The sequence below is a fragment of the Saccopteryx bilineata genome, chromosome 2 (assembly GCF_036850765.1).
Source record: "Saccopteryx bilineata isolate mSacBil1 chromosome 2, mSacBil1_pri_phased_curated, whole genome shotgun sequence".
In the NCBI taxonomy this organism is placed as follows: domain Eukaryota; kingdom Metazoa; phylum Chordata; class Mammalia; order Chiroptera; family Emballonuridae; genus Saccopteryx; species Saccopteryx bilineata.
The window spans coordinates 349,120,370-349,234,414 of record NC_089491.1 but is presented as its reverse complement, the minus strand read 5'-3'; the positions used below and the strand labels follow the sequence as shown (position 1 = coordinate 349,234,414).

General features: G+C 45.6%; 2 protein-coding genes and 1 pseudogene across 2 annotated transcripts; 2 read left to right on the top strand and 1 right to left on the bottom strand.

Annotated features, from left to right (window-relative positions):
* Positions 1-20,916: 20,916 nt before the first annotated feature.
* MYL4 (myosin light chain 4) lies at positions 20,917-35,494 on the top strand. Its single transcript, XM_066255322.1, has 7 exons — positions 20,917-21,126; positions 25,479-25,506; positions 31,395-31,544; positions 33,543-33,716; positions 34,188-34,265; positions 34,789-34,832; positions 35,325-35,494. The coding sequence occupies exons 1-6, from the start codon at positions 21,010-21,012 to the stop codon at positions 34,815-34,817; spliced, it is 576 nt and encodes a 191-aa protein (XP_066111419.1). The 5' UTR covers positions 20,917-21,009; the 3' UTR covers positions 34,818-34,832; positions 35,325-35,494.
* A 16,380-nt stretch (positions 35,495-51,874) lies between these two features.
* Positions 51,875-52,238, bottom strand: LOC136326553 (replication protein A 14 kDa subunit pseudogene; annotated as a pseudogene).
* Positions 52,239-56,891: 4,653 nt separating this feature from the next.
* On the top strand, positions 56,892-113,350 carry ITGB3 (integrin subunit beta 3). The gene is given in 16 exon segments (XM_066262678.1): positions 56,892-56,940; positions 56,943-57,182; positions 74,765-74,850; positions 83,383-83,578; positions 84,452-84,704; positions 86,253-86,415; positions 87,045-87,206; positions 88,781-88,876; positions 89,285-89,374; positions 90,362-90,496; positions 92,299-92,728; positions 97,656-97,878; positions 99,825-99,925; positions 102,002-102,121; positions 107,245-107,411; positions 109,273-113,350. Coding segments are annotated over 16 exon segments (2,577 nt in total). The 3' UTR covers positions 109,339-113,350.
* The last annotated feature ends 695 nt before the right edge of the window (positions 113,351-114,045 follow it).

Here is a 114,045-nt window from a genome sequence, read left to right as displayed (position 1 = left end):
GCGTATCCCCTTTAACCTTGGCTTCTCATCAGTAGTTTAGCCCTAACTTCTTGACTTGGTGGCTGGCAACCAAATAGGTAAAAACAGAAGCTTTAGAGCCCATTAAGGGCTAGGCCTTTAAGTCAAACTCTCATCACTTCTGGTTGGTCAAAGTAAAACACAGGGCCAGCCTGAATTCAACAGGAGGAGAAATGGACTGCACTTCTTGATGAGAGGAGTGGTGAAGTAACACTGCAAAAGGCATGTTTCAAGGGAGAGATTTGATTGTTGGGTCATCTTTGGAACAATCTACCAGATATGAGATAAGAGAATCTGGTAGACTTTGGAAGTAGAAAGAAAGAAATGGGTAAGAGATACTACTCTTAAAATGTGATGCACTTGGCCCTGGCCGGTTGGCCCAGTGGTAGAGCGTCGGCCTGGTGTGCAGGAGTCCCGGGTTTGATTCCCAGCCAGGGCACACAGGAGAAGTGCCCATCTGCTTCTCCACCCCTCCCCCTCTCTTTCCTCTCTGTCTCTCTTTCCCTCCCGCAGCCAAGGATCCACTGGAGCAAAGTTGGCCCGGGTGCTGAGGATGGCTCTGTGGCCTCTGCCTCAGGTGCTAAAATGGCTCTGGTTACAACAGAGCAATGCCCCAGATGGCCAGAGCATCGCCCCCTGGTGGGCATGCCGTGTGGGTCCCGGTCGGGTGCATGTGGGAGTCTGTCTGATTGTCTCCCCGTTTCCAACTGTAGAAAAAAATACAAACCAAAAAAAAATGTGATGCACTTAACTGAACACAACACTTCAGATTTATTCTAACTAATTCAGCATGCAGTGGGAGTATTTTTTTTTTTTTTGTATTTTTCTGAAGCTGGAAACGGGGAGAGACAGACAGATTCCCGCATGCACCCGACCAGGATCCACCCGGCACGCCCACCAGGGGGCAACGCTCTGCCCACCAGGGGGCGATGCTCTGCCCCTCCAGGGCGTCGCTCTGCCGCGACCAGAGCCACTCTAGCGCCTGGGGCAGAGGCCAAGGAGCCATCCCCAGCGCCCGGGCCATCTTTGCTCCAATGGAGCCTCGGCTGCGGGAGGGGAAGAGAGAGACAGAGAGGAAGGAGAGGGGGAGGGGTGGAGAAGCAGATGGGCGCCTCTCCTGTGTGCCCCGGCCGGGAATCGAACCCAGGTCCTCTGCATGCCAGGCCGATGCTCTACCACTGAGCCAACCGGCCAGGGCCAGTGGGACTATTTTATTATCTGGACACTTCTATTAAAGTAGACTAAAGTTGTATTTGCATTTTTAAACAGTCACATGACACTTTGCTCAGGCTACGCTTGCATTCATTTTACAAACACAACCCTTTTCCATACAGCATGCTGCCAACTCAAGTCTTGTACTTGTGTAATGGATTCTTGTAAATTTAAATGTAGGAACTTGTAACACAGGATATATAAAGAGGATATTTTTTGTGTGAAAACGTATATCTAGAGTCAGCATTTAAAGAGTTGTGATGCTTGGCAGTCTGGCTTTTAAACTTAGAATTTGCCTAAAGCGTTTTTTCCACCCTAAAAAAGAGCATCTCTTTTCTGACTGTTGTTTACTGGGCTAATACATCTGTTGTGGTTTTCTACTCGTCTGCAGCAAGGCCACATTGTTTAAAGTTGTGCTTTGATGCAGTCTTTTAGAGGATTTTTACTTCTTTCTCTGTTCCTCTCTGTTCCTGATTGACCTACTTAAACTTACCATCCACAAGCACTTGGGCATCCTGCTGCCATCCATTATCCACATATGTTTAGTTGGATGTGGAGTTGGGTTACAATAAGCATTATTTCAAACATGGTAAATTATTTCTTCTTTTTAAACTGACACTTGGCCTGTTTAATGTTCAATCAGATTTGGAGGCCAAGATTTAGGAAACGATTCTTTTTTTTTTTTTTTTTTTTTTAACGAGAGGGGTAGGGAGCATTAAGAGTCAACTCATAGTTGCTTTGCATAAGCACATTGCTTGCTTATTGTGTGTGCCTTGACAGGCAAGCCCAGGGTTTCGAACTGGCAACCTCAGCATGGTAGGTTGGCACTTTATCCACTGTGCCACCACTGGCCAGGCAGGAAACTATTCAAGATGCAGGGATCACTGAAACACAGCCTAGAGTAAGCTTACTCTTTTTCTGGATTCCTTCAGTCATCTTAATCTGTACTTTATTGTCCCTATTGCATGATGACTTTTATCCTCTTTTTTTTTTTTTTTTTTTTTTTTGTGACAAAGACAGAGAGAAAGACAGATAGGGACAGACAGGAAGGGAGAGAGATGACAAGCATCAACACTTCATAGCGGCACCTTAGTTGTGGATTGATTGCTTTCTCATATGTGCCTTGACTGGGGGGCTACAGCAGACTGAGTGACCCCTTGCTCAAGCCAGTGACCTTGGGTTAGCTGTGCTCAAATCAGATAAGCCTGCCGCATTCAAGCCAGTGACCTCGGGGTTTTGAACCTGGGTTCTCTGTGTTCCAGTCCAATGCTTTATCCACTGTGCCACCACCTGGTCAGGTCCTTTTATCTTCCTTATATTATTTCCTGACTTTGAAGCTCTCCGCCTCCTCCATGTTTGCTCTTCTTTCCTGTTGAAATTATTCCTATTCTTCCGCATTTCTTATCACACAGGCTCCTGGTTTTTCTTTTACTATGCTGTTCTTTATCGTGGCAGCCCCTCTAACATTAAAATGCTTTAGGGATCTGTTCTAGATTTTCTTGTCACCCTACACAAACCATAGATAAACTCATCCATTTCTATGGTCTGAGTTTTCAACACTTGTTTCAAAATCTATCTCCAGCCAGACTGCTTCTTAGAATTCTACGCAAATACTTAGTTGTCAACTGGACATCTCTATCTGGATGTCTCACAGGTACTTTGTTCAGAATGGAACTCCTCACTCTTTATTCTTCATATTTGAAATACTTCCTATCCCAGTTTAAGGTATTGCTATCTTCTCTATTGCCCAAATCTAAGGCCACTCTCTTTCTTTAACATCTAGTCACAAAGCCCTACTACTTTTACCTCCTAAGTATGCCTTTGTGTCCCTCTTTGCCTCTGGATTTACCTATCTCCAAAAACAAGTCTGATCATGTTAGGACTTCTCTCCCTAAATCCCCCTTCCCAACTCAGACTTCCTGTTGCTCTGAGAATGTAGTCTAAACTCTTTAACTTGTCTTACAAGGCCTTCCAAGATCTTTTAATTTTTTTTTTCATTTTAGAGAAGAGAGAGAGAGAGAGAGAGAGAGAGAGAGAAGGGGGGAGGAGCCAGAAGCATTAACTTCCTATGTGCCTTGACCAGGCAAGCCCAGAGTTTCAAACCAGCAAACTCAGTGTTCCAGGTCAACGCTTGATCCACTGCGCCACCACAGGTCAGGCAGCCCTCCAAGATCTAGTCCCTGTCTCCTTACTCGGCTTTATCTCATCCGTCTCACTCTTAATAATCTGCATTCCAATGAAGGGGATCAGAACATGCTACTTTAGCATAAAAATTATTTTGAGTTGAAAGCAATTAAGAAACAGCTAGCATAGAAAGAGCTTTTGCCCTCCAATATCTGCCTAAAAGCAGGTCATAAATTTACCTTTGTGAAGGTGTTTCTCTCCCCTCTCCTATACCAGAAGGAGGAAAACAACCATTATAACTGAAGACAGAGTTGACACTAAATTGAGTCTGCACAAACAAACTTTTCTAAAATAGCCTTTATGTTCCATAAGTTTCTCTAGATATTTACCTTTCCACAATTTACCATCCTTAGAAGCCCAAGCCCTTTTTCCTTTGTCCTGTCACTTCACAACAAATTTATTGCCACAAATTCTAACAACCTCTTTGAGTTACTTATCACTGAATTCTGCTGTGTCTGTGTATGTTGCATGTATAAACTCCAGTTTTTAAAATTCTGATAATCTGTCTTTGGTCAGTTGAAATTGCGAAGTCCCAGATACTGAACCTAAGAGTATAGAGAGGAAAGTTCTTTCTCTTTCCCTATACTAGCAACATGGAACTTATTGATCCACTTTCTTGCCTCAGAGACTTTGCATGTACTGCTTTCTCTGTCCAGAACACTCTTAATTCCACTCTTCATTTGATTATCTCTGCCCATCCTCCAAAAATACTTCTTCAGGCTTTTTCTGACCTACTACAATATAGGGTTAGGTTGGCTATTACTGTTATTGTTCTAGTGCTACCATTCTTGTCATTACTTTCATCACCCTTTACTATAATTATTTGCTTAATTGTCTACTTTGTATCTAACCTATAAGCTCCATGAGAATAGCAGACTGGTTTGCCTGTTTCAGGATGTATTCTCCACATTTAGTACAGTATCTGATACATAATGGGTACTCATTCTTATTGTTTAACAAATGAATGTAATAAACTCCTTCTGTTCCTCTAATTACATTTTGTTTATTCATTTATACTACATACAGTACTTAATATTTATATCCCTTCAGAATTTGTTTGTTGAAGGCCTAAGCCAGTGATGGGCAATCTTTTGAGCTTGTTGTGTCAAAATTTGCCAAAAGCCCTGGCCAGTTGGCTCAGTGGTAGAGTGTCGGCCTGGCGTGTAGGAGTCCCGGGGTCGATTCCCGGCCAGGGCACACAGAAGAAGCGCCCATCTGCTTCTCCACCCCTTCCCTCTCCTTCCTCTTTGGCTCTCTCTTCCTCTCCCACAGCCAAGGCTCCATTGGAGCAAAGTTGGCCCGGGAGCTGAGGATGGCTCCATGGCCTCTGCCTCAGGCACTAGAATGGCTCTGGTTGCAACAGAGCAATGCCCCAGATGGGCAGAGCATCGCCCCCTGGTGGGCATGCCAGGTGGATCCCGGTCGGGTGCATGCGGGAGTCTGTCTGACTGCCTCCCCATTTCCAACTTCAGAAAAACACACACACAAAAAAAATTGCCAAAAAATTGAGCATAACTCGGGTGGTGTGTCACTTCGAGAAAAAAACCAGGCCCTGGCCGGTTGGCTCAGCGGTAGAGCGTTGGCCTGGCGTGCGGGGGACCCAGGTTCGATTCCTGGCCAGGGCACATAGGAGAAGCGCCCATTTGCTTCTCCAACCCCCCTCCTTCCTCTCTGTCTCTCTCTTCCCCTCCCGCAGCCGAGGCTCCATTGGAGCAAAGATGGCCCGGGCGCTGGGGATGGCTCCTTGGCCTCTGCCCCAGGCTCTAGAGTGGCTCTGGTCGCGGCAGAGCGACGCCCTGAAGGGGCAGAACATCGCCCCCTGGTGTGCAGAGCATTGCCCCTGGTGGGCGTGCCGGGTGGATCCTGGTCGGGCGCATGTGGGAGTCTGTCTGTCTCTCCCCGTTTCCAGCTTCAGAAAAATGCAAAAAGAAAAAAAATAAAAATAAATAAAAAAAAGAAACCAACTGACAGATGAACAAAGAAGTCACTAAGCAGGTAAGTTAAATAATTAGTTTTTGGTTTATTAAATACAGTTATATATTACAATTATACATTTTTGTTATTTAAACTATAAATATCATGAAATTATGGTTTTTGTTTTTTTTGTATTTTTCTGAAGCTGGAAACGGGGAGAGACAGACAGACAGACTCCTGCATGCGCCCGACCGGGATCCACCTGGCACGCCCACCAGGGGCGACGCTCTGCCCACCAGGGGGCAGATGCTCTGCCCATCCTGGGCATCGCCATGTTGCGACCAGAGCCACTCTAGCGCCTGGGGCAGAGGCCACAGAGCCATTCCCAGCGCCCAGGCCATCTTTGCTCCAATGGAGCCTTGGCTGCGGGAGGGGAAGAGAGAGACAGAGAGGAAGGCGCGGCGGAGGGGTGGAGAAGCAAATGGACGCTTCTCCTGTGTGCCCTGGCCGGGAATCGAACCTGGGTCCTCCGCACGCTAGGCCAACGCTCTACCGCTGAGCCAACCGGCCAGGGCCTGTCAGTTGGTTTCTTTTGTTGGTCTTGATATTATTTAACTTGTATGAGGTGCCCTGAACTAAGATAAGTGAGGGGGAGGGGCAATTCTTTAACTAACCTGCCTATTAGTGACTTTTCTGTTGCTGAATTTCATTGGCTAAATCTTCAATTGAAGATTGGTATTTTGTACACTTCAAGCCCAAGCAAGCGCTACTAACTTCATCTGTCAATCTGTTTCTTTTGTTGGTTTTGATATTATTTAACAATGCGAATAAGGTCTCACAAAAGTACGTAGAGGGAAAAATTGTGAGTAAAGCCATTGCTATATTTTTCAGGGTGCTAGAAGTGTCTGGTAATCGGTTCCAGGCACTCCAAATTTCCTGTTCGTAGCGGCACTCCTCTTGATTCTCCAAGCAGCACCTTTCCAGATTCCTTTTTTTTTTTTTTTGCATTTTTCTGAAGCTGGAAACAGGGAGAGACAGTCAGACAGACTCCCGCATGCGCCCGACCGGGATCCACCCGGCACGCCCACCAGGGGCGACGCTCTGTCCACCAGGGGGCGATGTTCTGCCCATCCTGGGCGTCGCCATGTTGCGACCAGAGCCACTCTAGCGCCTGGGGCAGAGGCCACAGAGCCATCCCCAGCGCCCGGGCCATCTTTGCTCCAATGGAGCCTTGGCTGCGGGAGGGGAAGAGAGAGACAGAGAGGAAGGCGCGGCGGAGGGGTGGAGAAGCAAATGGGCGCTTCTCCTATGTGCCCTGGCCGGGAATCGAACCCGGGTCCTCCGCACGCTAGGCGGACGCTCTACCGCTGAGCCAACCGGCCAGGGACACCTTTCCAGATTCTTAAGCTTTGACCTCAAGTCGACAAACACCTGAGCCCAGATGCTGTCTTGAAATTCTGCAAGTTGTATCTTATGTAAATTAAGATGGCTGCTATTTCTAATGGCGGGAAACAGCACCCATAGCACAGGCCCTCGCCCAGCCTCCCCCTCACTTATCTCAGTAATGATGGTCAATTAGAAGTCCACGACACCCCAGAACAGTAGATTGGATGATGGTTGCTGTGGTTATGTGGTTGCTGGTAATGACAATCACAGGGCCCCCAGAGATGCGTCCTCCACGGCATTCCGCTGCTCCCTGCTCTGCTGGCCAAGTGAGGTCAAAGATCCCCTAACACTGGTCTCCAACCCCCGAGCCGCGGACCAGTACTGGTCCGTGGGCCATTTGGTACCAGTCCGCAGAGAAAGAATAAATAACTTACATTATTTCTGTTTTATTTATATTTAAGTCTGAACGATGTTTTATTTTTTAAAAATGACCAGATTCCCTCTGTTACATCTGTTTAAGACTCACTCTTGATGTTTGTCTCGGTCATGTGATACACTTATCCGTCCCACCCTAAAGGCTGGTCCATGAAAATATTTTCTGACATTAAACCGGTCCGTGGCCCAAAAAAGGTTGGGGATCACTGCCCTAACAGCCTAACCGGAAGTCCCAGAACTAGATGCTCTGTGCCGGAGTTCTGTTGTTTTGTCCTACAGACCTCTGGCACAGAGTGTATACACTACAGCAAATGTTTTATCCTTGGCTACTGCACCTGGCCGTGCAGGAGCCAAGGATGAAACATCCTTCTCGGCATGTGGCCCCATACTTCTCTGTCATTGAAAATGGCTACACGTGTCAGTGCTGACACGCATGTCATAGGTCACCATCACGGGCCTAAGCCCTATTGTGGCTGTATTTGGATATGGTGCTTTTGAGGAAATAATTAAGGTTAATGAGGTCAGAAGGGTGGGCCCTTATCCAACAGAATTAGTGTTCTTATAAGAAGAGACACCAGAGAGTTCACTCTCTCTCTACCACCCTCCCCTGTGGACATGTACTGAGGAAAAGGTCATATGAGGACATAGTGAGAAAGTGACCATCTACAAGTCAAGAAGAGGGCTCTCACCAGAAACCAAATTTGCTAGCACCTTGATCTTGGACTTCTAGTGTCCAAAACTGTGAGAAAACTAATTTTCACAGTTTAAGCTGCCCAGTTTGTAGTATTTTGTTACAGCATACTGAACAGACTAATACAATGGATTATTCTATTTATGTCTTGTCTTTTTAAGGGAGGTCCAAGTCATATTTTACTTATTGCTCTTTAAAAATCATTACATTTAGTAGATTCTTTAAAAATATTGACTGAGTGATTAAAATGGAAGTGTTTACACATAATACTGCTTTCTAAAATACTTTCCCCTTACTCTTTTTTTTTTTTTTTTGAATTTTGAGGAGTTTTATTATGACTGGAAACGGGGAGAGACAATCAGACAGACTCCCGCATGCGCCCAACCGGGATCCACCCGGCACGCCCACCAGGGGCGACACTCTGCCCACCAGGAGGCGATGCTCTGCCCCTCCGGGGCGCCGCTCCGCCGCGACCAGAGCCACTCCAGCGCCCGGGGCAGAGGCCAAGGAGCCATCCCCAGCGCCCGGGCCATCCTTGCTCCAATGGAGCCCCGGCTGCGGGAGGGGAAGAGAGAGAGAGGAAGGGGGGGTGGAGAAGCAAATGGGCACCTCTCCTATGTACCCTGGCTGGGAATCGAACCCAGGTCCCCCGCATGCCAGGCCGACGCTCTACCGCTGAGCCAACCGGCCAGGGCCCCTTACTCTTTTTTTTTTTTTTTTTTTTTCCCATTTTTCTGAAGCTGGAAACAGGGAGAGACAGTCAGACAGACTCCCGCATGCGCCCGACCGGGATCCACCCGGCACGCCCACGAGGAGCGACACTCTGCCCACCAGGGGGCGATGCTCTGCCCATCCTGGGCGTCGCCATGTTAAGACCAGAGCCACTCTAGCGCCTGAGGCAGAGGCCACAGAGCCATGCCCAGCGCCCGGGCCATCTTTGCTCCAATGGAGCCTTGGCTGCGGGAGGGGAAGAGAGAGACAGAGAGGAAGGTGCGGCGGAGGGGTGGAGAAGCAAATGGGTGCTTCTCCTGTGTGCCCTGGCCGGGAATCGAACCCGGGTCCTCCGCACGCTAGGCCGACGCTCTACCGCTGAGCCAACCGGCCAGGGCCCCTTACTCTTTTTTTTAAAAGATTTTATTTATTGATTTTACAGGGGTGGGGGCCAACAAGAAGTATCAACTCATAGTTGCTTCACTTTAGTTGTTCATTGCTTGTTGTATGTGCCTTAACTGGGAAAGCCCAGGTTTTCTAACTGGCAACCTCAGTGTTCCAGTTTGACACTCTATCCACTACGCCACCACAGGCCAGGCCCCCTTACTCTTTTGCTAGCTAAATTCTACTCATTTTTCAGGCCTCAGCTTTAATATCATATCCTCAGACTATCCCCTGTCCTGCCTATATTATTAGCTCTACCCTATGAGTCTCTCTTTTTTTTTTAAATTTATTTATTCATTTTTAGAGAGAGAAGAGGGGAGTAGCAGGAAACATCAACTCCCATATGTGCCTTGACTAGGCAAGCCCAGGGTTTTGAACTAGCGACCTCAGTGTTCCAGGTTGTCACTCTATCCACTGTGCCACCACAGGTCAGGCCCCTATGAGTCTCTCTTACATCTTTGTTCTTTCCCTTCATGATATGTATGGTAGTTTTTTGTCTTTGTTTTAATTCAGTGAGAGGAGGGGAGGCAGAGACAGACTCCTGCATGCACCCCACCTGGTATCCATCTGGAAAGCCCACTAAGGGGTGATGCTCTGCCCATCTGGGGCGTTGCTCTGTTGCTCAGCAACCGAGCTCTTCTTAGCATCTGAGGCAGAAGCCATGGAGCCATCCTCAGAACCTGGGTCCACTTGCTCCAAATGAGCCATGACTGCAGTAGGGGAAGAGAGAGAGAAGCAGGAGAGGGGAGGGATGGAGAAGCAGATGGGCACTTCTCCTCTGTGCCCTGACTGGGAATTGATCTGGGGACATCCATACGTTGGGCCGATGCTCTACCACTGAGCCAACCAGCCAGGGCCAGTAGTTTTAATTATATTTGCTTAATGTAAGTTCCACAAAGACAGGAACTTTGACTCACTGTATGTTGTCATCACCGAGCATAGTATACTACACAAAATATAAACAATATTAAAATATTATAAGTATATCTGATAATTAAATGACTTGACCACTAATTTTATCTCTTATTTGTCATAACCTTGTCATAACCTGACCTGATGCTTTTTGACTCTCCCTTCCTGAATCGAGAGAACATGCTGGACTCGAACATGAGTCCTTAAAGAAATTTATTTTTTTGGCAGGGACTCAGAGAGAGGAATAGATAGGGATAGACAGGAAGGGAGAGAGATGAGAAGCATCAGTTTTTCACTGCAGCACTTTAGTTGTTCATTGATTGCTTTCTTATATGTGCCTTGACTGTGGGGCTACTGCAGATGGAGTGACCCCTTGCTCAAGCCAGCGACCTTGGGTTCACCTTGCTCAAACCAGATGAGCCCACATTCAAGCTGACGACCTCGGAGTCTCGAACCCTGGTCCTCCACATCCCAGTCCGACGCTCTATCCACTGAGCCACCGCCTGGTCAGGCTAGTCCTTAAAGGAATTAAAGTTAAAGCAGTATCTGAAGTGTTGAGGCTACTCAGAAAATGCATCTTGGTTGAGGTGAGTTCTGGGGTGAGCTTTGTGGCCTGGGGCTAGGAAGGGCAGGCAGACTTCAAAAGCACAGGAAAAAAAGATAAACTGTAAGCAAATGAGCTTGCCTGGGGTGGAGGCTATATAAGCTTGGTTTAAATAGTGATGTTAGGGACAGTTGATAAACTTTGGGTTCCAGGCTGATGACTTTAGTTTGATAAAATAGACCTAGGGAGCTGCTGGTGGTGATTGAGCTAGGGAGTGACCTCATGAGGATGGAATCTGAGAAAGACTATGCTGACCACTGAAGATTATGTGAATTAGAGGTGAGAGGAGAGACTAGGAATGCAGCAAAGAAACTGTTAGGGAGTCTAGGCAGCTCTAAATTTCCATTATTCTAGGATCCTAGATTGTCTAATCTGAAAAAAGATGGACAATGAAAACAGTTCTGAGTTAGCTCTAAATTTCCATTATTCTAGGATCCTAGATGGTCTAATCTGAAAAAAGATGGACAATGAAAATAGTTCTGAGATAATCTTTTACAGTGAGAAATATTCTTATCCAATTCTTTCTCCTTAGGACATTCAAATTCTACCCAGAAGGTCTCTTGGTGAGTACAAACTTGAAACATAAAGAATGAATTGAATGATATTACTGGCTATTATCTCTTTTTCCTCAGAAGGGACATATATGTCTGACAGCTAGACAAAAATATCTATATCATCTGGAGAGGATGTCCACCAAATAATAGATTCTTTGTTTCTCCATTTTCTAGGTAAATTTTCATTTTTCTCTAAATAAGTTGCACAGCAATGCGTCAAACACAGACTTGACTATATTCCACTCTTGACTATATACTATAGTTGGCTTGAATAGACTTTGTTCTCATTTGTCTGTTTTGTGTGTCACAAATATATGATTTGTGAGATAGGGGATGAGCTGGGTTTAAAATATACTGAGTTCAAAGAGTCTCAAGTGAGAAATGTCCAAATGTTAATTGAAATGTGAGGTTTGAACAATTTAGGAAAGAAGTTGGGACTGGAGATATAGATTTTTCAGATAGAACTAAATGTATTCTTTTTAGTTATGTAATATTTTGTAATATTTTTGTGACATTATCATTATATTATATTAAAACTATATATCTGCATCCTCCACACCAGTCAGTGAGCTCCTTGGGGCCAGGGATGGCCTCTTATCACTTTAGTAAATGTACCTGCATACTATAGGAGCTCAATAAATGTTAGTTGAAGGAATAAATGAGAGTAATCTAGATAAAAGAGAGGAGGGTCAGTGGCAGAACTTTGGTATTTTAAAGTAGAGCAGAGAAGGCCTAGAGACAAGACCATAATATCTAGCCGCAAAGAAGTCATTAGAGGAGCACTAGAGAGGCAGTCTGAATTCAAGAAGTAAAAGAAGTTGGTGGAAAGGGAAACCAAGAAAAGAGAATTAGCATTAGCATTAAAAGTACATATATTCCCTGGCCTGACCTGTGGTGGTGCAGTGGATAAAGCATTGACCTAGAATGCCAAAGTTGCCCATTTACAATCCTGGACTTGGCTAGTCAAGGCACATATGAGAGTTTATGCTTCCTGCTCCTCCCTCCCTTCTCTCTCTCTCTCTCTCTTTTCCCTCTCTAAAGTAAATAGGCCCTGGCCGGTTGGCTTAGTGGTAGAGCATCAGCTCAGCATGTAGATGTCCCTGGTTCAATTCGTCTGGGCACACAGGAGAAGCGCCCATATGCTTGTCCACCTCTCCCCTCTCACTTCTCTCTTTCTCTCTCTCTCTACCCCTCCTGCAGCCATGGCTCAATTGGAGTTAATTGGCCCCTAGCACTGAGGATGGCTCCATGGTCTCGGCCTCAGGCGCTAAGAAGAGCTAGGTTTAGCAACAGAGCAATGCCTCAGATGGGCAGAGCATCGCCCCCTAGTGGGCTTGCAGGGTGGATTCCAGTCGGGGTGCATGTGGGAGTCTGTCTGCATCCCCTGCTTTCACTGAATAAAAAAAATGAATAAATAAAGTAAATAAATAAAATCTTTTTTAAAAAAGGAGTTATTAAAAAGCATAGTCTCAAATGCTGAGAAAAACCTGCAAAGGGTTTGAGTCCCTTTTCCCTTCCTGAGAGTCATCCATGTGAGGGTGCCATGCCATGTGGAAGGTGCAATGCCATCTCCTTCGCTGATGCCTTTTTGCTTCATGCCCAATGGGGGTCTGGCTTCTCCCTGAGGGAACCTCTGTCAGCTCTACCAGATCCCACTTGCCCTAGAGAAGTGACCTGAGTTCTAGTCTCAGGTCTGCCATGATTCATAGTCCGACCTTGGGCAAGACGCCTCTTTCTCTCTTGGCCTCTAAAGTCCCTTGCAGCTGTCAGGATGCCTGGGAGAATGCAGTTTGGATCACTGGTGAGGATTCCAACTTGCTCTCTGCTGCTTTTCAACTATAAATTTTTTTGCCAGGCACCAGTTGTCCTGCCCTCTGCTTTAGACCCTTAGGCAGAATCTAACCCACTTGTCTCAGTGTCCTCCTCCATGGCTAGTTCAGAGATGTGTCAGTAGGTGGCACTGGCCTGATCAAAGCACAGGAATTAGCTTCAACCATCTTAGCTGATGATTGATTAGACCAAACATGCAGCATCCTCCACCTGCACTAAAGCAGCTGTGGCAATAAAGTTTGAGGGCTGATTAAAGTGCTCTGAGAGCCAATGCTACTATAGTCCTTGCAATTTTGACTTTAGATACCTTTCCACTCCTTTTCTGCATTTTCCTTTGATGCTGTCGCCCTTACAGGTCAATGAAATTTCAGGTTATTCATTGCTTTTTTTCCTCCTTCCTTGGCAGTAAGGAATCTTACAGAGGATCAGGTTAATAATTTTTCTTGATTTATACCTTCTTCTACCAATGGCCCGTGCAAGGCCTCCTGTTCATTTATTTATTCTCTTTTACTGTATCTCATGTCTCATGCCATCCAAATTACATTCATGTTGGCCAAAGATCAAATATTTTTATTGTTTGTATGTGTTCTTGAATAATGAGTAATATTTCTAATATGAATATATTTAAAATTTTAAAATAATATATTTTATTTAACCCAGAACATCTAAAATGTTATTATTTCAACATGTTATCAATATAACACTAGTGTGATGTGTTACATTTTTTTTTCTTTAAAATTTATTGTGTGTTTCACTCTTATAGTGTATCTCAGTTTGGATGCTAAATTTTTATCAGAAATACTTGATCTGGCCCTGGCCATTTTGCTCAGTGGTAGAGCATCGGCCTGTGTAAAAGTCCTGGGTTTGATTTCCAGCCAGGGCACACAGGAGAAGTGCCAATATACTTATCCCTTCTTCCCCCTCTCCTTTGTCTTTATCTCTCTCTTCCTCTCCCGCAGCCAAGGCTCTGTTGGAGCAAAGTTGGCCCCAGAGCTGAGGATGGCTTCATGGCCTCGGCCTCAGGTTCTAGAATGGTTCCAGTTGCAATGGAGCAATGCACCAGATGGACAGAGCATTGCCCCGTGGTGGGCATGCCAGCTGGATCCCGGTCGGGTGCATGCGGGAATCTGTCTCTCTGCCTCCCTACTTCTCTCACTTCAGAAAAATACCAAAAAAAAAAAAAAAACCCCAAAGAAAAAGAAAAAGAAATACTTGATCTAGAGTTAGAATTTATAAAATTCACAGGTGAAAAAGTAGATTCACACACCTAAGTTGTTCTTAGTATACTTTAAAATTTTCCAGTAATTGAATCAAGTAACAAAACATTATTTCCTTTAATATTTGCATCCAAATTGATAAAATTGTTTCATCTATCTTAGAAGAATGGATTTGATTTTGAAGCAAAAGCATATCAGTTTCAAAACTACACCCAAGTTAATTAAATTCACTAATTCTTGTGTCAACACAGTAGTACTAACATGAAATTCAAGGAGATAGTGCATAAATAGAAAGGCAACTGTAGCCTGACCAGGCGGTGGCGCAGTGGATAGAGCGTCGGACTGGGATGCGGAAGTACCCAGGTTCGAGACCCCAGAGGTCGCGCGCGGGCTCATCTGGCTTGAGCAAAGAGCTCGCCAGCTTGGACCCAAGGTCGCTGGCTCCAGCTGGGGGTTACTCGGTCTGCTGAAGGCCCGTGGTCAAGGCACATATGAGAAAGCAATCAATGAACAACTAAGAAGTCGCAAGGCGCAACGAGAAACTGATGATTGATGCTTCTCATCTCTCTCTGTTCCTGTCTGTCTGTCCCTGTCTATCTCTGCCTCTAAAAAAAAAAAAAAAAAAAAAGAAAGGCAACTGTAAATTTAATATCAACAAAACATTTAAACTTTTCCTGTCGTTTTTTGCAGCCAATTTATATAATGCCTTTGATTATAATAGAAATCTTCTGCATGTTACGTTAGAAAATGTGCACCATGAGAGGTTTCTAATGTGTACCATGAAAGGGACAGACAGGCAGGAAGGGAGAGAGATGAATAGCATCAATTCTTTGTTGCAGCACTTTAGTTGTTCATTGATTGATTTCTTTCCCATATGTTCCCTGACCAGGGGTGTGGGGCTGCAACTGAGTCAGTGACCCCTTGCTCAAGCCAGTGACCTTGGGCTTCAAACCAGTTTGCTTTTTGGCTCAAGCCAGTGACCGTGGGGTCATGTCTATAATCCCACACTCAAGCCACTCTCAAGCCAGTGACCCCTGTGCTCAAGCTGGTGAGCCTGTGCTAAAGCTGGGTGAGCCCATGCTCAAGCTGGCGACCTCAGGATTTCGAACCTGAGGTCCTCTGTGTCCTAGGCCAACACTCTATCCACTGTGCCACCACCTGGTCAGATGGGAGGTGCTTCTTAGATCACAATTCTCCTGCCCTGAAAATTTAGAGGATGAGGAGGGGAAACAACTGTTAAAGTTTGCCCTTACCTGTTTTTTATTAGCTCCTCACCAGCCCATCTCAGTGCCCTGATGTTCCCCTCACTGGCACCTGGATCATAGGTTTGAGTTCTGCAGGTGAAAGGTCATCACTGTTTGTTCTAAGACAGTGGTGGTTCAAAAGATTGATCAGAACCCCAGGGCTCCTTTTCTTTTTTATTATTCTACAGCCATACCTGGCCCCCTCCTGCCCGAAACCAAAGCCACCCCTTTATCACACACCCCAGTTCAAAGCAGATATATCTTGGTATTTTCTCTTGATTATTCTTCCACGGTTGATCTTGGGAGAGGGAGCAGTAGTCACACTCATTCAATTGGGACTCAAGTTTAAGGATTTTGAGCACTTGCACTGTGTTAGACACTGTTGTAAGCATGTGACTGATACGAACTCATTTAATCCTCACAACCACTCTATGAGGTTATATTAGCAGCCCCATTTGATAGATTGGAAAACTGAGACATAAAGAAGTTAACTGTCTGCCTAGTGAACTAACCTACTCAGGACCTCTAAGCCAGGCAGTCTGGCTCCTAAGTGGGCCCTCTTAACCTCTGCCTCACAGCAGAGGCTGATTTACTCAATGCCCTCTATGGACAGATTAATGTAGTGTTGGCCAGGGAATTGCTATGTAGTGTCTCGCTTCTGAGACACTGGCCGGAAGAGAGTCGGGAGAGTGACAAGGACAAGGCATTAATGGCCAGGCCTGCTGTTAGCAGCATTTGATCCCAGGCTGGAGACTAATGGATGTCTCTCATGGCAGGACATAGGTTCTGCATGGTTAAAGGTGAAGGGAGGAGGGTGAGTGAGTGTGCATAAGTGTAGCCCAAAGGAGGGCTGATGTCATTTCTCCCCCGTGCATCTGTCTCTGAATTTGACATACAGCATAAACTGGTTGGTATAAAATTCTGCTGCGTTTTCCATGCACTGAGTCCTTCCAGTGGGAGCATTTGAATGGCTGGAGCAACTCTGGTTGGGGAACCACTAGATTCCTCCCGGGCAGTTGTTAGTACCGGTGCCTGCTACTATACTTGCCTCTTCACACTGCTGCCTCCTGCCTTCTCTCTTCCTTTCCTTTCCTCTTGGGTGGGTCAACATGTATTGGAAGGTAAGACCCTGTCATAGGTCCTGGGCTGAATAAGATTTGAAGGTGAAAGTCAGTGACCATGAAGCTGAATCAGGACCATGAGAAAGTAAGACCTCTGACTCTAGTTACTCGGCTCTGCTGAACTGTGGGCATTGTGAGTTTTATTCAATAGTAATAGCAAGGCTGGTGTTGCATGGCTTTTTCTGGGACCACTCTCCCCTGGTCGCTTCTGAAGTGCCAGACACCTTTTTTGGCCTGGGTTGCTTAAAGAGAATTAGGAACTGATTTGAGGAGCATCTCCTACCCCACTAGGGTGCTGTGGCCTAAGGTTTCAGGCAGACATGCTCCTTATCTGCTTGGCCCCAGGAACCTGCTGCGAGCTTTCTGAGCCACAAATATTTCACACTGTGGGTACCCAGCTCCTGCCCTCGCCCCTCTCCCATTTCCTTTCACTTTTTTCTCATTCCTAAATCCACACCTTACACTCTCCTTAGCCACTGTCCCCTTCCTTGTCCCTTTCTTATTTGGGCCCCTCTCCTGAAATGTTTTCTAGGAAATCTAAAGACACCTTTAGCTTCATCTGCCTGGGAAAACAAAAAGAAATGAAAAGCTACGAATGTTTCCTCTGTAGTTTGTGGTGCCTTACTGACATTATTTCATGCAAATCTCACAACCACTTGAGAAGGAAATGTTTACTATGGAAGGTCCCGAGGGGACTGGGACCAAGGAAATGATGGCAAAACCAGGATTCAGATCCATGCATATCTGCCCCTAAAGCCCACACTCTTGCTGTGTTCCTGATGCCCCTTGAGCCCCATTCAGTCTTCCCAGCTTTCTAATCTCATCACTCTATTACTAAGCAGACTGAATATTTTGCTTCTCCTTAGAATTAAAAGAAAGAAAAAAGGAGGAAGGAAGGAAGGAAGGAAGGAAGGAAGGAAGGAAGGAAGGAAGGAAGGAAGGAAGGAAGGAAGGAAAGGAGGGAGGGAGGGAGGGGGGGGAGGGAGGGAGGGAGGGAGGAAGGAAGGAAGGAAGGAAGGAAGGAAGGAAGGAAGGAAGGAAGGAAGGAAAAGCAAGCATGCCTGACCTATGGTGGCACAGTGGATTAAGCATCAACCTGAAATGCTGAGTTTGCCGGTCAAGGCACATATGACAAGCAATGAATGAACAACTAAAGTGAAGCAAGTATGAGTTGATACTTCTTGCTCCACTGCCCCTTGCTCTTCTCTCTGTAAAATCAATAAATCATATCTTAAAAAAGAAAAAGAAGGAGGCCCTGGCCGGTTGGCTCAGCGGTAGAGCGTCGGCCTAGCGTGCGGAGGACCCGGGTTCGATTCCCGGCCAGGGCACACAGGAGAAGCGTCCATTTGCTTCTCCACCCCTCCGCCGCACTTTCCTCTCTGTCTCTCTCTTCTCCTCCCGCAGCCAAGGCTCCATTGGAGCAAAGATGGCCCGGGCGCTGGGGATGGCTCTGTGGCCTCTGCCTCAGGCGCTAGAGTGGCTCTGGTCGCAAGATGGCGACGCCCCGGAGGGGCAGAGCATCGCCCCCTGGTGGGCAGAGCGTCGCCCCTGGTGGGCGTGCCGGGTGGATCCCGGTCGGGCGCATGCGGGAGTCTGTCTGACTGTCTCTCCCTGTTTCCAGCTTCAGAAAAATGGAAAAAAAAAGAAAAAAAAAGAAAAAGAAGGAAAGGATGGAAGGAAGGAAGGAAGGAAGGAAGGAAGGAAGGAAGGAAGGAAGGAAGGAAGGAAGGAAGGAAGGAAGGAAGGAAGGAAGGAAGGGGAAGAGAGAAAGAAAGACAGAAAATGATCATGGGCCACCTGGTCTATAAAGCACACAGAAGTGGTGCGGACTGAAGCGGCAGGGGGTGGGGGAGCTCCGAGACCTGGCCTTTCTGCATCCCTTGCAGTAGAAGCAAGTTGGGAGGGGGGGTGACTTAGGTGTCTCCTGAATACCATTTGAAAGCTCCTGATTATCTCTCATTTTAGAGACAGCAAACTACGGACCACGTAGGGAAAGTGGCTGACAAGGTCAGGACTAGTGTCTGGGTTGTTCAGCTTCTGGCCTACAGAAACCGCAGTTTGTGTATCTGTAAACCTCGCAGGACATACGGTCCAGGAAGGACAAGGCTGTGAGGATAGAGATGGGGGAGGGGCCCACCTTCCTCTTTTTTCTTTCCTTATCACCAACAACCTGAGTTCCCAACCCTCCTGGGGAATAAGATAATCAAAGGGTGGTTAGACAGGGTAACGGAAAGGATGTAAGCAGAGACACCCAGAGGCAGGTGACAAGGAGTCAGAGGAAGAGAGAAGAGGAGGCAGAAGAGAAGAGGTGAGCGGAAATAGTGAAAGAGCCCCCATGCTAGCCAAAGACCAGGACTAGCCTTATGGTTTGTGCCCTGCTCTTGCCCTAGTATCCCCTTGCACAAGTCCTGGTCCCTTTTCCCACCTCAGTTTCCGTTGAAGGCTTCCCTGCCCACCAGCAGTGAGAACAGGGATAGGCTATAGGAGGGCCAAGGGGTGTCAGAGCGCCACACACAGGGCCAGGATTATATGCTCAGCTCTGCCTGTATGTCTTGAAGGTAGCTCTAAAGTCTCCCTGGGCTTAGAGTCCTCACCTATGAAACCAGATGGGATGAGATGATCTCTAAGTGCTTTTTGGGCTCGAAAAGAGCTGAGACTTGGAGCCTGTGCTTAGAGTGCCTGCGTGGATGTGGTTCTAGGGGACCTCCAACTGCAAGTTTAGGAGCTAACAAGGACCAGGCATAATGTAGTTTAGCAATCTGGTGTAATAGGAGAGGAAACCGGGCCTATAAAGGCAAAGTGGCTTTTCTTGGCATTATTTCTCCTTCTCCTCTGAACTAGGGAGTCTCAAGATTCAGCTCAAAGCTAATCTGTGCAGGAGATAAGCTTTTTGTGTGTGTTATTTTTCTGAACATTATTGACTTCAACATTTTTTTTTTTACGAAAACAGCACATACTTGCTATAAAAATTTCCATGAATACAGGAAGTGAAAAAGTAAAGAACTGCAAATTGTTGATATTGTCCCATCCTCACCCCATAGGTTCCCCAGGGGTGACTCCTATTAACAGTTCAGTGTGTGTATGTCCTGACCTTTCTGATGAACACAGAAACATATGTTTCCCTCACAAATGGGATTATAATATGAAGCATTCAAGCATAAACTTTAGAATCAGGCAGTGCTCTTGTTAGTTGCCACTTTTAGTCTCAATCTCCCCATGTGTAATATGAGACCAACAGTAATATCTATCTTATAGGATGTGGGGAGAGTTTGTATAAACAGCACTTAATAGTGCCTGGTACACAGCAAGCACCACACACATCGAGGGGGCACAGAATGAGTTAGAAATACAGTAAAAATAAGACCTGAGCCTGACCAGGCGATGGCGCAGTGGATAGAGCGTCGGACTGGGATGAGGAGGACCCAGGTTCAAGGGTCGCAAGCTTGAGCACAGGCTCATCTGGCTTGTGCAGAAAGCTCAGCAGCTTGGACCCAAGGTCGCTGGCTCGAGCAAGGGGTTACTTGGTCTGCTGAAGGCCCATGGTCAAGGCACATATGAGAAAGCAATCAATGAACAACTAAGGTGTCACAATGAAAAACTGATGATTGATGCTTCTCATCTCTTTCCGTTCCTGTCTGTCTGTCCCTATCTATCCCTCTCTCTGACTCTCTCTGTCCCTGTAAAAAAAATAAAATAAATAAATAAAATAAAAATGAAAAAAAAAAAGAGACCTGAGTTTTCTGACCTCCAATCTCAACAACTTTCAGCCATACTTCTCTGCCTCTCACCCTGGCCTGCTGGGCACATGTTAAGTGTTCAATACTTGTTGAATGAATGAATAAGTTTGGTTCTAATGGTAGACCGGGGGGTCTGAGGTCTGTAGAGGTCCTAGGATGCTGGCTCTGGAAGGTGGAGGGTTCACCCTGTGGATCAGAAGGGGGTGGGACAGTGTGTATTGGCCAGACCAGCTGTTGCTTCAGAGCTCCAGGCCTGGGAGTTGAGCCTCAGGACAGAGCTGAGGCCCCAGAGTAGCTCTCAGCTTAAAGGATCTTGGCTTAAAAGGAATGTGCAGTGGGCTGCCTCTGCTCAGGAGGGGCTAAAAAAAGCCTGATCCTCCCCTGGGCTTTGTGTAAGGGTTATCAACTGCTCAAGTCAGCTCATCTCTCTGGCTGGACGCTGGCATTTTGAGAGGGCCTGTTTTCCTGGCCCCTTTGGGTTTCCACCAATTGGCAGGAAGGGGTCAGTCAGCCTGTCCCAGAGGTGGAGGCCGTGAGGGGTGTGAGGTATGGGGAGGAGGGGTGGCTGGTTGCCCCAAACCTGGTGACAATACACAGTTGTCAGCTGTCCCTGCCGGTGTTTCTTCCTTTTATAGTCAGTAGCAGCTGCTCTTGCTCTCACCAGCCCCTCTGTGGGGGCTCCTGCCCAGGATAAAAGGGGAGGGAGGCGGCCCAGTCTCCTGTCTTGTTTCCCAAGAGCTGCACCTCCTAATTCCTTCCTACGTGCCACCTCCACCAAGAATCCCAAAAGGCAACATGCCTCCCAAGAAGCCTGAGCCTAAGAAGGAAGCAGCCAAGGCAGCCCCAGCCCCGGCCCCTGCTCCAGCTCCTGAACCCCCCAAAGAACCTGCCTTTGACCCCAAGAGTGTGAAGGTGAGTGAGCCTCAGCCACTGGGATAAGGTGGGGATGATATTCAGGATCCTATTTGCCTGGAGCTGAGAGAGTTACCTCAAGGAGGCTGGACTGTGTGAAGCTATGGTGGCCATGCCCCAGATCACAGTCCTACGGGGTGGTGGAGCAGGTGTTGGGGCTGGTAAGGGGTATTTTGGGTTGTCAGCCTTGTCCCTTGAGAACAGTTTCTGCTCTGCCTGAAGAAGCACTGCTCTGTCACCCCAAATTTTCCCAGTGGAGTTGGGAATGGTAGGGAAGTGCAATTATCTGTCTTTTTTTTAAGGCACTTTGGGGGCTACCGTAGTGAAGTCAAAGAGAGATTGTATGATACTCATATGGAGAAAAGACATAATGATAACTGCCCGTGGGACTTGGAGTAAGTGGTCAGTAGTGAGGGAGTGTGCTCCCTGTGCCTGGGGAAGGCTTCACGCTCAGACTGTTGCAGTGGGTGGCAGGCAGAAAGGTTCTAGATAAGGTGAGAGAGGTCTGTTTCCCTCTCCTTTTCCCTACCCAGGTGGGACCCCCCTTCTGGGGCCTCAGCCTGGGCTCCTGCGCAGTGGTGGGATTCAAATAATTTAACAACCGGTTCTCTGCCCTAATGACCATTTTAAGTATAAAAAAACACTATACCAAAAAGTAGTTTATTATTTTATGCTTTTAATATTTAAATAAGATCAATAAAAGAGGTACAGAAACCTAGATTATAAGAAAGTTTTAAAATATTAATGAAAAAATATTAAATAATACCTGACAAAGAACAATAAAACTGTTATTTAAGATATTTCCATATTGCTCCTTGATTGGTGTCCTCACTTGCAGTTTTTTTCACCTATGGACAGAATGAACATTACTATGGGCACTTAGAATACGCTATTGTACAGATGAATGTTAAAAAGGAGTAAGGAGCCCTGGGAGGTTGGCTCAGCAGTAGAGCATCAGCCCAGTCAATGGTGGAAGTCCTGGCTTTGATTCCCAGTCAGGGAATACAGGAGAAGCGACCATTTACTTCTCCATTTCTTCCCCTTCTCTCTCTCTCTCTCTCTCTCTCTCTCTCTCTCTCTCTCTCTTTCTCTCTCTCTCTCTTCCTCTCTCTCTCCCCTCCTCCCACAGCCATGGCTCATTTTAACATGTTGGCCCTGGGTGCTGAGGCTGGCACCATGGCCTTGTCTTAGGTGCTAAAATAGGTCAGTTGCCAAGCAACAGAGCAACAGCCCCAGATGGGCAGAGCATGGCCCCATGAGGGCTTGCTGGGTGGATCCCACTCAGGGTGCATGTGGGAGTCTGTTTTTCTGCCTCCCCATCTCTCACTTCATAATAAATAAATAAATAAATAAATAAAATAAGGAATGTAAATTTGTGATTTTCACAGTGGGCAGCTGCCCAGGCGCCCATCTTAGAGAGAACCCTGAATGCAAGTGCCATTTTAACAACTGGTTCACCAACAAAAAATTAGGTATCAGTTCTGAGGAACCAGTGCAAACCAGCTGAATCCCACCACTGCTCCTGGTTCTAGTACTATTCAGAGTACTGGTTCATCCCAGCTGAGACCTCATCTGCAGAGGCTGCTGAGCCCGGTTTCCTCGCAACCCCAGCCCTGTTCTCTTGCTGCCCTGCCCTGCTCCCTCTCACTGGAAGCTTCCTCTCTGGAGCTGGTGTAGACCCTGCCTGCTGACTCAGTCATGTTAGGCCTCCCAGGCCTCTGGCCCAGCTGTGGAAGGAGTGGAACTGGGAGGGAACAGGCCTAGGAAGGAGCAGGTCAGAGGCCTCTGGAGAGTGAAGCAGTTTTAAGCCTTGGCACCAGAACGTAAGAGGTCAAGTGGCCACTGGTATGAAGAGCTATAAATAACAGGTTGGGTGTGGTGGGCCCCTGGGAATATCAGCCTGAGGTCAGGGCTGGGGGTAGTGAGTCAGAGCAAAAGAAGAGCTCATGACCAGGTTCTGTGACAAGTAAGTAGTCAGGAAGCTAAAACCCTGAGCTCTCATTGGATGACCCTCCCTGGCCCTCTCAGGATTTTTCCCAGTTCCCACAGCCCCAGAGATCCTGTGATTGTGCTGAGAACCCGGGGGTTGATCTATGGCAATGCCTCCAAAGGGCAGGAGTTAAACAGAACTGGCTTGGCCAAGAGATGGAGGCAGTTGCCCCACTCCTGAGCTTGATTATGGCACACTCTGGGGAAACTGAGTCATAGTGTAAGATCTTAAAAATACCTGAAAATCTTCTAGATCATACATCACTCCCAATATGGGCAGAACCTGGCAAGAAAAGCTGACTATCTCCCCATCAGGACGCCTTTATTTCTGATTTTTGATAACGCGCTCCAGTGGCACACCCCCTGCCAGACCTGGTCCCTGGTGTCTGGGCAGCAGCTCCTGCTGGTGTCAGATGAGTGCCTTGCCCTCAGCCTATCACGCCCTTCTATTCACCCACCTCCCCTGCTTTCTTTTCCTTGGTTTCAATCCTTTTTTCCATGTCTGTATTTTCTAATTCTGGTTGGTTTTTTTTTTTTTTTGTATTTTTCTGAAGCTGGAAACGGGGAGAGACAGTCAGACAGACTCCTGCGTGCGCCCGACCGGGATCCACCCGGCACGCCCACCAGGGGCGACGCTCTGCCCACCAGGGGGCGATGCTCTGCCCCTCCAGGGCGTTGCTCTGTCGCGACCAGAGCCATTCTAGCGCCTGGGGCAGAGGCCAAGGAGCCATCCCCAGCGCCCGGGCCATCTTTGCTCCAGTGGAGCCTCGCTGTGGGAGGGAAAGAGAGAGACAGAGAGGAAGGATAGGGGGAAGGGTGAAGAAACAGATGGGCGCTTCTCCTGTGTACCCGGGCCGGGAATCGAACCCGGGACTTCTGCATGCCAGGCCGACGCTCTACCACTGAGCCAACCGGCCAGGGCCTTTTTTTTTAAGTTGCTTTAAAGGGGGGAAAAAGTAGGTGTCTTTCATGAAGGTTATTTTCCCTATTATTTGTACATCTCAGTTCCTTTGCTTAGAATCTTTACTCAGAGATAGAGCAAAATTAACTTAACCCCAGCGTGTGGTTCTGGTGGTTCTGACCGTATAGTCTGATGTTACGTCTTTCTACTAATATTTCTTACACATATACTCCTGGGACTTAAAGAATTGCAAAGTAAGCCAAACTGTATTTATTTTCAGAGAGATCATGCAGAGCATCCTTTAGCTCATTTAAGGGGTTCCCTTTAACTTTCTGACCGCCCCCAATCTTTGGCGGAGTCCATTCCTGGGCACAGCTAGTTCCCTTTCCAGCCCGGTATAACCCCTCTCCTGTTCTCCTAGTTTGGTCCAGTCATCTGCAGGGTCCTCATTAACTGGAGGCTGACCTTGGAGTGGGGGCACAGCACAGCTCAGAATTATGACTTGGGAACTGTGGTACATGAGGAAGGTGCTCCAGGATTGCTTACCACTAACAACGAAGAGAGGATTTGGGGGAGGTGGTGGTGGGGTAATAAGGATAAGGATAATGAACTAGTATACAAGATCTTAAATGGAAATGAGGACTCATATTTGGTCACTGTCATTCATTTTCAGAGCCTCCTACCTTTCTCTTCTATACTCAGATTTGAATTACTGTGCATTGGTAGGAAATCTAGTTTATTTCCTTGCTCAACAAATATTTTTTGAGTGCCTACTCAATGCCAGGCATTTCCGAGAATAATAACAAATGTTTCTGCCCTGCAGGAACCCTGGCTTCAAGGAGCTAGGATATACATACAAGCATGACTGAAAAGCAGTCTGGAAGCAGCAAGGGGCCACACAAATTGCTATTACTGTCCCAGAGTGTCTGAGACGTGTGCTAAGGAGGGGTTGGGATGGAATGGGGTGAGGGAAGGCTTCATTGAAGGAGGTCACTTAAAGTCAACATGAGCTAGGAAAGGGAGTTCCAAGGGTGGGGGTAAGGAGCACCGAAAGCAGAGGGGAAGTGTGGTTTGTGGGAGGACTGTGGAGCAGGGAGAGTCCAAAGGGATGAAATGAGGCCGGTTTCTGGCTGCTAGGACAAGGAGTTTACATTAGACTCAAAGGATTTATAACAGGGAGTGAGGGTAGGTTCTAGAGTTGTCCAGGGCATTCCTCTTTCTTTCCTCTTGCTTGGCATCATTACTTGAGAGGTGGTATTGAGAAAGATTTGGAGGCTGTATTATTTTATAGCCTGTCATTCACGTCCCACTCGTCAGAAGCCTGGTTTTTACACTTAGCCTGCAGTGTCCATGCCTCCTCATCAGTAGCCTATTGAAGGTGACTGGACTGTGGCAGAAGCCACTTCTGCTTCCCTTTGGAAACCTTTGGCAGTCTCACTCCTCTGTGTTTCTCTCCCCACAGATAGACTTCACTGCTGATCAGATAGAAGGTGAGTGCTAACAACCCCACCTCCCCACCACTCCCTCTCTGCGCACTTCCTGGAGGAAGAGCAGGAGTTGTTGTCATTATCATAACAGTAATCATAATTATTAACATAATAGCAAACATATTTGCTATAGATTTGCTGCTTGCTCACTTTTGCCTACTATGTGTTATTACTTAAATATGCACAACTCATTTAATTCTCACAACGACCCTGTGAAGTAGGGATTGTTACTACCCTATTTTACAGGCGATAAAACTGAGGCTTAGAGAAGTTGGATGGCTTGCCCAGTCTCACACAGAAAGTTGGTGGTGGAGCCAAGATTCAAACTCAGGCAATCTGATTTCAGACCTGAGTTCTCAAACCTCTCTGCCAGGCAGCCTGGAACATAACAGATGTACAGCAAAATGCCTTTTTCCCCTCCACTCCCAAAATCACTTTCCAAGATATTTGGAAGCCCTTATGTCCATTCTTGTTATTGGAAAGTCCTCCTTTAGGTTACCAGCTTCCTCTTCCCTCCTCCTGAAGTTTGCCAAGATGCTCACCCACCAATGGTGGCAGGGCCAGCAGTGACTTGGAGGTGCCCTAGTCCACCTGTGGTCTCCATCAGCAACGCCACTCCATCTTTGATGAAGGCAATTTATTTTTCTCCATTTTATAGAAAGTGTTATTTAGAGTAGCATCAAGACAAGCCTCAAGACCTCCATGCACCCTCCGACATGTTGGTTGCCCCTTAGCCCATCTTCTGGTGTTTTGAGAATGAAATGTTTTTTAATTTGCATCTACTTCACAGCTGGAGTTCACTGTCCTTGCAACTTATCCCTCTGTTTCCCCTGAAAGATCACCTGATCCAACCCCTTGGTTTTAAGCACATACTATATTTTAAAAATTAAACAAATACATGAACATGGTAAAAAAATCATATGCTACTTAAAAGTAAATAATGAAACATAAAAATATTTTCCCTTGCTTACCTTTCATACTGATTTCTCTCCCAAAGACAACCAATGTTAATAGGTCTATGTATCCGCTGAGAAAAATATGCCGTAACATGATAGTATGTATGTATGCATAAAGTTTACACAAATCAAGTCCTATGATAATACTGCCTCATTCTTTTTATTTAATATATATTTGGATTTAAGAATATAATAAATTTTTATGTATATTTTTATAGCTAACACAAACAGTTCTACTTTTTTTAATCTTTTTTTTTTTTTTTTTTACAGAGACAGAGAGAGGGATAGATAGGGACAGACGGACAGGAATGAAGAGAAATGAGAAGCATCAATCATCAGTTTTTCGTTGCGACACCTTAGTTGTTCATTGATTGCTTTCTCATATGTCTTTTGACTCTGGGCCTTCAGCAAACAGAGTAACCCTTTGCTCGAGCCAGCGACCTTGGGTCCAAGCTGGTGAGCTTTGCTCAAGCCAGATGAGCCCACTCTCAAGCTGGCGACCTCGGGATCTCGAACCTGGGTCCTCTGCATCCCAGTCCAACGCTCTATCCACTGCACCACCGCCTGGTCAGGCAACAGTTCTACTTTTTAATTCTTTTAAGTAACTATATAGATTCTCACACATGGATGTACCTTTTAATTTAATCAGGCTTACATTGAGAGACCTTTACATTGTTTCCAGTTGGGGAATATCACTTTGCTTTCTCTAGGGACCTTCTTAGCAGTGGGTCAAAGGATATGCACATTTAAAATTATAATAGTTATTGCCAAATTGCCCTTTAAAAAAGTGATGCCAGTTTACCCACAATTAGGGCATGAAAGCTGACAGATGCATTTTGAAACTAATGATGAATTGAATCTGACTCCATTTTTGCAATACCCTGTGGGCACTCACTTTCACTCAATAGTTTGGGATGCTGTAAAAGTCTTTAAATTAATTCTAATGCATTTTAATTAAATATATATACTTGTGTATATATAAACACTGTGGCACCCAGGAGGACTAGAAAATCGATTAATGCCCTGTCCAATTAGCTCAGTGGTAGAGCGTCGGCCTGGCGTGTGGAAGTCCGGGTTCAATTCCTGGCCAGGGCACACAGGAGAAGTGCCCATCTGCTTCTCCACCCTTTCCCCTCTCCTTTCTCTCTATCTCTCTCTTCCCTTCCTGTAGTCAAGGCTCCATGGGAGCAAAGTTGGCCCGGGCACTAAGGATGGCTTCATGGCCTCTGCTTCAGGTGCTAGAATAGCTCCAGTTGCAGCGGAGCAACACCCCATATGGGCTGAGCATCACCCACGGTGAGCATGCTGGGTGGATACCAGTCTGGTGTATGCGGTTGTCTGTCTGTCTGCTGCCCTCTGCCCTGCTTCTCACTTCGGAAAAATACAAAAAAAAAGAAAAAAGAAAATCAATTAATGATAAAAAATATTTCATTTTTCAAATGGGAATCATGGTCAAAGCCAAGTGGGACAGCCAGTTGGCTCTTTTCTCCTTGAAGATTTTCAGGACTGGGGGCCTTATTCCAGTCTTTCATCCCTCTGGCTTTGAAGATATTTTTCCTTGTGTTGGATCAGAATTGTTTCTGCTTCAATTTTACCCCTGTTATCTCTTCATTTGCTTATTGGTGAAGCTAAAGATGATTCTCTCATGCTGGAAAGAACATTATTTGAAATGAGGAGACTTTGGTATTAGCCCGAATTCTGCCACTATGACCATGAGACTTTGAGCAACTCACTTCTTTAAACCTTAATTTTCTTATCTGCAAAGTAAGGTTCTTTTTGATTCAGAAATTTTGTGACTCTGTTCAGCATCCTCTAAATACCTCCCATGTACTGATGATGATAGTTATCAAATCTCTTTGTAGCTTTATATTCTCCAAGTGATAGAGCCCAAATTTCTTTTATTTCTTTTTTTCTTGTAAGAAATTGCTTCTAATCCTTGACTTCCATTTCTGGCCCCCTCCAGATTTCTATGCCCTTCTAGAAAGGGGTTATCACCACTGCTCAATGCTCTAGCAAGCAGCTGACTACTACAGACTATTGAGAAAGGGTTTCTTCTGAGCTCATCAGCATCCCACATCTCATACACCTCAAGGCCACACTGGCTTTGTTTTTTCTGGTAGCAATGCTAAACGTCAGTGGTTGGGTTTTCCGTGTGCACTAGGTTTCCCAGAGGCTGGAGCGTTAGCAGGTACAGCAGGCCTCTTCTTGCTTCCTCCTCATCATTTTCTTGGTTTCCATCATAGCTGGTCAGAAGTCACATCTGCATTGGTCTAAGATGAGGATAATAATGTCTATAGCACAAGGTTTTTGTAAGATTAAGGAAGCAATCCATGTGTAATTATCAGCTCAGAGCCTGGCCCACAGTAAGTACTAAAATCATAGGTTATTCTTATTCCTTTCCTCCTCATGTTCCATCCTCTTATTAGGTATCATTATATTCTTCTTTTATGAGGAGACTCTTTCTTTTATTAAATCCATCCTCACTCTCCTGAATAAACCAGAATAAGATTAAAAAGTCTAAGTTCAGATTCAACTAGCAAATATATATTTGAGAATTGAATTTGTGCCAGAAGGCAAACTAATTGCTTCAAAAGTTAAAACGAATTAAACCCTTCTAATAAAGCTATGAGATCAGTGTTATTTTCTTATTACAGAGAAGGAAACCAACATTTATTGAGATTAAGTGACTTGGCCAAGGTCACATAGTTAAGTGGTAAAATTGGGATTAACTCAGTAAAATAATACCAATAATATTGTTTGAGAACTTACCATGTGCTGTCCATTGTGTTAAGATTTTAACATAAATTATTGTATTTAATTTGGATGGAATTGAAAAGCCCAGTAAAATAGGTGCCATTTATAAAGAGGTTAAATATTTACTTGGCCAAAGTCACACAGCTATTAAGCAATAGAAATGGAATTTGAACTCAATTCTCAGTAATATGAAAGACTTGTGGTTTTCCAGCTTTTAAATTCATCCAAAGCCTAAAAAAGAGTTGCAAGTAAAAGTAGGGGTGGTTTTTTGTTTGTTTGTTTGTTTTTGTATTTTTTTCTGAACTTGGAAACAGGGAGGCAGTCAGACAGACTCCCGCATGCGCCCGACCGGGATCCGCCCAGCACACCCACCAGGGGGCGGTGCTCTGCCCATCCAGGGCATTGCTCTGTTGCAACCAGAGCCATTCTAGCGCCTGAGGCAGAGGCCACAGAGCCATCCTCAGCGCCTGGGCCAACTTTGCTCCAATGGAGCCTCCGCTGCTGGAGGGGAAGAGAGAGACAGAGAGAAAGGAGAGGGGGAGGGGTGGAGAAGCAGATGGGTGCTTCTCCTGTGTGCCTTGGCCGGGAATCGAACCCGGGACTCCTGCACGCCAGGCCGACGCTCTACCACTGAGCCAACCGGCCAGCACTGTTTTTTTTGGTTTTTTTGTGTGTGTGATAGAGACAGAGAGAGGGACAGATAGGGACAGACAGGAATAGAGAGAGATGAGAAGCATCAATTCTTTGTTGTGGCACCTTAGTTGTTCATTGATTGATTTCTCATATGTGCCATAACCGAGGGGCTACAGCAGACCGAGTGACCCCTTGCTCAAGCCAGTGACCCCGGGCTCAAGCTGGTGAGACTTGCTTGAACCAGATGAGCCCGCGCTCAAACTGGCGACCTCTGGGTTTCGAGCCTGGAGTCCGACGCTCTATCCACTGTGCCACTGCCTGGTCAGGCTTCTTTTCTTTCTTTTCTTTTCTTTCTTTCTTTCTTTCTTTCTTTCTTTCTTTCTTTCTTTCTTTCTTTCTTTCTTTCTTTCTTTCTTTTGCAAGTAAAAGTTTTGGGGAACCTGCTTTGATATGTGGAATAATTTGTAAACAATCCTCTATGCAGCTTTTAAGGAAATAAGTTTTTCTAAAGAACTTGGAGAAGATTAAAAACGGCTTTTCTCCTAAACAGTTTACAACTTTTTCTTTGGTTTATATTATTAATCGGTTTAGTAAACCATTTCTTTGCAGATAACATAAGGTAAATTCAATGCCGTTCTCAGTCCAGATTAACCCCAGTAATGAACTGCTGGAATCCAAATTAGTGAGGAATTAAGGTTCTTTGCAAGGTTCAGGAGTACCTGACACCTGCCCTTGGACACCTGCCTTGGTCCCTTCAGGGAGTGTAGTTCCTCTAGATCTAAGGTGGCTTGAGAACCAGGAAACATAGTAATAACCACAATTTTTAATCTTCTAAGCAACCCACTCGGGTGGGTGGGGGACATTATATCCCCTTTTAGAGCTAAGAAATGAAGGACACTGAGAGATTAGTTTGCCCAAGGCCACATGCTAGTCAGGGGTAAAGTGGGTGGTCTTTTTCCATCATGTCACTTTGCCTGGTGGGAGAGTTCCCCCTTTCAGCCTGGAGCAGGCAGTAGTAATATTAATTAGCTGACTTTTGAACAGGTCTTCCACGTTGCCGAGTGCCTCCTTTGACACTCTCAGTAACTGGAAGCGCTCGGTGGGTGGCGCTGTTGCTTCCCGTGGTGCACAAGAAAACAGACCTAGCGGGCACTATGCAAAGCCAGGGTAGAGCCCGGGAAATCCTGATTCCTGAACCAGTGCTGTTTTCACTTCCCTGCCATTTCAACAGTCAGGATCCTCACCTACACCAGAGAAGGATGGGTAGATGGAGGGGTGGAAGCAGAGGAGACATTCAAATTTTGTGACAACCGACTGTTAGCAGAGATCCCAGTCCAGTATCCGAACAGGTCACAGGGGCACTAAGCTGCCTCTTTAGTTGTCAGAAAAAAAACGGTGGGTGCGGGCTCCAGGAAAGAGCTAGGAGGGAAATACTGAAATATTTTATAAGCCACAGTGACCTGCGCTTAACCCCGGGTGGAGGCTGATCAGCCCCCAGCCACTGCCTTCACTTGGCCCAGAAGCTGCAACTAGGTCTTCTCTCCGCAGAATTCAAAGAGGCCTTTTCGCTGTTTGACCGGACCCCGACTGGAGAGATGAAGATCACCTATGCGCAGTGTGGGGACGTGCTGCGGGCCCTGGGTCAGAATCCCACTAACGCTGAGGTGCTGCGTGTCCTTGGCAAGCCCAAGCCAGAAGGTCAGCGCAGGCGTGAGCTCAGCCTCCCGGTGTCTGCCCGCCGCCCCTGGGGCTCTCGCCCAGATCTGCCTCCTTTAGGCCGCTCCCTCCCATTTTCCCTCTTTATTCCTTCACGGCCAGCCTCCCCTCCCCAGGTTACCTGCCTCTTATTTGGAGAATTTATCGCCACGCACCCAGCACTTAGCTGACCCTTGAATGCGGCCTGAGCTTGCTCCTGGAGGGCAGGAGCAGCATTCAATCTGCCTCTGACCCTCGAGGATGCTGGAAACACTGGGGTAGGGAGGCTTGGTGGGAATCTGATAACCAACCACCTGCCCCCCAATTCCCCCCTTAGAGGCTCTTAGTCCAGGTGTCACAGCACTGTGACCCTTGTGAACCCTTGAGATTCCTGAACCAGTGCTGTTTTCACTTCCCTGCCATTTCAACAGTCAGGATCCTCACATACACCAGAGGATGGGTAGATGGAGGGGTGGGAGCAGGGGAGACATTCAAATCACAAGAGTTTTATCACAAATGATTTGTTTCTGATAATGGCTAGAGCACCGAAGATTGCAAATTAGTCATTTAATCTCAATTAGAGCAGATTCAAAATTAGCTCCAGAATGATTCCTCTTTCACTAATTTGCATTTGGTGTATGAGAGTTTAAAAAGTGGTGCAAGAGAGTTTAGAGCAGGGGTCCCCAAACTTTTTACACAGGGGGCCAGTTCACTGTCCCTCAGACCATTGGAGGGCCAGACTATAAAAAAAACTATGAACAAATCCCTATGCACACTGCACAGATCTTATTTTAAAGTAAAAAAAACCAAAACGGGAACAAATACAATATTTAAAATAAAGAACAAGTAAATTTAAATCAACCAACTGACCAGTATTTCAATGGGAACTATGCTCCTCTCACTGACCACCAATGAAAGAGGTGCCCCTTCTGGAAGTGCTGCGGGGGCCGGATAAATGGCCTCAGGGGGCCACATGTGGCCCGCCGGCTGTAGTTTGGGGACCCCTGGTTTAGAGTGTGTTTCATTGGTAAATGTCAACTGTCATGCGAGGCAGTGAAGGTAACAGCTGCCCTAATGCACATCCTTCTCCTCAGAGGTGTATATGCAGGAGGTAGAGCCAGGCAGACCTGGGCAGGAGCACCCCACCCAGAGCGAGCCATCTCTGGAGGCTTCCTGGGCCTCATATTGACCTCCTCCCCCTTCCTTTGTTTTGACCCCTTACCCTCTTTCTCTTGCTGGTGAAGACACCAGTGTGGGAAGGATGTGAGCAGGAGAGGGCCAGAGGACCAGGAGTTTGCCCATGTCAACAGGGCTTCTTAGAGGTCAAAGGATAGCTGGGCACTTCCATTAAGTGGGGGTGGGAGTGGGGTGGGGTTCTGGCTTGTTATAAAAGAAAGCAATGCCAAAATTTGCGATATTTAAACATGGTTTACATCTGTTTAATTGAAGCTTTCAACCACCACAATGTGGGAGAAATGTGCTAGTCACAAGAGAATTGCAAATTTATAAAAATTATTGATTCAGAGTAGCTCTAGGCAATGTGGTCCAGTAATGAGTCCCAAATACAGAGTTATGCAAAAGAAAAAGAATTTTTTTGTAATCCTAGCAGTTTACTTCTGTGACTGTGTGTCTGTCACATGTCTGAAGTCTAGGTTGTGAATGTGAGGGCGGGTCACGCAGTCCGTTGGGCCCCGTAGATTCCACTGCTGCCGTCCTCAGGTCCCAGCCTGGATGACCACTTGGAGGTCAGAGGTCTGGATGGAGTCATGGTTCCTTTTCACTCTGTCCAAGTCCTTTCACTGAGAAGAGTGTTCCCATGGACTCTGTGCCCTTGAGTGTCACTGACTGGGTGCCCCAACCAGAAGTGCCTGTACCTAAACTCTGGGTACTGCCAGGGACGGGTCCTAGCCTGGTGCAGCTGGAGTGAGGCTCCCTTCTGACCCTCTGCTTCCCTTGTGAGTCTGCTCATGTCACTTCTTTCCTTCCCCGTGCCACCTGAAGAGATGAATGCCAAGATGCTGGACTTTGAGACGTTCCTGCCCATCCTGCAGCACATCTCCCGCAACAAGGAGCAGGGCACCTATGAGGACTTTGTGGAGGGGCTGCGTGTTTTCGACAAGGAGAGCAACGGCACGGTCATGGGCGCTGAACTTCGCCATGTCCTTGCCACCCTGGGTACGCCAGCTGGGCAGAGGCAGAATGGAGGCAGAGGAAGGGCCCAGGTGGCAGATTTTGGGAGACCCTGCATCCTGAAGATCATATCCTGATCCAGCCCTTTCTCCCTGGGCTCTGTAGGAACAACCTGCCTCACCCAGCTGGATTGGGAGAAGAGGGGAGCAGGATGGCAGAGCAGGGATGACTGCTGAGGCCTGAGTGGTGGGACCCAGGGTTCCTGTCCTCGTCTTTGCCTCGGTCATAGGGCCCTGGTCTGCTCACCCAGTGATAGCTGTGAGACAGAAGGAGAGGCTTCAGGGGCTAGGAAGGGCCACAAGACCCTTGGCTCCACTTTCCAGTGCCTTTGGGGGAGGCTTGGTATGACCACTTCCCAGACCAGAGAGTCCTAGACCTTCAGACTTGGGGGGCATTTGGGTTTTCCTCTCCCTCCTTTGCTATCTTCAATTAAGAGCCCACTGACCCCCACACCAGGAGAGAAGATGACAGAGGCAGAAGTGGAACAGCTGTTAGCTGGGCAAGAGGATGCCAACGGCTGTATCAATTACGAAGGTATCAGGTCATGTCTCACTTCCCTGAGTCCCCAGGGATGGGAGGGCAGGCATAGTGTGGGCCGGGAGGGCCTGCAAAGTAGAACAGATCCAGGAGCTAGAGGACAGCAGCACCAAATGGGCTTTGGTATTATTCTTTTCCATACTGGTATAATGGAAGCTCTGTGATATACAAGCTGCATGACTTTGGTTACGTACCCTCTGAGCCTCAGTTTTCTCATATGAGAAATGGGGTGATGTTGGCATCTTTCTTAAGGTTGCAGGGATTTGTAGAGGCAATGTATTTCATTTTATTTATGTTGAGTATCAGCACAGAATGGACACAGAGCAGAGGTGAAGTCTTCTCTCTTCCATCTTCTCCCACCAACCCCAAAATAAGAGAAAGAATCACAGTTTGGAGAAAGGGTAGTGGAAGGTTTGAAGTCAGGCGGTAGAGGGAAGACAGAAGATGTTTAAGGGGCCAAGAGGACAACAAAGAGCTGAGAGGGACCAAGTGCAATGCTGACTTTTGTCTTCTTTCTCAGCCTTTGTCAAGCACATCATGTCTGGGTGAAGCAGCCCCTAAAGAGTGAGTACGGCCTCTCCATTCTGGTCCTGTCTGGGGCCGCAGAGGGCTGTGGAAAGATCCCACAGGTCTCAGAGCTCTTCTGTCCCAGCCGGACCCCTGAAGAGAAAATGCAGGGAGGTGACTGGAGCGCAGCCCAGCCCCTCCCATCGTTTCCTTGCCACTCTCTTTGCTCCTGTCTCCTCCCCTCATTCCACTCCTGCCCTCCCTGGTCTTTGCATCCTCTCTCACCCCTCATCAGCCACGTCCTCCTGCCTCTCCCAGGGTCTCTCAAGGCTGACCATTCCCTCCCTCAGGCCTGCGGCCTCTTGTACAGGTTTCCATGGATGAGAAAGCCAGGTCCCAGGTGGAGAGTGTCCTTGGCCTGTGCTCATGACCCTGTTCCTCCTCATGCACTCCCTTGGGCTTGCTGCCTTCTTGATAGAGCTGTGGGGTCTGTGATGGGGGCTGAGTATGGAGGGAGAGATACCTTTTCCACAGAGCACTTTTTTTCAGATGCCTGGCCCTTGGACCTAGCCCTCCCAGGGTGAGTTAATGAGAGGCCCCGAGTGACAGCTGGAGATGGAGTCCTGGAGGTATCACTGCACTGTAACCCAAGGATCTCACGGGCCCATAGCCCTCCCTGTGAATAAACAGCTCTGGCAAGGCTCGGCCACATGCCATGACCCCACCGGTCTCCGAGTTGTTTTTAAACTAATTAATTGAGTTGGTGTGTGTGTGTGTGTGTGTGTGAGAGAGAGAGAGAGAGAGAGAGAGAGAGAGAGAGAGAGAGAGAGAGGTCACCTGAGGCCTCAGGTGTATTTCTCAGAGAAATGAGGAAGATCAGGAGCTGGGAGACAGGGCCTCCCCGTGGATCTAGAAAGATGAGGCTCAGACCCATGAGCAGACCACTCTGGAAGGGTCTGCAGTTTGAGGAGTTGTCATCAGGAAACTTTTACAGAGACAGAGAGAGAGTCAGAGAGAGGGATAGACAGGGACAGAGAGATGAGAAGCATCAATCATTAGTTTTTCATTGCGCATTGCGACACCTTAGTTGTTCATTGATTGCTTTCTCATATGTGCCTTGACCATGGGCTTTCAGCAGACTGAGTAAGCCCTTGTTCGAGCCAGCAACCTTGGGTCCAAGCTGGTGAGCTTTGCTCAAACCAGATGAGCCTGCGCTCAAGTTGGCAACCTCGGAGTCTCGAACCTGGGTCCTCGGCATCCCAGTCCGATGCTCTATCCACTGTGCCACCGCCTGGTCAGGCATCAAGAAACATTTTGATCCAAGGCTCACTCTCCACCTTATGTCACTTCCAGGTGGCAGGAGGAAGAGGGACACCAGGAGCTCTGGGGATACCAGGGACTCCACAATGGTCCTTGCTGCTGCCGCCTTTTTAAAAAAATTGTGGTAAAATATACATAATATAAAATTTTCCACCTTAACCATTTTAAGTGTACAATTTCATGGTGCTAAGTATATCCACCTTGTTGTGCAACCAATCTCCAGAACTTTTTCATCTTGCCAAACCAAACCTCTATACTCATTAAATAACACCTCCCCTTCCCCCTCCCTAAGCCCCTGGCAACCGCTGTTCTACTTTCTGTCCTTGTGACTATGACTGCTCCAGAAACCTCATATAAATGGGATTATACAGTATTTGTCTTTGTGTGATGGGCTTATTTCACTTTGCTTAATGTCCTCCAGGTTCATTTATGTTTCAACATGTGTCAGAATTTCTTTCTTTTTAAAGCTGAATAGTATTCCATTGTGTGTATTACCATGTTTTGCTTATGGTCCTTGTTTCTGATGTGGTCCTTTAGGTACAAAGCCCCTGGTACCTGAACAAACCCTGCCTGTTCTGGCCATCTCCCTGACTCTGCACCCGAACCCTGGGCTCCATACCCAGGACTCCAGCTTAGGGCCCCGGAAAGGGTCAGATCAGAGGGAGCACAGACCTCAGGCTGAGAGGGCAAATGGGAAGAGGAGAGAGACAAGAAAACCAGATATTGGGGAAAAGAAGAAAGATGATGAAATGAAGTTAAAGACAGCCACACATGAGCAAAAACACTTGTATTGGAGCTCAGGGGCCCTGTCTCCCTGCATGGGGGGCTCTCTACCCCTGAGAACTTCCCAAGGTGGATTCGATGCTCTTTCTCATGGCCTTTCTCCTGTCCTGACTGTCAAGGCATCCAGCCACAGAACTTTGTAGAATATCAATGAATCCAGCAAGGCTAAGATTCCATGAGCCCAAATGGGAAGCTTGTCATGGAAAGCTGAGAACCACAATTCCAAATTAGGCCTTCTCAGAATTTAAAGTCTGGCTGCTCTAGGAATCTCATATAAATGGAATCATACAGTACGATGGACCAAGGCCCATGAGTATCCTTTCTTTTTTATTTTCCTTTTTTCTTTTTTTTGACAGAGACAGAGAGAGAGCGGGACGGATAGGGACAGACAGACAGGAAGGAAGAGAGATGAAAAGCATCAATTCTTCATTGTGGCATCTTAGTTGTTCGTTAATTGCTTGTTCATTGATTGCTTTCTCATATGTTCCTTGACTGGGGGGCTACAGCAGAGCGAGTGACCCCTTGCTCAAGCCAGCGACACTGTGCTCAAGCCTGTGAGCTCGAGCTCAAGCCAAATGAGCCTGCGCTCAAGCCGGTGACCTTGGGGTTTCAAACCTGGGTCCTCCACGTCCCAGTTCAATGCTCTATCCACTGCGCCACCACCTGGTCAGGCTGTACCCTTTCTTTTTCGAGGAGGGGCTTCAGCTTTGGGAGTGATTGGTTGAATCATAAACCCAGACATGTTTATATAGTTGTGAGATGGATCATTGACTCCAATGTTTTTCAAACTTTGTTTTAGTGCCATAGCCTTTTGCTCAAACCAAATTCTATGGAGAAACCAATGCACGAAGCTGAAAGGAACAGAGTTTCTCTGGGTAAGGAGGTGAGGGGCTGAATTCCAGCTTCCTTTAACTGGGCTTCTGGGAGCACAAGCAGGAAAACACAATTGAGCCAGACCTTCTAATTGTAAAGATAAGGAAACGTATCCTTAGAGATGAAGTGAATTACTCAAGAGTACAGCTAATGGAAGTCAAGCCTAGGTTCTCAGAATCCTGTATTTCTAAAATTTTCAACACACCAGCCTGTCTTTCCAACTTAGGCTATTGAGACTCTTTCTTATTTGCTCCCAACCATTCTGACTTCTTTTTTCCCCTTTTTAAAAAACTTGACTTATTTCTCCTTTTTACGCATCACCCTCCCCCACTCAAAATGCCGATATTCCTCCTCATCACAGGGTCTGGTCAGGTTTTTCTTCCGTCTTTCTTTCTTTCTCTCTTTCTTTCCTTCCTTCCTTCCTTCCTTCCTTCCTTCCTTCCTTCCTTCCTTCCTTCCTTCCTTCCTCCCTTCCTCCCTCCCTTCCTCCCTCCCTTCCTCCCTCCCTCCTTCCTTTATGAGATATATATTTTTTTAATTTAATTTGTTTATTTTTTACAGAGACAGAGAGTGAGTCAGAGAGAGGGATAGACAGGGACAGACAAACAGGAATGGAGAGAGATGAGAAGCGTCAATCATTAGTTTTTCGTTGTAACATCTTAGTTGTTCATTGATTGCTTTCTCATATATGCCTTGACTGCGGGCCTTAAGCAGACCGAGTAACCCCTTGCTGGAGCCAGCGACCTTGGGTTCAAGCTGATGGGCTTTTTTGCTCAAACCAGATGAGCCGCACTCAAGCTGGCGACCTCGGGGTCTCGAACCTGGGTCCTCTGTATCCCAGTCCAACGCTCCATCTACTGCGCCACTGCCTGGTCAGGCCCTTTATGAGATATTTATTGTCCACTGTATGCATGTATGAGGAATGGGGTTAAGGATACCAGTGATTAAAAAACAAAGTGTTTTCCCAGCCAAAGTAGCTTATAGCTCAGTTAAGCAAGAACATAAGCATCCAGGGACTAACTAGAGAATGATCCCCAAATAGCATTACAATAGCAGGACAACGTCATCTATGTAACATACAGTGTAAGTTCCAAGGGACCTTCATGAAGAGGAACCAGAGGAAGTGAGGTGTGATGGGGAGATTTTCCTCGGGAGATGGGTTTTATGTGAGACCTTTAAGGAAAAGATGCCCCAAGGATGGTGCTCAGGGTCAGGGAGATTGGGTTAGACTCAGTCAACAGATACATATTCAGTGCCTGCTGTGTGTATGGTGCTAGCTTTGGCTTTGGGGATATACTGAACCAGACAGACTTGAACCCTGCCCTCATGGAGCTTATAATCTAGTGGGAAGATGGACATTAAATAGTCACATGGACAGTAAATGTTCGTAATCATGTGCATGATAACAGCCCACACTTATTGATGCATTATCAATAAGTTACAATTATATTTGGCTATGAGTTATGGAGACCAAAAGACAGTAACTTAAAAGATACAAAAGTACATTTCCCCCTCTCGTTGAATTTCAGAGGTTGGCAGTCCAGGGCTGACATGGCAGCCATTCTCCACCTAGTCCTCAAGATCCAGGTCCCTCTTCTCTTGGGGCATTCCAATGTGTGACCTCTAGGATGGCTGCTGAGCTCAGCCGCCACTTCTACTGATGGGCACTATACTAGGCACTTCACATCTCATTCTGTCATAGCCTCTTGGGGGGTAGAGGTTATTATTCCCATTTAAGAATTTAAAAATACCACACAGAAACTACAAAATCAACTCTTAATTCCTTTCATTTCCTTCTCCAGTTGAAGGCTGTAGCATGACACATGTTGGAGGTCATCAAGAGGATATGACTGTCAGTTGACCCTAGAGGTGGGCTAGGGACCTGGAGGCTCCTCACCCCCTCCCCTGTCCTTGGCATGTACGCTGTGCCCACTGTTCCATACTAGGAACTGTTTCAAGGATGCAGCCTTGACAGAGCAATGTGTTGTTAAGACTATTTGGATGGTGTATGTGACTGAACCCTATGAAAGCCTCTATATGAACTTCGAAGATTCTGATAGGCAGGTATAGAGATCTACTTGCTTTTCTCCTGCCCAAAAGAAGACTCACAAATAAGTTCCTTCGCTTATTAAACTTGCCACCTACCAATCTGGAGGAGTCTGCCTCTTTCTCCTTGCCTTCCATGTACAGGGTTCACTTTGCAAACCAACAGCATAATATTAATATTCCCAAAATGCCAACTTCATAAAATATATTCCCTAGTTAGGATTTACAAAACCTCCTTAAAGCCTACTGGTCACTCCCAAACCTTCCTGTCAGTTTCTAAGGCCTTCCTTTATTTGTCCCAGTCTCCTAGGAACCACCTGTAGCAGCCAGCTGACCCCTTCCCCCTGTTAGCTTCCCTGCTCTGCCTCCTCCTCCTCCCTCCTCGCCCCACGACCTCTTGATCCATCTTGTTCCTCCCTCCTGATGTGCACTCCTCTTTCTGCCCGAAGTATTTTCAGCTGTCAAAAGCCTACAACTTTTCCCACTACCAGGAGTCTCTGCTAACTAGCAATGGCCACAGTTTAGTCCCCTTAACGCAATTCCCAAACTGGAACTGAAGATATCAGAGCTAGAGGAGACCCTAGAAACTTCTAGTAGAGTATAATCACCTGAGAGCAGCGTTTAGCATAGTGCCATCATGTGTTTGTCACCTTCTAAAAGCTCTTGGGTTTTTAAGGTAGAATGGCTAATGGTGCAATATCTACCTCCTACCACTAGATGTCATAATTTAACAGCATACTTTCCGTAAGATGCCCAGGTATGTGATTACACAATGGGTCAACCAGTAACTTCAGAAGTCACTCCATCTCTATGCCAACAGGCAAGTAGAGGTTTTATTCACTTTCAAAGACTCACAACTACTAGTTAATCTGCTTCAGCACCCCTCATCAAGGTTTTGCAATGAGAGATCAGAGAACACTGTTCTGGAAATGTAGAGACCTGACATCTAATCCAGTTCTGCTCCCAAGTCACATAGGTTCTCAGCTTCAGGGCCTGGGTTGCAAAATGAGGAAGTTGATTAGGTCACCTTTAATATCCCTTCCATCTTTTCTAAATACAGGTACTGATTATTTAGTACACAACTAACTTCTTGCTATATCCAGCTTAGTCTATTTGTTTTATTTTCACCCTTTCTGTATATATAGAAACTTCAGTTTTAGAATCTAGTGTTCATTTCGAATAATTATGGAGTGCACAATAGTATGTGCTTTAGGAGATTTTAAAAAGCCACCATGATCTTTCACTCCATAAGTTTATATTTACTGAAGGAAAAATGATCTACATGTGAAAAGTGAAACTATAAGACAAAACACAAGAAAGAACACCAGGTTACCTGACCAGGTGGTGACGCAGTGGATAGAGCATTGGACTGGGATGCAGAAGACTCAGGTTTAAAACGCCGAGGTCACCAGCTTGAGCTCAGGCTCATCCGGTTTAAGCAAGGCTCACCAGCTTGAGCTCAAAGTCACTGGCTTGAGCAAGGGGTCACTCGAACTGCTGTAGCCCCTCGGTCAAGGCACATATGAGAAAGCAATCGATGAACAACTAAGGTGGCACAACAAAGAATTGATGCTTCTCATCTCCCACCTGGTCTGTCTGTCCCTATCTGTCCCTCTCTCTGTCTCTGTCACACAAAAATACAACAAAAAACAAACAAAACCCAGGCCACATATGTATAAGGATCAAGTGAGAGGAATAGGGTCAGAGCAGTAGAGCTCAGAGGAAGAGTGATCAGGGAGGGCTGCATAGAAGAGGTGTGATGAGTTTGGATGAGATATAAATAGACAAGAACCCAGAGAGAGGAATTCTAGATGGGAGGGATAAATGTGCCTTCTTCTTCACTAACTTTTAGGATTTGGGTAAAAAGAAATAGAGAATAATAAAAGAAGAGTGAGAAAATGAACTGGAGAGTGAATAAGAGACAAGGAGAAGGGAAGTAAGTAGGGATCACATTCTGGAGTGATGTGCACCAATTCAAAGGTAGAAAAGCAAAGTTAAAAATTCTGAAGGTAGCCTGACCTGTGGTGGCGCAGTGGATAAAGCGTCAACCTGGAAATGCTGAGGTTGCCGGTTCGAAACCCTGGGCTTGCCTGGTTAAGGCACATATGGGAGTTGATGCTTCCAGCTCCTCCCCCCTTCTCTCTCCTCTCTCTCCCTCTCTGTCTCTCTCTCCTCTCTAAAAATGAATAAATAAAAATTAAAAAAAAATTCTGAAGGTAGCCTGAGAAAGTACTTGTTCTTTTCTCTCTTTGTCTTGTAGAGCAACAGAACAATAGGCTTTCGCTCAAAGATTTAGTTCAAACCCTTCCAAAAGAGCCTACTAAACCTATTGCCCACTTGCATACCTACTATGACATGAGACCCCCCAGGTAGTCCACTCCATTTGGGAAGAACTTCAATTGAAATTCTTCCTAGTAGGAATCTGATATTTGCATCCCTGAGATTTTCATCCACTGGTCCTCAGTTTCTCTTCCAGAGTGACACAGAAAAGATCTAAGTCCATTTCCCATGACAGAAGTTGAAGTTTCCTCTTTCCTTAGCTAAGTACCTTCTAGTAGGTGCTAGTTCTAGGCAAGACTTTTGAATCCATTTAACATGGCCAGTTGCTGTCTAACTTGTTCTATCTTGGGGCTCATCTCCTTCTTAGCATTATAGTTTCATACATTAAAGTCTAGAAATTAATCTTCCAGATAGATCTGAGTCAAAATAGAAGTTGGGGATTTCTGCTAGTCACCCTTCCTGCTCATGGTGCTCTGAACATAAGTATAGTACCACCTATTTTCGTCAATTTTAACATGAAAAAAATTTCACCTCATTTTGGACTTATGCCTTCTTGACATGTTCTCCCAGCCCCATGCCACAACTATTGTTTATAATTTTCTGGTGGCTATCCCTCCTTCCATCTGTTATAAATCAGAACCCTATGGAACTCTCTTTCCTCAGTTCCATCAGCCTCTTTTGAGCCCCTGCCCCACCTGTTTCCTTATTCAGTTGTTCGCAGTTCAGCTGTGAGTGCCATCCATTCCTCTGGTGATAGAAACAGAGATTCTTCATCATAAAGACCCTGTGGGAACATTTATGCTCTTTTTCCAAGGAAAGAATTTTCATCATATTTTTAAAGGGGTCAAAGACCCAACAAAGGTTAAGAACCGCTGTTTCAGAGCCTTTGTGGGATCCTGTTTATCTTTCCCCTGAGTGTTTTGACATTGCATCTGCTGTGGCCAGCTTCCTTCCGGGCTGTCACAAGCTCTACGATAGTTTGTCTCCTTCTCCCAGGACTCTCTTCATGATTCTCTCTCCCCCAGCCATTCCTTGGGTCACACTTAGGATCAGAGAGGAAGTTTTACCTTTTACTATTACTTTTTCTGTGGCTCCACTTTTAGCTGAATAAAGAGTCCTATCAAGCTTGTCTGGATCTTAGCCCAGACTGCTGGATCTGCCCGGGGCATATGCTCCCCAGCTCCCAGCGGAAGCCCATGGCCCACGGGCTCATCACATCCTTGTGGTCACTTCTGCTTCTCTGTTCTTTTATCAGGTTGCAATGGCCTCCACTGGGCTTCCTCCCTTGGACATGTGGGTTCCTTGTACATGTGAACCTTCCTGATGGTCAGCAACACATGACCACTGTCCTGCCAGTTTAATTTTTCTTCTAACAGAGTTCAATGTCAAATGGAGATGATTCCCGTCTCATAAATTTTTGGTCATATCTAGAGTATGTGTACTTTCTAGAAAATCTTAGTCATTCTGTATTTACATACATCTTCTATGGTGTTATTAGAGACAGTCATGTCATTTTGTAACCAAGGGCATGGTCAATGTAGGAATAGGGAGTTGACAAGGTCCTTGTCCCAGTTTTCTTTGTGGTGTGTATACTTTGTTCTCCGCATCTGAGGACTTGAAATAGCTCATCCTGCAGTGCTGGTCTCAGGGCTCCCTCCCTCAACTTCCCAGCCCCCGAACTTCAAAGGAGATTCCAAAAAAGGTTGCCTTGGCCCCATCCTTTCTCCCATTCCATTCCCACCACATCTCAGCTCTCAATTCAGCCTTTCTGCACTTTGCATGTTAAGGAGAAGCCAGAGGGCAAAGATCTAGTGTTCAAAGGCTTGGTTACCAGTTGGAATGTGGAGACAGCTCTTGTGTATGGTAGTTAGTTTCACAATCACTTACTGAAGGCATTTTATTGCTGGTACTGCAAGTTTTTGGTTTGACTTAGAATCGAGTCTTTGTGATATTTGGCTAGGGTCTAAATTCTTATAATGACAGCTGGCATTTTGCCAGGCTTTTGGAATTTATAAAATCAAATTAAGACCTGGTCCTTGCCCTCAAAGAATATCAAGTCTGATAGGTAAGCTGAGATATGTACTGTGCACAAATATCAAGTAGAAGGCAAAGGCTGTCAGGTAGATACTAACAAAGAAAGGGGGGATTTTAAAGGGAGAAGCAAGATTATTTCCAGTTAGGATATCAGAGAAGGCTCTCTGGAGGAGGAGGAGCTGGCACTGAAATCATAAGGGGTGAATCTGACACACAGAGGCAGTGGACAGTGGAGTTAAGAGTGTGTTCTCAGTGTCAGGATGTGTCTTCTTCACCAGCTGTGTGAACCTTGAGCAAGTTTCTCAAACTCTCCAGGCCTCAATTTCCTGATCTATAAAATCAGGAATATAATCCTGACCCCACTGGGATATCATAAATGAGTTAACACCTGTAAAGCACTTATAGTAGTGTTGTAACATATAGTAAGGACTCAAGAAATATAGCTCTGGAGGAGAGAAGGGTATTTTTGGCAGAGGGGACAGTTCTAGTGGAAGAAGAAAAGTGAAGCAACTATAATTCTTTTGGGAAACCCCCAAGTAATAGAAATATCTGGGAAACAAATGGAATGAGAAATAGTGCTCATCACTGACGTTACTACCCTGACTGCATACTTGCGGTGTGCTGATGCTCTTCCACTGCACTGTCCAGTTACTCTTCCCAGTGTTGCTTTCTACAAATGAGGAAACTGAGGCTTACAGAGCCTAAGTAGCTTTCACAGGGGCACTCAGTGGGTGGGTGGGAGCTTTAGGAATCAGATCCATGTCCTCTCATTGCCTAAGCCAGTGGTTCTCAAACTTTTTGAAGTCAGGCGCATTTAAAATCCTACAAATAATTGTAGGTGCACTATATACAAATTTCTGAGAAATACATTATAATAATTAAATCAAATATTAAAGAAAATAATAGAAAGTCTAAGTGTGCTTTTATGGTAATTAAACAAAATAAATACGACAAAATTAAATTTATTCTGACATTAAAAAACATTTTTTATGTTACACTTTTTCTTATGCTTTTTAGAATTTGTAAAAAAGAGGGCTTAAAAAATAAAAAAAAATGACAAAAAGTTATTTTTTTTATATGTATATAGATACATTCTTAGTAAGATTTAGTAATTTCGGTAGGTCCCGGTGCGAATGTGTTAAGTTTTTTCATTCTTGTGTTCATGAGAAACATGAGCCTAATGTGTCCTAGCAATTTCTTCAATGTTTGGGCATATATTTGAAAGGCGAACTCTCATTTCCTCGTCAATACATTGAAGAATTCCTCTCTTTACTCTTAACTGTGTTGAGTGCAGAAAACCCCCACCATACATATCATCTTAACTTTACACCAAACAAAGGATAGAAGAAACTTGCCTCCAGTCTTTCCAGGGAACATGGGGGGTCATGTAAACAATCCAGCACCACAGCTTAACAGCCTTTTGCAACCTAATCAGGCAAGTGAGGTGGGGGGTTGGGCAGCCTGTCAGCTTATAGCCAATTCCCCACACTTCTGTCCCCTAAAAGTCTAAACTCCAAAAGCCCTGTTGGTTTTTTGGTCCCCAACAGGCGCATACATATTTCTCTGGAATACCATAGGGCGCACCTGGAAATCTTCTAGGGCGCACACTTTGAGAACCACTGGCCTAAGCCTATGTTCTTCAGCCTCAGCTGTAGCGCCCTTGCCTTCACTGGCTCTTCCTGGCCCCTCAGCCCCATGCTGGGCAGTTTGTCACCTATCAAGTCACTTTCTCATTCCAGGCTACAGTTCCTTTTTGAAGTAAAGGAATCAAGGACACTCTGAAAATCCAGCTCTAAGGAGTCTGATTTCTTTTTCTCTCCTCTCCTCAAGTCCTGTCTTTATGTGGCTACCATGTCTCAGTCTGGCCACCAACTGCCCTGATCATAGACATGCACAAGGAGGTAGAGAGGAAAGTGCTGAGGTCTCTTTGGTACAAACCTGCCAGCAGGTAAAAAAGAAAATCAAACCAGCACGTATGAAAATCAGAGCAGAAGTACCAAGATGATTTGAAGTAAGGAAGGAACTGGAGATGGGATGTGACTCAGAGACCTTTCCCAGGGAGCAGACGCTCAAAAGCCAACTTCAAAGGAAAGGAGGGATGTTGCTTTGTTTGGGCTCCAGTTGGGAAGGTGGAATCAGGAGCTGACTCCCTGGTGACCCTGTCCTTCTGGTTTTGTCTTTGTGGCATCTGGGAGCCTGGTTGAGATGAATCTTGTGGAATTTGGGGGAGAGAGATGAAGCAGGAAGAGAGTGTTTGAGGGTAGAGGGGGAGGCAATGACTCACTTGTGTGATACGATTTGCAGCTTAGATAGACATGTTACAGCACTGCTTTTTTTCTGAGGATTTGGACTTGTTGGGTCTTGCTACATAATCACTGTCATATTTTTTTAACTTGCTTTTAGTTTTCTAGTTTGATAAAAATACAATTAAAAATTGCCACAGTTAAATAGGGCTGTGACTTATGTCTTACTTATGGAGCTAATTTCATATACCTTTGGAAATTCTATCACATATATCTCTCCCATCTATTAACATGCTACCATTACTATTTAAGGGATTTTGAGAGACTGTGCCCTTACCTCAAAGGGTTCCCAGGGTCAGCTGCCACAGTGTCCCAAATTGTCCATGATTAATCACCTTTTTTGGGGGGGTAGGGCTAGGCATTGAAGGCTTCTGGGTAGAGAAAATGCTAGGTTTGGAATTGAGGACTACAATTCACCAGTGAGTGACCTTAGGCAAGTGACTTTTCCTCTGTGTACCTCAGTGTCCTCATGTATAAAATAAGGATAAAAACAATATGCATTTTTGCCTGACCAGGCAGTGGTGCAGTAGATAGAGCGTCGGACTGGGATGCAGAGGACCCAGGTTCGAGACCTCGAGGTCGCCAGCTCGAGTGTGGGCTCATCTGGTTTGAGCAAAAGCCCACCAGCTTGAACCCAAGGTCGCTGGCTCCAGCAAGGGGTTACTCGGTCTGCTGAAGGCCCACGGTCAAGGCACATATGAGAAAGCAATCAATGAACAACTAAGGTGTTGCAACATGCAATGAAAAACTAATGATTTATGCTTCTCATCTCTCTCCGTTCCTGTCTGTCTGTCCCTGTCTATCCCTCTCTCTGACTCACTCTCTGTCTCTGTAAAAATAAATAAATTAATTAATTAAAAAAAACCCAATATACATTTTAAGGCAATTGTGAGAATTTTCCAAGGTAATATGTCTGAAGCATTTAGCACAGTGCCTGGCACATACTAACCAATATACGGTAGCTACAATAAACGGTAGCTACAAAATGGTCACCACTCTGTCATCTTAGATTCAATCTTCCTCAGTAGATTGCCCAGTAAAATTCTGAAGCAGTAGGAACCAATTTCATTTTGTGACCTGGCCAAAGGAAAGCTCTAGAAAAACAGGAGCATTCATGAACTAGGATGGTCCCCATCTGAAGGTTTACCACGTACAAAATCCTCTATTTAGGAATGGGGGTTACGGTTCCTTGGGAGGAACCAAAGACACAGTGTCAGGAAGACAGATGAATGACTTTTGCGAGTAACCACCCAGAATAGTCACAGGTGTCTGAGGCCCTAAGGAAAGGAGGATGGAGCAAGAGGGGTGGCGAGCGGGGGAGATGAGTGGGGGCCAGAAAAGTGGAGTTCTCACTCCGGGGGGCCTAGTGGGAGTGAAGGAGGTGAGGGCTCTCCCTCTCCTCTTTCCCCAGGCCTCAAGGCTTCCAAATCAGGACTGAGGACGGCAGGCCTTACTGTGTTGGAAACACCCGCAGCCACGGGGAAGTGAGGCATTCTACTGATCAGATTTTTAGTTCATAGTCATACCACTCTTTGTCATCCTTTCAGGGAAAGCCTGAATCCCAGGGGCTCTTTGTTTGTCCCAGACCTTGGTTTAATGCCCAGGTTTTTCCAGTGTGGCTGTCATATCTCAGAAGTCAGCTGGGCATGGCTGTACCTCTTGTAATAGTCAAGACAGGAAGTGGTCAGGAGCTGGAAGTAGAGCAGCCCTTGTGGGTGAAAGGGTAAGAAAAGGCTTTTTCTGAAAAAGGGGGGGGGGACAGGTGCCTTCTTGAGCTAGGTACACGGAATTCCTGGGCTTGGCCTGGACTGTAGGGGCCCCAGGGATAACTTTTTTTACGGACTTCCCAATTTTATCTCAGAAATGGAAAATCCAAGAGCATTTTATTCCATTAGGAATTTCTCCCATGAACATAGATAGCAATGCTGACTTGAAACATTTGGGGTTGTCTGGCATCCGATACCCACACTTAAAGTAAGGAAGACAGTGGACTCTAGAGTCAGAATAACCTGTTTTTTCAGTCCCAGCTATGCCACCTACTACCTGGGTGATTTTGAGCTAATTACCCCATCTCCCTGAGCTTCCATTGTTTCACTTGTTTTTTTGTTTGTTTTTTGAGAGAGAAAGAGAGAAAAGGAGAGAAAGAGAAGCAGACACGAAGGGAGAGAGATGAGAAGCATCAACTCATAGTTGTATCACTTCAGTTTTCATTGATTGCTTCTCATATGTGCCTTGACCAGGGGGCTCAAGCTGGGCCAGTGACCCCTTGCTCAAGCCAGCGACCTTTGGGCTCAAGGCAGCAGCGATGGGATCATACCAATCATCCCATGCTCAAGCTGGTAAGCCTGTGCTCAAGCCAGATGAGCTTGCGCTCAAGCCAGCAACCTCTGGGTTTCAAACCTGGGACCTCAGAGTCCCAGGGTGACACTCCATCCATTGTGCCACCACCAGTCAGGCTTCCATTGCTTCACTTATAAAATCAGGATTCTATGCTTGTCTTGTGCTGACCAAAGTATAAAGATTCTTAGCATAGTATTTTATCCAGAACCACCACAAAATAAATGGCAGCTAAAATAACCATAATCATAATCATAATAAACATAGTAATAGATAATCTGTTCACCCTTCCAAGCCTCAGTTTCTATCTATGTAAAATGAGTTATTGTGAGGGTTAAGTTAGATGATCAATATTTGTAAAGAAGGCTGTGTATAAAAAGAAGGATGAGATATATGTAAAGAAGGCACATTGAAATTCTCATTTCCTCCCTTCAGAGGAGGAAATCTTACTCTGAGAAAAATGACCTGGGTCAGCAGCCTGTCAAGATGGGAGGGAGTAAGTGGGAAGGGAGGCCACTCCCTGGAGGAGACCTGTGGAGAGAGCCTTCTCAGTTGAGTAGAAGTGTTGAGGGATTGGGGAATGGACTGGCACTGAATTCCGGCAGATTTGGAGGCCCACTAACTAGATCCTGCTCCTACAGAGAAGCTGTGGGTACTGTGTGGCTACAGGGAGGGCCTGAGCCCTCAGGGATCTAAAAGAAGGGCTCCCACACCTGACCAGGCGGTGGCGCAGTGGATAGAGCATCGGACTGGGATGCCGAGGACCCAGATTCGAGACCCTGAGGTCGCCAGCTTGAGCACGGGCTCATCTGGTTTGAGCAAAAGCTCACCAGCTTGGATCCAAGGATGATGGCTTGAGCAAGGGATTACTCGGTCTGCTGAAGGCCCACGGTCAAGGCACATATGAGAAAGCAATCAATGAACAACTAAGGTGTCATAACAAAAAACTGATGATTGATGCTTCTCATCTCTCCGTTTCTGTCTGTCCCTATCTATCCCTCTCTCTGACTCACTCTCTGTCTCTGTAAAAAAAATAAAAAAATAAAAAAAATAAAAGAAGGGTTCCCAGCCTCATGGGGTTCTTCTAGACTCTAAGATTACCCTGCAACAATGGTTCTTAACGTTTGGAATCGCAGACCCATTTGAGAAGCTAGTGAAAACTAAGAACCATTTCTATAGGAAAACAAACTTTTGCATATTAGAGGGTTCACAGGTTTCTTGAATCTCACCCAGAGACTTCAGGTAAAGAAAGCTTGTCCTCAGGTTCTGAAGGGATAAGGGACCTGATACTTTTAGGTCTTGGCAAGAAAAAGGGTCCATTAACTTGGGACAGGCTGGGACTTGTTCCGCAGCACTAATTATGCCAAGGATCAACCATGGGTTGGACAGGGTCAGTGAACCTGACCCAGGAGCTGTCAGACGATGGTCAGTTTGTTCAGCAAGGACCCATAGCCTGGAACAACTTCCTGCCTCAATTTGGCCAACATTGCCCAATGATAGGCAGCAATAATGAAGCAGTGGGAATTTTGATTTGTAGTCAGAATTCGGGTATAGATTGTGATCCAGCTTAGAAGAGTCAATCCTAAGGGGGAAAATAGCTCACATTTACTGAATACTTACTACATGCCAGTCCTTGTGCTAAATGGCTTACATTTTTTTCTCCCATTGAATCCCCATTTTACAGATGGAGGAACTGAAACTTGGTACAGTTAAATAACTTGCCAGGATCATGGAACTAGTTAATGGTGGAGCTAGGGTTCAAAACCTGGCCACCTGACTGTTGTGCAGACAACACTTACATTACTCCATCCCTTAAGAAGATGAGTAAGGAGGGACCGAGCCCAGCTGCAAGTCTGGGTCCACTGGAGCAGAGCCCCAAGGAGGGTGACTAGGGATTAGAAAGATAACAGAACAGAAATTCGAGGCCAGAAGCCAAGCAGCAGCTTTGTTATCAAAATGAGGCATCATTCTGGCTTGGGGTTTGGGTTGGAAAAGGGTCTGATTTGGTTGAAGCAGGGTGTGAGCAGTTACATGGTACTCTCTATGGGCACAGAGCTTCAACCTCAGGCTTGGCCGGGCAGTACCTTGTGTGGTGGACTGGGATGGAAGACCCTTGACCTCTCACGTTTTCTCCTTAGCTAAAGAAGAAGGTCTGGCTCACATGAGGACACACTCCCAAGCAGAACTTGACTGACTGGGTTCAGGCTCTGGGAGCTCAGGGTCTGGTGTTCTTTACTGCTACGTCCTCACTATGCTGAGAAGCACCTCACAGAGGGTGAGCACAGAGGGTGTTGCCCAATACATGCTTGCAAATTAATGTTAAATGTCAAGGCTGAGTTCATCCCTCCACCACTACCTTGATAAAAATTTAGCAGTAGTTTCTCAGATAGCTCCCCAGAGTCCAGAAGTTCCAAGTTATGATGTTTTTAATCAGTGGGAATTCTAAAAAGCCCATTTTCCGTCAAGCCAAAGGAATAGCTGGGTCATCCCTCTCTCAATGGACAGAAGAGCTTTTGCCAAATGTGTAGGAGGAGAAGATTCTGAGCCAAAACGCTGCTCCATACTTAGTTTCCTTAATTAGAGGAATGAATTCGCACCAAGAGGTCTACAATCTCTCCATAAATAATAGCAAGTATATATATATATATTCCTCTGTGCCTTTCAGAGTCCAAAGGGCTTTCATATCCATGGTCTCACAGAACCTAATGACCAAGTATCAGGGTTAGGAAGGTATGGAGTGGGGCCAGGAGGGGAAAAGGGCAGGAAACAGATAGTTATTTTCACAGATAAGGAAAATGAGTATAGAGAGAATTTGGACACTTTTTCTTTTCCTTTTTTCATGTGCCATTTAAATTTTCATTAATAAAACACAAAACTAAACTCAGATAACTACTTTGTTTTTGCATCTGACCTGACCATATGCCAGAGAATTCTTTATAAGGGCATAGTGGGAACTGTTAATGTACCAGTTCCATTAAAAATGGCATACTGGAATATCTAATAAGTTTAGGTAAATGAAATTAAAAAAGAGAACAAATTAAATCTTTAAAATAACAGGAATCTTTTCCTCAAGTATCAGGGGTTTTCTTTAATAGTCTTCAATGTAGCCCATTTGCAGTCAATATCAATCATACTGCACAAACCCCAAGGGGAAAAACTGAGGGAATTCATGGATAGTTTTCACAGCTTCATTGTAAAGTCCAAGGTCAAAAGGATGGTGTCTTCTTTAAACTGAACATAAGATGTACAGATGATGGTTGCCTTGGCTTTTACTCTTCCAACTACTTCCACGATTCCAGAGATTTCTTCATCAAGAGGCTCCATCAACTCAATGGTTCCACTTTTTACTTCTCCATCTAAAAGAAAAAACATTTTTCCAGTGGGATGAATCTTTTCCACCCTCCCTACGAAGCAGACGGACCGGTTGATGAACTCAGCGTATGCCACCGTTGATGCACGACTTGGACAATTATATCACTTCCACCATCATTGCAAAGCAAGAACAGTGGCAGGCGGGAAACAAGCGAGCTGTACACTTTTTCAAGATCATGAATTGGTAAGAGGTGGGGCAAGGACCTGAATTCAGAGACCTTCTGATTTTTAGTACAATGGGTAAGTACTAACCTTGAAGCCAAGAGGTCCAAGAAATGACCACCAACCTGGTTCCTCCAACTTATAGTGGTGACAGTGAGAAACTGAACAGGAGTGGGGCTTCCCCAAGGGGACAGACTATTGATAAAAGAACAGGGAAAGGATGTCTATTTAAGTGTCAGTCTGGCCAACCTTGGGCAAGGGGCCAGATAATGTGGCTTTTGCCTCTTAAATGGACCTTAGGGGAGATCTTTTACCTCTCATGCATTGGATGCCCCTCTGTGATCCTATCAGGTGGAGAATGTGGCAAAGCACAGAATGGATACTCAGGTCCCCCAACATGCATGCTTGATTAATACAATGTGTCCGTAAAGTCATGGTGCACTTTTGACTGGTCACTGGAAAGCAACAAAAGACAATAGAAATGTGAAATCTGCACCAAGTAAAAGGAAAACCCTCCCAGTTTCTGTAGGATGATATGGCAGCATATGCACATGCACAGATGATGACATAACATTGTGTATACAGTGGAGCAGCCCACAGCCATGCCAGTCGAGATGTGGATGGTACAGAGGAAAGTTCAGTGTGTTCTGTGGCTCGCTAAATTCAAATCCATGACCAAAGTGCAATGTGAATATCGACGCGTTTATAACGAAGTGCCACCACATAGGAATAACATTACTCGGTGGGATAAGCAGTTGAAGGAAACCGGCAGTTTGGTGGAGAAACCCCGTTCTGGTAGGCCATCAGTCAGTGATGAGTCTGTAGAGGTTATAAGGGATAGCTACCTAAGGAGCCCTAAAAAATCTGTGCGTGAGCCCACATCGAACTGCACTGAATAGGTATGAAACTGGGAGAGTAGTCCTTTTATTTGGTGATTTCACATTTCTATCGTCTTTTGTTGCTTTCCTGTGACCGGTCAAAAGTGCACCATGACTTTACGGACACACTGTACTGTATTTTATTAAAATTGACTATCAAAGTCTGCTAAGAAGATAAATAAGAAGTGATTCTTTTATTTACTGAGGGCCTACTAGGAACTATAAAGATAATAAACTACAGTCCATGCACTCAAGGATCTCACTGTCCAGCTATGGTGGAAGAGGTGGAAGTGAATAATAAAATAATCCCAGAACTTCTGCTTCTGACTATGATAATTAGAAAGAGAAAAACAGTAACTTTATAGTGAAGAAAGCAGGCAGACACCACCTCAACCATGGGATCAAAGTTAACATCATAAGTAATGACATACTGTCATCATGTATCCGCTGATATGATATACTGACAAATCACATGATTTTTGTGGGATTTTGTCCAGAATGCTCTAAGGCAATCATTAAAAAACATCAGATAAACCCAAACCGAGGGACAAAATAATGCTTATACTCTTCAAAAGTGTCAAGGTGAAGAAAATTTGAGAAAAATGTCACAGGTTGAAGATTAAGGTGTATGAACCCTGAGGCAGTCAAAAAACACCTACTAAGAAGGACTTCTGGGAGCTAACTGAGCTCAAATTAAAAAAATGGCAGAGCCTAGCAGCCATTTCTGTACAGAGGTCTCTCCCACAAACTGTACTTCACAGAGCAGCCTCTGCCATTGACTGCCTGCCTGCACTGTGTTTCTGCCATTTGAGCCAGCCCTTATAAAGGTTTCCTGGAGTCCTAGTTCAACCAGTAGTAGAAAGATTTTCCCCATTCAATTGGAACTGTGCAGCTCTGGCCAATCAGAGCTGCTCTATTCTGACCAATCAGGACAGTGCCTCTGAAAATTTGGTGTCTTGTTTTTGCATGAGGACAGACCAATCAGGGACAGAGGAGGCACTTCTGTCTATATAAGCCAGCTCCCCACTGTCTAGAGAAGCGCATTTTCCACTGAAGACTAGAGACAGGGTTTCCCTGGTTGAAGCTGAGACATGGAGTATGTCTTGCTAGGCGTACAACAGAGAAAGGCACAGCAGAACTTCCTAGCTGAAAAGGGTCCTCATGGCAGTGCTGAACACTATCAAGCTGTTCAACTGCTATACTGTTTTCACAAACATGGTGTATTATTGTTGACCTGTTTGCACTAAATGAAGTTTTCTTCTTCATTGCACCACAAATTGGAGAATATTGTTGGTGTTGAATTGGCACCAATGACCATGGGTTGACAGCAGACATGATGACAAAATTCAAATATTGAAGCTAGATTAGCTAATAGTATTGCATCAGTGTTAATTTCCTGAGTTTGATAATTATGTTGTGGTAATATAAAATGTTAACATTGCCTGAATGGGCGATGGAGCAGTGGATAGTGTGTTGGACTGGGATGCTGAGGACCCAGGTTTGAAACGCCAAGGTTGCAGGCTTGAGCACAGGCTCATCCAGCTTGAGTCTGGGGCCGCTGGCTTGAGCATGGATCATAGACATGAACCCATGGTTGCTGGCTTGAGCCCAAAGGTTGCTGGCTTGAAGCCCAAGATCACTGGCTTGAGCCCAAGGTCACTGGCTTAGGCAAAGGGTCATTCGCTCTGCTGGAGTCCCCCAGTCAAGGCACATATGAGAAAGCAATCAATGAACAACTAAGGTGTCACAATGAAAAACTAATGATTGATGCTTCTCATCTCTCTCCCTTCCTGTCTGTCTGTCCCTATATGTCCCTCTCTCTGTCTCTGTCTCTGTCTCTCTCTCTCTGTCTCTGTCTCTGTCACAAAAAAATAGCTTGAGATGTGGTTTTGTCCTTTGTGGACATCACTACTTATAGAAGCTTGAGATGTGGTTTTGTCCTCAAATAAAAAAAATAAAATGTTAACATTAGGGGAAACTGAGTAAAAGATAAAAGGTGTTTAGTATTTTGCAACTTTTATTTAAGTGTAAATGATTTCAAAATTAAAAATTGAAAAGAAAAAGCCAGAGAAAGAGAACGGAACTAGCGTGTAAATGACCGTTGACTTCTCATGAGGAACAGTGAAGGCTGGGGGGTGTGTGTGGAGAGGATGGGGAAAGTGTGCCTCCTTGACATTTGGTCCAAGCTATAGATTTAATGGAGCTATGTCGTGTTTTAAGTTGCTATATTTATTTTTATTGTTTTAAAGATTTTATTTATTGATTTTATAGAGAGAGGAGAGAGGGAAGGATGAGATGTTTCAACTCATAGTTGCTTCACTTTTGCTGTTCAGTGATTGCTTGTTGTATGTGCCTTGACCAGGCAAGCCTAGGCCTCAAACTGGCAACCTCAGTGCTCCAGGTCAATGCTCTATCCACTGTGCAACCACAGGACAGAATTAAGTTGCTGTAATACATTGTATTAGGTCTTCAAACAGAATAAAGTTTGTTTTGAAACAACAACAACAAAAGAAACAATGAAGGCCAGAAAACAGTGGAACCACATCTTTAACGTACAAAAGAAAAACATCTGTCAACTTAGAAATCTATATCTAAGAAATATCATTAAAAATGAGTGGTATTCCATTGTACTACTCATCCTAAGAAAAGATGAAATACTGCCACTTGTGACATGGATGGATCTTGAGACTATCATGCTAAGAGAAAAAAGTTAGACAAAAGAAATTAAAAACCATATGCCTTCACTCATGTGAGATATAAACCTGAAAGCAAGTAATGAACAAACTAGACCCAGAGACCAAGAGGAAGGATTTGAGGGGGAGGCCTTTGAAAAAAGTATGATAAAACTTCAAAGCCTCTGAGCTTGTTTGGAGAGAAGATACAGTAGTCTTTCTTTATCTGTGGTTTAGCTTTTCATTGTTTCAGTTACCCACTGTCAAGTGTAGTCTGATATTAACATTAAATTGCAAATTCCAAAAATAAAGAATTCATAAGTTTTGAATGGGGCGCAGTTTTGAGTAGACCCGAACCCCTCTGTCCTGCTAGGACAGTTAGTTAATCATCCCTTTGCCCAGGCTGTATTGTCCTAACAGATAGGTAGTGACAGTATCACAGTGCTGGTGTTCAAGTAACCCTTATTTTACTTAATCCCAAAGTGCAAAAGTGGTGACGCTGGCAATTCTGATACGTCAAAGAGAAGCTGTAACGTGCTTTAAGTGAAAAGGAACGTATATGTAGGAGAAAAACAGTATATACAGGGTTAGGTACTATCTGCAGTTATATGCATCCACTTGGGGTCTTGGTATGTATTTCCACTAGACTATTTCCTAAAATGTTTATCAGATACTTAATACGTGCAAGCAAGTATTTGTAGAGAGAGGCCTTTGTGGTCATCACTACTTATAGAAGCTTGAGAATTTAGTGGTTTTGTCCTCAAGAGATTTTAGTCTACCTGAAAACCAAACTTATCCAAGAAAAAGTTAGTGAATAATAAAAGACTATACCAGTGCCTGACAGTCAGCATTAAACAGATATTTGTGAATTAAATGAATGAAAGTGTTAATGAATGATACTTAGGGTACAGAGGTAAAGTGCAATGCAGGTGAAAGAGCAGGTGAAAGAGCCCTGTGGGAGTCTCTGAGGAGGTGAGGCTAGATTCGGAGAAGGGCCACATGCCGCTGGCTTTTCTCAGCATATCAAGTGCATGGGCGCGGACCCTGGGACCAGTGATGGGGGTGGTGGGAGAGAAGGTGCAATTCTCCTCCGCCCCCTCTTCGGCTTAGGGACAGAAAAAGGCGCTCGGGAAGGAAGCGCCAGTCCGTGTCCCGCCCCGTTGCGTCCCACCCACGGCGTCCCCTCCCCTCCGGCTGCGGGAAAAGCGGCCGCGGGCGCCGCAGCTCACTGTGGGACTGGCGGGCGCGGCCGAGGCGGAGCGCTGCGGCGAGCGGACGAGATGCGAGCGCGGCCGCTCTGGACCGTTGTGCTGGTGCTGGGGGCGCTGGCGGGCGTGGGCGTTGGAGGTGAGTTAGTCGCCCGGCGGCGGGAACGGGGCTCTCCGGTGATCCGCGCGGTACATCCTGCTGCGGCCAAGTTTGCAGACTTGGAGCAGGAAAGCCCGGCGGCGGCGGCGGGCGAGTGGCCGGGGGAGGGGGGTACTTCTTGAGCGGCTGCGGAGTGAGCGCGACCAGACTGAGGCTATCGGAGCCTGGAGCTGGGGACTTTTCCGGCCCCGAGGAGGCAGGGTGATGGGCTACCTAGAAGCTGGTCCTCCCGGACGCTGAAGCCAAGTTAGGTTCCTGCTCTGGGCGGCCTCGACGTGCGCGGTGCGCTGAGCCGCGCGTTCAGCCGGGCTGCGCGCACCACAGGTGGTGCGGCTGGTGGAATGGGAGACTGGCCGCCACAACAGGGGCAAGCTGCAGCTTTCTGGGGCTGTTCCCGCATGTTGGCTGAGGCATTTAGTTGTAGTTACTCGGATAAGGGTGTGCTCGCGGGTTTACCAGTTACTCAACGTTCCTCCTTTTCCGTGTGTTACACTTTCTCCCAAGTTGGATTTTTTTTTTTTTTTTTTTTTTTTTTAACTTGGTGGCTCCGTGTGGGCGGAGAAGGATGAGGGGATGAGGGCTCTGCCTCCTCCTGTTCCCGGGTGGCAGCGGTGCCTCTGCTTCCGGGACAGACCTCGCATCTGAAATATCTCTAGCGTATGCGGAGCCACGCCAAGGGTCCCCGAGGCTGGCTTGGATCCCTGCCTTTGTCTCTCCTGCTGCTGCACACCCTATCAGGGGCCAAGGCCGTTGGCATTTGGCGGCATTGCTGCTAGGGAGGGGCGGAGCACAGCGCGGCCTAGGGGTGCTGTCAGTGGTTCTTCTAGAGCTCTGGTGACCTTCTCAGAGAGAACCCTGGCTCCTAGTCCTCTGGGGTGTTCCCGTGCAGAGGAGGCGCAAGTGTTCATTGATGTACTTTTAATGAAAGGAGTGGTATTCATTGTTAACAATTTAACTCTTGCAGAAAATACTTTTTCTTTAAAGTAAGACTAATTGATAAGTCCATTTCAAAGATAGCTATTCAGAAATACTTTGATGATTGCCTTCAAGACTTGTGCGTGTTTAAGAGATTATACAGGACAAAGCAGCAACATCTTTTTAAAAAAATCATTGTTTTGAGCCTGACCTGGGGTGGCTCAGTGGCTAAACCTTCGACCTGGAACACTGAAGCTGCTGGTTTGAAACCCTGGGCTTGTCCCGTCAAGGCACATAGGGGAGTTGATGCTTCCTGCTCCTCCCTCCTCCTCTCTAAAATGAATAAATAAAATTTTTAAAAAGGGCCCTGGCTGGTTGTCTCAGTGGTAGAGCGTCGTCCTGGCGTGCAGGAGTCCCGGGTTCGATTCCAGGTCCGGGCACACTGGAGAAGAGCCCATCTGCTTCTCCACCCCTCCCCTTCTCCCTCCTCTCTGTCTCTCTCTTCCCCTCCCGCAGCCAGGGCTCCATTGGAGCAAAGATGGCCCGGGCGCTGGAGATGGCTCTGTGGCCTCTGCCTCAGGCGCTAGAATGGCTCTGGATGCAACAGAGTGATGCCCCAGATGGGCAGAGCATTGCCCCCTGGTGGGTATGCCGGGTGGATCTTGGTTGGGCACATGCAGGAGTCTGTCTGACTGCCTCCCCGTTTCCAGCTTCGGAAAAATACAAAAAAAAAAAAAATTAAAAAAAAATTTTAAAAAAAGTTTAAAATCACCTTTTTGAGATGTGATTGACATAAAAAAGCTGTATATATTTAATGTATAAAACTTGATGAGTTTGAGCCCTGGCCTGTTGGCTCAGTGGTAGAGCATAGGCAGGCATGTGGATATCTCTGGTTCCATTCAGGTCAGGACACACAGGAGAAGCGACCATCTGCTTCTCCACCCCTCCCCCTCCTTCTCTCTCTCTCTCTCTCTCTCTCTCTCTCTCTCTCTCTCTTCCTCTCTCTTACCCTTCCGCAGCCATGGCTGTATTGGTTCCAGCGCATCGCATCGTCAGGCCAGGCGCTGAGGATGGCTCCATGGAGCCTCCACCTCATCGCTAAAACAATAGCTTGATTGTGAGCATGTCCCCAGATGGGCAGAGCATAGGTCCCAGGTGGGGTTGCCTGGTGGATCCCAGTTGGGGCGTATGTGAAAATCTGTCTATCTCCTCTCCTCTCACTTGGAAAAGAAGAAAAAAACAAAACAAAACTTGACAAATTTGGAGAGAAGTATACACCTATGATACCATCCTCACATTCTGTGAATGATAATCTTCATGGAGGAGTTACAGATATATGTAGAGGGCTGTTTACATTGTTATTGCTGAAGCTAAAATACTTAGGGATGTTAGGATAAAGTATCTAGAGGTGATTTGCTTCACTTTAGGAAACCCAATACATTTTAATATCTAAATTCATTCACAGAAGATCCTCAAGTGCTCCACCTGGGCATTCTGGAGAAGAGTAAAATACAGCCGAGACTATGAATTCTTCGGGCATTTGGACCTTTGCATTATTGCATCATTTAGACCTCTGATCTGAGGGTGCTGGAAAGTCAGGGGACCCTCTTTGAAGTGTCCACCTCCCCCATTTTCTGGAGGAGACACACAGGAGGGCAGCATTCTCCATTATCCCCCTCAAAACTGTGAGTGCGCGTGGCAGAGGTCTCCTGGGGACAGCATAAGATGGGGCCAGGAGGCAGCAATGAGGAGGGGGAGCCTGGATATGACTCTGGAATTTCCTAATAGAAATTCCTCCTCTGCAACTCCCCAACCCACTCAGGATCTCTGTTTATCATCTCCTCCCAGCCCTAAGAATCTTTCTGCCCTTGTTGGCAGGAATAGTGAGGAAGCATGCCCACAGGAACCACAACTCATGAATCAGCAGACAGATAATTAACTGGGGGAATGACTGAGCAGCTTCAGGAATAAACCACTTGGCTTGATCCAGCCCCCTCTGCTGCCCACAGAGCTGGCCTGCTATTTCATCCCATTGGCCCCTTCTTCCTTCTCCAGAACCCTGACCCTTCCTGAGCTGGAAGATCATTGTGCCTGATGGAGCTCAGGTGGGCACAGGGAAATCACACTGCCTGTTCTTCCAGTGTAAAATGCTAGTATTTATTTAAATGTGAAACTCTCCAAGAAAAAAAAAATTGATAAAATTTGCTTTTCTCTTCATGTGTGCAGTACCTCCAGGAACGCTCTTTAAAAAGTTACTTTTACTGAGGTATAATTTACGTACAGTAAAATTCATTCTTTTTAGGTGTATGGTTCTATGGATTTGGCAAATGCATACATTCAGGTACCTGTCATCATAATCAATATACAGAATATTTCCATCACCCTAAACCAGGGGTCGGGAACCTATGGCTCACTAGCCAGATGTGGCTCTTTTGATGGCTGCATCTGGCTTGCAGACAAATCTTTAAGGAAAAAAATAATAACGTTAAAAATATAAAACATTCTCACGTATTACAATCCATTCATTTCCTACTGCTCATGTTCATGGCTGCGGGTGGCTGGAGCCAATCACAGCTGTCCTCCAGGACAACACCAACTTTTTATTGAATAATGCCTAACATACATGGGTTGTTGTATGGCTCTCACGGAATTACATTTTAAAATATGTGGCGTTTATGGCTCTCTCAGCCAAAAAGGTTCCCGATCCCTGCCCTAAACAGTTCCTGTGAGCTCCTTTGTCATCAATTCTCTTTCCCCATCTTTAGTTCTTGGCAACCTCCAGTCCGTTTCCTGTTCTTATAGTTCTGCTATTTACAACATGTCATATAAATGAAATCATACAGCAAGTAGCCTTCCAAGTCCGGCTTCTTTCACTTAGTATGATACATTTGAGATTCCGTGGTTGTTGTAGGATGTATCAGAGGTTATCCAGGGCTACTTCATATTCCCATGTGTTGAGACAGTTACCCGAAAGAAGAGGGCTACATCCATTAAACCTGGATCAAACTTCCAATCTAAATTTTCTAATTGGATAGATGTATTTGAGCTGTATAGATTAAGCCATTAGATTTCCCAATTGCTAAGTAGTTATATCTTTGGGATATTGGAAAGAGTTTTGCAGTAACCAGCACTTTTATTATTCTCAGTCCTAAAAAACAATGGATAGTTTGTGGCCAAATATGATGTCATAATCCTTTAAGCCAGAAGCTGTAAGTAAAGCTGGGGCTATTCTACCTTAAAAAAAATTTTTTTTGGTAGCATCTCTGAAAAAAAAAGCCCACGACAAGTCTTTTTTTCTGTTTTCTGTCATGTTCCCACAAAAAGACTATTTCCCCTTCCTCTCAGACTTTCTTAGTTCAGTTAGTAAAGAATTTTAAACATTCAAGAAGAGAATTAGATGATATATGCTCATTATAAGAAGGTCAGGCATTGCCCTGACCCATTGACTTAGTGGTAGAGTGTTGGCCTGGCATGTGGATGTCCTGGGTTTGATTCCCAGTCAGGGCACACAGGAGAAACGACAATCTGATTCTCCACCCTTCCTGCTCTCCTTGTTTCAGTCTCTCTCTCTCTCTTCTTTCCCACAGCCATGACTTGATTGGCTTGAGTGCATCAGCCCCAGGTGCTGAGGATGATTCTGTAGAGCCTCTGCCTCAGGCGCTAAAAATAGCTCGGTTGCGAACATGGCCCCAGATGGGCAGAGCATTGACCCCAGACAGATTGCTGAGCAGATCCCGATCTGGGCACGTGTGGGAGTCTGTCTCTCTGTCTCCCCTCCTCTCACTTGGAAAAGAAGAAAAAAAAAGTCAAACATTGGAGAGTAAAATGGCTGGTTCCTCTCTAATTATCTTACCCCATGATGTCCACTATTGATTAGAGAGGTGTTCTATTCAGAGCTTCTCCTACTTCTTCTTGACCTTTTGGCTAAGATCAAGTTCAGATCTTTTCTTCTTACACACCTGATTCTCATATGCATGTGTATTCTTTGACCTAAACTTGTGTTATGTTCTTAAACTTACGAAAGCCATTTGCTTTCATATAAAAAAATAAAAACCACTTCAGTGTGAAAAGAACTATGGGTCTGGAATTGAGAAACTTGTATTCGATTTGTGGCTCTGCAGGCTATTTTTTAAAATCAGTTTTCTGGGTGACTTTGTCATCTTACCTTTTGGGACTCATCTCTTGGTGTCTCAGGGGCTGAAAAGTGGGCGAAAGTGATGAAGAGAGACGTTAGTTTGCTCCTGTTTTTCCCCACCAACTGGAGACTTTTCCCCTTTAATTGATTAATAGTGTAGAATTTCATGTCAGGATTTTTGGAGGGAGAAAAGGAAGGTCTGTAACTAAAACCATGCTTGAAAAATTTGATCCTAGAAGTTCAGCAAAAGGCACATTTAGTAGCCACTTTAAAAGTCTATGTGTTGGATGATGGGTATACAACATAATCAACAGTTCAAATGTTATAGAAACGTTCATCTGAAATCTATGTACTCTTATTGATCAGTGTCACCCTGTTAAATTTAATTTTCTAAATAAATATTTTAAATAGTCCATGGGTCAACTCTATATCCCTTTGCTAATGAAATTCTTGGATATACAGTATATATAATTATTTATCATTATTGTTATTTCTCAAGCAGGATCATCCACAAAGGATCATTGTTACTTAATATACAATAGACATCTTTTTAGGCCACTTTATGGATTTCCATTATTTCTCCCAAGAGCTATAATTCTAGCCAGAAGGCATACTGTTATATGGATATTCCTGGATTTTCTTAAAAATTTTTGAAAAATGAATACATTTTATTTTATTTTTTAAAATTTATTCATTTTAGAAAGGAAAGAGAGAGGGAGAGGAGAGAGAGACAGAAAGAGAGAAGGGGGGAGGAGCAGGAAGCATCAACTCCCATATGTGCCTTGACCAGGCAAGCCCAGGGTTTCGAACCGGCGACCTCAGCATTTCCAGGTTGACGCTTTATCCACTGCGCCACCAAAGGTCAGGCCAAAAAAATTGAATACACCACAGGTCAGGCCAAAAAAATTGAATAATAGGTTTTGCCAAATTGTTCTTCCAAGTGGTGCAACCTATTTGCCCTCCTACCAGAACAGATTGGCAGCAAGGACTGGTGACAGCACTGATGTTTGCTGTCCATATCCACACGACATGAGCTAGAGGGGAAGAGTAGCAGAACTGGACAGCTGATTGCCAAGGAGGTCACCAACAGGGCATTGCTGGGCTGGGCTCAAACAGAGCGTGGTACAGCCTTGCCTCTACTCTATCCTGGATGAATCAGATGGGAGGTGGGGCCTGTACTGATAAAATTTTCCAGAACCTGAGATGCAGCATTTGGATCAAACATCAGTTAGGCCACTGAAGATTTGGAGAAAAGGAACCCTTGAGCAGATTGGTGCAGCCACTGTGGAAAACCGAATGGAGTTTCCTCAAAAAATTAAAAATGGAACTGCCTTATGATCCAGTGGTTCCATTTCTGGGACTATAGCAGAAGAAACCCAAACACTAGTTTGAAAGAATATATGCACCCCCATGTTCATTGAGCATTACTTACCATAGTCAAGCTATGGAAGCAATCCAAGTGACCATCAATAGATAAGTGGATTAAGAAGATGTACATATATACAGTGACTACTCAGCCATAAAAAGAACAAAATCTTACCATTTGGAACATCATGGATGAACCTAGAACAGGCATGGCCAACATATGGCCCGCGGGCCGGATAAGGCCCGCATAATGAGTTTATGTGGCCCGCGATTAAATTTTTATTATTCTCCACTACTTTAAAATCTCAGCTACTCAGAAGTGGAAGTGTCTTTGATTATTGAAAATTGAGATATTTAAGAAGATAGTCATACACGGACAAGAATTCCACATGTGACTAATCTAGGGTTAACTTCCAATAATTGGTTGAATGGATCTGCAATACTTTATTTTTAAAAAAATTCCATTATAAAGATTTACAACTTTTGTACTCGTCTGTACTCCATATGAACTGTTTGACATTTAGCTGCGATGTGAAACTCACATTCTTTTAGGCGGAGTTTGCCAGTGTGCACCCAAGGTCAAACAATTCGTTATTTTTGTGGTCAAGTGTGCTGAATCAAGTGGCACTGTAGCATAGACAATAGCTGCAGTTGATAACTGAAAATATGTCCAGGCTGTTTGTAAAACAAAATAATTGTTTTATTTGCAATATAACCCCTTCAAGCTCATTCTATTAAATATTGTTTCAATTGTGATACAGTTTAGATATTTATACAGTATGAAATTATATTTTTAAATATATTTTTATTAAAATAATATTGTATATTAAAAATATTTTTCACTCACATATTTATTCATAAACAAATTACATAATAAAATTTTGTTTACTTAAATGAATAGTTTTTGTATTTAACATTTTTTAATTTAAATATTTTGTCTGGCCTGTGAAAAACGTTTTCTTTCTAATCTGGCCCCGGGGGCAAAAACTGTTGGACATGCCTGACCTAGAAGGTATTGTGAAATGAAATGTTAGAGAAAGACAAATAATACCACATGACTTTACTTACATCTAAAGAACAACATGAATGAACAAAACAGAAACAGACTCAGATACAGAGAACAGACTGATGGCTGCCAGAGGGAAGGAGGGTTGTGGGACTTGGTGAAAAGGTGAAGGGATTGCCCTGGTCAGTTGGCTCAGTGGTCGAGCGTCGGCTTGGTATGTGGAAGTCCCTGGTTCGATTCCCGGCCAGGGCACACAGGAGAAGCGCCCATCTGCTTCTCCACCCTTCCTCCTCTCCTTTCTCTCTATCTCTCTCTTCCCCTCCCGCAGCCAAGGCTCCATTGGAGCAGAGTTGGCCTGGACGCTGAGGATGGCTCCATGGCCTCCGCCTCAGAAGCTAGAATGGTTCTGGTTGCAACAGAGCAATGCCCCAGATAGACAGAGCATTGCCCCTTAGTGGGCATGCCAGGTGGATCCTGGTTGGGTGCTTGCGGGAGTTTGTCTCTCTGCCTCCCTGCTTATCACTTCAGAAAAAATACAGGAAAATTAAAAAAGTGAAGGGATTGAGAGGTACAGATTGGTAGTTACAAAATAATATGAGGATGAAAAGTACAGCATAAGAAATATTGTTAAAACATTGTAATACAGTAACTGTCTATAGTGTAGTAGAAATATCAGGGAACACTTTGTAAATTATATGATAATCTAACCACTATGCTATACACTTGAAACTAATACAAAATCATATTGAATGTAAACTAATTGGAAAAAGAGAAAATATATCAGTTATGCCAGTAGGATGAAATAGACATTTGTGCATTGTTTGAAGGGCCTGTGCCCTGAGATGCTAGGCCTCTTAGAGGACTCGTCACCCTGTCGATGTTTTCTGGTTGGAATACAAACTTTTAGGGCTGGCAGCACCTTGAAGGTCATCTAATTGAGTACCATTTGTTTTACAGAGAAACAAAAAGGGAGGCCCTGAGAGGTGAACTGACAGTTTAGTGGCATTGGTGGGGTCTATCCCCAGAGGCTCCTGTCTCCTGACCAGTGATTTCTTTATTATATGCTATTACAGACAAAGGACTCTCTCTCTTTTGTCTCACTCTGAAATGTAGGGGAGTGGGATGGGCATTTCTAGTGCAGGAAGTGATTAGCATGAAGGTAAGGAAAAAGAAACCAACACTTATTGAGCATCCACTGTGGATGGTTCTTTCACGTATGTTATCTCATTTAAACCAAACAACTTAAGAGGTAAGTATTCTGCCCAAATCTGGAGCATGGGGGAAAGGGAGCAACTGCTGAGGTCTCCAGTGTTTAGCTGACGGGGCTGGGTTAGACCTTTTAAATACTAGGAAACAATGACAAGTTTTTGTATTTTTCTGAAGTTGGAAACGGGGAGGCAGTCAGACAGACTCCCGCATGCACCCGACTGGAATCCACCCGGCATGCCCACCAGGGAGCGATGCTCTGCCCATCTTGGGGCGTTGCTCTGTTGCAACCAGAGCCATTCTAGCGCCTGAGGCAGAGGCCATAAAGCCATCCCCAGCGCCCAGGCAAACCTTGCTCCAGTGGAGCCTTGGCTGCGGGAGGGGAAGAGAGAGACAGAGAGGAAGGAGAGGGGGAGGGGTGGAGAAGCAGATGGGCGCTTCTCCTGTGTGCCCTGGCCGGGAATCGAACCCAGGACTCCTGCACGCCAGGCCGACGCTCTACCACTGAGCTAACCGGCCAGGGCCCAATGACAAGTTTTTTAATGGGGATATGACCAAGAATCAAAGAGTCACTGGACCTTAGAGCACCAGAGGATGAAGAGAGTGCCTGAGGATGGTAAAAGTAGCTTTAGACTTGTCCTGCCTACCAGTCTGCATGCTTTCCCCACCACTGCCACTGTTACATGAAAATAGGGTTCATTGTTTTACTACCCCTGGCCTTACAGTGTTTCCAAGGTACTGGGTGTTAATTTTAGATCCCAACCATACAGAAGACAGAACTCTCTCTGAGGATGGGCTCTATGGAGTGTTCAGCACATGGCCATCTAATTAATCCAGTTAAAGATGATAACCAGACATGATCAGGCTTCACGTACAAGGGCAGGGTCTACTGGCGGAAGGGCCAGTGAAAGGTATAGCCAGTGACCAAACATTTGAACTTCATCGAAGGGGATTTACTTGCTCAGGGCCAAGTCCTTCCCGTCTTTCCATCATGCCCCACGTGCCATTTACCAGTACGTCCCTGGAATATATCTAGAGCCTGACCACACTATTAACACCACCACTATCCAATTCCAAACCCCTGCCATATGTTGCCTGGATTATTGTAATAGCTTCCTGATCTGTCTCTTTCTGATCTTTTTCCCTCTCAGTGGCCATGATGATCTTTTCTTTTTTTTTTATTTTTTTCTTTTGTTTTTTTTTTAGATTTTATTTATTCCTTCTAGACAGAAGAGAAAGAGAGAGAGAGAGAGAGAGAGAGAGAGAGAAAGGAGGAGGAGCAGAAAGCATCAATTCTCATATATGCCTTGACTAGGCAAGCCCTGGGTTTTGAATCGGTGACCTCAGAATTCCAGGTTGACGCTTTACCCATTGCGCCACCACAGGTCTGGCAGGATGATCTTTTCTTATTCACTTCTGCTTCTCATCATGTGGAGATGACTACAGTTTCCTAGTGCTACACTCCCGGACTGCTGTGTCAGCTACCTCTCTACCTCTTTTCTCTCTCTCTCTTCCTACTATTTCTTTAAGAGGCTGAAGTCCATCTACATGTTGTGATTGTTTTTTTTTTTCTCTAATGCTTATCCCCGATCTTCCCATGACTTCCTTCTATATATCATTTTGAGATGTCGACTCAAAGAAGACTTTCCTGTCCACTGTCTCTAAGGGAGACTCCCTCCCCTCAATGACACTATTCCTTTATCCCGCTTTATTTTTTAAAGTATTTACCACTGTTTGAAATTGTACTTTTTGTAGTGTATGTTTTTGTTTTTATCTTCCTCACTGAAATTTAAGTTCCACAGGAGTAGGAGGTTTGTTTAGTTCATCAGTGTGTCGTCAGAGCCTACGAGAGTGCTGGGCACAGTTAGGTACTCAATAAAATTTTGTTGAGGAATGAGTGAATGAAATGAATGAATGCTGACACCATTGATATTTGTGAGTAGAAAAGTATAAAAATAACCATTTTTCCATTATCCGTAGGTGGACTAACCATAACAAAATTTTTGTTCCAAGATGGCTTTTCTCAATTATGAATATTTCTGGGCAGTGTTCCTCAAAATCATGTCACATGTGTTATGGACATGCAAATCAAATTTGTATTCAGCTCTTAGGGCTGCCATAACTGGGTGGCTTAAGACAACAGAAATTTATTCTCTCTGGAGCCTGGAAATCTGAAATCAAGGTGTCAGCAGGTTCCTGACCATGTGGTAGCACAGTGGATACAACATTGGCCTGGGACACTGAGGACACAGGTTCGAAACCCCGAGGTCACCGGCTTGAGCATGGGCTCACCAGCTTGAGTGAGCGATTGTTGGCTTGAGTGTGGGATCATAGACATGACCCAGTAGTCGCTGGCTCAAACTCAAAGGTTGCTGGCTTGAAGCCCAAGATCGCTGGCTTGAAGCCCAAGGTTGGTGACTTGAGCCCAAGGTCACTGACTTGAGCAAAGGGTCACTGGCTTGGCTGGAACCCCGTGATCAAGGCACACATAAGAAAGCAATCAATGAACAACTAAGGTGCTGCAACGAAGAATTGATGCTTCTCATCCCTTTCCTTTCCTGTCTGTCTGTCCCTGTCTGTCTCTCTCTCTCACTAAAGGAAAAAGGGTGTCAGCAGGGCCATGCTCCCTTCGAGACTCTGAGAGGATCCTTCCTTGCACCTTCCTGTCTTCTGGTGGTGGCCGACCGTCCTTGGCATCCTATGCTTTCCAGTTGGAACACTATAATCTCTGCCTCTGTCATCACGTGGTGTTCGCCCTCTGTGTCTCTGTCTTCATGTAGTGTTTTTCTCTTATAGGACATCAGTCTTAATGGATTAGGGCCTACCCTAATGATTTTATCTTGATTACATCTCCAAGGACCCAATTTTCGAATATGGTCACAGTCATAGGTACTATGAGTTGGGACTTCAACATACCTTTTTGGGGGAACAGTTCAACCCTAACACATTTTAATATTGGTGGAGGCAAATTATACATGAATACCTTCTGATATTAAGTACCATCAGATGAGCTTAAAATTTTTATTTTAAATCTCTCAAGTCAGGATGCATCCTACAAGATAGTTTGGATTTCCTACTGCTTTGGGTGGTGCTTACTGAAGCTTTCTGCTCAGAGCACAGAGGTATGTGTTACCTTGAACTCCACCTTCTTGTGTCCTTCCCTTTCCTGGGTTGCCGAGCTGCTGCTACATTTAAAGAGGGAACACAAAATAATTTTTCTTAGCAACTTGCTCTAGAGAAACCACTTGTGCACTCACAGGGCAGTTAGCATGAAATGTTTTGTTTTTAGATGACTCACCCAGCCAGGTGATTGCACTGGAAGGTCAGGTGCTGCTTGAGTCACCCTGTGTCCCCATGGACCTAATTAATGATGAGTCCAGGGTCAGTGGCAGGGCTGGGGACCCAGGCCAGAACTCCCCTCTGGCAGACAGTAAGAGAGATATCTGTAGTGTTTGCAGTACGCATTCTCTCCCTTCCCACTGAACACCTCTCCCTCTGACAGCCCTCTCCTGAGTCCCCTGGCCTCATGAGGGTGGCCATTTCTGCATCCTGATATTCTGTTTCATTGGACAGCACGTCCTCAAAATAGCTCTCACTGACGCATTATGACTTCCACTGGTTCCAACTCCCTTACTTGTTTTTCTTTTTCTTCCACTTTTCTCACCCCTTTTCTCTTTTCTGGTTCTGTGAATGGGGCTGAAGTGCCAAACCATAGCCTTCCACTTCTACTTTCCAGGCATACTTCTTGGCTGTGCTTGTCTGTTGTTTTTAACTGGCTTCTCTTCTTGGCCATCCCCTCCTAGTGTGAATTTTTGAACACCAACATTCCTAGCTCCATTTAGAAGCCAGATCTGCAATTGATCTCTGTGCCCTAGATTGATGCTTTCTGGCTCCATGCCCTCACCACCTCTGTGTTTAGGGCACACTCAGCTGTCCTGTAGAATGGTGTCAGGGGGAAAAAAAGGAAATAAAACGTTCATCTGCCTTAAACAGTTTGGAACTCAGGATAAAACAGCAACAACAATAGCAACTGTAGAAGCATTTGTTGAGTATTTTTTGTGTGCCAGTCATTGAGCTCAGAGTCTGACAGGGATTGGTTCACTGAATCTTTATAATCACCCTGTGAGGACCAGGGCCAGCCCTCCTTGTTTCCCTGCTCTGGCTAAACTGTCAGAGAGGAAAGGGGTAGTAGGAGTTGTTATCGGCAATGACAAAGTTTTGATAAAGATCTCCACTTCTCCAGGAGGGCTGAGTCTGGGTCACTGAGGCTGAATGGGAACAAAGGCCTTATGAATGACTGGAAACAGAGGCCCAAAGTCCTTCCACATGTTCAGGAGCGGGGAGTGGCCCCGGAGCTGCAGCTCCTTGAATCAGCGTGGCCTAAGCTCAGAGACTTCTGATGAGTCAATCACTTTGAGCCACTGCGTTGCAGGAACCTGTCCTTGGTGGCAGGTCTTGGGGGGAAGGTATCATGTGGGGTTATTGTTTCTCGTGAGATTAACTTGTGATTTATTAAGATGAGATGGTAAGGGGAACCAAGTAGCCATCACTCCCCAGGCATGACTTTCTAAAGAATTCATCCCAGCAGCTCCTCTCCCTCCGTAGTCAGGGACTGCCCATTCACAGGGAGGGGCCTGCTGTTCTTTATTTCACATCTGGCAAGGCTTTCTATGGTGGCGGCAAGTCAAAGACTCATAAGGAAATGCTAATTTAAGAATGAATGGATGGATAAATGAATAGACTAGGAAAAAATTTTGAAAATAATTTGATGATACCCATACCCTCCATGGTCCTCTCCATCTAACTCTCCCTGCAGTCTCCTTTCCCTAGTAAGAATCAATGGCATTTATGTCCAAAATTACCCTTCTGAGTGCCGATGCCCATGGAAACTTCAAAAAGGGAAGCAGATACCTAAAATAGTTCAGGCTCTGATCCTCTCAGAACTCTTCCAATAAGGCAATAAAGGGGGACCAGAGAAAGAGCAATTGTGAGCTAAGAGATGGCCAGGCAGCCCCTGCAAGGAAAGGCTTTCTGGTTGCTTTATTGGTTCTAGACATTCATGCATTCTGCATCTGGCAGCTCTGGGAAGAATGGCTACCTTTCTTTTGTTTCAGACAGTGCGAGGCTGAGGTCTGCTCCAACTCAGAGGTGGCCTCGGTGCATCAGGGCCAGGCCTGGAACTACGCCCGTAATTCTCACCTTGCAGTCCTTGCACTTGCGTGCAAAGGTTGTAGTCAGGTCAGAGGCTGGAATTCCAGAGGCTACTCATGGACTTATGGTGGCATCCTGCTTGTAGAATTTTAGAGTTGAGGTTAGAGAGTCTCAAGGTTTTGAGGAAACCTGGGGCTTCCAGGAAGTGCTTCAAAGATTCTACATATAATCTGGTGTTTTTAGGAGAACAATGAAAATCTAAATTTTGAGGAATTGTTTCAACTGTTGCATGTTTTATATTGGAATTCTATGCATCATTTGGAGGGATGAGCTCAGTTGTTTAAAAAGAGATGAAACTGATTGAGTTCAGTACCTTCTTCGAGCAGGATAGGCTGGGCTGGACTGGGCAGGACAGGCTAGGCCTCCAAGGGGCTTAAAATCTGTTGGATGGCAGTGTTATTATGTCAGATGCATATATAATTATAATATGTTAGGAATATTGGAGTTGAAGAAACAGGCTGTGAGGAGACGAATGACTCACTCAAGGCCACACGATTAGGAGACAGCGCAGCTGGGACCACAGTCTAGAGACTGTGCATGTTCCTTCTCTGTTGGATCCCTCTGCCCCTAGTGAGGTTCCGAGATGGATACAGTTAAAGTGTAATTTTAAAAGTGTTAAAAGTATGAATCCCATGAAACTATAAAATGAACATAGGTCAAAGGTTTTTACTCAACTCAATTTATGAGGGAGATGTTAAGATTAGTTCAAAAGAAAATTCAAGGAAGGGAGATACAGTTGGTCAGTGAAAGAAATGCCAAAATCAATGATCTAATATAGCAATTTCCAACTTTTCTCATCTCATGGCACATATAAAAACTAATTACTAAAATTCTGTGACACACCAAAAAATATATTTTACACTGATCTGACAGCAAAAGAGGTATAATTTTTATTGATTTATAAAAAATAAAAAGTGGTTACCCATCCTTTTTGCTCCAAAGTGACCCTTTAAAAAATAAGCTGCCTATCCTGACCTATGGTGGCACAGTGGATAAAGTGTTGACCTAGAATGCTGAGTTTGTTGGTTCGAAGCCCTGGGCTTGCCTGGTCAAGGATACGACCTCTATATTTATGGTTCAATACAGGGCATTCACACCTGACAGCTGTTATTGTGTTGACTATTATAATTTTTTTTCTTCTTTTTCCAAGTGAGAGGAGAAGAGATAGAGAGACAGACTCCCGCATGTGCACCAACCAGGATCCACTCAGCAACTCCCATATGGGGCTGATGCTCTGCCCATCTGGGGCTGATGCTCTGCTCATCTGGGGCTCACAACAGAACTGTTTTTAGCACCTGGAGGTGAAGGCTCCATGGAGCCATTCTCAGAGCGCAGGGCCAATGTACTCAAACCAATTGAGCCATGGCTACAGGAGAGGAAGAGAGAGAAGATGTAAAGGGAAGGGTGGAGAAGCAGATGGTTGTTTCTTTTGTGTGCCCTGACCGGGAATTGAACCAGGAATGTCCACACACTAGGCTGACGCTCTACCATTGAGCCAGTAGGCTAAGGCGTCATTTTTCAATTTGACAATCTAAGGGAAAAGAGGTCAGTGCCCCTGACTAAATACCCTGACTAAGTCAGGTATTGCATGTTTTATAAATTATTGTGTCACACCGTTTGAAAATTGTTGATCAGATAAATTCAGCATTGGTTAATGTTCTACGAGGCAATAAACTCTAACCTTTGGGGATTACCTTTTCTATCATTTGTGCTGCTTGTTGGGTAATAATTATATATGGTGTTCTCATTGAGAATTATTTGCATTGTTATTGGTTTTCTATAAGTGAACCTCTACTCTTAATGAGTTGTAAAATATTCTAATTGAAGTCAAATAAAGGCACACATGACTAGAAAACCCAATAATCCCTAAGCCTGGTGTGTCTTCTAGTCAACGTGCTGAATTATATTGAAAGGGCACCCAGTATTCCCTTTGCCTATTTCTAAATTTTGTATAATTTTTCCTAACATTTTCCTCTTTCTCTGTATAAGCACATTTTCTTTGTATGTTTTTGTACAGAAATGGGAAGGGAGGGAGTTCAGTCATACTGTAATAAAATGGACTGAGACATTCAGCTCAAGGAGAAGTTTTGGAGACTCTGGGAAAGCATCTCAGCTGTCACAATGATTTCTTTCTAAATAGATTTGCTGGTCTCACCAGCTGGGGGCAACGGGGATACTTTAGAAACTGGATAAAGGAACTATCAGGAAACTGGGTCATGGGGAAGAATGTGTTTTCCTCATTTGCTCCTTATATTGGAAAAGGCATTCTTGGGGCCACTGAAGGGTTTACCTGGCTGAGGCCAGGTTTACCTAAACTAGGTAGGGGAAGCACAGAAGATGGGGCCTCTGTCCAAGAGCCCAAGGTTTTCTTCCAGGCTGGGCTTCTGAGGACTATTTTGGTCCCTCTGCTTGTCCATGCTCCTCCCCCCTGCGGTTTCTCTGTCCTTTTTTTTTTTTTTCTTGTATTTTTCTGAAGCTGGAAACGGGGAGAGACAGTCAGACAGACTCCCGCATGCGCCCGACTGGGATCCACCCGGCACGCCCACCAGGGGGCAACGCTCTGCCCACCAGGGGGCGACGCTCTGCCCACCAGCAGGCGATGCTCTGCCCCTCCGGGGCATCGCTCTGCCGCGACCAGAGCCACTCTAGCGCCTGGGGCAGAGGCCAAGGAGCCATCCCCAGCGCCGGGGCCATCTTTGCTCCAATGGAGCCTTGGCTGCGGGAGGGGAAGAGGGAGACAGAGAGGAAGGAGGGGGTGGGGGTGGAGAAGCAAATGGGCGCTTCTCCTATGTGCCCTGGCCAGGAATCGAACCCTGGTCCCCTGCACGCCAGGCCGACGCTCTACCGCTGAGCCAACCGGCCAAGGCCTATCTCTGTCCTTTGACAGTGTGAAGATTGTTCACATTTTAGTGGCATTTCATAAGGTATCAAGTACTTTGCCCTTCTCTGAATTCTTGCACAAATCCTGTGAGCTAGATGTTATCATTTCATAGAGGTTAACTGAGTTGCCCACGGTCATGACATGGCTAGAAAGAAGAGCCTTCAGAATTCAAATACAGGCTTTGCAATTCCAACACTCCCTGTTCTTCCACTTTATATCAATCTGCCTTTTCTAACATTTGTACAGTTCTCCCAAAGAGCATTCTATGCTTGGATCCAAAGATATATGTATTGAGAAGTTTAATAAGATTCCAGATTTGCTTTTCCTTGACAGGCCAGTGGGACACTGCCATGGCTGTCCCCTACCCCCTGCCCCCTGCCCCCAATATTTAGGCTGCATGTTAATGTTAGTGTATCAGGGCTTTGGATCCCTTGTGTAGTGGCTGTGAATATATCACCAGAGTAATCGGAGAAAGGACACATTGCCATTGCTCTGGACCTCAGATTTTCATTTGCAAAATGTAGGTGTCAAAACAGTTGTTAATTCAAGCCTTTCCATCAGTTATGAGCTGACACTTTGGGCCCATGGCTCAGCCTTGCTCCATCACCTGCCATCACCGTGGCCTTATTATAGTGGAGGTCAGTGTTGAGTTTCTCCTGATCTTCCTCACTCTCCTTCCTATCAAACAGCATGTTTGGTAAAAGTCTGTAGTTTGATTAGGGTGTGTTTGTATGCATCTGAGAGCTGTAAACCTGAGCATTTGGGAAAGTTGGAAAGGATGGGGCAGGCCTGATACTTCAGCAAGTCAGATCAGGGCTAATGCCTTTGTCTCTCTGTTGCAGGGCCGAACATCTGTACCACACGAGGCGTGAGCTCCTGCCAGCAATGCCTGGCTGTGAGTCCCATGTGTGCCTGGTGCTCAGATGAGGTAAGGAGCAGACACCTAACTTATTTATTCCCCAGACTTAGCTGCTTTTGTGAGGGAACAGATGCATGGGAGATGTCCCTCCTAAATACACAAGCCCCTGCCACTTCTGTGCAAAACTAGGGTGAAGCCTTCCCATTGATGGATGCAAAGCGAGCTGTTATGAGGGTGTTGCTGGAAATACCATCCAGGGTCCACCATGTGACCCACAGCCCTGGCCAACTTGGTTGGTCCCCCCTGGACTCACTCTAGCCATTGCCACCCTTTACCACACTTTGATTCCTTTTTGTTGGGGTGGACTACCCCAGGGAGGCAGGGCCTCAGGTCTCTAAAAGAGAGGCAGGAGAGGGTTATGGGCACATAGGGATGCTGATTTACAGACATCCCAGAGTTTTAAAAAGCAAATAAAAAAGGATCTTGCCCTTGTGTGGGTGGATGTTTCTTCGAAAGGTCTCTTCTCTTTCCTTTTCCTCTCTGACGGTTGGGCCCTATGGCCCTACCTTTTCCCCTCTTTTCCTTTTCTCCTTCCTGTCCTCTCCTAGGTGTCAGTGAGGGAAGGGCCAGTTTGATGAGGTTGAGAGGGTGACAGGAAAGGGTTAGCTGTGTCTAGGCAGAGGGTTTGTTGTGTCTGGGGCCCTGGGGAATGAGTGTGTCTGAGGGAATGGCTGTGTTTGTGGCTGGGACGGGAATTTGGAGCCGGCAAGACCTGGTGGGGGTGGGGGAGCGGTGAGTGTGGCTGGAGAGCTTCCAGTGATTACAGAGTCTGAGGCTGAGTCATTGGCCTGGTCCCTGGCAGGTGGTTACCTGAACTCCTGGTATGGCTGCATCTCAGCCACCTGAGGCGCCCTCTCGGTCATGACAGCATGTTCCTGGCCTCTGCAGCTTTCTGACTGCTGTAACCTAGGCTCTCCTTCTCTCTGTCTGCTTCTCTTCCCGATCTGCTGAGCTTCCTAAAAAGGCAACTTCCCTGGCAGGCCGGTGGTGGGTGGGAGTGAGAGGCTGTGTTTATGCTTCTATAGGAATGCCAGAGGCAGAGGCCAGCTCAACACACTGCTTTGGCTTGTGTGCAGTTCAGCACGGGAACTGCTTTCAGAGGCAGCTGCCCAACATCTGGGCCACATTGACTTCATTTAGCAAATGAAACATTCCCTGGGGCTAGGGGTGGGGGTGCAATGGGGGATGGGTGAGCAGTTCCTTTCCACCCCTGCGGGTTCTCCACCCCTCTGGTCTGAGCTGGCTGCTCAAGTGTGATGTGGTCTCCTCCCTTCTCATTTGCCATATCCTCCTTCCCTTGGCCACCATCCTGATGTTATTAAGCTTCTTTCACAAGGAGGTTGGAGTTCTGCAGCTTAATCCTGGAAGAAGGGAGTGCTAGATGGGGAAGGTGCCTTATTGGATGGACGGCCTGAAGTTGGCTGGAGCAGAGGGCTCACCAGGGGAAGCCCTAGTGTTTTCCTCCTTCTTCACCCAAAGCAAGAGAAAATAGAGACAGCTGTGGCCCAGAGGAGTCTGGGGTGAAAGAAAACATATTCTTGGAGTGTCTGTCACCTCTCTTGATCTGCATAGGGACAAGCTGTGTAGCCGAGGTGGGCTGACAACTGACCGGATGAAGCCACTAGGGCCTGTGACCAGACTTCAGAGATGCAAATACAGATTATTTATGGATGATCCTAGTGAATTTTGTCCTCTGGGAAAGACCAGTGGAGGGTAGGGGAGAAAGGTACAGGGTAGGATCAAAGCATAAGGTAGGACCAGCTAAGGAATGAGGGGTGGAATCAGAGAGGAAATGGGTGCTCTAGGACCAAAGACGACTAACGAGGGGAGGAAGAGAGTCCAATAAGGTATTCTCTGGAAGAATGGAATATAAACAGGAAAGGGGGAGGTCAAGGGTTTAGTGAATGACTACAACTATCTCTGAGCAAGAGGGAGAAGGGGAGGAGAGAAAAAGCAAGGAAAGAGGGTAAGAGCAAGGTAGGAGGGGAGGAAGATATCAGAGGAGCCCCTTGTGGGGCAAAACAGGTCAGCCAGGGAGGAATGGGAGGTGGGAATCCCAGGCTATAACCTGAATATGGCTGCTATTTTTTTTCCTGAGGACTTCCCCTGCACAGGCTAAGGTTAGCTGCTGAAAGTGTCCTGGCTATTGACTTAAAAAACCAAAAGTGAGCCGTGTGGGCCATTTTTTATGTGATTTGTTGATTAATTGACCCTGGAGAGCCCTCTGCTTCTGCCCCCTCTCCCTTGGCTGTTGTAGGCAGGATTGGCAGCCACTGGAAAAACAACTGGTTGAGCTCAGCATTCCCTCGGTCCTAGAGGACAGCAGCTCTGGGTGTGTATTGCAAGCGTTGGCCCCGTAATAGGAAAACATAGCCAATGTGGATGAGTGCAGAGTTTTGGGCCCATTACATAGGGTGTGTTCTTGAGGGGTTGGATACTGACATGGGTTGGGGTAGTCCTTGGACTGTGAATCAACCAAAGAGGCCGGCCTCACACGAAGATTCAACTTGGGATCTTGACCTCATTGGTGCCAAGTTAGAATCTAAACCCTTCCAAACTTGACTGGTGGTGAGAATTACCTGGGGTGTTTGTTAAATATAAAGATTCTCTGTACCTATTGCATCAGAATGGATTGTTATGATAGCAAGTTTGGCAAATACTGCTAATTGAAGGGCTGATCATTGTGGTCATGGTGGGTGGCGGTGGAGTTAAAGTTGCCAAATAAAATACAAGATACTCAGTTAAATTTTAATGAAACAACAATTTTTAGTATAAGAATGTCCCAAGCATTTGCTAAATTTGGCTACCCTAATAAGGTGAGGGGGACTACTAGGAACTTCTATATTTTTAAATTTATTTTTATTTTTTTGTATTTTTCTGAAGTTGGAAATGGGGAGGCAGTCAGACAGACTCCCGCATGGACTGGGATCCACCCGGCATGCCCACCAGGGGGCGATGCTCTGCCCATCTGGGGTGTTGCTCTGTTGCAATCAGAGCCATTCTAGCACCTGAGGCAGAGGCCACAGAGCCATCCTCAGTGCCCGGGCAAACTTTGCTCCAATGGAGCCTTGGCTGCGGGAGGGGAAGAGAGAGACAGAGAGGAAGGAGAGGGGGAGGGGTGGAGAAGCAGATGGGCGCTTCTCCTGTGTGCCCTGGCCGGGAATCGAACCTGGGACTCCTGCACGCCAGGCCGACGCTCTACCACTGAACCAACCAGCCAGGGCCTAGGAACTTCTATATAGCCTTGAGAGCACATCAGAAGGTGGATAAGCTCACACTCAGCTTGACATCCAAGCATGAAGAAGGAGAATGAATTTGGGTCTAACAAAGTAGAAGACTTTAACAAGAATTCTATTTTCTACTGGGTATCCATGTGGTAAAGGTTTAGGCCACTATTTAATTCCTTTTTTTTTTTTTTTCATAATTCTGAAGCTGGAAACGGGGAGAGACAGTCAGACAGACTCCCGCATGCACCCGACCGGGATCCACCCGGCACGCCCGCCATGGGGCGACGCTCTGCCCACCAGGGGGCGATGCTCTGCCCATCCTGGGCGTCGCCATGTTGTGACCAGAGCCACTCCAGCGCCTGAGGCAGAGGCCACAGAGCCATCCCCAGCGCTCGGGCCATCTTTGCTTCAATGGAGCCTTGGCTGCGGGAGGGGAAGAGAGAAACAGAGAGGAAAGCGCGGCGGAGGGGTGGAGAAGCAAATGGGCGCTTCTCCTGTGTGCCCTGGCCGGGAATCGAACCCGGGTCCTCCGCATGCCAGGCTGACGCTCTACCGCTGAGCCAACCGTTAATTCCTTTTTTGTTACTAAAATTTCATTCTTACTTCTCTGCTTTTAAAATTTTTCTTTCTACCTTTTTTTTTAATCTGGGAGGATAAGTGTTCATTTTGAGAGTTTTTCTCTAACTTATTATTGTAAAAAATGTATAATATTAAAAGTGGCCTTCCCTCTCTAAATAATAGGGTGTGAATATTAATAACCATGAACTAACGTGCTTTCCTCTTCCTCTCCTTTCTGTCTCCTCCACACTTCTTTCTTTGTACATTCAAGTGATTTCTTGTTCTCACCAGATGTTAATCTAGAGAACAATGTTAATTTATTTGGGTTGGGGGTGTTTAGTAACTCTTTGGGGAAAAAGATAAGTACCAGGACATAATTATGCTTTGTCCTCCAAGAACAAAGTAGGCCATGATGGCAGTACTTATAATGCTAGTAGTAGAAAACAGTCACCTCCTATTTGCATTTATTTGTTTATATCATATCAAAAGGACTCGAATATACTTGACTTATGTTGAGATTTTTATAGTTTGAAAGCATTTCACACAGTCTTATTTTATCCCCTGACCAACCCCGTGGGATAGGTAGGATAATAACAGTAATTCATGCTGTACTTCCCCAATTTCCAAAATGGGATGAATGGAGAATGGGAGTAATAGCATGTGTCACTCTCCCAGGAGAGGGAGGGGATTCAGCTCACAGAGCATGTGGCTAGGACCTCCCACCTCTCTGCTTCAATCTTCCCCTGGGTCTTGGTTATTTTTACCCTTTTTGTGTAACATCCGGTTTCACTGGAAACTGCAACTTTAATAATATTCCTCCCTGCTCCTTCCAGTTTTTATCTGAGTAACCTGGTGACATCCTTTCTACCTACTTTGCCTGGATTAAAGGGCGGGAATTTTGCCCAAGTATGTTGAGGTCACTGCCTTGGTATTCTTCTGGGACAGGAGGCTGTCAGGCAGAGCACGGCTAAGGAGCAGGCCTGTTATGTTCCTGACCTCTGATGTCAGTGACCACAAAGGGAGGGCTGGAGACCGTTTTTGTTTCTTAGTGTTTATATTTCTAAGGAAATTTATAACAAAGCATAAAGACTGTCAGCAAGGCTTAGCACTTCAAACCTTCTAATAAGCACGGTCACATTAGAAAATGGGGGTCAGGAAACCCCCCATCCAAACTCCAAACATTCTCTCCCTGCACAGATGTAGCTTGAGGATACAGGATGGCTTGCTCTTCTCATTCAGTGTCCTGGTCTCACCCTTCCCTTTCTCCTTCAGCATCTGTCTTAGTCCTGGAAAGGCTCTGCTCCTCAGTGCATCTTGGTCTATGCAATCATTGCCTTTTTTGGAAGGGTTTCTCACTGGGGCTTAGTGGGCAGCTGGAGTCAGAGATAAGGTAGGGAGTTTTCTGAGCAAGATTGAGACTGCTTCCTGAGGAAGAGCCTTCGGGAGAGATGGGCAGGAGCAGCCAGAGGAGTTTGGGCACAAAAATGCAAAGTGCTCATGAGTTCTGCCCTCTTTCATTCTGTCCTCGGCCAGAATTGGGTCCCGAGAGGGGATTTTCATTTCTTTCAGAGGCTTGAAGGATCTGTGTTGTTTCTGCTGGGATCTTTTGAGTCAGGAAGGTTGAGTCTTATGTGCTGTTTCCCATTGCTGACGCCATTTTTCTATTGCATCCCCGGGAAGCCGAGAGAGAAAGAAGGAAGCTGCTGGCTTCCAAAAGCTCTTTCCACTTTTTGCCTGGGCCAGGGAGGCCCTCATGCCATTTGTCTTATCCACCTAGAATGCTATAATAGAAGTACCATGGACTGAGTGGCTTAACATTTATTTCTTACAGTTCTGGAGGCTGGGAAGCCCAAGATCAAGGTCCTGTCCACGTCATGGATGGCTCTTTGTCGTGTCCTCACATGGCAGAAGAGGCTAAGGAGCTCTCTAGGGCTTGTTTTTAAAGGCACTAATCCCATTCAAGAGGGCTCCACCTTGTGACCTAATCATCTCTTAAGACTCCTCCTCCTTTTTATTTACTTAATTAATTAATTTTGTATTTTTCTGAAGTAAAAAGTGGGAGACAGAGAGACAGACTCCCGCATGCATCAGACCGGGATCCACCCGGCAAGCCCACTAGGGGGCGATGCTCTGCCCATCTGGAGCGTTGCTCTGCTGCAGCCGGAGCCATTCTAGCACCTGACATGGAGGCCACAGAGCCATCCTCAGCACCCAGGCCAACTTTTGCTCCAATGGAGCCTTGGCTGTGGGAGGGGAAGAGAGAAAGGATTGAAGGAAGGGTGGAGAAGCAGATGGGTGCTTCTCCAGGTGTGCCCTGGCCGGGAATCGAACCTGGGACTTCTACATGCCGAGCTGACACTCTACCACTGAGCCAACTGGCCAGGGCCAAGGCTTCTCCTCTTAATACAATCCCCTGGGGAGTTAGGGTTTAACATATGCATTCTGGGTGGACACATGCAGCCCTGTGGTGGTGTTCATCTTCCCATCCACATCAGGAAGACATTCAGCCTATCAGAAGGACTGGACAGGCAAGGGAGAAAGACTTCAAGCACCACAAGGGGTTTTAGGCTACAGAGTCCTGATTTTTTTTCCCTAAGTTTTATTTATTGATTTTAGTGACAGAGGAAGGGGGAGAGGGAGAGAGAGAGAGAGAGAGAGACAGAAACATCGATCTGTTTCTGCATGTGCCCTGACCAGGGATCGAACTGGCAACCTCTGCACTTTGGGATGGTGCTCCAACTAACTGAGCTATTTGGCCAGGGCTACAGAGTCCTGATTTTTAAAGCATGGGTAGCCTCTTGTGGACCAATCCCTCTCCTGAAAATATGGCTACCAGCCAGTCACCTGAGAACTGAAAAGGCAGAACGTTATCTATCCTTCCCACACCTCCCACATCCCTGTCTTGCATTCTGTTCCCTACCTGGGTCGTTGTCAGGTGTGCCTCTTCCTGGGCCCATCACTTCCACAATCCTGCTTCTCTGCCTTGATTCTCACTTGATGCAGAATGTAATACAGCTTATTATTTTGTGAGAATAATTGCAGTCAGGCAATCTAATTGGCATCTCACTTCTGCCATTTCCTAGCTCTGTAACTTTGGACAAGTTACTTAACTTCTCTGAGCCTTAGATTTCTTATCTGTGAGATTGGGTTCCTCATTTGTGAAGCCTGCCAGCCTCAGGTTCCTCACTTGTAAAATGATAATAGCTCCAGCATTACAGAACTGTAATCAGGAGATTACAGTAATCCATGTAAAGTGCTTATCACAACAGTGCCTGCTGTGCAGGGAGGGCTCAATAAATGTTAACACTGGTTGTCCTGGGATATTGGTATGGTTTATTCAGCTGACTTCTGGAAGTGCCTGTGAGCGGGGGTGGGTGATTTGAGGGACTGAGGCCTAGATATTGTAAAATAGGTTCAGGGTGGGGTTTTCCAGCTTTGCCGCCAATTCCCCCAACCTGGCAAGGAGCCCTTGTGGACTTGTGCCCGCACAGTGCTGGCTGAATTTGCTGAATGTCAGAGCAGAAAAGGACTGAAAACACGACGTCCTCTAAGCCCCTTTTTGAACAGATGCACACACTGAGGCTACCAGGGGTGAAATGACTTATTTGAGGTCACATGTGTAGTAAGTGGTAGACCTAGCATTGAACCGTTTCCTGATTTCCAGCATTCTTTCCAGTACAGAAGTCCCCCATTCAGCACTTAGGTGTAAACACATGCAGAGCCCCAGAGGGCTGTGGGATACACACCAGGGCTTTTGGAAGGATACTCACTTGGCTCTTTGTCCAGGATGAGGGAGGAAGCTTAAAGTGATAGGATGGACTCTGCTGGTGGCCTGGCATTGTGAGATTTGTCTAAGCTTGTGAAGCTTATTAAAAATTAATTTATCCAGACACTATTCATAATGCATCTCATAATAATAGCTAACATTTATTGAGCACTTATCCTGGGGCAGGTACCACATTATGTGCTTTACATGAATTGTCTTATTTAGTCCTGCATAACATCCCTGTGAAGCTAGGGCTATTATTATCTTCATGTTATAGCTGAAAAACAAGACATGGGGAGTTGAAATGATTCACACTAGTAACTGGCTAATAAGAGGCAGTGCTGAGATGTAGTCTCAGCCACTCTACTCCTTCCTGTGTGCTTAGCCCCTACTCTCTGCTGCCCTGTACTCTTAGCCTGTCACCTGTGTGGTAAGTCCTGGGGTGCTGGGGATAGAAAGGGAACAGTCCCCACCCTCAGGATCTCAGGTCCTAGACAGTGTCTTTACACAGTGGCACCCAAGCTGTTTTGACCCTGACCTCCAAAAAGAAATACATTGTCTATCATTATTTTTAATGCATATTATAGTCTACTCCCTAATATATAAATGTTTCACAAAACAATATTTACTTTTACTATTTATAGACATTCTATTCTATTCTATTACATTTTATTTGATAAATGGATGGTTCAGATCCACTACATTGATTTTTGAGACCCACAAGTGGGTGTATTTGAGAATTTGAAAAGCAGTAGTTTAACAGGCATCATACTTTATTGGCTCTCTTCCTCAGTACCAATCCATAAATAGGTACTCACCCAACCTTTCTGTGCCTCCTATTGTATAACGGACCACATGAGTTCATTTATGCTGGTTTAGCTCCAAAATGCCGGGTTAGCTCTAGGCCATTGGGAGGCAGCAGAGCCCGCAGGAGGCAAGGAACACCATAGCTCCAATCACAGGGCTGCCCCTTGGCCTCCTGTTTTACAGACACTACCTCTGGGATCGCCCCGCTGCAACCTGAAGGAGAATCTGCTGAAGGATAACTGTGCCCTGGAGTCCATTGAGTTCCCCGTCAGTGAGGCCAGCATCCTGGAGGCCAGGCCTCTCAGTGACAAGGGCTCTGGAGACAGTTCCCAGATTACTCAAGTCAGTCCCCAGAGGATTGCACTCCGGCTCCGGCCAGGTAGGGATGCGGCTCATCTTGGGGAGATACCAGACAGATGGGCACAGAGCACCAGGTGGAGGTCTAATCAGGAAGCCTTGGGGAAGCAGCTCACAGTGGAAATGGAGCAGGAAGAGAAGGGTGTGGGGAAAAGTGTAGGCAAGAGAATGGAAGAAAATAGAAGGTGTTGGGACTTGGAGTCAGAAGATCTGACTTTGAATCTTGACTGTCCCATATCTTAGCTATTTGACCTTGGGCAAATTACTCAGCACTTCTACCATGGTAGGTACTCAAAAGCTGTTTGTTGCTTCTTTCCTGCAATGCCTATTTTACCTAGTTTATAGGTTTGTGTTGAGGCTCAAATGAGATATAAGATGGGAAAGTAATCTGTAAACCCCTTTTCTGTGTGAGATTTGGGAAGGGGTATGGGAACAAAGAAAATAGGGACAGGAGACCTTCAGGAGGAAAGAAATATTAAGCTAAGAGACAGAATTTTTGAAGCATTGATTGAGATGTTTCTAATTTAAGGAAGTACCTTCTATATGCAAGGCATGTGGGAGCAATAGGGTTCAGGGTGGGACATAGTTCCAGCCTTTCATAGAATCGAAAGTGTGGTAACTGTCACAACCTCAATAACTCAAGGTAGTAGACCCTTGGGATCCAGAGGCTTAGGCAGATGGGCATTTAGTGAAGGTGGAGAATTTTAGAATGAAAAAAAAAAAGGTTAAAAATGGGAGGATAAAGAGATTGGAAGAGAAATAGAATTGCAAGGGGAGAGGAGAACAGATCAGGGTTTTCACATTTGGCTTGATCAAGAAGTTACTTAATCCTACTTTGTCCAAATCCTCTTAGAGAAAGAAGAAGTAAAAAAACTAATATGCTTCTGCCTTCCAGATGATTCGAAGAGTTTCTCCATCCAAGTCCGGCAGGTGGAGGATTACCCTGTGGACATCTACTACTTAATGGACTTATCTTACTCCATGAAGGATGATCTGCGGAATATCCAGAACCTGGGTACCACGCTGGCCTCCCAGATGCGCAAGCTCACCAGTAACCTGCGGATTGGCTTTGGGGCCTTTGTGGACAAGCCCGCATCACCATACATGTACATCTCCCCACCGGAGGCCCTCAAAAACCCCTGCTATTAGTAAGTCTTCCGCCAGAAGCTGGGGAAGGGCATGGAGGCAAAGAAAATAGGGGCAGGAGACCGTCAGAGGGAGGAAGGATTAAGCTGAGAGACAGGCTTTTTGAAGCATTGATTATTACTTTTCTAACTAAATCAAGGAGAATTTCAGAAAGTACCTTCTATGTGCAGGGCATGTGGGTGCTATGGGATTCAGGGTGGGATCCAGCCTTTTATAGAGTCTGAAGTGTAGTAACTTCCACAACTTCTATGACTCAAGCTAGTAACACTCTTAGGATCCTGAATCTACCCCTCCCCTTTCTCCTATGCAAGTTCAAGTCCTGAGTTCTATTTCTAGCTCTAGGTTAACTTTTTTGGCTACCTTCTGGCCAAATCATATACGTTCTCTACCTTGGTCTTCCTGTCTGGTAAGCGGGCTAGCCTGTTGATCTGGAGAGTTGTGTCAAAAGGTCACCAAAGCTGTTTGAAGACCTAGAAAAAAATCCGTCAGCTTCTTGGTCTCGGTCACAAATAAATTGGGAGATGAGAGAATGGGGCGGGGCAATGGGAATAAGATAAAAGTAGAGAGAAATTTATGGATAAATAAACAGAGGAATTATGGCTACAGGATTGATTTCATTGTTATTTTCATCATCATCCTACTCATCAAGAGTTTGAGTCTTACAGGGTTAAAATGCTTATTATTTAATTGGTGGAGGCTATGAAAATCCATGCATTACAATAATTGAAATGATGGTTTCTGAGCCTGACAAGGTACAAATTTACTTTTTAGTTTTCAAAGTTATAGGATGTGCCTTTAAGCTTCTGAGTTTTAAACTTTCCTAGTAAAGATGTCAACCATCAATTAAACAAGCAGACCACTGGGTTGGGGACAGAAATGCTCCTGTCTGGCACAGACCTATCGATCAATCTATTGATGGTTCAGGGACATTGTTATTGATGAAACTTTTGCTTTATTGTTGTATTAACTATAAACTGATAGCAACAAGAGCCTCACTCTGATCTAAGTGCTTCATATGTGTTAACTCATTTAAGCCATACAACAACTTTTATGAGACATGTGCTCCGATGACTTAGAAGTAAAGAAGCTGAGATTTGAACTAAAGTAATCTAGTATTTTGTTTTCCTTTTTTAAAGATTTATTTATTGATTTTTTAGAGCTAAAAAGGGGGAAATAGAAAGGCAGTGGTGGGGAGGAACAGGAAGCATTAACTCATAGTTGGTTCTCATATGTGTGTATGTGCCTTGACTGGGCAAGCCAGGGGTTTTGAACTGGTGACCTTAGCATTCCAGGTCGATGCTTTATCCACTGTGCCACCACAGGTCAGGCCAAAGCAATCTAGTTTTGCAGCTCACTCTTTTCAGCTAACTGGAAGTAAGGTCATTGTGGTAATTTGAAGGGGTTGGAGTCTGAACTGTCTGGGTAACGTGGTTGTATAGACTGGCTTGGGCATACCACTACCACCATTTGTCCCCCTCTTTTTCCCTTACACCCCCCATGTAGCCTTTTCCATCAGGCTGTCTGCTTAAATTATCTTCCTCCCGTCCCAGTATGAAGACCTCCTGTTTGCCCATGTTTGGCTATAAACATGTGCTGACACTAACTGACCAGGTGACCCGCTTCAATGAGGAGGTGAAGAAGCAGAGTGTGTCACGGAACCGAGATGGCCCAGAGGGTGGCTTCGATGCCATAATGCAGGCTACTGTCTGTGATGTGAGTTTAGAGGGTATGGACTTCCAGGTGTGGTTAGCACAGATCGACTGGGGAAGGAAGTGGCTCAGCTGTGGGCATTTCTGTGTGAAATAAGAGCTAGGAACTAAGCAGAGCTTCATACCATGTAAGCAATAACTTTCTCCTGATAAGCAGTCTCTGCTGTGTCTGTCCTCTGGCCAGAGCCGACAGTTTTTTTGAGCCTCATATTCTCTGGGGAGAGCATCTTCTCATCTTCTCTGGAAGTATATCAGAGTCAAGCTGGGTAAACTTAACCTCAGCAAAGCAGGAAGATTCTCAAAAAGGATTTGTTCTAGCCCAGCCCAGCTTTGCAGAAGATGCAGGTGGGTTTCTAGGTAGGCCGTGTGATTATCACTGGAAAAATTATTCCTGGAGTTGAGTCAGTGTCTCTCAGCTGCTAGAACTAACCAGCGATGAGACTGTCTTTCCTAAGAGAACAGAAATCCCTAAGGTGGAAAGTTTCAGTTTGTGTTCTAAGCACTGGGAATGAGTCCCTTCACCAAGACAGCTCGTTCAGACCCTCAGGCAGGGAGGTCCCTGGGTCTTTGTTTCCCGCCAGAATGACATAGCTAAAGTTGCTTTCTCTCTTTCGCCTTCTTTTTTTTAAACAGGAGAAGATTGGCTGGAGGAATGATGCATCCCACTTGCTGGTGTTTACCACCGATGCCAAGACCCATATAGCACTGGATGGAAGGCTGGCAGGCATTGTCCAGCCTAACGATGGGCAGTGTCACGTTGGCAATGACAATCATTACTCTGCCTCCACTACCATGGTGAGATTCCTGACAGCTGCCCTAACCCCGGCAGAGCCTGTGTGAATATGAAAATGGCAGCCCTTCCCCTGGGCAGGGTTCAGGGTTCGTTGCATCCTGTCAGAATCCTCCTTCAGGGTACAGCATGTACAGTCACTAGAAGTGGCCCTGGCGGTGACCAGTATTACCTCTCTCTCCACTGTCTCCTGCACCAGCAGTAGCATCACAGCAACCAGAATGGACCCAAAGGACTTTTGCAGGTCCAGCCAGAAAGCAGGCCTTCTTGTCTACTGTGCATGGATTAGCCTTTTCTTGGAATACCATGCTACTTGTGGTTATTGGAAAGAGGAAGAGGGGAAAAGACAAAAATCATCCAAAGCATGGAGAGCGGGTCCTGTGAGGAAAGGTTAAAGGGCTCAGAATCATTCAGCTTGATGGAAAGAAGGCTAAAGGATGATTTAGCTGAGACATGGGAATACTTTTTATACGTCATTTCCCTTGGTCGTAGAAGGTTAAGTAAGAGGAAAGAAGTTTACATTGAAACAGGAGAAACTGATGTTCGTATGCCATAAAGAAAATGCACAGATCCTTAGAATGCTGATACTCTGGGTATCTCGGGCCAGGTGTCAACTCTTTTTCTCTTAAAGACAATATAGCAACTACCTTGTCTAGGTGGCCTAAAAGTACACCTGCGTCAAGGCAGCAGCCTGAGCTGGGTGATCTCATGAGTTCCCTGCAAGGTCTAGGATCCTGGGGACATGTTCACAATTCACAAGCGTCCCCACTGTGGCTTGAATTCCTTGCTGTCAGCCATATCCAAATGGAGCAATACCTAGCTAGGGGTGGGTCAGTAACCATTGGCACCCAGTCTAGATAAGGTGAGGGGAGAGAAAGAGACTGACTATATGCATGTCCTACCCTTAGGGAGTTTGTGGTTTAGTGGAGGAAATGTGTTGCTGTGAACACCTGATGCAGGATTAGTGTTAAATAGGCAGTACAGTCAATCAGATCTTTAGGTATTCAAAGGAGGAAAGCTCATCATGTGCTGGGATGTTTAAGGAGGGCCTCCTGGAGAAGGTAGGACCTCAACTGGGCCTCTAGGCAGGAGGCAGAATTACCAAAAAGAAGGCCACTCCAGGTGAGAGAAAGAGAATGGGCCAGGTCAGTGATAAGTGGAAAATGGAGAGGTAAGCGATGAATGGAAAGGAAGATCAGAAGGACCACATGGTTGAAGATTGCAAGCACCAAGCCAAGCCATCTGTTAGTAGCTGCAGAATAGGAGGAAGCTTCAAAACAACAGGGTCCAACAGTACCTGGCCTATGGAAGCTGTTTCTTGGTATGAATGCTTCGAATTCAAGTAGAAAGAAAGAGGTGCTTAGTTTTGACACTACCAGCCTGTACCTCTTCATCTATCCCTGAAGTTCACAACTGGGTTTGTGCTGCTACTTACCCCCTTGCCTCACCTTGATCATGGGGTGGAAAAGTTTAAGCACTATCACTGCCTCAGCCATGTCTCAAGTCAGCCAAATTCTAAGGCTTAGAGTCCAGGACGAATAGACTTCTTAACTAACCTCCACATCTTCCCTTTTTATAGGATTATCCCTCTCTGGGGCTGATGACAGAGAAGCTATCCCAGAAAAACATCAATCTGATTTTTGCAGTGACTGAAGAGGTAGTCAATCTCTACCAGGTAACTATGCTGTCAGATTTGGGCTTCCTGAAATGGGAGAGGGAGTGGGGCCTCTGGTGGGCAGACCTAGCTCAGGGATCCAGCATTGACTGCGGTTGCCAACCAGGAAAGACCCTCCTATAACCTGTTACCAGGAGCTAATGATTCCCCTCCAACCTTGAACCTAGCAGGATGGGTGGTGTGTCAATGTTTGCAGTGGGTCATGGGAGCATTTCAGTGGGGGAAGGGTTATGAAAGGTGTTTTCCAGTTTTGCTAAGTGCTGAAAAACTGCTAGATTTATTCCTGGCAGTGACAAGACAAATATCTACATCTTCATTTCAAGGCCCTCCATATATGATTAGGGGAGGGCTTTGGGAGACCACCACCTTCATTCAGTCAGCCCTGGGTATCTTTGTCTTCCTTTCTAGAACTACAGTGAGCTCATCCCAGGGACCACAGTGGGGGTTCTGTCTACTGATTCCAGCAATGTCCTGCAGCTCATTGTGGATGCTTACGGGGTAAGTGTCTTGTTCTGGGAAGGGGCCTGCTAAGAGTTCACCTCATGTGGCGTTTACCCAGAAGGGCTCAGATTTGGGAGTCCTAGCTGCTCACTTACCCTGCAGCCTTCCCTGCCTTCCTTTTGTTCTTTCAGAAACCTGGTGATGGTCAGCACTGGGAAGAATGCAGGCTTCTGGAAAAGAAATGGCTCAGAATAGAATGCTAGGGAACTTAGGAACAATGGGCAATGAGCTTAGAGGAGGTTGAGGGGAAAGAGAGAATGGGGGTGGGGATGAGAAAGGAGCAGAGCCTTGCAATTAGAGGGGAAGGCACATGAGCGAGCACTGGGCTCCAACGAGAGAGAAAAAAGGGAGCTGAATGACAGGTAAGGTGAAGTTAGTTAAAAATTAGGTAGAAATTGCTACTACCCAAGGTGATCAGTACTAGCACTTCCCTTGCATCAACTCGTCATTGAGTCACCTTAGTTCATTGATTGCTTTTCATATGTGCTTTGACCCAGGGGCTCAAGCTGAGCCAGTGACCCCTTGCTCAAGCCAGCAACATTGGGCTTCAAACCAGTGACCTTTGGGCTCAAGCCAGCGGCCATGGGATCATTGACATGATTTCATGCTTAAGCCAGTGCTCAAGCCAGTGACCTCAGAGTTTCAAACCTGGGACCTTAGTGTCCCAGGGTGATGCTCTATCCACTGCACCACCACCAGTCCAGCCTAGCACTTCCCTTTTGTACATCCATATAACTAATTTGGGTTCTGTCCAGGCTCACCTAGACACAAGTGGGGGGGGACATGGGGAGCAGGGCCTGGACTGGAAATATAGCAGGTAACAGGCTCAAAGGGGGGCTCCGGCAGCCTCCAGGTGAACCTCAGCACCTGGCAATGCCTGGGTCAGACCGGGGTCACCGGGGAGATTTTGCTTGGGATGGAATCGGCACCTCCCCATTTCCTCTCAGTCCATGCCCTAACCTTCTTTTGTCCTTTTCTGCTCAGAAAATCCGCTCTAAAGTAGAGCTGGAGGTGCGTGACCTTCCTGAGGAGTTGTCTCTGTCCTTCAATGCCACTTGTCTCAACAACGAGGTCATCCCAGGCCTCAAGTCTTGTGTTGGACTCAAGATTGGAGACACGGTGAGGTGGGCTGAGCAGGGACTGAAGCTGAGGTTTTGGCTCTGGCCTGTGCCCTGGAGTGTCTGGAGGCATTCCACCCCTTCCTCCCTGTCCCTTCTTCCCAAAGATCGTTACAACTTAGATGTCATGGAGCTGCCAAGTTTTTCCTGAGGTTTCTGTTGCCTAAACTTTTTCTATTAAGTGAACTTTATTATCAGAATTTTTAAAAACTTGCATTTAGGTTACCTCTGTTTGTTTATGCACGGTTGATTGCAAATGAAAATATTTCTTACCTTCAAGCCCTAACCAGTCTCCAACCTCCCCCAAGGTAAAGCCTTTTTTCCCTGCACAATGTAAAATGGCAGTGTCTTCTATAAACATTTATTGAGGACTGACTTTGTGCCAGGCATTGTTCTAGTTTCTGAAGATTTAATAGAAAATAGAACGAGCAAAAATATCCACCCTGATGGAATTTCAGAATGCAATTGTTCATTTTGCCCCTTGAGTCCCTCTATGGCAGTGGTCCCCAACTCCCAGGCCGCAGACCGGTACTGGTCTGTGGGCCAATTGGTACCAGTCTGCAGAGAAAGAATAAATAACTTACATTATTTCCATTTTATTTACATTTAAGTCTGAACGATGTCTTATTTTTAAAAAATGACCAGATTCCCTCTGTTACATCCATCTAAGACTCTTTTTTTTTTGTACTTTTCTGAAGTTGGAAACTGGGAGGCAGTCAGACAGATTCCCACATGCGCCCGACGGGGATCCACCCGGCACGCCCACCAGGGAGCGATGCTCTGCCGCAATCAGAGCCATTCTAGTGCCTGAGGCAGAGGCCACAGAGCCATCCTCAGCGTCCAGGCCAACTTTGCTCCAGTGGAGCCTTGGCTGCGGGAGGGGAAGAGAGAGACAGAGAGGAAGGAGAGGGGGAGGGGTGGAGAAGCAGATGGGCGCTTCTCCTGTGTGCCCTGGCCGGGAATCGAACCCAGGACTCCTGCACGCCAGGCTGACGCTCTACCACTGAGCCAACTGGCCAGGGCCTAAGACTCACTCTTGACGCTGTCTTGGTCACGTGATACATTTATCTGTCCTACCCTAAAGGGCGGTCTGTGAAAATATTTTCTGACATTAAACTGGTTTGTGGCCCAGAAAAGGTTGGGGACCACTGCTCTATGGCTTTCCTTTCTTAGTAGTTTCTGGCTAAGGAGAGAAAGGTTGGTGAAGGGGGACGGAGGAAAGAGGAGAATTTATCATCCATATTTGTATTATCTATATCTATCTCTACCCATTTGTCCATTTGACTATCTAGTCTAGGCACATGTGCACATACCTCATGTAAGAAATATTGATCTGAAACATGTTTGATTGCACAAGTGATGAAATAATATGTGGAAATCAAACAGTAGATCCTGATCCTGTGGATGGCCACTGTGTGGCATCATGTGGTGCAAAAGAGTGCTTTGTCTGTCTTGCTGGTATTATGCGACCAGTCCAGGTAGTTTAGTTGGCCAGAGTAGAGCTTTCACAAGATCACAGGTGCTCTTCTGCGTGAGCTGGTTAATTTCACATGTGAAATAAAAACGACCCAACCTTCTATATCATAACTATAAACACATGTCTCTGCACCCAGCCAGGTATGTCACAACCGCACAGCTATTCAGGGCTTTGCTTTTGCCTTGCAGACCTTGGTAGTAGGAAGGCTGAGGGCCTCTAGTCACCCAGTTTGGGTGTTCCTTGGCAGGGCAGACAACAGCTTATTTCCAGGGCCAGAGTTAACGGGGATCCACCTGTGTCTGAGTTCCATTTTATTTTCCATCCAGGTAAGCTTCAGCATTGAGGCCAAGGTACGTGGCTGCCCCCAGGAGAAGGAAAAGTCCTTTACCATCAAGCCTGTGGGCTTCAAGGACAGCCTCACCGTCCAGGTCACCTTCAACTGTGACTGTGCCTGCCAGGCCGATGCCCAGCCTCACAGCCACCACTGCAACAACGGCAATGGGACATTTGAATGTGGGGTGTGCCGCTGTGGGCCTGGCTGGCTGGGGCCCCAGTGTGAGTGCTCAGAGGAGGACTACCGCCCCTCCCAGCAAGACGAGTGCAGCCCCCAGGAGGGCCAGCCCATCTGCAGCCAGCGGGGCGAGTGTCTCTGTGGCCAGTGTGTCTGCCATAGCAGTGACTTTGGCAAGATCACGGGCAAGTATTGCGAATGTGATGACTTCTCCTGTGTCCGCTACAAGGGGGAGATGTGCTCAGGTGAGTATAATTGCACACCCCTCCCATCCTGGACCCAAACATCTGGGCTTGAGGTGAGCACAGGAAGGCCCAGTAGGCAGAGCTGAGTCGATGGTGTTCCACTCCGGTGGGAGAAATAAGGTTCTCTTTAATTCTGCTCAGCTGCCTGTGTTCTTGCTCGTGGGTATGGGGATGTGTGGGAAGGAGTGGGGAAACTTGAAGATGAAGACAGTTTTTTCTTTCACCTGCTCTTCCCCTAATAGTATATATATTTCAAGTCACTAGTTCCTAATCTTTTTGAGGATATGTACCAGCCCCTTTTTAAGGAAAAAAAAGAAAAGAAAATCATACATGATGTCAGAATATATTGTAAAAGTAAGTAATCACTGTCTTACATGAACTTATCTTTTCATTACAAAAAGACTTGGAAAATAGTAATATATACACAAGACATTGGAGCACATTGAATGAGCCCATTCACTTCGAGCAATGACTCAAAAATAGTAAGCTCTTATTAAACATTGTCACGATTTTGTTATCACTAGTATTACATTTTAAATTCTAGATCTGTGCTTATCAAATGGTAGCCACTAGCCACATGTGGCTATTTAAATGTAAATTAATTTTATTAAAATAAATTTAAATTTAACTTTAATTTAAAAGTAAAACTTCAGTTTCTCTGTTGCTCAGGAGCCACATGTGGCTAGTGTGGTGGCTAGTGGCCACCATGTTGGACCGCACAGATATATATTGAGCAGCTCTGTCATAGCGAATCCCAGCTCTGTCCCAGCCTGCTGATTGGGGATTTTGGTTTAGAGTCCTTCTACCAGCAGGATTCTGAGTTGTCCTTCTCATTGCAAAAATTCAGTTAAATCTTGAGGCCTACTGATAATCTCAAACTGTTTTCTCCTTGCCCGAAAGACCACTCCTGGGCTACTTCCCCAACGAGAAGAAGTTGAACTGATGTTATTATAGTCGTCTTTATCTGCGCTGACAACACTCGGGGAGGCAAATAGGCAGTCTGAGTTGTTCTGGGGCACTGGGGATAGCTTTTGCTGGGCTATAATCACTGTGCTCAAGTCCTCTTATAATAGACAGATTGAAGAGGTTTACAAATTGGTGGGACTGGTTTATGGGTGTATTATGTGACCGATCAAACAGAGGTTATAATTGGCTTCTGTAGTGATCAAATCCATGGCCCAACTGGGCTTCATTTGTATTGGGGTTCTAGGCAGCTGAACTAATCCATCAGATGTTCATCTTAACATCAGCCTTTAAAAAGGCTTGATTAGAAAGGTAAATCTGTGTCATTCTAAAGCATGTCCAAGGTCCAAGTAACAGAAAAATGGCTCCTTTTTATTATCAAGGTTGTTTCCTTTACTCATGCCAACATAATATGAGAGAGAGAAAGATTAGAGAAAAAGGATGTCAGAGAGATTAGGTACACACACACACACAGCAGTTTGAATTAGGCGATGAGGCAGGAGTTTAAGTTCATTTTAATATTTAATGGTAATTTCATCATACTCATAGTACCAAAGGGAATGGGTAAGTTTGACATGGAAAACACATTGTGGGGAAGGTTGGGACTGAAGGGAAGAGGGTTGCCTGAGGGGAAGCCTGCAGATAGTCCACTGTGGGCACCAGGGCCAGAGGGAGGTCCACTAGGCCTCCATGGCCTGATTGTTCCTGGTCTGGTGTGAGGGAGTGTGGGAGGAATCCCAGCCAGAGTGTTTCCTTTGGCTGCTGGCCTCACCGAAGCCATGAAACATAGCTGCCTGGGTCAGCAGCCCCGGTTCCTGTCTCCCACCAGTGCAAGAACAGCTTGTCCTGTATGTGCTATAGCCTAATTCCAGAGGGAACCACAGGCAGCCACTGTAGCCTCTCAGAGGCTTCCTTCCCCCACTTCCTGCGTGGGTGCTGGGTGCCCACTGGCCTCGGGGCTGGACCCTGTGGTGCCATCATCACATTTCCCAGTGACAGTGCACAATCATTAAGCACCTGACGTGTGCCAGGCACTCAGTACATATGGGTGAGCAGGGGTCATGCATGATTCCTGACCTCTCAGATCTTACAGCCCGCTTGCCATTGTCCCTTCCCAGAGCTGTTGGCCTGTGGTCTGTTGTTTGCTGCAAGGAGGGACTCATGAGGCAGGAGGGCAATGACTTGACCATTTTTCTAGCCCCTGGCCTTCCCCCTCCTATCCTTTCCAATGAGGCATGCATGGTCTTTGTGGTTACACATCGTCAGCACTCCTGTCTCATACATGGGAAGTGCATCCTGTCCTCAAGAGGTTCTTCCTCCTGCACATCCATGAACACAGACTGCTGGGGCACCCCATGAGCCAGGTTCAGCACTCTGTGCTGTAGTGTTGTGGGACAGAGAGGCATGAATGAGACAGTTTTGACCTTCATTAACTTAACCTAAGGTTAATTCACAACACAAGGCACAACCTGCCAGATCCCAGAAGAGAGGTGTCCTCAGGGGGTGTTATAGGAGTCCAGGGGAGGCCTGGGTGGCTTCATGGAGGAGGTGGATGTCCAAGGAAGGGCTGGCTCACACAGGGGAGGAGTAAGTGACAGCAGAGTGATCTATCAGCTCAGGTCCAGCTGTAGAGAAAGAGTGACTGTGCTGTCTCTGACCTAGAAAACGGACTCCTCCTTTCCTCTCCTGCTTCCCCACCCTCCCTTGTTGCCTTCTTCCCTGCTTTTCCTCCTCTTTCTCACACTTTCTCTTCATTTTTCACCCCTCCTCTGACTTTCCTGTGAACCTGAGCCCTGCCACCCTGTTGCTGGAGGGGTGCCAGTCTTGTGACATCACTACACTGTGGTTTCCTCTTCATGGGTGACCCTGCCAGGGCTTGGGGTCAGCCTGCTGGCTCTGGCCTGCCACTTCTGCTCGCAGCCTCGCTCCCTGGCAGACCATCTTCTCAAAGAGCACTTTGTTTAGCTTTACAAAGGAAACACTGTGGGACAAGGGTTTCTGAGGGGCTGCGGCCTCTGAGTGCTGCCAGGCCTCCATGCTGTCAGCCTTTCCCTGTCCGGAGCCATGGCCAAAAGCTGGGTGTAGTGGACACTGGGCCCCACTCCGCTGGCACCCTTCCCCCAGCTGCTTTTGGGGCTGCTCATAATAGCTCACAGCTGCCCTTTCTCTGGAGAATTATCTTCCATTGACAGGAGCTGTCTTGCCCTCAGCCCTTGGCCAATGACTGATGGATAAAGGGTACTACAAGGCCAGGTCCTTTGCCTCAGAGGTAGGGCCAGCTCTGTGGTGCCATGCATGTTCCAGAGCCCACCATGGGACCAGCTGAAACCACAGTCCTGCCAGCCTTTGACTCCTGCCCTGTCCTTCCTCCCTCCTTCCCTTCTGCTGGGTCACTTGAACAGGAATCCTCACCACAGCTGTACTTCTAGGGAACCTGACCTCAAACGCAGCTTTTCTTCTTTCTCCACCCTCTGCCAGCCCAGTCTCTCTATTATGCATATGTACTAGGCAGCTGTGGCCTGTGGGGTTGTGTTTCCCATCCTTCCTAGGAAACAGACATTTCTCTCCAAGGCAGTGAAGGCGTGTTTGAGTCTTGAATGCCAGGGTAGATACTAGAGGATGCTGCTGGGGTCACTGGCAGAGGGACCTACAGTGACCAAGAGACATTAGCCAGACCTAATGGGACCTAATGGGGAGCATTAGGTGCAGCTTGTTGCTATTTGAGCCTGACCACGGACACCCTCTCCTCCAGCATCATGCGGCCCGTCTGCTCACACAATAGCATGGTCTGCAGACCAGTTCAGGTTAATTCCGCCTTGTTCCCTGTATTTCCTCTGATTAACAGTCAGCTTTTTATTATTCATCCACTTCTTCCTGATTCAAGGTCCTGGTGAATGAGTCACCCTTATGCAGGCTTTAGGAGCCAAGTTTTAAAGCCCTGTTAAATGAGTATTAGGGGAATATACCTCTGAGGGTTATTGTCTGCATTTAGCAGTATAAGCCCCACCCCAATCTCTCTCCCATTGCTACAGGCATGTAGTAAAGGGAATAGATCTTTTCTTCTAGGGCCGATGGCTCTTTGCAATAATAGGGTAATCCAACACAGAGCATACGTTGGTTAATGTCTATGTGTGTTTCCTGGAACTTAACTAGGATATAACCTCCTTGAGAGAAGGGATCCTGCCTGTCTTGTTCACTGCTGAATCTCCAGTGGTGTGAGCTCAATAAATATTTATTGAGTGAATGGATAAAGAAACAATAATTGTATGCCCATTCTGTATCAGATATTATGCTAATCATTACTGATTCAAACATTAATATTTGGTGCCCGGTAGGTACTAGAAATATCAGAAAGAACATTTTGTAAAATACATGATTGTCAAAAATATATATATATATATGATTGTCTAACTACTATGCTGTACATCCGAAACTAATACAAAATAATATTGAATGTAAACTGTAATTGAAAAAAAATAAAAATTAATGTGATATTGCTGAGGGCAAGGAACTCATAATCCAGAAAGAGAAATGGATAGGCAAGCAATAGGGTTGAACATAAGGGTTAAAATAGAGGTGTGTATAAATGCTGGCAGAACACATGATTGACAATTGATTGGCCGGGGGGGGGGGGTGTAGAAAAAAATCACAGAAAGGAAGGGACACCTGAGATGAGAGCCTTTAAGGGTGAGTGGGAAAGACTATACTTTCAGGGATCATTTCTATAATTTGTTAAAGGGTGAGTGGGAGTTTGATAGTGGTCACAGGAGGAAAAGGCGTCTAGGTAGAGAGAGCAACGTGAACAGGAGCAGGAGAATATAAGGACAGTAGAGGATGGTGAGCAGTTTGTTCAGTGTGGTGACTAATGTGTGGCAATGCGAGGTGGGTCATGAGAGGTAAAGCTGGAAAGCAGGTGGAGCTGCTGTCACCAACTGCTCTGCCCCCATGGGCTGTGTGTTTTCAGGCCATGGCCAGTGCAGCTGCGGGGACTGCCTCTGTGACTCCGACTGGACGGGCTACTACTGTAACTGTACCACGCGCACCGACACCTGCATGTCCAGTAACGGGCTGCTGTGCAGCGGCCGGGGCAAGTGTGAGTGTGGCAGCTGCGTCTGCATCCAGCCGGGCTCCTACGGGAACACCTGTGAGAAGTGCCCCACCTGTCCTGATGCCTGCACCTTTAAGAAGTGAGTGGGCAGAGAAGTTAGTTGGAGGGAGTTTGGTGTTGGGACGGTGGGGGGAGTCAGCGGAGAGGGTCCCCTAGACCAGAATCTCCACTTCTCCAGGATTGGTTTCTTACTCACCAGCCACATGGCTAGTTTTCATCTTTCACTGAAAACTTTGGGGGAAGTTGGAGGTGGAGCCAACCGTGAAGGAACCAAAGTAGGTAGTACCAGCCAGGCTCCAGTCGGAGAAACCTTTCTTCTAGGGTGGCATCCTGAATCCCTGAGTTGGGAGGAAGGCTAAGCCAGATAAGTTCTGGGGAGCCTTCCTGTGCTGATGTTCTGATTCTCAGAGAGGTGTGGGGCTGGAGCTATGAAACAGACGTTCACCAGACGTGACTGTTTGGGGTAAGAGGAAGCTTCTGGCGGCCCAGGTCTGTGGCACTACCATTTCTCCTCCCACTTTAACCCTTTGAGTAGTGAGTTTTTTCATGCTTGCTGACACCCCAGGAGTAAATTTTTTTTTCAAAAAATGAAATTAGTTCCAGTTACAGTTTTATTAATTAAAGTCATGTTTGTTTGATAACCAATTTATGGAAACAAGAAGAACATACATTTGCCTTTTTTTAATGTTGCCTTACACATTTTAAAAATAAAACTTTTTATTATCTCATGCAATTCTCTCGTACCTCCCCTCTGTAAATAAAAAAGTATTGTTATTAGCAGAATCTCAAATATGTACTCGAGTATGATGATATTCTTAGGATAATTTATAGGTATTTTTATTTATTCCTTACGTTTAAAATTTTTTCAAACTGTTATTCCTCAAAACATAGATGCAGCAAAGTGGCTTGTTACGTTCAGTGCACACCACCCTGTGTCCCTCTGTTTGCGCCCCTTCTTGTAGTGTGCTGACATACGAAGCATTTTCATCCTGGCTTATCCTTTGAGGCTGTTGCAGGGACTGGCTTTGGGAAGTGACACCCTGAAAGACGAAGGCTGTCTCCTACTGATGATGGTCAGCCTCCTCTGAGTGATTTCCTGTCTTTCACAAACTCCTCCAAAAGCTGATCAATGAGCTTCAGTCCGAAGTCAGATAGCCGTGGTCTTCTTCTAGTCTTCATCTGATTCACAGTGTATGAGTTCAAAGCAGCTATGTCAGTTTCATGAAAAAAAAGTTTTATATACCATTTCATGGTTTTTCTTACATTTCCTGTGAAACTTATTTGCATATCAGCCCTGTCGATCAAACCCATATTCTCATACCTCACCACACTTAGTGGCTTGGTAATGCTTTGCCCAGTAGTGTAATCACTTATGCCAGTTTTAATCATCAAGTCCTCATGAATTGTAGTTAGCATGTTGACTTCTCTTTTGTCACGCCATCTTTGAGCTGACATGATTGTACTATGTCTTGAGACGCATTCGCCTTTTTGTATTCTCCAATTCAAAGTTTAAAGACGTACATGTACGATCGTACTCTGGATGGTCGAGGCAGGAGGACGTACATGAATGTTCGTACTGCTCAAAGGGTTAAGAGTGGTGAGAAATAGCATCTGTATTTAGGGGTCCCTGTGCTTAGAAGGGCCCCCATTTGGTTTAATGTTGTGCTGTCACTGACTTGAAATTCTTAGTAATTTTTGAACAAGGGACATAACATTTTCATTTTGCACTGGGTCCCCAAACTATGCGATTGGTTCTGACTTTAAGGCTCCCAGAAGTGGCGTAGGGTTCACCCTCCTGTCACAGTCTTGGATGGAGAAATTTAATGACGCTACTTGGAGGCCTCTTCCTGCCAGGCTCTGAACTCCAGATTTGACTCTGTGGGCCTTAGGATTGTCTTACAGATGTTTCTGTTTGGGTGTATGTTGTCTGAGATGGGACAGCTTCCTGGATGGAAGGTCAGACAGACTGAAACACTCTCAGGGTTGTTCCTCCCTTGCCTTAATCTCTGTGTCCTCTTTCCTTAGGGAGTGTGTAGAGTGTAAGAAGTTCGACCGGGGAACCCTATACAAGGAAAACACCTGTAACCGTTACTGTCGAGATGAGATCGAATCTGTGAAGGAGCTTAGTAAGTTCAGCAGATCTTAGCATTGCACATACCGGGTTCTAAGTCTTTCTGATTTATTCCCAGAAACTATCCAACTCCATCTGTAAAATGAGAGAGTAATTTTAACCTTAGAGGCATGTCGTGTAGGCCTGATGCATAATAGGCCCTTAAAGTCTGAATTCCCTGAGAGTCCCTTTTCACTTCTACTAATTTGTTCAGCAGTCCCTCCCCTTCCCACTTTCTGGAGCCCACAGCCTCAACAACATCCTGCCAATAACTTTGAAAGTATGTATAAATCAGGCAATCCTAACTATATCTCCTTACGGAAAGGAAAAGAATGCATCCCATTTTACAGATGAAGAAACTGAGGCACGGAGTAGGAAAGTAGTTGTGCATGGCAGTCTTAGCTTAGTAGGCTAGTAAGCATTTTCTAAGAATGTTCAGGCATTCTACCTTGCTGGTTTGGAGGGGAACCTTCACCCTTATGGATTTGTAGCCAAAATCATTATCCTGAAGCCTTTTTGGCTCTCTATAGCCCCTCGTGGAATAAGACAGATAGAAATACAGTGGGGAGCAAAACTCTTGCCTACAATCATTCTGCTTTGTACTTCATCTTGATTTAAAAGAGATGATCTTTGCTGTTGTCAGCACATCTGACATGGTTATCTGGGTCAAGTAGGCACTGGGTGGTGCCAGTGGGTGGCAGTCTCTCTGGAGATGGTAATCTCCCATGAAGGCAGGAAACACGTTTTCGGTAAGAGCTACAGAATGACACAACCAGCCGATCAGTTTCTGGTTTGGCATGTTATGAAAAAGAGTCAGATCTCTGGGTCTTTTGGCAAATATCAGAAATGGGGTGGGGGTGAGAGTTGGGATTTGGGGATTAAGTTTGAAGAAAACATTTTCCTCTGGAAGAAACTGCTTGTTATGATTAGTTCAGGGAAGAGAGGCTGCTCAGATGTGAGATATTTTTATTATCTGTATCAGATGGGTATTACAGGTTCATTGATAAGTATTTCTACAACCCATCCTGCCATGATAATCATTAGAAATAAATGCTTATTTGTATGGAATTTTATAACTTATAAAAGTTACAAAAGTATCTTTTCATGCACATTATCTTATTCTCCCAACAACCTAGTAAAGTATAACTATAGTACTATTGTTATCTTCATTTTAAGGATTAGGAAACTAAATCTCAAGAAAGTTAAGTAATTTGCCCAAACAAATTAGTGCTCAGTTAAGATTAGGACTAGCTTGACCAGTTGTGGCACAGTGGATAGAACGTCGAGCTGGGATGCTGAGGTCCCTGGTTCAAAACCTGAGGTTGCCAGCTTGAGCATGGGCTCATCCAGCTTGTGTGCAGGGTCGCCAGCTTGAGTGTGGGTTCATGTCATGGATGTTGGCTTAAGCCCTAAGGTCAACTGGCTTGAAGCCCAGGGTCACTGGCTTGAGTTCAAGGTCACTACTTTAAGCAAGGGGTCACTGGCTCGGCTTGAGCCCCCTGGTCAAGTCATATATGAGAAGCAATCAACAAACAGCTAGAGTGCCAAAACTACAAGACTATAAGTTGATGCTGCTTATTCCACTGTCTCTGTCTCTCGCTAAAATATATATATGCTGTCATTGAGCAAGCAGAGAAAGGAAAAACAGGGAAGGGAGCACCCACTGTATACTTTATGCCATTTAATTTTCAACCAACCCTGTGAGGTGATGTATTATTTTCCTTTTCTAGATGAAGAAAGAGGGACTCATGAGGTCAAGTAGCTTACTCAAGATCACACAGCTGGTAGATGGTAGAGCCAGGCTTTGAATCAGATTGAGTAATACTGTTACATTATGTCCCTTCCAGAGGAAGGACTAAGGACCAAAAAGGGCCTGTGAAAGACAAAATATTTATACATTGACCAGGGTCATTTGGAGGCAATTGCCAGGCATGACAGCCATCTCAAATGTAGGCATCTTGCCTAACGTCAAGCATACTTGCATACTTTCCTGTTGCATACTTTCACAGAAATTCCATGACTGAGTCTTGGGATTGGCTCCAACTTCCAGGAAATGACCCATTTTTCATTCTCCCGTCTTTTCATCTCCCAGAGGACACTGGCAAGGATGCAGTGAATTGTACCTACAAGAATGAGGATGACTGTGTTATCAGATTCCAGTACTATGAAGACTCCAGTGGAAAGTCCATCTTGTATGTGGTAGAAGAGCCAGGTGAGTGAAACCTGAGGGCCCCCGGCCTTGCCCCCAGGGAGAGGGAGAACCATGTTATGAAGTTATTTCACTTGGGAATAGCCAGGTTAAGCCTGACCTCATAAGTGATAAGGTAGGGCCTGTCATCTGAGTGTGGGAGATATATATATATAACTACAAATATTAGCAAGAAAGCAACTTACTAATTGAGATAGAAAAATAAGGTGGATAAGGAGAGGAAGAAGGTAAATATGGATCCCATGAAGGAACAAAATATATCATGGCATTTTTTGAGGTGATAATGTTAGTAAGATATTTAAATCCTAGGACTTTTCAGCACAAGGCATCTATTCCACTATAAGTTAAATGGTTGCCAAGAGCAACCTGCTTGCTGCTTCAGAGAAAGGCCTGGTAATTTGAGGTGTTGATCTTACCAGGTTCATCATAAGACATTGTAAAGGGTTTAAGTCACCAACCCAAGGCTGCCCTAAGCACTGAAAATCCAGTGCTCGGTCTCAAGGCCGTCTGGATGCAGGAGGAGCTCATGTCAACATACAGTGTGTCCGTAAAGTCATGGTGCACTTTTGACTGGTCCCAGGAAAGCAACAAAAGACGATAGAAATGTGAAACCTGCCTGACCAGGCGGTGGCACAGTGGATAGAGCGTCAGACTGGGATGCAGAGGACCCAGGTTCGAGACCCCGAGGTCGCCAGCTTGAGCGCGGGCTCATCTGGTTTGAGCAAAAAAAAAGCCCACCAGCTTGAACCCAGGGTCGCTGACTCCAGCAAGGGGTTACTCAGTCTGCTGAAGGCCCGCGGTCAAGGCACATATGAGAAAGCAATCAATGAACAACTAAGGTGTTGCAACGTGCAGCGAAAAACTAATGATTGATGCTTCTCATCTCTCTCCGTTCCTGTCTGTCTGTCCCTGTCTATCCCTTTCTCTGACTCACTCTCTGTCTCTAAAAACAAAAAAAGAAAACAAAGAAATGTGAAACCTGCACCAAATAAAAGGAAAACTCTCCCAGTTTCATACCTATTCAGTGCAGTTTGATGTGGATTCACGCACAGATTTTTTAGGGCTCCTTAGGTAACTATCCCGTATAGCCTCTACAGACTCGTCACTGACTGATGGCCTACCAGAACGGGGTTTCTCCACCAAACTGCTGGTTTCCTTCAACTGCTTATCCTACAGAGTAATGTTATTCCTATATGGTGGCACTTCGTTATAAACGTGCCATATTCACGTTGCACTTTGGTTACGGATTCGAATTTAGCAAGCCACAGAACACACTGAACTTTCCTCTGTACCGTCCACATCTCGACTGGCATGGCCGTGGGCTGCTCTGCTGTATACATGGTATTACGTCATCATCTGCACGTGCGCACATGCTGCCACATCATCCTACAGAAACTGGGAGGGTTTTCCTTTTATTTGGTGCTTATTTCACATTTCTATCGTCTTTTGTTGCTTTCCTGTGACCGGTCAAAAGTGCACCATGACTTTATGGACACACTGTACGTAGGACAACCACAGCTTTGTCACCATTCAACACAGTAGATTTGCTTGCTTTTTCTTACCACTTTTATTTTCTTCCTTTCCTTTAAACAACAGATTAAGATATAAATCACTAGAAATTATTTTTGTTCCAATTTCAAAAGGGTGGTATGTTCTTGCTTTTATACCCAGCTGTTTTCACTAATTTATTTACCTAGCTCCGAGTATATAATCTTGTAGATTACTTCATCTCTTTGTTTTTTGTTAATAATAATCCTTGCTGCCCTGGCCGGTTGGCTTGGCAGTAGAGCGTCGGCCTGGCGTGCGGGGGACCCGGGTACGATTCCTGGCCGGGGCACACAGGGGAGGCGCCCATTTGCTTCTCCACCCCCCCCTTCCTCTCTGTCTCTCTCTTCCCCTCCCACAGCGAGGCTCTGTTGGAGCAGGGATGGCCTGGGCGCTGGGGATGGCTCCTTGACCTCTGCCCCAGGCGCTAGAGTGGCTCTGGTCGCAGCGGAGCGACGCCCCAGAGGGGCAGAGCATCGCCCCCTGGTGGGCAGAGCGTCGCCCCTGGTGGGCGTGCCGGGTGGATCCCTGTCGGGCGCCTGCGGGAGTCTGTCTGACTGTCTCTCCCCGTTTCCAGCTTCGGAAAAATACAAAAAAAAATAATAATAATAATCCTTGGTGGTGCTCCTGCTGTATCACTTACCAAAATCTTTTGGCCTGACCAGGCAGTGGTACAGTGGATAGAGCGTTGGACTGGATGCAGAGGACCCAGGTTCGAAACCCCGAGGTTGCTGGCTTGAGTGAGGGCTCATCTGGTTTGAGCATAGCTCACCAGCTTGAGCCCAAGGTCTCTGGCTTGAGCATGAGGTTGCTCAGTCTGCTGTGGCTCCCTGGTCAAGGCACATATGAGAAAGCAATCAATGAACAACTAAAGTGCCGCAATGAAAAACTAATGATTGATGCTTCTCATCTCTCTCCTTTCCTGTTTGTCTGTCCCTATCTGTCCTTTCTCTCTGTCTCTGTCACACACAAAAAAATCTTTTTTCTGAGTATTCTGAGACTGAAACCTAATACCTAGAGTTGTGAGGAACAAAGACAATGATAACCTGGGATGGTATAAATAACCCCTGAGGTGGGTAACGTTTCTGGCTTACTGTAGACACCATCCTCCACATTAGGAGATGGGATCAAGACCCACATTTCCTCTCTTGTTCTGAAATTCCAAGTTCTTTCTCTCCTCTTACCCCTACCCCAAACCAATTTCAGGGTCTCTGCTTTGAGTAGAATGTAGCACCTGCGGCCCTGGAGTATAGGAGGAGATTATTTTCATTCTCTTCCCTAACTCATGCCCTTGCAGAGGCTCTCTTTGAAGGGCTGAACCACTGCAGGGTAGTAAAGAGTGCAGTGCCAAAGGGTTTGGCTTTGGCTAAGTGGTGTTAGTCCTGAGCTGGGACCTCATCACTCCTGGATAAAATTATCTGATAAAATACATATGTCCATGCCATATTTGGTACATACTTATGCTAAAAAATTATTCAATGCTATAAATTCAAATTTAACTGGACTTCTTGTACTTTGTCAAATCTGCAAACCCTGCCCAGTCTTTTGTGACCCCACTATGGATCCTCAACACTGTGGCTAGGAGGGCTGTCTAGAGACCCCTTCATCTTGTCTTCAGGAAGCCTGCCATCCACCCCTTTCAGAACAGGTGGTTAACAGATAGCCTTCTAGCCCCACAAACACCTCCTGGCATTCTACCTGTCTGGCCCATACTGACACACAGAATTGAAGAGATTTCACTTTGGGATTTAAGGGTCTGTCCTACCTCAGTCTTCCAGAGAATTCATAATTGCTTTTCCCAGAAGGACTTGGGCTCTGCACTCCTGGGAACTCAGACACTGGAACCTTATAGCTTCTCTCCAGGCATTCCATATTATCGACAGGTTGTAATTTAGTGGCTTGGGAAAATGCCAATTTGGGTTTGTGGTGGTAGTTGTTTTTGGGTAGTGTGTGGTGAGAGAAGAAGGTGGGAGACAGTGTAGAAAGTGGGTGAGACCTCCTCTCCAGACCCATCAGTAGGCATATATACAAACACTTAATTACATAACACCTGAGAAGTTACTGGAGTGAGGTCACCCTTCAGACTCCTGTGGTTTTGGAGAAGCAGAGCTCTGCTGAGCAAACTTATCCCGGCCCTCACACACCTCTGTCTGTGTTGGTTGTTGACTGGGGCTGAAGAGGAAGTCAGCTTTCAATAGGGTTAGGATTTTAGATGACTAAATATTTTGGGAAGGAACCCAAAACATTGTCTTGTTTGGCAGGCTGCCTAGTCTCTAAGTACACTAAAAAGGTCATTGGGTTCCCAGCCCTCAGGGATGCAAATATGTAAACCAAGGTAACAAACTCAAATACCTACAGGATCTAGGTGAGTAAATTAGTGAAAACAGCCAGGTACAACAAGAAAGCCAGCAATGATGATAGTTGATAAGTATTTAGCACTGACTCTATGCCAGGCACTGTTCTGAGTTCTTTAAATTCCTTAATTATTCCTCATAGCAAGTTTTCAAAGTCAGTGCTGCTACTTTCTCCACTTTAAAGATGGTAAAACAGAAAACAGATACCTAGGAAGGTTAAATAATTTATCAAAGGTCACATAGCAAAGTAAGTGGTAAGGCAGGATTCAAACCCAGGCACTCTGGCTCCAGAGCCCACAGTAGCGCAGACTCGATGACAAGCCACACTTTGCTACTATTTAGTGGAGTAAAGAGAGAGTGGTGAGGACACTGGCCAATGTGTCCCCTCTAAAAGGGGGAGCTGCTCCTCAGCTCTTACCAGTTGCTGCCCTGTAGGAAGATAGGTTCAATGTTTCTAGATCTTCTGATTAAAAAAAAAAAATCTGAAATTTCAAGGGGAGACTCCTGATTATTCAATGTTAACAACAAAATCAAAATTTTAATAAATATGTATAAACCCACATTGAGTAGACTAGATTCTGCCTATGACACCCACGACCTGATTTAAACCACTCAGGATAGACTATTACTATCCTAAATGTTGCCTCCTCTCCTTTTAAAAATTAATTTTTTTGGCCCTGGCCGGTTGGCTCAGTGGTAGAGCGTCGGCCTGGCATTCAGGGGTCCCGGGTTTGATTCCCGGCCAGGGCACACAGGAGAAGCGCCCATCTGCTTCTCCACCCCTCCCCTTCTCCTTCCTCTCTCTCTCTTCCCCTCCCGCAGCGAGGCTCCATTGGAGCAAGGATGGCCCGGGCACTGGGGATGGCTCCTTAGCCTCTGCCCCAGGCGCTAGAGTGGCTCTGGTTGCGACAGAGCGACGCCCCGGAGGGGCAGAGCATCGCCCCCTGGTGGGCAGAGCGTTGCCCCCTGGTGGGCAGAGCGTTGCCCCCTGGTGGGCGTGCCGGGTGGATCCCGGTCGGGTGCATGCGGGAGTCTGTCTAACTGTCTCTCCCCGTTTCCAGCTTCAGAAAAATGCAAAAAAAAAAAAAAATTAATTTTTTTGCAAGTCCTATTTCCTTCAGAGAATCTTCTAGTACTTTATTACTGTCAGGAAGATCTTATCTGTCGCCAGTTCAAGTGATTCCTACTCCAGTTCCAACCATCCTGTTCTGTGCTCTCTCCTGACAGAGTGTCCCAAGGGCCCTGACATCCTGGTGGTCCTCCTTTCAGTGATGGGAGCCGTTCTGCTCATTGGTCTTGCTACTCTGCTCATCTGGAAGCTCCTCATCACCATCCATGATCGGAAGGAGTTTGCGAAATTTGAAGAAGAGCGAGCCAGAGCAAAGTGGGACACGGTAAGAGACTGGTCTAGGTTGGGCTGGGTGTTTTCTTAAGTCATTGCTTTGGATCCTGAAGTAGATGCAGCAGATGGTCACGGCAGCCAGGTTCAGCCAGTAATACTTCAGTTAGCCTTTGATCTGGAAATAGGAAATGGCCTAACTGTCCTGTTTTTCTTACACTTCCTGGAAACCACCTGATTCTCTCTCTACCACAAGTGACCACAGACCACATCAGTGAATACTGACTCGAGCACAGATAGTGCCCATCCCTGCTCTGAACACTGTATGGAATGAAAAGGAAACAATCTCCAATTAAAGGAGACAGGACAAACTTGAGAATTCAACATGGAAAACATAATATATACTAACATAAATTATATACTAATGAAGTTTAGTTACTCATTTATTTTATTTTTTTATTTAAAAAATTAAATTTAATGGGGTGACATTGATCAATAAGAGTACATAGGTTCAGGTAAACATTTCTATAGCATTTGAACTGTATATTATGTTGTGTACCCATCACCCAAAGTCAAATCATTTACCGTCACCGTATATTTGTCCCTCTTTACCCCCTCCCCCTGGTAGCCACTTCGCTTTTATCTATGTCCATGACTCTTAGTTTTATATCCCACATATAGTTCTTAGCTTTTTCTGATCTACTCAGTATAATGTTCTCAAGGTCCATCCATGTTGTCGTAATGACAGTATGTCATCATTTCTTATGGCTGAGTAGTATCCCATTGTATATATGTACCACATCTTCTTTATCCCATCCTTTGTCAAAGGACACTTTGGGTGTTTCCATGTCTTGGCCACTGTGAATAATGCTGTGATGAACATGGGAGTGCATGTGTATTTATATACCAATGTTTTTGAGTTATTTGGGGTAGATACCCAGTAGAGGGATTGCTGGGTCATAAGGTAGTTCTAGTCTTAATTTTTTGAGGAACCACTATACTTGCTTCTGCTAATGAGGTTTAAAGTGTTAAACACAAATAGAAAAAATAGAACAATAGCTGACATTTACTGAAGTTTCTCTTGATTGAGTCCAAACAAGCATTTTTTGAGAACCCTCTATATATTTAACTTTATTCTGTTCTCTTTTGGTTCAACTTCTACATTTCAACTTTTTTCTAGACCTTCCGAATGGCCATTTGACTCCCTGACTTTCCATGTTTAGGCTATAAATTTGTTCCCATTTGATGGTGACCTCAGGCCTTTGTATGCAAGGGTCCCACGAAACTGAAATGTTTCTGTTCAGACAATGTAGAAATCCTGAGTCTCTGAGGCACATGAGAATGTGTTATGTTTCTTGAAACTACCACTAAGGATTACCAGGCATTATGGGATGTGTCACTTTTTATTAGAAAATAATTTGGGAAATCTAGTGAGGGTCTTACTTCCTCTTGATAACATGACACAGTTTACGGGTTGTGCTTGAAGGGATGAGATAAGAACATATTCAGAATTATTTGAGCAAAATCTGTCCTCTGTGTTCAGAACACCACCTTCTACATTTCTCTTCCCTGCCCACATCTCCCAGCACAGTCAGAATAAAGGAAAAAGGGGAGAAGGGCAAAAGAGTGAGTGTTGGAGAAAGGGAAGAATAGTTAAAAGCTATTCTGAAATGTTTTGGAATCACCAAAAGGGATGGGACAAACTGAAGCCCTTAGAAACAGTGGCAGGATGGCATTCCGTCTTCTATTGTATTTCCTATCCATTCCTATCCTAAGAGTGAATGTGGAAGTACAATGAGCCGAGGGTGTAGCCCAGAGAAGGGTGTCTTGGGCAGATTTCTCGGATTAAACGGAAGCCTTAAAGGGAGGGTAGAATTGAAGATTCACTGTAAGACCCTTTTCTGTTCTCTCCACAGGCCAACAACCCACTGTATAAAGAGGCCACATCCACCTTCACCAACATCACCTATCGGGGCACTTAATGACAAGAAGTCATCCTCAGATCACTTTCACACTGTCCCAGGATTGTGGGCATCTTTGCTGTCATGTTTACAGGGGATAATATCTGTGGGGTGGGACTGGACACTTGGAATGGGGTGGGTTGGGAGAATGTCAGTATGTGGAAGTGTGGGTCTCTGTGCATGTGTGCGTGTGAGTGTGCTGAGTACAGGGGAATGTGTAATTTAAAACTTGTGACGTATCCTAGATAAGTGGAGCTCCTCAGCCTTCGTCCTCAGAGCACCTCCTTCAGGGAGTCTCCCTACTTAACCCAAGCGTGACCTACGTAGCTGAGCAGATGTTCTTCATTACCTCCGTGAGAAACCAGCTTTCCTTCTCAGGCCGTGCTCCCTGAAGCAAAGAGCAGGGCCGAAGCCTCCCATTCTAGAGGAAGGGACCTTGACTCTGCCTTGAGTTTATGGTTCTTGGGCCTGACTCTCAGCAGCTACGGTGAGACCAGCTGGGCTTTGCAGCTTTGTAGTGTCACCTATACCTCTGTCTCCTTTCCTCCTCAGGCTGAAGGGGCAATCAGGGGAGAGCTGAACCACTGAAGCTGCCTGTGCCTTTGGCCATCACCTCGGTCCAGCATGGTTATCTCATAAGGAGAGTCCTTGCCACCTAAGTCTTTGATCCATTGGGAGGGAGGATGGCAGGGCCAGCCAGGGGCCATGCATAGCCTGGAGGAATGTGCCAGGGTCCCTAGTTCAAAATTATAATCCTTCAGATATGCCCCATTGGCAGCTCCACCCTAGACGTTTGTTTATAAGTGTTTCACCCTCATACCAGCACTGCCTCTTACCTCCTACTGCCACATTCTCACTGCTGTAGATGTTTGCTACCTACTGGGACTTTCATGACCAAAAGCTTTTCCTCCCAGGGAGGGTGCTACGGTTAGAGCCAGAGGTCTGGCTCACCTTTCAGGTCTAACGCCCCTTGTCGAAGGCACCTCCACACACCTACTCTGTGCTACAACCATCCATGGGGCTGATTGCATTTATCTACCTCTGGGTGTCTTGTGAAGGAGTCATTCCCACGGGTCTCTGAGTCTGCTGGGCATAAGTACAAGGGTGCAATGATAGGCTAGTTGTATCAACATGTGTGGCCTATTCTCCTGAGGGCTGGGTAACCTCATTTTAACTCAGTCATTAATCTGAGAGGCCACAAGTGCAATTTTTTTTTTTCTCATTGAGGCACCTGAAACCACAATGAGGCTTGTTTAAACTAAAGGGACATGTATATAAACACACTTGTATTATATTTGTAATTTTATTTGATGACAAGGAAAAAGAATATTAAAAAAAATCATACAGACTTGGGCTGGGTACAGACAGCTCCACGTGGCATCATTCATAGCAAGTCTCTGCCCAGTTACTGGATCTGTAAGGGCTTTCTTATCCTGGAATCCCGTGTGGATGGACATGTGGACATGCTGGACCTTTCCTGGGGGGAGGGAAATGGGCAGTAGCAACAGCAGTTGCTCCATTGGTGTTTACAACCATCCCCACCCCCAAGAAAAAGGGGACGAGCTATAACAATCTGATGATCAGAAAATCTCAGTCCTGGCCCCAGTGTTGCAGCTAAGGAATTTTTAACCTTAATTAAGGCAAGTCACTTTCTTTTCCGAGGCTCAGTTTTCTAGTTTGATAAATGATGGCTTTGGACCAGCCAGTCTAAAAAGCCACTTTCAGTGTCAGCATTCCAAAATCTTTCTGTGACATCAAACACACAGGGAAGAGTCCATGGGATGCTGCTGATGTTTGTTTTTTCAGTTGGGAGACCTGAGAGACCTGGCTTTGGCAAGAACAGATGTCATTCCGTGTCATTTTTGTCAATGAAAAAGCCTCATTCTATCCTGTCTTACGGCCCCTTCTCCAACTTTTGGTAGCGGTTACATCTCCTGATGTAGCCCTTAAGCTCCACTTAGTTCCTATTTCTTAGTTCACTTTGCATACATTTGCATCCACATGTTAGGGAAGAGGAATCCATAAGAAGTAGCTGAAATGAGCCTTGGAATTAGGAATGGGGCAAATAACTGAGCCCTGTCTCACCCATGGATTACCCTTTACTGTTGGAGATGGTAATGTGGCGGAGGGATAACTGAGGGAGGGGGAAGGATGATAAGGAATCCAAGAAATTTAGAGCCTAACTATAACCTTGGCTACAGAAACAAGAGTCCATTAGAGTAGTAGTTGGACATTTTCTTTAGATAAGATGGTTTATATAAAGAAACTATATCAAAGGAGAAAGAATACATATCCAATGGATTAAACCAGTGGTTCTCAATTTTTTTTTTTTTTTTTTTTGTATTTTTCTGAAGCTGGAAATCTGGAGAGACAGTCAGACAGACTCCTGCATGCACCCAACCGGGATTCACCCGGCACGCCCACCAGGGGGCAACGCTCTGCCCCTCTGGGGCGTCGCTCTGTCGCGACCAGAGCCACTCTAGCACCTGGGGCAGATGCCAAGGAGCCATCCCCAGCGCCCAGGCCATCTTTGCTCCAATGGAGCCTCGCTGCGGGAGGGGAAGAGAGACAGAGAGGAAGGAGAGGGGGAGGGGTGGAGAAGCAGATGGGCGCTTCTCCTGTGTGCCCTGGCCGGGAACCGAACCCGGGACCCCTGCACGCCAGGCGGACGCTCTACCACTGAGCCAACCGGCCAGGGCCGGTTCTCAAACTTTTTGAAGTCAGGCACATATAAAATCCTACAAATAATTGTGGGCGCACTGTATACAAATTTCTGAGAAATATAATAATTAAGTCAAATATTAAAGACAAAAATATAAAGTCCAAGCGTGCTTTTATGGTAATTAAATTAAATATGACAAAATTAAATTTATTCTGACATTAGAAAACATTTTTGTTACAATTTTGTTATGCTTTTTAGAATTCGTAAAAAAGGGGTTAAAATTTTTTTAAATGACAAAAAGTTATCTTTTTATATATAGAGATACATTTCTAAGTAAGATTTAGTAAATTTGGCAGGTCCTGGTGCAAATGTGTTTTTTCATTCTTGTGTTTATGAGAAACATGAGCCTGATGTGTCCTAGCAATTTCTTTAATGTTTGGGCATATATTTGAAAGGCAAACTCTCATTTCCTCATCAATACATTGAGGAATTCCTCTCTTTTTACTCTTAATTGTGTTGAGTGCAGAAAACCCCCACCATACATATCATCTTAACTTTACACCAAGCAAAGGATAGAAGAAACTTGCCTCCAGTCTTTCTGGGGAACATGGAGGGTCGTGTAAACAATCCAGCACCACAGCTTAACAGCCTTTTGCAACCTAATCAGGCAAGTGAGGTAGGGGGTTGGGCAGCCTGTCAGCTTACAGCTAATTCCCTATACCTCTGTCCCCCAAAAATCTAAACTCCAAAAACCCTGTTGGTTTTTTGGTCTCAACAAGCACATATTTCTCTGGAATACCATAGGGTGCACCTGGAAATCTTCTACAGCTCACCAGTGCGCCCTGGTGCACACTTTGAGAACCACTGGATTAAATCATCAGGAGGAATCTTCTGTGAGCTTCTGGAATGAGGCTCCTAGGCCTTGAAGACAAGCACTGTTTGTCTATATAAGGGGAGAACCTGTAGCTGTGTTCAGAAGAAAGCAAATAGCAGTGAGTTTTGGCATCATGTAGGGTGAACATCTACAAATAGTATTTTTGGATTAGACAACAGCACAAAAAGGTTATTTGTGCTCTTGCAGATATTTTACGTTCAGTCTCAAGGTCTATAAACAGCAATGGGAAACTGAACATTCCTGACAAGTTGTCACATAAGGAGTCAGTTCTTTACCATTCATTCCTAGGCCATCCATGATTTCAAGATACTTCTCTTTATTATTTTTGGGTCAAATGACTTAAGTGCTTTCCCGACTTCCAAACCACCTCCTATTTGAATTGTGCAACAGTGAATTAAATGTGTTTTCCGAAAAGAAGTGGCCTAAGGCTGCCCAGTGCTTCCTGTGTATTTCTGTTTCCTTTGGGTGAAAATGATTATTTTAGAATGAGCATGTTTCCAAATGTAACAGAATGATGACTACTACTGGAACGAAAGCTTCAGAACCTAGAGCTTTTCTTTAGACATTAATAACATTTTCAAAGCAGATAGGTTATTAGTGTGCTAAGAGAGGATTGTTTTCTTCTTTATTTTTCCTAATTAGGAATTTTTAGGAACTTGTATGTTCTTGATAGAACAGACTGTCAGTTTGGTCTAGGTTCTGTTTACAGGAAGTGTAAGTTGGTAAAAATAAAGGCTTAGTGACAAATTATTTACAGGACCATTTAAATGCCTGAATTTTATTTAAGACAGTGGGTCTCAAAGCATGGTCCCAAGACCAGCAGCATCAGTGTCACCTGGAAACTTGTTAGGAATGAAAATTCACCCCAGACCTGCTGAATCAGAAAACCCAGAGTGGGCCCAGTATTCTGTGTTTTAGTGATTCTTTTGCATGCTCAAGTTTGAGAATTACTGATTTAAGGATTCCCATACCTACCTTTCTGGTCTAGAAAGAAGTTTCTAGTAAGTGAGCTTAGTTACTAAAAGATTAAGAACATATCTTGGCTGATAAATTAAGAAAACTAAATACCTACACACAAAATGAAAATCTACTTTTTGATCTACATATTTTCCAAGTGATCAGGGGCTCTCAGTTCATTGATAGCCACAAAAAGCTAAAAGAAGCAATAGGT

Coding starts and splice junctions, on each gene's coding strand:
- MYL4 (XM_066255322.1), top strand. CDS start 21,010: ATGCCTCCCAAGAAGCCTGAGCCTAAGAAGGAAGCAGCCAAGGCAGCC. Junction 31,545..33,542: donor TGGCAAGCCCAAGCCAGAAG/GTCAGCGCAGGC, acceptor TGCCACCTGAAG/AGATGAATGCCAAGATGCTG. Junction 33,717..34,187: donor CCATGTCCTTGCCACCCTGG/GTACGCCAGCTG, acceptor CCCCCACACCAG/GAGAGAAGATGACAGAGGCA.